The sequence below is a fragment of the Euprymna scolopes genome, chromosome 18 (assembly GCF_053919585.1).
Source record: "Euprymna scolopes isolate OS-2025 chromosome 18, ASM5391958v1, whole genome shotgun sequence".
Lineage (NCBI taxonomy): Eukaryota > Metazoa > Mollusca > Cephalopoda > Sepiida > Sepiolidae > Euprymna > Euprymna scolopes.
In genome coordinates this window covers 133,590,660-133,719,180 of record NC_136499.1, presented here as the reverse complement: position 1 = coordinate 133,719,180, position 128,521 = coordinate 133,590,660, and the positions used below count along the sequence as shown (strand labels likewise).

Here is a 128,521-nt window from a genome sequence, read left to right as displayed (position 1 = left end):
ATCCTCGCAAAAATTTTTAAATTCGGTAGACGTAAATTGTGTTCCATTGTCTGTAACAATGCAGTCTACTACTCCAAACCTAGCGAACAGTTTATACAGGAAGTTGATAGTTACCTCGGACGTGGGATTCTTACAATTTAATACTTCTGGCCATTTAGATAGGCTGTCCACAACAATGAGATAGTAGAACCCATCTAGTGGTCCTGCAAAATCTAAATAAATCCTAGACCAAGGTCGGCCCAGTTTTGCCCAGGATCCGAATTGAGTTGGAGGAGCTTTCATAGCTAATGCACATCCTCTACACTCCCTGATTTTTTCTTCTATATCCTTATACATATTTGGCCAATAAACAGAAGAGAGCATAAGGCTTTTAATGCTTGATATATCTGGATGTCCTACATGGAATTCCTTGAGCATTCTTTTCTGTACTGTCGCAGGAATTACGACCCTGTCGCTGTATAACAGGACGTTATCGCAAATTGAATAAATTTCTTCATCCAGTTTGTTATTGTTGATCCTTTCTTTCGTGTGTATAATAAATTCGTCCACTTCTGCCTTACTCTTAATCTCATCAAGCGTTACTGGAAGTTCTCTTATTGTGTTACATAACATATTTTATACTTCAACTTTCACTTGAATGGCTGCTATTACCATATCCGCCAATGGTTCTGTCTGCTTAGGTATTAACCTCGATAACCCGTCTGCATGACCACGCTTTTTAGATGGTACATACTCCATTTGAAAATTGTAATTCAGCAGTATGGTACCCCCATCTTTGGAGTATTCGTCATATGTTGTGGTAGTCCCTATTTCAATCCGAAAATCGTTAGTAATGATTTTTGTCTGTTTGTAACAGAAATTGGCTACCGTGCAGGAAATGATGAAATTTCTTTACTGCGAATATAATGCTTAGCGCCTCTTTTTTAATTTGTGAGTAGTTCTTTTCGGCTGGCAAAAATGATTGGGATGAATGTGCTATGGGTTTCACTTTTTCATCATCCATTTTGTGTAAAATGCATGCTCCTATGTCATAGGAGCTAGCATCACTTGCAACTATAATGTCACGCTTGGGGTTATAATGTGCCAGAAACAAGTCAGACGTTAAAGTCTCTTTAATTTCTCGAAATACTTCTTCGCACTCTTGTGTCCAGACCCATTTTTAGTTTTTCCTTAACAGTTCATTTAAAGGCGACCTTAGTTTGTGCATATTTGGCACAAATACATTGTAGTAATTTGCCAATCCTAAGAAACTTTGTAAAGACGCAATATTTTCTGGAGCAGGCATATTCATTATTGCACTTGATCTATCTGGATCCGGCCTTCTTTCATGTTTATCGATGATTTGCCCCAAGTATTTTATTTTCTCCATAAAAAATGTACATGTTTTTCCTGTTTTACTTTAAATCCATAATTCTGCCCCCTTTTGAATACTTGGTTTACATGAGGTTTATTTTATTGTTTGCTAGCGCTTATCATTAACACATCGTCCAGGTACCCTATTGCAAAATCCAACCCATTTAACATAATGTCCATAATTTGCTGAAAAATCGCAGGGGCGACTTTGACCCCAAAAGGAAGTCTGTTAAACTTGTACAATCCCTTATGGGTATTAATGCATAACAGCTTTGAACGCTCCTCATCGACTGGAACTTGTAAGAACGCGTCATTGAGGTCGATTTTAGAAAAATATTTCCCTCCACTCAGTTTTGCAAATATCTCTTCAGGGCTCAGAAGAGGATAGTGGTGATTCTTTAATGCCCTGTTTAAGCCTGTTGCGAAGTCGGTGCAAACCCGAATCTCCTTACTCTGTTTTTTTTTGGTGTAAACCGTTGGTGCAGCCCACTCACTGTGATCAATTTCCAAAGAGGTTGTTTGATTTTCGCATGACAAAAATTCTTGTTTTGTCGGCCCTGTTCTGGAAAAAAATATCCGTCAATAATTCTCCTTCGAAGGTAATTTTTTCACCACTGACGCTTCTCGCCGTTTTATGTGATTTAATCATAGTGGGTCTCCCAAGCCTCTTCCATATCTGTACATCAATAATGGAAATGTCAGACCCACCATCAAGCCGTAGCCTTACTTTCTTTTTAAACATTTTGACCTGTACATATTTCCGAATATTTTGTTCCTCAGGTTCAATTTTCGTAAGTTAAATGGAAGTCTTTCTACCAGATTTTTTTTTTTTACAATACAATGCTTTATGCCCTTTCTGGTGGCAGTTGTCACATCGTTTGAATTTGTAGGGACACTCAGCGGAGAAAGTGAGAGGCCATGTCGAGAGGTATGGGTTGACTGCAAAACTGGCAGAGCCCCTGAATGGAGAAGCGGCGTTGGGGTTGAAACTATGCTGAGATGGCAAAGGAAGTCTTGTCTTTAGACGAGGGAATGTGATACCCGAAGTCAGAACTGACCTGACAAAACGAGAACTCTTCTCGGTCTGCGGGAGACTGGTGGGACACTATCCAATCGCCGACTGGCTCAGGATAGCGTGCAGTTTTATTAAACGACAAATGGGCACTGATGGCTGGGAGGGTCGTGTGACGAAGGAGGTCACAAACATGCTACAAGAAATCATCGCGAGAGTGACGAAAGAAGACACAGTGAAGGGGGAATGGTACATCAGCGACGGAGACACGGGGGTGATTTGGTGCGATGCCAGCAGCCTGGCACTGGGCATCGTATTAGAGATGGGAGGTGTAACTGTGGAACATGCGGTGTGGCTAAGAAAGAAAAACGACTATTCCCATATTAATGTAGCCGAACTGGAGGCCGCTATGAAAGGAATCAATCTGGTTCTGAACTGGGGATTGAAAATAATTGAAATCAAATCTGATTCGGCAACGGTAGTTTCATGGATCAGGTCAGCAGTGACTGGCGATAAGAGAGTTAGGGCCAGATGTGCTGCAGAAATGCTGATCAAGCACAGACTCGAAGCACTCGCAGATTTGATAGCGGAATTCCAGTTGAGCATATATGTAGTGCTGGTCCCATCGGAAAAGAACAAGGCAGATTCGATGACATGGGTAAAGAAGGCCTGGCTTCAATGGGAAAGGGGGTTTCCTCGGTATGCTGTGCAAGGGAGGAAGTTAAAGAGTTACATGAAATGCACCACTTTGGTCGAGAATGGACGTTATTCCTGGCAAGAGAGGTTGAGGAGGAGGTCAGGGAGCTAGTGGAGCACTGTCAGGAGTGCCAATCGATAGACCTCTGACCATCCAGGCACGAAGCAGGAGTTACACATTGCAGAGGACTGGAAGCGATGGGCCATTGATGTGACCCATTATCGCCATAAGCTGTATCTGTCGATGGTCGGGGAAGTTTGCCATCTGGAGCAGAAGCTGCATGGGCGATTGGAGGGGTCATTGAAGAAATATTTTTGGAGAGGGGGCTGGTTGAGGAACTGTTAATGGACAATGGCTCTGCTTTCCGATCAGAAGCCTTTAAAGAGGTGTGTGATAAGTGGGGAGTAAGGCAATTTTTTAGGGCAGAATATCGGCCGAGTGGCAATGGGATAGTGGAGAGAAATCATTGCACTATCAAGGCTGCTGTAGAAAAAAGCAACATTTCACCCATGGATGCGGTGTTTTGGTACAACATCTTACCAGACAAGATGAGACAACTGTTCCTAATAGAGCCATCTCGCATATAAGTGGTGGCATCCATGCAACAAAACGGTAGGAATTGAGGGTGAATAAGCTACAATTAAAGTGGGTGAGGAGGTGTGGGTTAAGCCCCCCCCCCCACCATGCAGAATGTACCACTCGCTGGGGGAGGGGGATCGTAACGGGAACACAGTCGGAGAACAACGTGATGGTGAATGGCGTTCCCCGGCATATCCTAGACCTGCGTTGTGTGACACTGCCAGTGTGCAGTGATGGCAGTGAAGAGGAGGAAGTCGAGACCCAAGGAGTACTCGACAAAGTCGGATACTGCCCCCTGCCCTAATTGTGAAACACCACCTATGGAACAGAGTGGTGGTAATAACGATGGTAATGAGGAAGATGGCAATTAGGAAGTGCTGTCGTCCCCAGTTCCTCGAAGAAGTACCCGACAAAGACGACTGCCCCCCTGTCCTGTTTGTGATCATGAGATCAGAGAGGAGTAGCAGAATTAGCAATAACCGAAATGGGGAGAAATAAAGAGCTTACCTCGGATACGTCTGCTGTGTTGCGGGCTGAGCGGAAGAGAGAGTTTCAAGATGACATCCATGGGTTTTTATTGGCGTTGACCCCATGCAATTCTTGCAGAGGCTCCCAGCATTGTCACGCAACGAACAATGTTCTCCCTGTGTAGTCAATTTGTTGGGCACTTTCCAGTGTGTTGTTGGCTTCGTGTGGCTTGTGGAATACTCAGAAGGAGAGTAAGTTTGGTAACAAAGGGCTGAGATGATGAATCGAGGGACACCGTACTGCATCACATGATGTTCAAGACCTCTGAATTTGTGCAGCAGGACGGTGGCCACGGAAGTCGGAATCTGCTAAGGAGTGTGTAACAACTCACCTACTGAATCGACCCAACCGGCCCCCAAAATGGATGGCGCTGGAGCGACAGACTGTTGCAGACTGTCGCGGTGAGGAGCGATGAATTTTCGTGCCAAAATAGCTTGTAGCAAAATGTAGTAGGCAAAAGTCAGGAAAAAAGATAGGAAATAGTCAGTTTCGCCCTGCACCGCCCACCTCTAGAAGAGAGGGATTTCTTGGCTGTAATAATCGTAGAGAAAGAAGGAGACAAAAACTAAGACAGAAGAAAACTCGCTTCTCGCAGATACGTGGTTCGTCACAAAGAACAATCCAACTTCCAGAACCACCTACACACAATCTGAAGAACACTGCCTGATAGCTCCCCAGCGACCTGCCTTTATAGCGTCCAGGAATTATATATTTGCATAATCGCGTGAGAGCAGACGTGATTCTGCGAGAATTGCATGGAGTCAATGCCAATAAAAACCCATGGACGTCATCTTGGAACTCTCTCTTCCGCTCAGTCCGCAACAAAACAGACGTATCTGAGGTAAGCTCTTTGTTTCTCCCCATTTCGGTTATTTCTAATTCTGCTACATATAGGAAACATTTTAACTAACACTTACATTTTTAATGCCCAAATACACTAACAATAGCTCTAATGTAGGTAGGGTTCTCTTGACAGAAATAACAACCTTAACCTTAGCAAACAAAAAATTAGCTTGGTCATGTTGATACAAATATTCAACAATGCCCTAGGCTTGATAAGAAGCATCACCAAACACAATTACAATAGCAGCAGAGTCGGTATCAACCTAACATCTGTTGAAACTTATATCTTTAACACTGATAAAATTTTCATTACACTTGGTCCAGACACGAATCCGAAAATAAGCGATTTTTACCCGAAGCAGACTAACTCATTCCCCAATTTCAAAAAGAAACAAAACTGATTCTTATCAGACTTGTCCTCCAACTTAATCATTTAAAAGGCTTTTCTTATGTCTTCTAGGAGGATGTAACGGTGTAGCAGAAGTAGCAATAACTAAAATGAGGGGAAAAAGAGCTTACCTCGGGTACGTCTGTTGTGTCACCGGTTGGGGGGAAAAGAGAATTCCAAGATGGCGTCCGGGGGTTTTTATTAGCGTTTACCCCATGCAACTCTCGGAAAATCACGTTTCTTTCTCATGTGATTATGCAAATGGATAATTCCCGGCCACTATAAAAGCAGGAGGCTAGAGACGAGTCGGCAGTGTCCTGCAAATTGTGTGTGTGGGTGTTTCTGGCGATTGGAGTGTGTCTTCTTTTACCACGGTTATCACGTACATGAATTCCCTCTCTTCTGGAGGTGGGCGATATTGACTATTTTTAAGTTGTACTGTTGCTGACAGAGCATTTATTTTTTTTGCCTACTACATTTTTGTTTCAAACGGTGTGTTCTAAACCTAAGTATAAGTTCCAGTATATCTGTATACAAATTCACACCGGAATAAGCACAGTTCTTCAGAGAGGGTTTACCACCCATTCTCAACGAACAACTGAACACAGGACAGATCTTCGAAGTACTTTAAAACTCCTGCTTAAACACTGAGCGATGAGGTATCCAAGTGTATTTTTAAAAGTCAGCAGGTTCGACAGATTCTTTCTATGATTCCTTCCTTCTCTTTATCTGGAAATACCTGGCAGTAATCCAAGTACAAGCCTTTATTCCACCGCTTACACACAACTTTATTCAAACACTCGATAATTCAAAAGTAACTAAACCCAGCATATTCAAATTTCATTGCAAATCCACATGATAACTATTCTCTACATATTCAATAGATAAATGAAAAGATTCGTTTTTTATTTTATCGTAATCACTATACTCTTCATCGACAATACCTTCCAAACTAAACATCTTATCGACTGACTGTACCGACTGGGAAAGCTTAAAATTATCAAGGTCACCAAATAAAATAATGCCTTGGGACAATTCCAAAACAAACCCGCCTCTAAACTTATTCAATTGTATAGGTCCTCAAAAGATCATACACATGAAGAATGTCATTTCTCATTCCAGAGAAATCTGTGGCCAACTTAACCTTATACTTTTCTAAATCTTCGGCCACTGAACTAAATCCTTCAATACGAAAGGACAAGTCGAATTTTTCATCCATCAAGAAAGGCACTGATTTTGATCCATCAGAAAAATGTATTCAGAGATTAATTTCCTTTAAATCTCTGATCTTATTCCCCAAAAAGGTCTTGATAAGAAACTTACTCTTGCAAGCACATATCAATACACCTTGCGGATTGTTCCAGTATGGATTTTAGGAGCTTTTAATCTGTTTTATTTTTAGATGTACAATTCTTTTACGTATCATTATATATAACTATTTTAACTACCTTTGTTATTACTGTACACCCATATTTCTATATATCACTATTTACTTCTTACAATATATTTATATTTATATATGTATTGCCTAGCGAACTAACTGATTCAAGAATTCTTCGCATAAATATGATCTCTCGCTGCCTGTATCCAATAGACAATTAAATTAAATATCTTCGCCACCATGTGTCATTATCGAGGATGTGAATAGATTGAATAAGACATAACAACCGATCAGCTTCTATATAAATGGCGTCTTTATTTACATATCTCAAACATGAGTACACCGGTAAGGGGGCGTAACTCCAGCCGGTGAAAACTCTTGTTCAGTCCCTCATGCAACATCTTCCCTTTTCTCAATAATAAAAACAGAAGATAAAGACAAATAAAACAAAACAAAAAAAACAAACACAACAAAAAGTCTGATAAGAATTAAAACAGTCTACAAAACACAGTGATCTAGGCATTCCTTGGGCTGACTACCCTCCTACCTAACAGGGATTATTCTGCCCTTTCACTTATGTTGTGAAATCCTTGAATCTCACAGGATCTCTTATTATTCTTCCTGACCGTGTTGTCCGCAACCTTTCCGGAGTTGGTTTTGTTGGGGATGGGGTCGGGTTGAGGTTTTCTCTTATTTCACCTTCATATTGAGGTGGTTCTGAGTTATATATCTCTTCTGTACTCTGCCCTGTATTCTTGGGTAACTCGCTCTGCACTTCATATGGCTGGTGTATTCCTGATGTGAGTGGAGGTGTCTCTGCAGTTTTCTTCAAATCTCCTCTATTCCGTCGATATAAGTCCCCATCCACTTTTACATGGTATGATCGCTCATCCAGTCTCCTCCATACAACAGCTTTTCTCCACTCCTTTTGACCATTTATGTGTGGTTTCATCCGTACTACATCTCCAGGATACAATGGTTTAAGTGGTTTTACTTTGTGGTTGAAAGCATGTTCTTGCCTCCTGCGGTCTTGCTTCACTGATTTTCTCAGATTTTTGGGCAATTCCGGCTTGAGTAAATCCTCCCTGGTTGGGAGAAGTGTTTTTGTTCTCCTTGACATCAGCTTCTGAGCTGGTGATAAGAGACCTTTGGCTGGCGTATTCCTGTGATCCAACATTGCTAGGTATGGATCAGCCTTATCGTCCATCGCTTTCCGGAAAAGGTTCTTTGCCATCTTTACTGCAGATTCCACTTTGCCATTTGCCTTGCTATTGTATGGACTGACAGGTGTATGTGTAAAACACCACTTTTTTGCAAAGGTAGAAAATTCCTGGCTACTAAACTGAGGCCCATTATCAGTTACGACCTGGTCTGGTATTCCATGTCGTGCAAAATGGTGTTTAAGTTTAGTTATCACTGTCTTTGCTTGTGTATTGAGAAGATGATCGATTTCCCAGAAGTTGCTCATATAATCAACTGTGCACAGATAGTCTCTATCTGCAAACTTAAAGAGATCTACTCCCACTTTCGCCCAGGGTCTGTCAGGAACTTCATGGACCATTAATGGTTCTGCCGGGTTGGCCACTTCATATTTTCTACATGTGGGGCACTTTGACACATAGTCTTTGATGTCACTGTTCATATTTGGCCAATACAAGCATTCTCTTGCTCTTCTGCAACATCCTTCTACTCCCAGGTGTGTGGAATGCAGCTTTTCTTTCAACACCGCCCTCTGTGTCAGTGGAACCACTACCCGGTTTCCTCTGAAAATTAAACCATCTTGCACCGTCATTTCATTCCGCATGTTAAAATATGGTCTCACCTCTGGGTCAAGATGTATTTTTTCTTCTGGCCATCCTTCCAGAATTACTTGCTGTAACTGCTGCATGCTTCTGTCTTCCTTCGTGGCTGAGCGCAGTTCAAGCAGCCTTCTCTCTGTTACAGGAATATATTCTGCTTCCTTGACATCATCTTCATCGTCCATATCTTCACTGCTCAATGCATAAATGTATGCTCTTGATAGCGTGTCTGCAAGGAACATTTTCTTACCTGGATGGTACAGAACTGTAGCATCGTAAGCCTGTAGTCGCATCAGCATGTTTTGAAGTCGTTTTGGGCATTTCACCAATTCTTTTTTCATAATCGCCTCCAGTGGCTTATGATCGGTTAGCACTGTTATCTGTCAACCAAACGTATATTGATGAAACCGTTCACATGCGTAGACTACTGCTAGTAGTTCCTTTTCAATCTGTGCATACCGAGTTTCTGTGTCGGTCAGTGCACGGCTGGTATAGGCTAGGGGTTGACTTTCTTGTAATAGTGCAGCCCCCATGCCCTTCTCACTTGCATCGCATTGGATGACCAAAGATTTGTTGGGGTCATAGTACCTCAACACTGGTGCCTCACTCACTAACTCTTTCATTTTCCCAAAAGCCTCTTCATGGATTTGGGACCATGTCCATGGCACATCTGCCTTCACTAAATTTCGAATTGGGGCCATCACATCAGATATGTGTGGTAGAAATTTTGCCAGGTGATTCACAAATCCAACCAATCGTTGCACTCCTTTCACATCTGTTGGACACGGCATCTCTTTTATGGCTCTTACCTTCCCAGGATCAGGAAGTAAACCATCACTGGTTATTATGTGTCCCAGGAAAGATATAGACGTTTGTCGTAAGTTCAATTTTCCAGCATTCAATCGCATCCCGCGATCACGACATCTCTGCAACAGTTTCCTGAGTTTTAGGTCATGATCAATTGTTGCTTCTTCCATCGTTTTACCCTTCCCAATCACCAGAAGATCATCCGCTTTGTTAACCACCCCCTCCAAATCGGACACATTGTTAAAAAGGGTCTTTTGAAATATCTCTGGAGCTGGAGAAATACCGAAAGGTAAAACCTTCCACCGGAACCTACCGTATGGTGTAGCAAATGTTGTTAAGCGACTGCTGACTTCGTCTAATTTTACATGCCAGAATCCATCTCGTAGATCTAGGGTAGAAAATACCTTGCTATCAGCCAGTTCTGGTAGTAAATCGTCCAGTGTAGGTAACTGAAAATGTTCCCTCTTCAGAGCCTTATTCAGTGGTCTTGGGTCTATACATATCCGCAGGCCTCCATTTTTCTTAGTTACCAGTGCTAACGCACTTACCCATGGTGTTGGGTCGCCCACTGGTTCAATAACATTCTTCTTAACCAGTTTTTCCAACTCGACTTTTAGCTTGTCTTTAAGTGCCACTGGTATTCTCCGTGTTGCTGCAACATTTGGTGTTACTCCTGGATCCACCTGCAAATGTACCTCTCCTGGTAATTGACCCAATTCTTCCTTGAATACATCTCTGAAGTCATTGATAATGCTGTCCGAGTACTGGGTGCTGGATTCATTCATTTGGGAAACTTTGGCGACCATTTTGAATTTGTCGTTATTGATTGTGACGAGTTCCATTTTCTGGATTGCATTTGCTCCCAGTAAAGGATGGAAATCCTCTTTCACAATGACAAACTTAACTGCATATTTCTGTCCAGTTTTGGGGTTTATCATTTTAACTCGACACTCTCCTAACGGCTTCACTTCTGCTCCATTCCACATGACAAGGGTCTTATTTGAATGTTCCAGTGTTTTTCCCATCACGTGTTTCACATTCAATATGTTCACGGACGCTCCACTATCGAGCTGAAAAGCAATTGGTTTTCCTTTCACCATCATTTCCGCCTTTATCACCTCTTGATTCACAGCATTCACCTTTTCCTTAATCGTTATGTTGTCTACCTGTCCATAGTCTGAACTACTACTGTCGTTTTCCTGGTCCTCATATTGGGTTTTGACAGCCTGCACCTTCTTTTTCCTTGATACTTTGCATTTCGCGGCAAAGTGGTTTTTCCCATTACATTGATAACAGGTCTTGCCAAATGCAGGACATAACTCTTTTCTCGGTCCATGCCGCAGTGCACACGCCCAGCAATCTCTGTCAGTTTGAGCCAATGTCTTTCTCCTCGGTTTAAAATCAACCTTATTCACTCCTTCAGGCCTTAGGATTCTGGACTGGACCGTGGCATTTTCAGACAGCTTACAAATGTCAATACATTTTTGTAAGTCTAACTGTCTTATTTTCAATAATTCAGCTTGTGTCTGTGGGTTGTGTATTCCCAGCACTACCTGATCTCTGACTACTGATGAAACGCAATTGTCACAAAAATTGCACGTTTTTACTAACGTCCGTAGTGCCGTAATAAAGGATTCCACAGTCTCTGATTCTCCTTGCTTTCTAGAATGAAATACGTAACGCTCGTAGGTTTCATTCGTTTCCCCTATAGCGTATTTATCGAATGCCTGCATAATTTCGGTGGGTGTTCTTTCATCCTCAGGTGTTAGAAATTGAAATCCGTAATAAACTTTCAATGCGTCATCTCCCAACGTGTGAAGCAAAAGTGCCGTTTGATACTGTAATGACTGTCTCGTCAAACACGTAATAATGGCGTAGTTATGCCATTTCAGTTTAAACAACTTCCAGTTCGCCGATAAATTATCTTCCATACATAAGGGCGCTGGTGGTCTTATGCCAGCCACTGGTCTGTTTGTTTCTTCCATGCTTCCATCCGACATTTTTTTTTTCCCGTGACGTACGTACAAATTACAATTTTAAACAAGAACAATAAAGTTACTTATCTGTTTCTGCAAATAACTTTCCGCTTCTTATCCTTTTGTACATCTTACTTAGACATATCTTTATCCCACTCGCGGCCACCATGTGTCATTATCGAGGATGTGAATAGATTGAATAAGACATAACAACCGATCAGCTTCTATATAAATGGCGTCTTTATTTACATATCTCAAACATGAGTACACCGGTAAGGGGGCGTAACTCCAGCCGGTGAAAACTCTTGTTCAGTCCCTCATGCAACACACCACTTCAACTAACTGAAATATTTACTACCGGCAACAAAGACATACTATTAGTGATCCAACATGCATTGGATGCTGTCATAGAATCAACTGCAACCGGCCAGAGGAAAAACAAAGAAAGAAATATAAAGAAAGAAGGAATAAAACAAAGCACAACTACAATCTCCAAAGATTTTATGATGTAGCAAAAATATACATCACGCTGAACCGAAGTAAGAGCGTCATTTCAGCTACCTCAATCATTTTACTTGGTTACACAATCCAAAACAATCAAATTGCTCCTGACTACCAAAGGCTAAAACCACTCCTCGAAATGCCACCACCTCTAAATTTTGTGTCTCAAAAACGAGTAGTCGGCATGTTCTCGTATTATAGTAAGTTCATTCAAAAGTTCTCTGATAAAATACTGCGACTCAACCACAACAAAAAGTTTCCGCTGCCCCATCAGTTTTAAACTCTTTTCAAACGTTGAAGACTGATCTAAAAAATGCTACACTCATAACAGTTGATCCGGATACAGAATTTGAAGTATAAACACATGAAACTGCGACACAAAACCAACAAGGTCGACCTGTTGCATTCTTTTCACGGACACTAAACCTAAACGAAATTAAACATCATGCTGCTGAAAAGGAATCTGCTGCTATTGTCGAAGCTCCCCGAAAGTGGCGACACTTTCTACTTGAAAGACACGTCAAAGTCATTACATAACAAAAAAAAAATAAATAAATAAACATTAGTTTCATATTTGAGAGCAATACGAAATCCACAATCAAAAATTATAAGATATTTTGTTGGCGGATTGAACTGTAACAGCTCAAATTCAGTATCGTCTACCGTCCGAGAGTAGAAATTGCAGCTGCTGCCACATTCTCTCGCATCTCTGCTCTAACTCACACTCTGCAATATCTTTGTGATTTGCATATTAGACTATGCCATACTGGTGTAACACGGCTAAACCATTTCATTAAAACAAGTAACCTCCCATACTCTTTGGAACAAGTTAAAAATATAACCGACTCTATTTCTTCCTGCTAGTATCTGAAGCCCAAATTTAGGCGAATGTTACTCGGAGGTCTTCTCATTTGATATTATCATCGATGACTTGTTGGACGCTTGCTACTCCATTGGTCATTTTAAACGGAAGTTGACGAAATGGGTAGAGGGATCCAGAAGCTTCGAAAGGTGTGCATTTTCGTTGTTCCGGTTCGATGGCAATTTGATAGTAAGCACTGGCTAGATCAAAGGTGCTAAACACTAGGTAAGTGGTAATCTCATTTACTATGTCCCCCATTCGAGGAAGATAATAAGCAGCTAGGAGAGTGAACGGTTTATCGTTTGAGAGTAATCCATAACAAGTGTCTTCTTGTGATTCTCAGGAGACAAGCATTTGGACTCACCATGGAGATTGAGAGGGCTTTATAATACCTTCCTTTAGCGTACGGGTTATTTCTGATTTAATAAATTCAGCATTGGGTAGGGTATGTTTCCTTAATTTAACTGCTATTGCGTGACAGTCTAAGGTTAGGTTTGTAAACAGAGAGGGGTAAGGAATATTTTTAATAGCGGTCAGTCCACAAACAGTGAGAGGGAGAAAGTGTCCTCTGAAAGGGATTTCTACCGAAGATATTTGTTTAAAAATTTATGCCCGAGGATAATATAACTGCACAGGTCGACCATAATGAATAGCTTGACATTATCGTACTCCCTTTCATTCAGGGATACAATGTCCAATAGCAGAGGAGGAATATGAACTGCTAGCCATCAAAATTCTTTCAGAATTTGATGAAATTGCTAACCCAAGTAACTTAACTATCATGAAGGATAAAATTGTCAGCGTTCTCAGTATCGACGAGTATCTTCATAGGTTCACCTTTGATTTTTCCCTATCAGGACGAATGAGATCGACTCTCCGAGAAATTTAAAGAAGAAACTGAAGAAGCCAAAAGAGACTCACCGTTATTTATAGTAGCTGTTGTTGGAGATCTGCAGATATGTGCGAAATGCCCCTTCTTCTTACAGTTTTTACATACTGAATTTCTGGCAAAGCACCTAGTCATGTATTGGATTTGCACGGAAGCATTTCTGTCCTGAGAGTGCCACTATTGTGGGTTGCTCCTTACACCTAGACTGGTCGTCATCTTTAGTTTTAGCTGTGGATATACATGCAGTCAAGGAGTCCAACTAAGCGTATGTTCTCAATTGATTTGGGGTCATCTCGAAGATAAGAGCTTGGGTGTACGCAGTATGAAAATCAAATTTCTTTATCTTCAGAAGCATCTGTCTGATGTGGAATGACAAAATTCAGTTTATAAATGCATCCCTGGTGTGCTCATCTCTCGCTTGTATCGCTGTCATGGTCTGGAATTCTCAGTGCTTGGCGAGTTCTTTCAAGTACTGTAAAAAAAATTGCCCATGCTTTCATTTGTTTGTTGGTGACGAGTTGCCAATAAATGCCAGCAGAAGATGCTGTTTTTAGGCGAACAAAATCTTCGTCAAGGACGTTCATGCCTATCTGGTAGTCATTAATGTCAGAAATATGTTTAAATATTGTCGGAGACACCAGGTTAATAATTGAGTTTTAACTCATCAGTTAATTGTGAATCGATAGCCACTTCAAGGATTACAGTGAACAACCTCTTCCAGTATCGCCATGTGTCGGCAGCGTCCATTTTCATGGGGACCAAGTACAGACGTTTGGATTTCAAGTATTTCTCCATTTTCATTAAAATAAATTGTAATGAAATAGCTCAAGTATGAGCCTACTTGGAATAAGCTTTATTTTACTGAGAATTACGCAGGGACGAGCCACTACAAGTACTGCCATTGATTTAACAAAAAAAGAACGAAAGAAAGCTCAAGGGAAGTTACTCACTTCCGAAGAGCATAAGCAGAAGTTAAAAGAGTTCTTTTTTTCAGCACAGAACCATTTATTCAATCCTCATGCGCAGCATTCTTTCGTTATGTCAACCATAACTGGGTAAAAGTTCTAATTCGCAATTGTATTTTAAATGTTACCTGAACTGGAGATAGAACCTTCACCCTCCAGAAGTGTCACATTTACTGTGGAGAAATGCGTGACTTACCTGGATAGACCACGTGCGGGTCGGTCACCAAAAATAAATAAAAAGAAAGAAAAGAAATGGTCAAGACTCTTATTTATAGAGTAGTGATCACGTGAGTTAGAAGAATATGCAAATAGAGGTGAACGATTTTGCGATATAAAAAGCCTGTGTTGTTAAGAGGAGGGGAGACTGTTGGCAGAAGTCAGTGCTGTCAGACGTGCTTTAGAGTTTTGTTATTATATGCTGTGTTCGATTGTTGGGAGAGAGAAAAGAGAAGAGGAGGAACCAAGAAGACATTCTGCAGATACTTGACTTTGTGTTGGTTTTAAGCTATCTCGGCGCTTGGTGTGCGGTTACTAACAATGGACAGATTCGACATTCGCTTAATACCCGAGTTCGACGGATCTACCACTGGACCGGCTGTCGTTGAATGGATTGAAAAGGCAGAGAAAATCTGTAAACTGTGCAAAATTAAAGAACCAGCCACAGTTATCCCTTTGAGGCTAACCGGAGGGGCCTATGCAGTCTACCAACAACTCGGGGATGAACCAGACTGGGATGAAATCAAGCAGAGCCTGTATACAGCGTTTGGTACAGATCCATTTGTTGCGTGGCAACAGTTCACGAGCCGGACACTTCAACCCAAGGAAACAGTCGACGTGTACCTAGCCGACCTGCGAAAATTATCTGTACCGTTTGGTGGGGTCAACGATAAAATATTAAGCTGTGCTTTTTTGGTAGGCCTACCCGAGGAGGTCAGTAAACTGTTGCGGGCATCATCAAGAATCGATGAATTGTCAACTGATGAGTTATTGGCCCGAGCTCGAAACATCTGTAAGGAACAGGAACCAATTGCAGCAGCAGCTCGTTTTCGACATGGAGGCAATGTGGACTCTCTTCCAGATAGTAATAAGCATGCCACCCCAGTGTGCTATAAATGTGGGGAGGCCAATCATTTTGCTAAAGAGTGCCGGAGTGATAGGAGAGGTGTATATCCACAATCAAAGAGACCAGTGCAATGCTATCGCTGCAATAAGTTTGGGCACATATCTCGCAACTGTTCGGGAAACGAAGTTGGGGGCAAGGTACTATCGCTACCCTTGCCCCCTGCCAACCAATAAACACAGGATTGCCTGTCATTAGCGTTAAACTTGATGATGTGCAGTGTTCAGCACTTATAGACACGGGGTGTTCCCGGTCTATAGTTAGTGCCCATTGCTGTCCGGTGTGGCGGAGGAACCCAGTTGGCGTTATGACCATCAATGGCTTATCACGGGTATGTTGTGGTGAAGGGACAGTCACAATCTGCACTGAGAAGGGTGACACAGCTAAAGTTGACGTTCTGGTGATGCAGGAGAAACCCCTTGGCTACGACATGTTGCTTGGAATTGATGCAATACAAGCACTAGGAGGCGTTACAATCACAGCAGCTAGAGGTATCAGGCTTGGAGAAGGGAAAGACGTCTGTGCAGCCATGTCGATTGAAGAAAAGGACTTCTGTGCTACATTTGATGACAACGAAAGGGTGTGGACTGCAGAGTGGAAATGGGCCATGGGCCAGGAACCAGATCGGCTGTGCAACACGATTCCAGAGTATGCAGTTTCTACCAAGAATAGGGCCGCATATGAAGAAGAACTTCAGATGTGGATTGACAACGGTTGGTTAATACCATACCCACAGGAACGTCTGGGACCACCCAAGGGATTAATTCCGCTCATGGCTGTTGAACAACCTACCAAAGAAAAAATTCGTCCCGTAATGGATTACCGAGAGTTGAATCGGCATGTTGATGCGTTTACCGGAAACGCAGATGTGTGCGCTGCTAAACTGAGAGAGTGGCGTCAAAAAGGGAGCAATGTAGCACTTCTGGATCTAAAGAGGGCCTACCTGCAGATACGTGTCCATGAGTCATTATGGCCGTTTCAGACAGTACTACTCAAGGGAAAACTATATTGTTTGACACGTTTGGGTTTTGGCCTAAACGTAGCACCCTTGATTATGACAACCATTATTAAAACTGTTTTGATGCAGGATGAGACCACAGCAAAAGCTGCTTCAGCCTACATAGATGACATCTATGTTAATGAGGACATAATGTCTGCGGATGCAGTTCGAATAAAACTGAAAGCGTTTGGGTTAATAAGCAAAGACCCTAAGCGCCTAAAGGATGGAGTGCCCGTGCTAGGCCTCGAGGTCTGGGAGGAGGGCAATACGTTGCGATGGAAACGAGGGAGCCCACTTCCAAAGTTACCCAATGTATTAACAAGACGTACTGTGTTTTCTATCTGTGGTAAATTGGTAGGACATCTACCTGTCTGTGGATGGCTCCGATCGGCAACAGGAGTGGTGAAAAGACGAGTGACTACAGTAACAAAAGGATGGGACGATGTTGCAGATGATGATTCTCTCCAACAAATGATGGCTGAAATGTTGTCCAGAGTGCATAGGAATGACCCTGCCCGGGGTGAGTGGCAAGTGTCTGGAAACGAACTAAATGCATGGGTTGACGCAAGTTCGTTGGCTACAGGTGTCGTGTTGGAGCAACTAGGTGTTGTTGTGGAAGATGCATGCTGGCTTCGTCCGAAAAATGATGCCCAACATATAAATTTGGCAGAACTTGATGCCACGTTAAAAGGTCTTAATCTCGCATTGCAATGGCAGACTAATGTTGTGCATCTCCACACTGACTCATTGTGTGTTTACCATTGGTTAACCGACACCTTGACTGGAAAGGCTCGAGTTAAGACTAGAGCTGCAAGTGAAATGCTAGTACGAAGGAGACTAGCAATAATTAAGCGTCTAGTTGACGAATACAGCTTGCAGGTAGACATTACGTTAGTCTCGTCGATGCAGAATTTGGCTGATAGCTTGACTCGAGTACCAAAGAGGTGGATCGATGCAATGAGGCAGGGATCCGATCTTCAACACCAAACATGCGCGACTGTAACGGATCAATTAACACCTGACCAGATCCGTATGATACACCAGCAGATTGGACATCCTGGAATTCAGAGGACTGCATATTTTGTCCGAAGAGTATGCCCTGCAACTACAAAAGCATCAGTGAAAGCAGCCATACGTTCGTGTGAAGAGTGTCAGAGAATTGATCCGGCACCATCCCAATGGCAAAAAGGGAAGCTCGAGGTGGAGGGCAACTGGCAGCGAGTAGGGATGGACATAACACATTATGGGGGCAAACATTTTTTGACCATGACGGATTGTGGTCCGACGCGTTTCACAATATGGCGCCTGTTGACACGACAGGATGCAGCCAGCATTATACAACAGTTGAGAGCCGTCTTTTTTGAACGTGGTGCCCCGATTGAAATTCTGACTGATAATGCCGCCACATTTCGATGTCAAGAATTTCAGAAATTCGTGCACGAATGGGGGATTAAAATGCATTATCGGTGTGCATATTATCCCGAGGGTAATGGTATAGCAGAACGGTGTCACCGCACCATCAAAAGAATTGCAGCCAGGACGCAGTGCTCTATTCCAGAAGCTGTGTACTGGTATAATATAACACCCAAGGACAATGCAACACCAGCAACTGCACCAGCCAATGGGATTTACCAATATGAACAGCGTGTGAAAGGAGTTGATGCCATACCATCAGTGGTGAGTGTTGTCAATACACCATATCAGGTGGGAGACCTTGTTTGGATAAAACCCCCAAATGCTGGGTGCACTACGAAATTTTTCCGGGGAAAAATAGATGAAATCATAAGTCCTCAGACCATGTTGATTGGTGGCATACCACGTCACGTAAAAGATATCCGCCCTTGTTATACCTCTTCTGATTCTGAGGACGATGAGGAGGATCACACACCGTTCAGAGATGATCCTGATCACTTACTGCCCCTTCAGGTGAGCATAGAAACACCACCAACAGAACCAGATGAGGGAATGATGGGACATACTGATGACAATAGTGAGGAGAGCGATGGACACAAGGAAGTAATGCCTCATCGAAATACTCGACAGAGACGAATACTGCCCACCCCCCGTGATTGCGAAACCCAGCGAGAAGGGATGATGGAGCATACCGAGGAGATGACGCCTCCGATTCTTCGGAGAAGTACCCGACAAAGACGGATACTGCCCCCCTGCCCTGATTGTGAGACACCGCCTATGGAACCACGAGACGGGATAATGGAACAGACTGGTAGTAATGATGGTGGTAATGAAGAAAACAGCAATGAGGAAGTGCTTCTTCGAAGGAGTACCCGCCAACGACGATTGCCCGCATGTCCTGTTTGTGATCATGAGATCAGGGGGGAGTGTGGAGAAATGCGTGACTTACCTGGATAGACCACGTGCGGGTCGGTCACCAAAAATAAATAAAAAGAAAGAAAAGAAATCATCAAGACTCTTATTTATAGAGTAGTGATCACGTGAGTTAGAAGAATATGCAAATAGAGGTGAACGATTTTGCGATATAAAAAGCCTGTGTTGTTAAGAGGAGGGGAGACTGTTGGCAGAAGTCAGTGCTGTCAGACGTGCTTTAGAGTTTTGTTATTATATGCTGTGTTCCATTGTTGGGAGAGAGAAAAGAGAAGAGGAGGAACCAAGAAGACATTCTGCAGATACTTGACTTTGTGTTGGTTTTATTTACAAATACATTTTATTAAGTACTCTATAAATACACCCTGCAGATTGCTCCAGTATGGATTTTAGGAGCTTTTAATCTGTTTTAGATGTACAATTCTTTTACGTATCATTATATATATATATAACTATTTTAACTACCTTTGTTATTTCTGTACACACACATTTCTATTTATCACTATCTACTTCTTACAAGATATTTATATATGTATTGCCTATTATTTATAATTAATAGTTCCCATATCGTGTTAACTTCTATACTAGGTCTTAGTAAGTGATCGTCACCTAGCATATGTGCTGCTTGTTTGAGTCGTCTTAATCTTTGTTTTTTTCTGTCTATTTTTTTTAAATAAAAAAGTAGATATTTTCCGTTTTCCTTCCATACGTGGTAAGCCACACACGACCTTTAATCTCACCATGCATTATGGCTCTTCAAAGTTCTCCTAACCTTACTTTTAATTGATGACGTCTCAGCTTTATATAATTTTCCACATTTACATGGATTCTCATACACATTTACTAGTCATGATATTTTCCTATTACATATTTTCTGGCAAAAAATGTTGACTGATAAATTCCCAAAATTAAAATGAAGAATCTAGTTTATATCAAGTACATATATATATCAAGTATAATTGCTACAGGTGCGAGACGATAATTTTTCCTGATTTTTATTGAGGTTGTTTTGTAGAATAAAATCAATTTTTCTTTATGATTTGATTGGTTTTCGAACCAGTGTTGGAATATGCTTTATGAAGCATCTTTTTATGTGAGAAATACATGACTCTTCAATATTTTGATGCATTGTTTAATACTTATGTCTTTGTCTGTCTTTTGTTTTGTAGCATGAAATTTAGGTGTTCTTTCATATTGAGTAGCCTCCTTTTCCTAATTTCTGCATCCTTCATCTTAACACAAATATTAAGCATTGCACATCAAATAGCACTTTGATAAAAACGCTTTTATTCTTGATATTTTGATGCCTATTTGACGATGCTTGTAGTAATAATTCTTCAAAACCGTTGCTGTCTTTCTTCAGTCTTTGCTGTTGCAGTAGTCTATATTCAATTCTTCTAACAGAAATTTTTAGAAGTTTTCTTAATTTTTCAGTTGGTGTTTCATTTGGTATGCAACTAGTTCCATCATAATAAAGTCGAAGTCTCCCATGTTTGAAAGTGTGCTTATAAATATGGCTTTAAGTTAGCATATATCTAATCTTCTAATGTTTTATGTAAAACATCTTTGAAAGTAGTTCAAATAGATTGATGATATTGTTGTAGACCCGTGCTAGGGGTCACAAATGAAAGAAACCACAACTAGTGTAAAGTGTATAGATATAATATGTATTTATCATAAAGAATACAGGAGCCACTAAAGTGGTATGAGAGGAACGTGTTTGTAGCATGCGGTTAAACATGGAATAAATGTCTCCATTTAGTCTCTGCAACCAGTGGTATTCATAGGACTAGTTGATTCCATTTAGTTCTCAAACAGGGGTGATTTCTTGAAAGTTTCTAGTGTTTTGTTCACACGAACAAGTTTTTTTAATCTTTGTGTTTGAACATATGAGCTTTGAACCTACCTTTGCGTGTAAATGTTGCCCCACACACTTCACACAGATAAGGTTTTTGACCAGTGTGTGTAAACATGTGCATCTTTAGATCTGATTGTGTATAAAATGCACAACCACACACTTCACAAGAATGAGGTTTCTCTCCGGTGTGTGTGAACATGTGAGTTTTTAAATGTGACGTTTGTGAAAATGTTGAACCACACACTTCACAAGAATGAGGTTTCTCTCCCGTGTGTTTGAACATGTGAACTTTTAAACTGATTTTGTGGAGAAATTCCGAACCACACACTTTGCATTTATATGGTTTCTCACCCGAGTGTGTTTTCATATGTCTATTTAAGTATGAAATGCAAGAATAGACGGAATCGCATCTGTCACATTTATACGGTTTTTCACCAGTGTGTGTTACCATATGAATCTTCAAACTTCCACTTCTTGTAAATGCAAAACCACAAACTTGACATGAATAAGGCTTTTCACCCGTGTGTTTGAACATGTGAGTTCTTAAATGTGATTTGTGTGAAAATGCTGCACCACACACTTGACATGAATGAGGTTTTTCTCCTGTGTGTGTGAATACATGTGTTCTTAAATATGCTTTTCGTGAAAACGCTGCACCGCAGACTTCACAAGAAAAAGGTTTCTCACCCGTGTGTGTGAAGATATGCATACTTAAAGATGCTTTGCGTGAAAATGCTGAGCCACACACTACACACGAAAAAGGCTTCTCACCAGTGTGTGTGACCAGATGACTTTTTAAATAGGATTTTTCGGTAAATGCTGTGCCACAAACTTCACAAGAATAAGGTTTTTCTACTGAGTGTGTTCTCATGTGTCTTTCTAAATGTGCTTTGCAAGAATACATAGAATCACAGAATTCACATTTGTATTTTGGTTTACTCATTTTATTAGTTTTATTGGTTCTCTTCTCATTAACATAAAAATGAGGAATTTTTCCAATTGTCACAATTCACTTGAATGCATTTATTTGGATCAATTATAGTGTGTGATAGCACTGCATGTGTTTTCTTTGGATAATCTAAATAGTTTTGTATTTTATTTGTTTTCATATTTTATTTATTTTTTATAAAATTTTAAGCACACATAATTTTAATTTCATATTATTTCTCAGCTAGAAAATCTATTTGAATTCATGTTTTTTGCAAGAATACATAGAATCGCATACATATGCATATTTTTTTATTCAATTTATTATTTTTTATCATATTTTTTTTCATTAATATAACGATGAGAAAATCTTCCAATCCGCTACTATTTAAAGGTACCAACCGAGTGCTTTTAACAGATTGTCACAATCCGTATGAGTGCATTTATTTGAATCAATTGTGGTGTTTTAGTTTTAGTATTGAATGTATGTTGTATGTTTTTAGTATAAACAATTTTTGGATAGTTTAAACATTATCATTCCTATTTTTTTTCAATTTTTTATAAAAATTTCATTTTGTAACATTCAAACACACATTTTGATTTCATGGGAATCCATGTTACCAGTAGATTTTGCGATAAGTGTTTTCTTGAAATTATTTCTTTCTCCCAAAAAACATTAAAATAAAAGATATCTCAACAATATCAAGGGAACATTTATTCCTGAATTGATGATCCTACACAATATTCTTATATATATATCGTAATTGATATGAAAAAATTCAGCAAGTATTTAATTGGAAATTGATTATCACACTATAATATATCCTCATATATCTCAATTAAAAGGAGTCCATAGTTTTCTTCAGTGAAAAACCTGAAAATAAAAATTATGTATTGATTATATAGCTTCATAAGAGAATTTGTGAAAAATATCACAAGTTTTAAATACTGGCATGCATTGTGATAAATAATTAACACATTTTACTGCTTTTGTCTGTAATTATACACTTTGTTATAAACTTTATATTAGTTGCTTTTAAATGAAATAATACTTGTATGTAATCCTACAGTTTACTAATAACAACAATTTCATCAGTTCCGATATTCTGTGTCAACCAAACAAAAATCATGATTTACATTAAATGGGTTAGTTCTCATATCTATGCATATCATATATAGAAGTTGATATCAATAATATGTATATACTACGAATTGATATATATATTGTCTTGACTGCTTTAATGGATAATCAAAACAGTGAAAACTGACAAGCTTCAAATAATATAATAAAAGCTATTTGTTCATAGACTTCCATTAGAATATGTGTGTGTAGAGATACGATGCCTGATGTCATGGATTAATTATAAATTATGAATTTGAAATATATAGGTTTAGTCTTCAATGAATTCCATAATTACATCTACATAAATTTAAAATCATGAGTTACATTTATTTCATTTTCAAAACAGAAACAAAACGCAGAAATAAATACCTCACAGGGTATTCTGTATATCAGATCAAATAAATACTTTGATTAATATATATATATATATATATATATATATATATATATATATATATTACACTCTCTTAACCTTACCTTTCAACCAGATTTTATTTTATTTATTTTTAGTTTATTTTTATTTTAGTTTTATTTTATCTTACTTTGTTTATCAACATGAAATAGTAACTATTTTCCATTATATCTTAAATATTTTTCAGATGCATCTGCCTTACTTAAAAAATGCTAGGTTTATTTTTGGTGTCTTTAGTTTTAAACAATATAAATAAAACTTTTTATAATTTTAAACAATATAAACCTTTTCCTTTTATTTAGTTTTCACCAATAAAAACATATTTTTTTGTATTTTTTGTTTAATTTTTAAAAATATAAATAGAATGTATTTTTGGTATCGTGCTATTTTATTTGTTTTTCAGGTTGTATTCAAGTTTCATAATATCCTTTTATCATTAAATTGTTAGGTGGTAGCACAGAATAGTAACAAAACACCCTACCTCCTTATGGTAAGAATTGTTTTCAAAATAATAACATTATTATTTTAGCATGGTACTATAAACACATAAGTATCGAACTTTTTATAATTTTACATGGTGAATTTTTACTTGGTTTCCATCTAACAACTTTTAAATGTTTTCGGATATGTTGAAAATGAATATTGCATTTAAATTTTCTGCAAATTAGTAGTTTTATTAATATTGAGCAATATAATTTTTTATTTATTTGTGGTTGCCATAGTTTTTAACTTTTAATTTTATACAACAAAATAGATTTTATTTTTTTAATAATTTTGAAAGAAATATTGTTCGCAGACTTTTTCCAATTTTAATTTTTGACAAACGATATAAACCTTTGTAGGGGAAGTCGGGGTAAGTTGAGCATAGGGGTAAGTTGAGCCACCCCCTTTTAACCACAATTGACTAAGCCAATCCAAGTTTGTATGCAATCTATAAACAACTGATTACGTGACTTTAACCTCCACCATTTTGTTTTGCTGAACCAATATCGGAGGTTGATGTAGTAAAAGAAAATCAGATTTTGTGCCAAAAAAGTAAAATAAAGCGTTACAGAGGTTAGTGCATGTTTCTTGTGTGTAGTAATAGTTTGATTAGATATAATATGTGGTAGTTGTTTGTTCAATTACTTGCCTTCATACATGTAAAAGATTTTTACATTCACCACACATGAGATGCATGCATTTGAACAGACAATTCAATGAGGTCAGACTGGGGTAAGTTCAGCCAATGCTAATGGGGTAAGTTGTGCCACTGGCTCAACTTGCCCCATATGTCTTTTTACACGTTTTCAAGAAACAGATGAATGTGCAATCACATCAGTAGGCCTGTTATAGAGTGAATTCAAAATGCATGTTGTATGTTACATGCTCTACTTGTATAAGAATTAGATCTATGGCTTACCTGGTAAATGTTTAAGATGTGTAAGCCGTGCTTGGATAGGAATTTGCATGCTGTACATGCGCTTTGTTATTCTAATAATAATAATTATTTTTATTATTACTATTATCATTATTATTTTTAACATTATTATTATTATCATTGTAGAATCAAGAATGCACTTACCTCCCCTCTCCACCATTATGGACTAGCCTACAATTAGTCAGGCATGGTGGGTTATTCCATTTGGAGGCGCCTGATTGGCTAAACATGCCAGGAGAGGCAGGTGCCTCTCTACAAATGCCAGCTGTTCTGGCATTCATTGTTCAATGTTCCAGACTTATGCCAGGAACTCCACTGAATCAACTAGTTCACTCTAGTAATATTCTACATCATTATCGAATTTATTGTGTTAACTTCATTTTTCTTTTTTGTGTGTTTCACAGAAAAAAAGCCCACCAGACATGTGCCACTACGTGCGAAAGACAAATCATGGACAAACTCCTACATACGTTATGGAACGGGCTGCTGCCGCTGTTACTGGAGGTCAGAGTGTGAGGAGTGCTGCAAAGGACTTTAACATTGATCGAATGACACTGAAGCGGTACATGGACAAACAAGACAGTCAACCAGCAGGGACTGCTTACACACCTGTTTCCTTACGGCAATTGGTTTTTAGTCCTGAAATGGAAAGGGATTTGGCTGACCACGTGAAACAATTGTCAGACGTGTTTCATGGTTTGTCATTGAGAAGATGTCGCACACTGGCATATGAGTTTGCTAAAAAAAAACTGTCTCAATCTGCCACCAAGTTGGGATCGTGAGAAAAAAGCAGGACATGATTGGTGGTTGGGCTTCAAGAAGCACCGGAACTTGGCAATTAGAGTGACAGAAGCAACATTTTTTAGGCGGGCCACAACCTTCAACCGCCCAGTTGTTGATAAATTTTTCAACAACTTGAGTCAGATAATGGACAAGTACAAGTTCTCACCAAGTGACATTTACAACACTGATGAGACTGGGTGCACCACTGTTCAAAACCCTGGAGCCGTTTTCACAGAAAAAGGAAAGAAACAAGTTAGTTCAATCACCTCCACTGAACGCGGGGAATTGGTAATAGTGGTGTACACTGTGAGTGCAATTGGATCAGTCGTGCCTCCTCTGTTCATCTTTCTCAGAGTCCACTACAGAGATCACTTCATCAGAGGTGGACCAACACAGTGCATAGGGAGGGCAACACGAAGTGGCTGGATGAATGAAGAGGTGTTTGTGGAATATTTAAATCACATCATCAAGCACACCAGATACTCACCAGGAAAGAAAATCCTCTTAATCCTCGACAACCATGACACACACATTTCTTTGAATGTTGTGAACACAGCAAGATCTCATGGCGTTGTCTTACTGACCATTCCACCACACACTTCCCATCGTCTCCAGCCGCTCGACCGGTCAGTGTATGGACCCTTCAAAACAGCGTACAACAGAGCCATGGATGGGTGGCTACGATCCAATCCAGGGAAAACAGTAACAATATATGAAATCCCAGCTCTAGTGAACCAAGCCCAGATAATTGCCATGACACCATTGAACATTGCTGCTGGATTCCAAGCCTCGGGCATTCATCCATTTAACCAGGACATCTTTAGTGAAATTGACTTTTCCCCTTCTCTTCCAACTGACCGTGAGCAAAATGTGGCTGCAGAAAGCCTTGAGGCAAATTCTACTGTGGAAGATGCAGAACCATCAGGTGAGGTTCCTGGAGCAGTCTTGCCCGTGCACAGTGATGATGTCCGACCACAAAAACAGCAAGAAGATGATCTTATGCAACCATTTGCATCTGGGTCTTGTGTTTCATCTAGCTCACATGATGTCATGCATCGTCCATACATTTCACCATCTGTAATTCAGCCATTTCCGAAAGCAGCACCAAGAAAGGCAAGAAGAGGTGGTCACAAAAAGGACAGCTCAAAGATTTTGACTGACAGCCCTGAACGACAGAAGCTGATAGCCCTTTCTGAAAATAGAAAAAGGAGCCTATTAACAAAAACAAAGCAGTGTTTGTTCAATACTGGTGGGGAAAAGTCATGTCCCCCGAGATCTAAAACCCCATGTTCAAGTGACACTGATGATTCAGATTTTGAATTTGATGATGTGTCATCAGATAGTGATGGTGATATTGATCTGGATAACCCAATAATCGAAGGTGACTTTGTGGTTGTCAAATGTGCTGGCAAATCACGAACTGTGAACTATATTGCCCGGGTTGACACTCTCAACGGGGAGGACTTCGAGTTTGAAGGTGTTTTCCTTCAAAAAGTTGCTGGGAAGGTAGGAACGGACAAGCCTGTGTTTGTTCCAAACCCAAAGGACGAAGCGGGTTTCAATGCAGAAGATGTTGTTTACAAGCTGCCACAGCCAAATAGTGTTGACAGTTCTGTCCGTTGTTCTAGCCAGCTCGTTTTCAGCTGTGACTTGTCACAGTGGCAACTTCATTAACTTACTTTCAGATATATGTTTCAAATTTTGTGCTGGTTCATTCGCTGTAATTAACATTTCTACATCATTATTATAATTTGTTTTATAACCACAGCAACAATTTTGGGCTTGTTCTTTCTTTATTTGCAACCCATTTTTGCATGGCACAACTTACCCCTGTGTGGCACAACTTACCCCAGAGGTTGGATCAACTTGCCCCATGGTCGGGGCAAGTTGAGCCATTTGATATGCATTTTTGTAAAGCACATGGTCGGTTTAGGTGTACTAGCAGAAAACTGCAACTTGTTTCAAAATGTTCCCAAATAAAAGAATTTTATAATAATACACTCATCTTTGCAAAATAATTAGTCGTTTGGGTTCTGAAGAGCCAAAATGAAAAATTGGCTCAACTTACCCCGACTTCCCCTACATTTTAATTTTGAAAGAAGGAAAAAATAATAAATTTCAAATTCTTTCAAAAAAATTGAAAATAATTGAAAGAGAAAACATGAAAATTAATAAATTGCAATAGAATACTCATGTGATTTAATAATAATCATGTGATTCAATTTTGAATTAGAAAAAAATCACATTACTTAAAATTATAAAAAGTTCTATTTATATTGCTTTTGATTAAAATAAAAAGGTTTTCATAGTTTACAATTATAAAAAAGTTCTATTCATATTTAAATTTGTTTTATATGTTCCGATATTTTAATATTTCTAATTCTATTAATATTGTTTATCATTAAAAAAAGGTATTCATTGTTTAAAATTATTTACAAAATGTCTACATTATTTTCATGGTAACGTAACGGTGACTACAGGAATCTAGTTCCTTTTAAGCGATAAAGTGTTCAAGTTAATTTTTCCCCCTAAACCCCAGTTTTGCTGGCCTGCCTTGGTGAGAACAAAAGTTCCTTTTAGTGATGTCACATGACGGCAGGCGGTGATAAATATATGTCCCCAAATAAAAAAGGCTACATCGTTACAAAGAAAACCACCTATTTATTAAAGAAAAATTAAGTGCAGTTATAATTAAAAAGAGATATATAAAAACATGCATGATAATAATAAACATATTATACCAAAATGTGGAAGAAATCGGTCCAATGGTTATTTAGACTATTAATAACTAACGAACCAAGAATTAGATTTTTATATATAGAGATATTAAATTAATATATAGACATACATATTAAATAATTATATATAAATTTTATATATATATATATCACCATATATATTAAATTAATATGTATATGTATTAAATTAATATATATATCAACATATATATTAATATATATAAATTTGATATATATATTAACATATATATTAAATTGATATGTATATATATTAATATATATACATTAAATTAATATACAGGGTGATCCAAGTCTTTGGGACATTTCAAGTCCTTATATCTGCTTAACTATGAATGGTAGTAAGATGAAAGTGGTGCCATTTTGAAACGAAATACATTAAGTTTTTGAAGAGTTATTGAATTTTTACTTTCTTTTCAGATCCTTATCCTTACTAGATCTCGAGTTATTCAATGTCGAAATGTGCCATAGACTTTTGAAACACACACACACACACATATATATATATATAATTATTATCCCAAGTTGTAAAATTACATATAGATGTATACATATATGTATACGTCTATATGTAATTTTACTACTTGGGATAATAATTACATATAAATAACACAAAATTCTCATCATGACCATACACAATGCACGTCACTCAAAGGATGATACTTACTGATGCTATGTGAAAAGGAAAGACAGATAAAGAGGACGAGTTTTTATAGACTGTGTAGAGTTGAATGTAATAAGCAAAGAAAAAAGCGCCCACATGTGTGTGCATTATCTGGCTATATGACTTACCTTCAGATGGGATCTGAGAGAGAGAGAGGTTAAAGATGGTGACCGTGGATTTATAGGGTGTAGTCTCATGGAACTGCATGAGATCACATCGCCCACTGCACGCATATGCAAATTGAATGGAGTCAGTTTTTTAATAAAATGCCTGTTGGCAGAGATGATGGGGAGAACGCGTGCTGGAAGTTGAGAGAGAAAGTTGACAGTGACGAATTCTAGCTGAACTTATGTTTATTTTGTTTATTTATTTTTCGCTGTTTACTAGCCCATTTACCTGCAGATATAAATAAAAATTAGAAAAATATATAATGCAGAAAAATGAAAGGATAATTATTGCAGCAAGAGACATTGAAAAAATGAACATGACAGAAAACAGAGAAGCAAGGGATAAGAGAAAAAAATACATGGGAAGATAAACAGGTACACAGGCGATTCATAAGGATCATAAAAGATTAAACTAATGAAAACACTTTAAGACAGCTACAAAAAGGAAACATAAACAGAGAAACTGAATATCTGATAACAACTTCACAATGTAACATGATTAGAACCAACTACATCAAAGCAAAGATCAACAAGATACAAAAAAAACGTAAATAGGCCCAACTACATCAAAGAAATGATTGGCAAGACACAAGAAAACAGCAAAGGTAGACTCTCTGGATAAACAGATGAAACAATAAACAACATATTAAGCGAATGTAATAAAGTAGCCCAAAAGAATATAAGGATAGACATGATAAAGTGGGGAAGGCAGTACACTGAGAATTATGTAGGCAACTAATATTCTAATACCATTTTGAATCTGTTGCGAGGGTATAATAAGCATGTTGACGACTTAGCAATAAAGAAAACTATTATACCAGTATATATAGAAAACTACATTATTTATTTAAAACAAAACAAAGTTCATACATTAGTGCAATAATTGGGTAGTCCGTAAGGACGTGTGAATATGGCTTGTACGTATTAACCTCTGTGGAAGTGTGCACAACTAGAAGTTATAGTTCATATTTTACACAAGTGATATGTAGCTTAATTATAAGTCTTGGATTGTTCATATTGTATTAGCTCTATGTGTAAGCATTTTACAGGTAACAATGTTTATATAAAAAATATGCAAGTCTACCTCATGATTCTGTTTGTTGCTCTTCGAGTGCACACTTATGAAGTGTGTGGGTTTATACATGTGCACTGCTTGGTGTTCAGCGAAAAGAGGAAGAAGAGAAGGGAAACAGAAGGCTATGTCAAAGGTCACCAGAAATACATGCGTATCAAAGTTATGTGATGTTTGCATGTGCTCCACTCCATGCGTGTATACTACTGCACACAGCTTGTTCTGTGTCTGTGTGTTTGGTCTAGACAAAGCAAATGTGGCAAGTATAAATGGCTCACTATAATATTCCTCCCAGATAGCTGGAAGCTAAAAGGAAAGAAAAATGGAAAAGAGCATGCATATGTATGTGGACCAAGTGTATTGGAATGAAGAGGAAAGAGAAAAAAAATTTAAGAGGTGTCAAAGTCTGCGTATTTGGGTGGAAATACTACATGATGACCACTTTGAGTCGTGCGTGTTGCAGGTGTAGGTGAAGGGTCTGGGGTGTGTATGTCTGATTCATTACGTGGTGTGGAAGCAGCAGTTGTAATGCCAACATCTAAATCTGGTGTGATGATCGGGTCAGAGCTGGGTATGATTACTGGTTCTGAATCTGAAAAACTGGCAGAAGGAGAATTAGAATCATACAAGCTTTCCAAGAAGGTGGGTTTAATACGAGTATTGCGATCGTGTCACGCTTACCATTGCGGTCGATGATGAAATACTTCTCAGAATGTTCTAAAACGACATATGGTCCATCGTAGAGTGGCTGGAAAGGTTGTCGCATCGAATCTATGTGGATGAAGACGTACTTGCATGAATGGAGATCAGGTGGGTAGTATAGTTTGGAAGTGACAGAGCGTGGTGGTGAATACATCACTCGAAACATTGCGAGTTTCAAACGGTCAGCATAACCAGAGGTGGTGGCGGGTATTGATCCATCGATTGTGAAAAAATCCCCAGGAAGGCAAAGAGTGGTTCCAAAAACCATCTCTGCTGGTGTAGCATTCAAGACTTCTTTAATAATGTACCGGAGTCCTAGAAGAACGAGCAGTAAATGTTCACTCTAGCGGTGCGGTTCGGGCTGAGCAGCTAGTGCAGCTTTTAGTCGACGATGAAAGCGCTCCATGATCCCATTAGCAGAAGGATGATAGGCGGTGGTTGCAATGTGGGTAATTCCAAAAGATTTGCAACGTTCTCGGAAGGTGTGTGACGTAAACTGGAAACCTCTATCGGTGATAACAGTGGTGGGTACGCCAAAGTTAGAGATCCAGTTCTCTACAAATGCACGGGCTACAACTTTTGTTGAAATGTCATGCAAAGAAATTGCTGCTGGCCAACGTGTAAAACGGTCTACCATGGTGAGCATATAGCGATGACCAGCAGAAGGTGGCAGTGGACCTATGATATCCAGGTGGACATGTGAAAAACAAGCGTCAGGTATAGAGAAGTTGCCTGGAGTGAATTTCGTATGGCAATGTACTTTTGTAGTCTGGCAAGAAATACATGCCTGAGTGTATTTGCGTATGTCGATGTTCATGCTGGGCCAGAAAAAATGAGCTGCAATGAGCTTGACTGTTGTGCACTTACCGGGGTGTGTGAGATCATGGAAATGCCAGAAAATACGCTTCCAACGCGATAGAGGCAGGTAAGGTTGTGGATGTGCAACAGATCTATTGCACCAAATGAGCTTGTCCGAGAATGGGACTGGTGTCTTTTCTAGCAGAATTGTTGAAGTTGACATAAAGTCTGTGAGTGACGCATCACGTTCTTGCTTGGTTGCGATGTAGTCGAAGTCAAGCGGCTTCTCAAGATTGTTGAGATTGCAAAAACGTAAGAGTGTGTCTTCCACAATATTCATTTTTCCAGGTAAATACTGTATACCAACAGAATATTGTGTGACATAGTCCATCTGTTGTAATTCATGTTGTGTATGTTTCCCAGAAATAGATGACATAAGAGCAGCAACTAGTGGTTTGTGGTCAGTGAAAATCGTGAATTGTCTCCTTTCCAACATGTAGTGGAAATGTTTTACTGCTAAATACATGGCGAGCAGTTCTCGACCAAAAATGCTGTACTTTAGCTGGGTTGTAGTTAGCTTGGTGGAAAAGAAAGAGAAAGGTTGTGTTTTACTGTTCACTATCTGATTGAGAACAGCTCCAACAGCTACATCAGAAGTGTCTGTCGAAAGAAAGAGCTTAGCTGCCGGGTCAGGGTTGATGTAGGAAAGTTTAGTGTAGTTCACCAGCGTGGTCTTGGATGCATAGAAGGATGAAAGAGCTTCGTCTGAGAGAGAGAGGGTCTTTTTTCGCGTGCGAAGAGAATCCGTGAGCTTGGACAAGTGATGTGAGCAGTTTGGAATGAAATGGCAGTAATAGTTCACGAGTCCAACATAGCGACGTAATTGACGCAATGAAGTAGGTACCGGAAAATCCTGGACTGCTTGAACTTTCGAAGGCAAGGGTGTAAGTCCAGATTTGTCGATCCGATGTCCAAGAAAGTCCAAGGAATCGACGCTGAATTCACATCTTACAACACTTATTTTTAGTCCATAGGATTGCAAATATTGGAAAACTTCAGTGACGTGAGTCAAGTGTTCTTCCTGTGAAGAGCGTGCGATGAGGATGTCGTCAATATACATGAAGACAATGGGCAGTTCACAAAGGACTTCATTGATAAATCATTGAAATGCCTGGGCAGCATTACACAGTCCAAAGGGTAGGCAGGTGAACTCGAATAGTCCAAAGGGTGTGCATATTGCTGTCTTAGGAATATCTTCCTCAGCAACGGGAATCTGATTGTATGCATGGACTAAATCGATCCGGGAGGAAACAGTTGATCTGGATAAGGAAGCTGAGAAGTAATGCAGGTGTGGAATAGGGTACCTGTCTGGAACAGTCACTGCGTTGAGAGCACGGTAGTCTCCGCAGGGTCTCCAGCCTCCTTTCGATTTCTTAGGTACCATGTGGAGTGGAGATGACCATGGGCTGCTGGAAGGCCGTATTATTCCAAGGTCCATCATGTGTTGAAATTCTGAGTAGGCTAGGGCCAACTTTTCCAGGCACCATCGTCGAGGCTTGGCATGTACGGGAGCACCACGGGTTATAATGTGATGTCGCACATGATGTTTAACGTTCTCCGTGTGGGAAAAGGGTTGGGTGAGCTCAGGAAATTGGTTCAACAGATCTGAAAAAATTGCATTTGATGGGCTTGCTGTGCGGATGCTTGGTGTATCACAGGAAAGCATACCGCAGTGGATGTAAAGAGATGTCACTGTGTCAGCTAAACAACGTTTTCTTAGATAAATGGAAAGTTGAAAATGGGAATGAAAATCAGCACCAAGAATGGGTGTTTTCACATCGGCGATGATGAATATCTATGGAAAATGATGTCTAAAACAAATGTCCAAAGTGAGTGATGAGGTACCGTAGGTTCGGATGGAACTGCCGTTCACAGCTTGCAGTGAAAATGGATCTGCTGTTGTATCATATTGGGTAGGAGGAATTACACTAACAGCAGCACCGGTATCCTCAAGGAACTTTCGAATTGTGTCAGATCCTTATCTCCAACGAACATGGACAGTGTGTGGGATGATTGTGGAGGCAGTTTCTCCAACCAAAGCTGCTGTAAGATATTGTCATCCATCATGCGTGCACAGAGCAAACCTCGCATTTGTCTCAGAAGCTGAGAAGGCTTTCAGTCGCCAAGGGTTAACTCGTTGAAGAGTTGTTCCAACCTGGCTGTTTCTGAAACACTGTCTGTTCCAGAATGGCCTGCTTAAGTGCCGTATATGAATCTTCAGCAGGAGGTGTTCCAAAAATGTCCTCTACTTCTTCAGCAATATCTGCTGGCAATGCCTCAATTAAATAATAATACCTTTGCACTGGGGAAGTAATCTTCCTATTTGCAAAAATAGCATCCATCTGAAAAAACCATATGTGTGGTTTTTGAGAATTAAAGGCAGGCATCCTAAGGGAAACTAAGCCCTCCACAGCACTAAAAGCAGATTTCTCTTCAGCCATGGTGGTGCAGAAGCAGGGGTAATAAAATACTATCCAATATTCTCAGTCTAAAGTTGTGTGAAAAAAAAGAATATTTAAAACTTTTTTTTTCCAAGAAAATGTGAAACTTTTATTTTAAGAAAATTTATTTTTATTTTTTTTGCGATTGCTTGGAAAATGTTGTTACTAGTAGTTATGTTTTTCTGCGCGCACGTGAACTAAAAAAATCAACAACAGACAAAAAACTGGTTAAAGGTTACAACACGTGGTTAGGCATGGGTGTTGAATCTTGGTGTATTTATCGTTCTCACAGAGGAATACAAAGTATTTTGGTGTGGAAATGCTTCTCTTTTTTTTTTTGGCTTGATACTCAGTATAAGGAATGAAAAGTTTTGTAAGTCAAGGTCAAGGGTCACCAATTATTGTAGGGTATAATAAACATGTTCACGACTTAGCAATAAAGAAAACTATTATACCAGTATATATAGAAAACTGCATTATTTATTTAAAACAAAACAAAGTTCATACATTAGTGCAATAATTGGGTAGTCCGTAAGAATGTGTGATTGTGGCTTGTACGTGTTGACCTCTGTGGAAGTGTGCACAACTAGAAGTTATAGTTCATATTTTACACAAGGGATATGAAGCTTAATTATAAGTCTTCGATTATTCATATTGTATTAGCTCTACATGTAAGCATCTTACAGGTAACAATGTTTATATAAAAAAATATGCAAGTCTACCTCATGATTCTGTTTGTTGCTCTTCGAGTGCACACTTATGAAGCGTGTGGGTTTATACATGTGCACTGCTTGGTGTTCAGTGAAAAGAGGAAGAAGAGAAGGGAAACAGAAGGTTATGTCAAAGGTCACCAGAAATACATGTGTATCAAAGTTATGTGATGTTTGCATGTGCTCCACTCCATGCGTGTATACTACTGCACACAGCTTGTTTTGTGTCTGTGCGTTTGATCTAGACAAAGCAAATGTGGCAGGTATAAATGGCTCACTATAAATCTTACTTACATATTGTTTTTTTCTATTCCTATACTACAAATCTAGTAACAATATTTTACTATGCTTACATCCGTCTTTAAAATTAATATTACTAAAAATATTATTTTTAATTTATTTTATTATACTTTCATATTCCATACTATCTACACACTTGAAACTCTATTTTCCAAGATATCTGTCTCATGTGTAATCTTGTTTGAGTTAGCAATATATGTAAAGATACAATAGAGAAATTGAAAACACGCATCTATTTTCTAGCATTCATCACCTTTGGAAAATGAGTCTGTATGTTTTACAATATAAATACAGAAATCGAAAATTATAACATTCCAATTAAAACAAGAAGGAAGTATTAAAACTACTAGTGGACTGTTCAAAGCATGCATTTGGTTCTTAAGGCAGACCCTCCTTCACTTTATTACTCTCAAATAGATGCTAACCTTTGCATCCTAATTTATTCCATGTGGAGACACTGGTCTTTTAGCTAGATCAATATGTGTAGCTCAAAGACCACCAAGTTAAGTGCATCTATCTATCTGTGTTGTGTGTAACCTTTATATTTAAATCTAATCCCACCATTTTTTTGTTTCTTTTCGTATTTTCTTACATATCCAAGTACTTATTAATATTCTATCCATTTATTTTAAAACAAATTACTAAAACAGATTGGTTCTCTCAGAATACTTAATAGATACACAATTTCTTCTTAATGTTAGAGGGAATCCACCTCCAATCTTACTCTTATTTATTTAGAATAGAGAAAAACTTTAAAGTAAGATACTCAATATTTTCATCCATGCGAAGGCACAAAAATACCTGGTATAAAACCAGGTGCATGGTTACTCCTCTTGGTGTGATTGACCAACAGATTTTGTCAGGTCATCCATCTAAGAGATAGAAAACTCTGATATTAAAACTTGGGGAGGAAGGCCTCTTCAATCATGGTTGACAATCTTCCTAGAGCTGGTGACTTGAACACATTCCCGGTTTGCAAACCTAAATTGCTTAAGGAGTAGATAGGCTATGCCTATCATTGGCTTTCACACTCCGCCTTTGTCTATTAGCCAGGCACAAAGGTACAATACCAGGGACTCACTAGAGCCACCTTGTAATTGGCCTTGTTTCTTATTTGAGAGGTTGAAGGCACCTGATTCACAGTTTGTTTGGCTGTTGTTTCCAACTGACAGTACAAGTGCCCTAACTCTTTAGTAGCGCTTAGAACAGTTGCTCTATCATCAGTTGTATAATATCAGGATAGTTGTAGTACTATATCGTGCATGGAAAGGGACCCTGCTGCTATCTATGGTGGGATTTTATTATGCTACAACTTTCTAGGCAGGACTTGCCTAACAGGCCCTTGTGCGTTTATATTTGGCATCAAAACTGACCCACTTTGTTCAACACACTTCACCTAACCTGAAATTAAACAAAACGGTAATGAAATGACAACTCAAACAAATATCATGATCAAATATGACAATGACTCAAACAAAACCACTTTGCCTCCTTCCATGAAATTTGTTTCACAAATATCCATGGGTAATTTAGATCCTATAGAGTCTTACGTCTTAGTAAACTCCCTGGATATCTTAGCATTAAGTGAAGCAAACTTACACTTCTCAATCCCCTCTAAATACTTTAACATGACAGGATACCTCTTTCTCTGCTGTACGGACTTAGAGAGACATATGCACAGGCTTGGAGTCTATATTCGTATCACCCAACCTTTAACTAGAGAGCAATTTCTTAAATCGGATGACCAGGCTTTTATGAGCTTTTGACTAACCTTTCATCACTGTGTTAGTTACTAATATTTTCTCTACCATTCTACTTCAAGTCAGGATTGTATCCTAATCGATTGTCTCTGAAAAGTCACATGCATGGCAACTGCAAAGGTGGAATAGCTTGCCTGACTATTTGCCTCCAACTCCACCACAGAGCCAACAAACAACTCCCTCACAAATTTCTCTATGTGGACTGAAACCACACTAGATGATGTGAAAACCACCACTTCTCATGTCTGCAATATCATAAAAAACTTAGACACATCCAAGGCATGTGGGCCTTATCTCATCCCTGCTATATTAATTAAGAAATGCTCAGCTGAGCGAAACCCTATACTTTCCAAGCTCTACAATAAATGCTTTGCTGAATCTTGCTTTCTTAATAGCTGGAAGATGGCTTCTGTGGTACTAGTGTACAAGAATTCTGGTGAAAAAACTGATCATCTTAATTGTCACCCTATTAGTCTCCTCCTCCTTGTTGAAATCTTTGAGACCTTAATTAATCAAGAACTAGTCTTCCATTTCGCAAAAGCAAATCTTCTCTCTGAAAAACACTATGAATTTAAGGAATGTCGTTTTACTGCAGATATTTCAACAGTCATCTCTAAATGCATATGCCATGCACTGGATAAGATGGGCGAAGCCAGAGCTGTAGCACTTGATATATCCAAGACTTTTGAAAAAGTCTGGCATGAAGGGCTGCTGATGAAAATTAAATGCTAGGGTATAACTGGACATATACTAAATATAATTAGATCATTCTTAGACAATAGAACCATCTAGGTTGTCATTGATGGATCTTTATCCAAGCAGCATACCATTAATGCGGGAGTGCCTCAGGGGCCGATCCTTCGACCACTATTATTCCTGATATTCATAAATGACCTCGCTGATAATATAGTGTCCAACATGGGTATAGTTACTGATGATACAATGCTCTATAATATGCATGAGGAAAGAATGGATGTACATAAATCTAAGACAATGGCAGAATTGTAAGAAAATGACCTCCAGACTGTAGTGGAATGGGACCACAAATTGATGGTAACATTTAATGCTAGTAAGACTAAGTTGCTCTCCTTTACAAATTACAAGACATATTTCCAACCGTCTATATCCATAAAAAATAACACCCTACCTAAGAATCCTTCCTTCAACCTCCTCAGCCTTACATTTGTGGAAAATACACTGAAACAAAGACATTGAGAACATTGCAAAAGCTGCTGCAAAGAAGGTGGGTGCCCTCTATCATGCTAGAAGACTACTCACACCTGAGAGTATCTTGTACCTCTACAAGGCCATTATTCGCCCATTCATGAAGTATTATTTCCACATTTGGGCTAGTGAATCTACCACTAGCCTTTCCTTCTTGGATAGGATCCAAAAAAGAATTTTTCAATCTAATAGGTGCCACTTTGTCAACTAAGCTCCAGCCCATCTCATTGCTGTAATGTTGCATCTTTTTTAATGGAATCTACTCTAATGAACTGTTTGCACTTGTGCCCCCTCGACATACATATCCCTGCCAAACCTGCTTAGCAATAAAATCTCACCACCTTTACTGTTGAGGACCATAAATGACAGAAAGCTTTCTATTTTAATAATTTCTCCCTTTAACAGCGAGATTTTGGAATTCTCTTCCAGCTACCTTCTTCTCTGGCTGTACTGATATGTTTAGAAGTTTAAATGTAACATAAACCAACATCTTGTCAATCTTTCCTAGGCATCGTCCCAAATAGTAGCTCCTTAGATCCAAATGATGATATGTCTTGTTAGGAGTGAACATAAGCAAAAAAAACAACAAAAAAAAAACAGAAAAAGGAACTGTATCTTGAACACATAAACAAATGATAGAAGCATAAGTCATTAGCAGTACTTTAAAATGGAATCATAAAATCCTATGGGACATAGACATACAAACAGATAAACCTATCCAAGCATTACCAGATGTCATAATAGTTAACAAAAGAGAAGCTTGCCAGATTGTAGATTTAGACATTCCAACAGAACACAGAGTGAATATCAAAGAGACAAAGATGCGGAGAAAATACACAAAGCTGGCCAGGGAGCTGAAAGGGATATGGAAGATGAAGAAAGTCAAGAAAGACAAGATAGCACGATGATCAATCCCAAAAACCTTCGAAAAAAGATGGGAGAGATTGGAATCAGAGGGATAACTAAGATGCAATGGATAACAATAATGAGAAAGGCTGAAATACTAAGGAAAATCCTTAGATGCAGAGATTAATGCACATCAGCTACAGGTGCTAATTGGATATATAGAAACTGGTACATAATTGAAAAACAAAGAAACACAACATGGAATCAAGAAACTGAAACTGTATAATGGTAAGTATACACTCTCCAAAAAAGTATTGCCATCAACTGGTACCACAGCAAATAGTTATAGAGGGTCAAGGAGGATGGAAAGAGCAATGAGAAAAAACAGTAACTAGGCTCCAACTAGATGAGTACAAAGAGCGCTGGAACCTTGGGAGGCTTATTGTCACCAAAATTTCAGTAAAGACCGATGGCAGCAGCTAGCAAGAAATCAATGGTAAATGGTTGTTGTAATAACATAAATTTATTTGCAAATCTTATCAAAATAGGCGGAGAGTCCTGGAAATCTGGAGTGATTTGTTGTCACTAAGATGGCAGGGAACACCACAAGTTGTTCTCAAAGAGAAATCTTTTATGATGGCCAGTGAGTAAATAAAAATATGCAAGATAAAAAACAAACAATTCTTTACTTGCATGAAAAAAAAAATTAATACTTTTGGAAACGTGTGTGAGATAAATCCATTTTTAGTTTTCATGCAAAATATGAACTGTGATAATTTAAGATAGGATTTTTAAGTTAAAGTCAATACAGTATCATTAGGATATTATTATTATTAATATACAGAATAATTACAAAAGGTCACCTCCATTTGATGAATACGTTTAAAAAAAGGGTTATTATTTCAGCATAGTCCATTCTCGATACAACAACCTTTTGTTACATTTTAAAAATGTTTAAAATTTATCAAACGTCTTTCAAAACATGAAACTGTTTAAAGTTCTTTTGGTAAATTATGTATTGCTGTTTTGTAGATTGACCAAATCACTTTTGTTTTCATTATTATACATGTTAAAATATGTTTCATGAACAACATCAGCCTTTTTTTAATTAACGAGATTTTGTTAAAGTGTGAATTGCTAATTGATTTGGGATAAAAATAAAGATTAGATGCAAATATGTTTGGAAAATTTGATTTAAAAAGGAAAATACAAACAATAGGCATAGGCTTATTATTACCAACAGGTTGTCCAAGCAAATATGATATTATTTAGGAAATAAGCCGGGAATACTAGCATATTTACTCCAATTTCTTTTCCAATTTTGATGCATGCAACGAAATTGATTTTAACTCCAAAACATTCAGCATGGCATAATCTAAAAGAAAAGAGGTTTCATTATGACCTACACACATTTTTATGTAGTTTTTTTTTTTTTGAAAAATCATAAACTTTTAATTTGTCTTTTATTCTTCATTTTTTGTCGCCTACATACTTTTATATCATCTTTTTAAAAGATCATAAACTTTTCATCTCTTCTTTTATCCTTTATTTTTATTAACATATCCATTGATCTTTGTTTCATTGTTAAACTTTGAAAACGTGGGTACTTTTTCAGAATAAGAACAAAAATCGAAAGTAGCATAATTGAATTTCTATTAAAATCTTACGTTATCTATTTAATTTTAAATTCAGCTTCAACTGAAAGTAATATTATCTATTTTATTGTCATGTTAAAATTAGTAAAATATTACTGCATTATTACATAAAATATGTACTTTCACAATTCATTGATTTCTGTCATTACTATTTTGGAATTGTAACAAGACAGACTGAAGTTACCTCCCCTGGTACTGTTTGAGTATAATTTGCAATTTTTTTTTAAAACTATTTTAATTCATACATAATTTTTGTTGTGAAGGAACATAACTGGCTATACACCGGTTACAAACTGTATATATATATTGGACTGTTTGGCAGACAGCGGCAGACAGCGGCAGACAAGCAGTCGCAGTAAGACGGATAGTCTTACGTGTTGATTATCAGACTTTCTTCCCCATACTTGTTACTATGTACTTCTATTTACCTTAGGCGAGCAGCCTTACGTTTCTGTATTATAAATAAACCCCATTACACATACCACTCGGTGTAACTCACGTTTGTCTTTATTTCCTAAGTATTTAGGAATATAACAATGGCGACGAAAGGATGTTCTTTCTCTTAACAGAGATAAATTACCGTACCAAGGACTGTGTACAATGCAAGGATTTTTTGTTTTACGAAAAAAACAAACTACACAAGGATTTTTGACCACGTGCGTCAATGAATTTAAAAATTTTTCCTACCTAAAGTAGCGAAAAGTACGGATTTTTCTTCGTAAAGAACTCACAAGAAATTATAGAAACATGTTCAAGGTAAAGTGGAATTTATATTTATTTTGACAAGTAAAAAAAAAAAAAAAAAAAAAAAAATGGTCGCAAGTTGAATTCGAAACTACACTAAAGGATTACGAGTTTCGAAAGAAAAAATATAAATACAACGACTATTGTACCATTTTATGCCACGTGGGAACGGCAGCCATATATTTTTTTTTTTTGGAAAGTTAATTGTTTGTTATTGCCTTTATATAAATAATTGGAACTATTTGTCGTGGGAAGTAAGAAATATTTTGTGTATGAACTTACGTTGTTGAAAAAAAAAAAAAAAAAAAAAAAAAAAGAATTATTTTACAAAGCCTGTTGAATTACTATGGATGAACTTTGTTGAAACGTGTTGTGTCTGCATATTGCTACTAATTTACGATATACGTAAATTTACGATTTTTCTTTGGAATTATTGTGTAGAATTCGAAAAGACATTTTTGTACTAGAAGCTAACATGGAACAATTAGCAGAGTTAACTAAGGCTCTAGCCCTTAGCATCCAGGAACAGACAAAAATGACTCAACAATTTTTAGCGCAACAACAACAACAACAACAAATTCAACAACAACAGCTACAGCAACAGCTGCAACAACAACAAGAAAGAACACAAAAAACTTTAGAGGCACAACAAGAACAAACAAACATACTACAACGACAAATGTCGACACAGCAAAAGAATTTAGAAAAGCTAATTCTAACGTCGACCGGGAAGAAGACTAATTTTTCTGCCGAGGGTATTTCAAATTCACTAACGGAATTTCGTTACTCCCCGGATACTGGTGTTACTTTCCCTGCATACTACAGAAGATACAAAACAATTTTTACGAAAAGATGTTTAGACTGGACCGATGAGGAAAAAGTTACCCTGCTACTACAAAAACTGGGTACTGATGAAAACACCAAGTATGCAAATCTAATTCTACCAAAAAAACCGGAGGAGGTTTCGTTCGAGGAAACAATTAGTACCTTGTCGAAAATATTTGATAAAAGGGATAGCCTATTTCACTCTAGATACAAATGTTTGAACATTCAGAAGGCAGAAGCTGAAGACTATCTAGAATATGCTTGCACTGTGAACTGTTTATGCGAATCATTTAAATTGAATGAAATTTCCGCAGACCAATTTAAATGTTTAATCTTTGTACAAGGTCTCACAGCACCAAGGGACAAAGATATACGTTCACGGATCCTAACAATTATGGAGGCGGATCCTAACATAACATTGCAAAAAGTCACTGAAGAGTGTCAACGTCTGATTAACATAAAGAAAGACAACACTCGCATTGAAGAGAAAAATATTTTTAAGGTGCAGCAAGTAAAAAGGCAAGGGACCACAAGAAAGTCCAGGTTCCAAGAACACAGGATCCTTAAAGGATACAAAGACCCAAAGCTAAAGTGTAAATGTTGTGGTAGTTTAAGACACAACAATGAGACCTGCTGGTTTAGGAATAAAATATGTTATGAATGTGGTCTCAGAGGTCACAAGGGAACATACTGTGCCCAGAAGAAAAGACAAGGGACCGATAATGTAAATACGCTTCGCATGAATAAAGAAAAAAGCTGCGAAAGACGGAAATATGTTGATGTTCGGATAAATGGACATCTGGTTACATTGCTTCTGGATAGCGGTGCAGATATTAGTATTATAAATGAAGATATATGGAAAAGGATAGGTCGACCTGAATTAACGAAAACCAGAAAGACGGCGAGAAGTGTGTGCGGCAAAAGATTAGAGTTCAAGGGAGAATTAAAATGCAAAGTGACATTCGCTAACCAGACTCATAAATCCAAAGTGTACGTCGTACCAGGAAAGAATACATGCCTGTTTGGGGTAGATTGGATTGTCCTGTTTAATTTATGGGAGAAACCCATAAATTCGTTTTGTAACGTTTTAACTGCAGAAAAAGCAAACCAAAGGGAAGACTTCCTGAAGGATTTGAAAACGGAATTTCCCAATGTTTTTGCCGAAGGACTAGGACTCTGTATTAAGACAGAGGCAAAATTTGAATTAAAGAAAAATGCCACTCCAGTATTCAAACCTAAAAGGAATGTGCCTTTTTCAGCGATGGACGCAATCGAAAAAGAGTTGGATAGACTTCAACAACTGGAAGTCATTGAAAAAGTTAACCACACAGATTGGGCAAGTCCAACCGTGTATGTAAAGAAAAAAAATAACAGAATAAGGGTCTGTGGAGATTTTTCAACGGGTTTAAATGACTGTCTATTGGACCATAATTATCCCCTTCCGTCCGCAGAAGATCTGTTCTCTAAGCTTAACGGAGGAAAAATTTTTTCTAAGATAGACCTCTCAGATGCTTACTTGCAAATTAAGATCAGCGATGAATGCTCATAATACTTATGCATAAATACTCATAAGGGCATTTTTAAGCTAAAGAGGCTTCCTTTTGGATTAAAGGTTGCTCCTGCTATTTTCCAGCAAATTATGGACACGATGCTGGCAGGGTTGGAATTTTCAATGGCCTACCTTGACGATATCCTAATTAAAAGTGAAAATTTGCAAGATCATAAGAAGCATGTAAAAGAAGTATTCAAAAGAATACAGGAATTTGGTTTTAAATTGAGCCCAGAAAAATGCGATTTTTTTATGAAAAAAATTAAATATCTAGGTCAAATTATCGACAAAGAGGGTCGAAGACCGGATCCACAAAGGACTGAAGCAATTGAAAAGATGCCTGCTCCAGATTCAGTGACAAAATTAAAATCGTTTTTGGGATTAGTTCAATACTATGCAATTTACATCCCTAACATACATAATTTAAGAGCTCCTCTTAACGAGTTACTGAAAAAGGGTGTTAAATGGAACTGGAATAAGGAATGTGAATCTGCTTTCCAAAATATCAAAAGATGTCTACTGTCAGACTTAGCATTGGCACATTTCAATCCAGAAAAGGAACTAATACTAGCAACGGACGCCAGTGATTACGGTGTTGGCGCTGTATTACTTCACAAGTATGAGGATGGTAGGACAAAAGCTATCGCCCATGCTTCAAGAACGTTGGTTGCAGCGGAGAAAAATTACAGCCAAATTGAAAAAGAGGCGCTGTCGATAATATTTGGAATTACAAAGTACAATCGATTTCTCCATGGACGATCTTTTATTTTGCAAACCGACCATAAACCCCTACTTACCATATTTGGATCAAAGAAAGGCATTCCCACACATACTGCGAATCGATTACAGCGATGGGCTGTAACCCTCTTAAACTATCAGTTTAAGATGGAACATGTATCCTCAAAAAAGTTAGGACACGCAGATGCATTATCACGGTTGATCCCTAAAAGAAGCGAAAGTTTCGAAGAAACGGTAATTGCTGCGCTTAAAGACGAAAGTGAATGTACAAGTTCAATGTGTAATATGATACGTGAACTTCCGGTAACTTTCGAAAAAAATAAAAAAAGAGGCAGTAAATGACATTTTCATTAAGAAAATGAAAAATCAATTGGGATGGATAAAAAAAATAAAAAGGTAGATCAAACAACGCCTTTTTCCATCTGTGAAGATGTGCTCGTGTATGGTGAGAGGATCGTAATTCCACTAACGTTACAGAGGAAAATTCTGAAGGAATTTCATACAGGTCATCCGGGCATTTCGAGAATGAAATCCCTTATGAGAGGATATGTGTACTGGCCTGGTATGGACAAGGAAGTTGAAAAATGTGTCAAGACATGCAGAGGATGTCAATTAGCAGCTCGAGATCCTCCAGTAAAAACGACGCCATGGCCAAAGACGGACCTACCCTGGTCACGTCTGCATATTGATTATGCGGGACCTATAAATGGTTATTTTTACTTGATTATTGTAGATTCTTTTTCAAAATGGCCAGAAATATTTAAGTTTAGACATCCAACAGCAAAAAACACTGTGAGTGCGCTTAATGAAATTTTTAGCCGTTTTGGAGTGCCAAAAACCTTAGTGAGCGATAATGGAACAGCATTTACTGCTCATGAATTCAAAGAATTCTGTGACTCACTAAATATTCTACATATGACAACACCTGTGTACCATCCACGATCGAATGGGTTGGCCGAAAAATTTGTAGATACGTTTAAAAGGGCACTTAAGAAAAATCTTACTACGGACACAGACGAACAATGTATTCAAACATTTTTAGCAATTTACAGGGTGACACCAAATCCTAATAATAATGTCAATTCTTCCCCGGCTGAGCTAATGTTTGCAAGAAAGATAAGATCTGTCTTCGATAGGCTGCTACCAGAGAAAAAGAAAGTTTTCAAAAAAGAAAACCTTAATACCAAGTGCTTCTCCCCAGGTGAAAATGTATATTTCAAAAATTTTCAAAATGGACGAAATCAGTGGGTTGAAGGTATTATCAAAAAAAGGATTGGGAGCATGGTCTATACCATCCAAGGATTAAGTTTTGTCTGCAAAAGACACAGAAATCAAATACGTCCCAGACTGTCTCCAAATGTGGAAGAGACACCAATGGAAACATTGTGCGATATTTTTGATATACCAAAACCAGCGTGTGTACTGCAAACAATGAATATTTCGCCTGAACCGACCTTACGGGCTGGACAGAAACCTTTACCCCGGGTAACGCTGACCAGAAGGAAAAGCGCAAGAAAGAGAAAAGTTACCAGGAGATTAAGCCCTGACCCTAAAAGGAAGAGGTATTTAAGCTAAAATCAGGAAGATTTCAGCTTCAGGGGGAGGTGTTGTGAAGGAACATAACTGGCTATACACCGGTTACAAACTGTATATATATATTGGACTGTTTGGCAGACAGCAGCAGACAGCGGCAGACAAGCAGTCGCAGTAAGACGGATAGTCTTACGTGTTGATTATCAGACTTTCTTCCCCATACTTGTTACTATGTACTTCTATTTACCTTAGGCGAGCAGCCTTACGTTTCTGTATTATAAATAAACCCCATTACACATACCACTCGGTGTAACTCACGTTTGTCTTTATTTCCTAAGTATTTAGGAATATAACAATTTTCTACTTTATTATTTAACATGGTGCTTCTATATCATAATAATGAGTGCAATATTGAATTTTAAATGAAACAAATGGTACCTACAGAATTATCAGGTCTCAAACAGTAACATATCCAAAAATTTTTAGAAACAGTAAAGTACAGAAAAGTGTAGAAACAATTATTAATGAAAAAGAAATTTGTGAAATCAACATATTACGCTTACTAAAAAAGAGATAAGTTGACAGGGGAGATAATTAAATTATGTTGCCTATGTCACCTAATGAATGTAATTCAAAGTGTCGGACAAATTATATTCTCCATCTAAGCTTTATCAAAAACTTTTTCATTTATAATTATTTTCCTACTTTATAGTTTTCCATAATTTTTTAATCTTACTATTATCAATATGACAATTTTGCAGGTATCATTTGTTTTACTATATTTTTTCGTTATTATTATATAGCAGCATCTTTACAGTAATTTTTTACTATTTAACAAATTTTGACAGAACAAAGTACTGTTGCCACATATTGTCAGAAGGTGCTCAGCATACTCTATCTTGTTACAGTTCAAAACTGGCCTTGAAACCTGATAGGTAATGCCCTTTTCTCTTCCCTGCAACCTCTTTACCACAGAAGAGACGTTGTGAGCCTGTCTCTGCTCTATCATTATTTTAATGGTAAGTGTTAAACTGAACTCAAACCTATGGTTCCTCTTTGCCAAACTTTTACAAAAAACACTCAACTAGCTCCAACCACTACAAATAATTTCCTCCACACTCTATCTGTGCCTAAATATAAATGCAGATTCCATGAATAAACACCAGCTATCCGTCGCACTACAACTGCTCAGGAATAAATCTCTATAAGCTCTGAAGTATGGTATAATTATGCCAATACACAAAGGAGGTAGCAGAGGAATAGCAAAAACTTATAGACCAGTAGTGTGACATCATATCTAATAAAGATTATTGAAAGAACAGTGCAAGATAATATGGTAAACTTTCTGAAAATCAAAGCAGCTTTCAACAAATGACAACATGGATTTCGAGAGGGCTGCTCCTGCTTGGCACAGTTAATACGTCACTAAGAGAACATCCTATATGATATTCAATGATTATCAATGGACCAGAGGTTATCTCATCAGCGTCAGACAAGGCCAAACTATTTACAAAGAACTTTGCAGCTAATTCTACCCTATGTGACGAAGGCCATCAACTCCCCATATTTCCTCCTATAACACAGAACAAGCTAGGTAACATACAAATATCCATGCATGAGGTCGCCAAGCTAATAAAAAACCTAGATTCCAGTAAAGCAACTGGCCCTGATGGCATCCCAATTATAGTGTTAAAAAAGCTTCAAACAGAACTTGCTCCCATACTTACGAAACTATTTAAGCGCTGCCTTAAGGAGAAGTGCTTTCCGACCCCCTGGAAGACCTCATCAGTTTGCCCTGTATTTAAGAATTCAGGTGATAAGTCATCTCCCTCTCAATACAGACCAATAAGTCTTCTCTGTGTTATGAGTAAGTTACTGGAATCAATATTAAATAGAGAAATAGTCAACCACCTCAGCAGGAATAACCTTCTTAGTGACACACAATATGGTTTCCGCTCTGCAAGATCTACCGCAGATGTGCTGACGGTTATATTCCACAGGATTAGTGAATCTCTTGACAAAGGCTTCCTTTCTAGGGCAATTGCTCTTGACATATCAAAGGCCTTTGACAAAGTATGGCATAAGGGTCTACTTCACAAGATTTCCAGCTACGGTATAACTGGAAATGTTTTCTCAATCATTAAATCATTTCTCTCCGATAGGCTCATAAGAGTAGTGGTAGATGGACAAAAATCGGAGGCCTGCAATATAAATGCTGGAGTCCCTCAGGGGTCAATCCTAGGCCCAACTCTCTTCCTGATCTACATCAATGACCTCCCTAAACACATACTTAAATCATTCGTTGACATCTATGCTGATGACACGACCATCTACGGCAACACATCAAAGGCTGTAAATGACGAAGTTCTCTCGGATTCTCTCTCCTCTGATCTCGAGCGCGTGGTTCAGTGGGGGAAGATGTGGCTAGTTACCTTTAATGCATCCAAAACCAAACTCCTATCCTTACATCATCAACGCTCTGATCCCCAGCTGGCATCAATTGTGATGGATGGCTCTCGTCTAGGTGAGGCCCCGTGTTTTGACAAGCTTCTGGGTTTGACCTTTACTCCTGATCTGAAATGGAACACGTACATCAAGTCTGTTGCCAAGGTCGCAGGAAAGATGGTGGGATCCTTCTACCGCTCCAGAAGATATCTCACTACTGATGCAATTCTCTATCTATATAAAAGCCAAGTACGGCCAAGGATGGAATACTGTTGCCATATCTGGGCAGGAGCTGCCAAAAACAGCCTATCATGCCTTGACAGAGTACAAAATAGACTTCGTGGTTTAGTGGGGGATGCCCTTTTCTCTACCCTGCAACCCCTCTCCCACAGAAGAGACGTTGCGAGCCTATCCTTGTTTTATTGTTATTTTCATGGCAGGTGCTCGTCTGAACTCCAATCCCTGGTCCCCCCTCGCCAATCTTTCACGAAAAACACCCGTCTAGCTGAATCAACTGTGAAAAATTTCCCCCACTCTATATCTGTGCCTAAATCAAAACGCGGATTTCATGAGCAAAGCTTCTTTCTTAGAACTGCACGCCTGTGGAACTCTGTTCCGTCTGCCTGCTTCCCTCCGGACTACAACTTGGATGTCTTCAAGTCTAATGTTAACAAATTCCTAATGAACCGCCCCCCTAATTAAACACTTCATAAAATCTCCTCACTAACGTGATGTACTTGCAATAACCCTTATCCCTGAGTGGCTTCCGGGCCTTGATAAGTGGTGATCACTGTGTAAAAAAAAAAAAAAAAAAAAAAGATAATGTAGCCGTGATCTATTTAGATTCGCAAAAGATTTTGACAAAGTAAACATTGGTATACTCCTGCATAAAATTCACTCAGAATTTATGGAAAACTCAGGACATGGATTCACATCTTCTTGGACAGGACACAAAAAGTAACCATTCAAGGGAGCTTATCAGAGGTAAGTAAGGTCATCAGCAGCATACCACAAGGCTCGGCATTAAGTCCTTTATTGTTTCTTATAATGGTTACTGTAATAGAAATCATCACTCTTGCAAATAACCTCGTGTTTACTTAGCCTGTAAAATGACAGCAGAAAATGTAGGAAAAAAAAAGACAAGCATAATTTTGTAGGTCACTCATTAGTGAACATATGGCATTAATTTGCATATGTACACAATTGGTAACTGGACGAATTCTAAAGCATGAGCGTTGAGTAAAGTTATTTGTTGAACAGCTTAGAATGAGAACGAATGGTGGAAGATAATATCGAATAAACAAGGATTTATTGCGAGAAAAGAAAGGAAAAAAGACTTGTGCGTTGTATTGACAAGGGGACGGTTTGACACTGACACTTTTTTGCTTGTTCCCTTTCCATTTTATAAACTATTTCAGCATTTTCATTTTCTTTTCAAGTGACTTTGATAAGCGGTGACTTATAAAAAAACAGACAGATTTGACATTTATTTAATACCGGAATTTAATGGATCTACTGCTGGGCCGTCTGTTGGAGAATGGGTTGAGAAGGCTGTGCGTATTTGCAAATTGTGCAAAATAAAGGAGCCAGCAAGAGTCATTCTGCTGATGGTAACCAGTGTATTAGCAATTCGAGAATGAACCTGACTGGGAAGAAATTAAGCAGAACTTATATACAGCATTTAGTATGGATCCTTTTGTTGAATGGCAACAGTTCACTACCCAGCGACTACATCCCGATGAAACGGTTGACATGTACTTAGCTGATTTATGGAAGTTATCAGCAACATTTGATAGTGTCAACAACAAAATGTTAAGCTGTGCCTTTGTGGTGGGCTTACCTGAGGATGTCAGTAGACTTTTACGAGCATTATCATGTATTGACAGATTGACGAATTATTGACCCGAGTGCAAAACATCCTTAAGGAGTCAGAAGCAATTGCAGCAGCTGCCGGCACTAGTCATGCAGCATCTAAACCCTATAGAGACAATGTGGATTCTCTCCCAGCTAACGCTAAGCATGAGAGCCCCGTTTGCGATGTGGGGGTCTTAACCATGCTTAGGAGTGCCGGAGTTGAAGTGATATGATGAATGTTTATCCATGAACACACAGAAGACTATTGCAGTTAAATGGCCTGGTATTTTTTTGGGGGTGGGGGACAAAAGTTCACATAGAATTCATCACTGTAGTTCCTCCTCCTCCAGCTCCTCACAATTTTCTCTCGACTTCCAGCACATGTCTGTCGCACTCAACTTTTCCAACAGGCGTTTTATTAAAAAAAAAACTGACTGAATTTCATTTTCATGTGTGTGGTGGGCGGTGTGATCTCATGCGATTCCATGACACTACAGCTTATAAAGCCATAGCCACCATATTTAATCTCACTCTCTCTCTCAGATCCCACCTGAAGGTAAGTCATACAGGCACACAAAGCATACACATGTGGGTGCTTGCTGCTTTGACTATTACATTCAACTCCACAACTACAATGTTATCGCTGCAATGAGAGGTCACATATCTTGCAACTGTTTGGGGAATGACAAGGTAGTGTCGCCACCTTGTCCCTTGCCAAACAATGAACGGCATCAAAATTAATGATGTGCAATGTTCAGCACTTGTAGACATGGGATGTTTCCAGTCTATAGTTAATGCAAATCGCTGTCAAACAGAGTAAGCAAGAAATGGAGGTCATGATCATTAATGGCTTATCCCAAGCATGCAGTGGTATAGGAACTGTCACAAACTGCACTGAGAAAGGTGACACAGCTGAAGTTGACGTCCCGATGATGCAGAAAAAAAACCCTCGGATATAACTTATTACTTGGAATTGACCCAATAAGAGCTCTAGGAGGTGTCAGGATTACAGCAGCTGAAGATATAATGCTTGGTAGAGGTAAAGAAATATGTGCAGCTATTTCTATTGAGGAAAAGGAGTTTTCTTCTATGTTTGACGACAAAAAAAAGCCTAGACTGCAAGCTGGAAATGGACCATGATCGAATTGCAAGATCGGTTACGCAATACCATTCCAGTGTATGCAGTTTCTACCAAGAATCAGGCTGCATATTAAGAACTTCAGCTGTAAATTGATAATAGTTAGTTCATACCTTACTCACAAGAACATCTAGGATCACCCAAAGAATTAATTCTGCTCATGGCTATTGAATAACCCACTAAACACAAAATTCGACCCGTGATGGATTATCGAGAATTGAATCAGCATGTTGATACTTTTACCGGGAATGCAGATGTGTGTACTGCTAAACTACGAGGGTGGCGTCAGAAAGAGAGTAATGTAGCACTGCTGGATTTGAAAAGAGCCTACCTACAGATATGGGTCCATGAATCACTGTGGCCATTTCAGACAGTGAAAATCAAGGGAAAACGATACTGTTTGACACATTTAGGTTTTGGCCAAAATGTAACACCCTTAATAATGACAGATATCATTAAAATTGTTTTGAAGCAAGATGAGACCACAGTGAAAGCTACTTCAGCTTACATTGATGACATCTACGTTAATGAAGAAATACTGTCTGCAGATGAGGTTCAAATGAAACTGGACCCTAAGCGCTTAAAGGATGGGGCGCTCATATTCGGCCTTGAGGTCTTGGAGAAATGTAATAATTTATGATGTAATCAAGGGAGCCTGATTCCAGATGTACCTAGTGTGTTAAAGCAATGCATCACATTTTCTATTTGCAGTAAATTAGTAGGACATTTACCTGTCTGTGGATGGCTCTGAATGGCAACAGGAGTACTAAATAGACTAGCAATTGTGGTCACAAAAGGATGAGATGACATAGTCCATGACAATTCTCTCCTGCAAATATGGCTGAAACATTGACTAAAGTATGTAGAAATGACTCTGCCCGGGGAGATTGGCACGTATCCGGACACAAACTGAATGCATGGGTTGACAGGAGTTCTTTAGCAACAGTTGTAGTGTTGGAATGATTGGGTAATGTGGTAGAAGATGTGTGATGGCTTTGTCTGAAAAATGATGCATAGCATATCAATTTGGCAGAACTTGATGCCACGCTGAAAGATCTTAATCTTGTGCTGCAGTGGCAGGCCAAGTTGTGCACCTCTGCACTTACTGAGTTTACCACTGGTTGACTGCCACCTTAACTGGAAAGGCATGAGTTAGGACTAAAGCTGCAAGTGAAATGTTTATACAAAGGAGACTAGCGATAATAAAGCATCTAGTTGGTGAATACAGTTTACAGGTTGACATTACCTTAGTTCCATTGGAGCAGAATTTGGCTGATAAGCTGACTCGAGTGCCAAAGAGATGAATCAATATATTAACAGATCAATTAACACCGGATCAGATCTGTGAAATACATCCGAAGTGTGAACATCCTGGAATTCGTCGAACAACATATTTTGTCAGAAGAGTGTGTCCTGCAACTATGAAGGCATCGATCAAGGCAGCAATACATTTGCGCAAAGAATGTCAGCAAATTGATCCAGCAACATCCTGATGGCAAGAAGAGAAGTGTGAGGTGGAGGAAAACTGGTGTTGGATAGGTATGGATATAACTCATTATGATGTCATATTTCTTAACCTTAACGGACTGGCGTTTCATGATATGGCGTCTGTTGATATGACAGGATACATTGAGCATTGTGCAACAATTAAGAACCATCTTCTTTTTATGTTGTCCTCTGCTTGAAATCTTGACTAATAATGCCTCTACATTTCAATGTCAAGAACTTCAGAAACTGAATGGAGAGTTAGAATGCATTACGGATGCACATATTTTCCTGAAGGTAACAGCATAGCAGAGCGGTGTCACCGCACCATCAAAAGAATTTCAGTCAGGACGCAGTGTTCAATCTCAGAAGCTGTGTACTGGTATAATGTGACACCCAAGGATAATGTGCCAGCCAATGGGATTTACTGCTATGAACAGCGTATGAAAGGGATAGATGTCACACCATATAAAGTGAGAGATTGTGTTTGGGTAAAACCACTAAATACTTGCTACACTACAAGGTTTAGCAGTGGACGAATAGAAAAAATAATAAATCCTCAGATTATTGTGGTTGATGGTGTCCCATGTCATACAAAAAGATGTCTGCCCCTGTTGTGCCTCTTCTACCAAGGAGGACAATGAGGAAGAAAACATACAATTTGAGGATGATCATGATCTTCTACTCGCCTTTTGGTGAGCTTAGAAATGCCCATAAGAGGAAATTGTGGAATGTGCCGATGATGATGAGGAAGATGAAACAAAGAAGTGACACCTCCAATTCTATGTAGAAGTACACCTTGAAGGTAATCATCATCTCCCTGCTATTTATGTGATAATGATATCAGGCGATGTAATATAAATCAATCTCGCAAACAACCTTGTGTTTGCTTAGCCAGTAAAATGACAGCAGAAAATGTAGAAAAGACAAGCATTATTTTGTATTAATTTGCATATGTACACAATTGGTAACTGTTAAAACGGACGAAGTCTAAAGCATGAGAATTGAGTTGAGTTTTTGTTGAACAATTTAGAACGAGAACGAACAGTGGAAGATAATATTGAATACACAAGGATTTATTGCAATTTGAGGAAAGAAAGGAAAAAAACTTTCATGCTTTGTATCAAGAGAATGGTTTGACACTGCCATTTTTTTGTTTTGTTCCCTTTCCATTATATAGTTACTGACATAGAGACCTGGAACATGCCATAGCAACATCTTTCACTGACAACACACGAATCATGAAAAAATATCTCCACACCACTTGACAAGACCTTGAAAAAATTATAAAATGGGCCAATGACAACAATATGGCTCTAAACAGAGACAAATTTGAACTACTCCAATATGGTAATAAAGACCATCTCAAGAAAACATCTAGATACTATTATGAGAACAAGAAATCACATCAAAGGAAGTAATGAAGGATCTAGGGGTTTATATGAGCAAAGATGCCACCTTTACACAATATATTTACCACAGCACAGCAGTTGTAAGACAACGAACAGGATGGATACTGAGAAACTTCAGGAGTCGGAACAGAAAGTACATGCTCACACTATGGAAATCCTTTGTCCTCCCAAGGCTGGAATACTACTGTCAGCCGTGGTATCCACAAAAAGTAACAGACATCTGGAAAATAAAAGATCCCCAGAGAACATTCACCAGAAAAATATGTAGAGTAGACCAAATGAATTACTGGAAGAGGCTGAAAGAGCTGCAACTGTAATCGCTACAACGCCAAAGAGAATGATATGGAAAATCTTGGAAGGAAGGGTCCCAAACACAGCAATAGTAGAAATAACCAACCAGCAGTGAGGAAGGCTGTGCTATATAAAAACAACACCTGGGACTACACAGAGGATCAAGTCCCTCATCCACCACAGCTTCAACGACAGTGGCCCAAGAACATTCAACTGTATTCCAGCTGCAATAAGAAATATAAGCAGAGTATCCCCTAACACTTTCAAGAAACATCTGGACATCTGGCTGGAAAAGATATCTGACTAGTTACCAACATCAGACTACCCTAGTCCCAACCTCAATCGTCTAGTGGATTGGACCTCTGTAGGAAGTGGTCAGCTTGGGTGCAGTGGAGCTCCAGCGCAGCTGTATCAATAACCGACAGAATAACATAAACAAACAATGCTTCTTTCTGAGAACTGCCCGACTTTGAAACACTCTTCCACTGTCCTGCTTTCCAGTTGAATACAACATGGTGGCCTTCAATCCAATGAAAACCAATTCTTGTTGAGCAGTCCCCATAATAATCAAATTCTATCCAATTTACACCATCAACGATTACTACACTACCACCTTACATTCATTAGCCCTTATCCTCGAGTGGCCTTCGTGCCTTGATAAGTAGTGACTACCAAGTAAAAATAAATAAATATATACCATTGATTTTAAATGAAATTCAATGTTACGATTTTCAATCTCATTCTGAAAAAGCGTCAAAACGCCTTTGATAATTTTTGGATGAATTTTAATGAAGTAACTTTTAAAAAAATGTAAAAAAAATGCAGTTGTCTCACACATTTTTACCAACAGATTATAAATGCAACATTAAAACTTTTCATTTCTATATAAAGACTTCAAACACAACTGACTTTTAAATACCAACATCTATTAGATGTTTTTTTTTTTTACATTAAAATCAATATTTAATATTTAACTACCACATATATTTCATGCAATTGTACTGGTCGTTATCTCTGTTCAACTTGACTTCCGAATAAATCGTAATCAGAATAAACCGTAGACCTTTTTTTATCGGCACTCATATTGGATATTATTGTTTTGTTTTTTAGTGAAATAATCGATTTTTTTTTTCTTTTTCAAAATTTATGCGGAATAAACTCAACTGATTTTGGTGCTAATGCAGAGAGTGATCCGGATCCGTGCTATTTTTTTAAAATCGTATTTCCAAGTTTAAGTAAAGTTTTATGATATGTTTTTTTATTCAATTGTAAGGTTAAAGTACAGAATAGGTACAAAACACCTTCCCTCCCCATGTTAAGAATGGCTTTTTAAATAATAACGTTATTATTACTCTCTGCATGCATGAGTACCCTGATTTTAAATACAAAATAATATAATATTAAAAAGGTGACAACTTTGAAGGCTTTCGAGTATGCTGAAAACGACTATCACATTTAAATTTTACGAAGACAAGTTTTCTGGAATGTAATCAATTATGATGATCCCCAACTCAGAAGTACTAATGTAATGTACATGCGTGTTACAACAAAATCTATTCCTCCTCATGTCAAAAATGGCGAACGTCATTGACATTTATTAATTCATTGGAAAAATTCTTAATATCCAGAAAACTACTTGTCTGCGAAAAATTTAAATGCAACATTCGTTTTCAGCACACTCGAAAACCTAAGTAAGTCGTCAATTTAAATGTGAGTGTTAAAGGGGAAAAAAAAAATTACCGGATTTTATTATTATTATTATTATTAGAAACAATAGTTAACATTAACGCATAAGTTTTTGCTTTTTTACCGTCATATTTACCTTCTTGTAATGTCTGTTGTAAACCGTCAACTTATCACACTCTTTTCAACTTGACTTTCAGATAAATGTCCTTCTCACTCAAACTTCACAAAAGTGTTTTTTTCTTCACTCATATTACGCATCAATTTTGTTTTAATGTGTGTGTTCTAAGAAATTGATTTTTTAAAAAAAATAAATTCCTCATTTATTGCTTTTTTTCTTTTTAAATTAAAAAAAAAAAAAAACAACAATATTTAACATTAACTATACATATTTTTGTTACATTTAAGACATTTTTCCTCTAGTTGTTGACAAACGATTTCTGCGGATCTTTTACCTGACCGGTGGAGACTTTGAAAAATTCCCCTGCTTTTATTAGTTTTTCTTCCAAATATGACCAGGTGTTTTTTTTTTTGTTTTTTTTGGTTTTTTTTTTTTTTTTTTTTGTTGTTTTTTACTACAAAATAAAAAAAACGTGGAGAACTTAAGCATATTTCTATTTATAAAAAGAATCACATGATTATTTCTATGCAAATTATTGTTATAACGATTTTTGCTTCTTTGCTTACATACAAGATGAAAAATAAATAAAAATCAAGTTGTTATATTAAAAAAATGAAACAAGATTGATGCCGCATATGGGATTCTTGTGAGGTCATGCCAGATAGTGGTCACTGATCTATTTCACATTGAAGGTCTCAACTTGATGACCTTTGTAGACTACTACTCCAAGTTCCCATTTGTGAGATTGTTAAAGTTCTCCAATCAGAAAGTGATCAAACTTACTGTGGTTAAAAGTAAAGAACCTTACCTTATGCATCGTGCGGCTCGTGTTAGGAAAGAAAAAAAAGAGAAAATAAAAATGGCCGCACCCATGTGATGTGACGAGAGGGGGGAGGGGGTATGCGAATGAGATGTGGTTGTTGGGTCTCTCTATAAAAGAGCCGTCTTCTTTATTTTGGGTGTCAGTGTGGAAAGTGCAGAGAGAAGAGAACAGTTGGATTTGAGTTTGAGACTGTTGATCTAAGGTTGAGTTCAAATTTAAAGCAAGCTATTTTGGCACAGTGACAAAAATGGGTGACCAAGTAAGATTGAGCAGCGATATCCTGAGGCCATTTACTGGAGAAGGTGACGTGGTTGCGTGGCTTAACAAGCTGAAGTTGGTGGCAACGCTGCAGAAGATCGAGGATGTAGCCACGTTAATACCAATGTATTTGGACGGAAGTGCTCTAGCGGTCTATCTAGAAATGGGAGAGACGGATCAGGCCCTTGCTGAGAACATTGAAAACGGGTTAAAGACCGCATTTTCCGAGAGCGCGTTTGAGGCTTACAACAAGCTCAAAAGAGTCACCTGAACTGGGGAGTCTGTGGATGTGTACATGGCAGAGATAAGGCGACTAGCAGATAAGGCGACTAGCATGGGGGATGCAGCCTTGAAAAGACTGTAAAGCTGGCGCTTGTAACTGGTTTCCCTGATCGCATCTCCATGGAACTGCAACGACTTACTGATATTGAAACCATGGAGGTGGAGGAGATTCTAAGGCATGCTAGAGTTTTAGCAAAACAGCCCAGTGAGCTGGGGGCAGTCGCAGCTGCTGTGGCAAGCAGAAAGGAGCGACCAGTGATGAAGCAAACGCGTGGATTTACCGGTAAATGCTTTCGATGTCAAGGACCACACCTGATGAGAGACTGTAGGGAGCCACAGCCAGACATTATCTGTTTTCGGGAAACAAGTAAAGGGGTGCTATTGCGCCAGTAGTCACCCCTTTTATACTGAACAGGCGTATGAGAGTTTGTTGCCACAGTTAGTGATCACAATCAATGGAAAGAGGCTAGAGCTCTTGTTGATACTGCATGTACAACAACACTCATTAGTACGAGCATCGGCAACTCTTGGAATGGAAACAGCAACGTTAGAGCGGTGGATGGCAGAGAAGTGGAATTCTGTGGAGAGGCCGATGCGGGGATTGTAGTAAGGAATATGCCATTGCGGCTAAGAGTGATCATGCTGGATAGACTGGTTGCAGAAACTGATGTAATGCTGGGCCTGGGCACGATAGACCGACTGGGAGGAGCTACTATTGCTAAAGGCCAGGTGAAGTTTGGCAATCAGAGTGCACTGGGAATAACAGGAAGTGTAACCAGGGGTGATACCAACCAACCGTCGAAACCCCGACCATGTCTGATTGAGGATGATGACTTTCGAGCCTGCTTCGATGGCGAAAAATTGATGGTAGAATGTCGATGGACCGCGGAGCCACCTGTATTGACAAATCGGGTCAGCTGCTACAAAAGCACACTGAAAGGAGCTGCGGAGTTGCAGTTTGAAAAAGAAGTTGAGAGATGGATAGATGAAGGAATATTAATGCAGTGGTCAGGGAAAGTTGAAGGAATTTTGCTACTCATGGCTGTGGTCCAACCTATTAAGAAGAAAGTTAGGCCAGTGTTGGATTTCCGTGAGCTGAACAAGTTTGTCGCTTGTCACACAAAGGACGGAATCGACGTGTGTGAAGAAGTCGTAAGGAAATGGAGGAGGATGAAGCAGGCAACTAAAATTGTAGACCTGAAGTCAGACTACCTCCAACTTCATGTGGATGAGAAATTGTGGAAGTATCAATTGGTAGAGTACAAAGGTCAAGTTTATTGTCTGACCAGATTAGGATTTGGTCTGAACTCCACACCAAAAATAATGATGGCAGTTCTTAAGACAGTGTTGGCCAAAGACGATGCAGTGAAGAGAGGCACCTGTTCTTACATCGATGATGTACTAGTGGACGAAACAGAGGTGACTGCGGAAAGGGTGAGAGCATATCAAAGCATATGGACTGACGGCAACACCGCCTGAGTCACTGGAAAACGGAATGGCTTTGGGATTTCGACTACAGAACAATAAGGCAGGAAAATTGATGTTTGGGCAAGGAAATGAGATCCCTGAAGCCAAGGTTGACCTAGCCAAGAGAGAGCTTTTTTCTATATGTGGAAAGCTGGTTGGCCACTACCCAATAGCTGGATGGCTGCGAACTGCGTGCAGTTTTATTAAAAGGCAGACTGGGACAGACAGTTGGGAAGATGCAGTTGATCAAAAAGTGCTTCTCATGATACAAGAAGTCATTGCAGAAGTGAAAAAAAATGGACCCTGTGAGAGGAGAATAGCATGTAAAGGAGGGCCATGAAGGGGTGATATGGACTGATGCTAGCAGTGTAGCATTAGGGGTATTATTGGAAATAGGAGAAGTGGCTATTGAAGATGCTGCTTGGCTACGCAAAAAGGATGATAGCGCCCATATCAATGTTGCGGAACTTAATGCTGTGATGAAAGGCATCAATCTGGCTCTAAAATAGGGGCTACAGATAGTGAACGTTAAAACAGACTCTGCAACAGTGGTGTTGTGGATTAAATCGGAGCTGTCTGGTGATAAGCAGATCAAAACAAAAGGAGCAGCGGAGATGCTTATCAAGCGTAGACTTGGAGCGCTGGGAGACTTGGTTTGAGAATTCGAAATAAAGATAACTATTACCTTAGTTCCGTCACAAAAAAATAAAGCAGATGGGCTGACAAGAGTCAAGAAAGCCTGTCTACACAAAGAAAGAGACGGGGCTCCAGCATGTTGTGCAGTAGAGAATTTAAAAGACCTGCATAACCTGCATCATTTTGGAAAGGAATGGACCCTTTACCTAGCAAGAAAAGTAAACCCGCACGTCACAATGCAAGACGTCCAAAAGGTGGTAGAATAATGTAGGGAATGCCAATCAATCGACCCTGCGCCGGCTAGACATGAAAAAGGGGAACTGCATGTTGAAGAGAATTGGCAGAGATTGGCCATTGACATCACACATTATCAACATGAACCGCATGTAACTATTATTGATTGTGGGCCTGGGAGAGTAGCGATATGGCGGAAAATCAAGAATGAAAATCGTGAACGAAAATGCCCAGCATGGATGGTGGACTATGATACTAATTATTGATCTTAGAGATCAAGGGGGCATGTAGTTAAAAGTAAAGAACCTTACCTCATGCATTATGCGGCTCGTGTTAGGAAAGAAAAAAAGAGAAAATAAAAATGGCCGCCCCCTGGTATTTATGGACTGAAAATCACGTGATGTGACGAGAGGGGGTATGCAAATGAGATGTGGTTGGGTCTCTCTATAAAAGAGCCGTCTTCTTTATTTTGGGTGTCAGTGTGGAAAGTGCAGAGAGAAGAGAACAGTTGGATTTGAGTTTGAGACTTTTGATCTGAGGTTGAATTCAAATTTAACCTTACTTTCAAAGAAGATATTTAAAGAACAATACATTCCAAAGAAAGTGATGTGACAATAGTCCACACTTCAGTTCAGTCCATTTCAAGCAATTTGCAAAAGAATATGGGTTTCGAACATCACATGTCATCACCCAAGTTTCTGTAGTAGAATAACTTAGTGGAATGTTATGTTCATGCAGTAAAATTGACATCCAAGAAAGTTGCCTCAAGTAGTCATGACTTGGACATGGTGATGTATTCCTGAGGGTGACTCTCCTACACCATATGATTTTATCAGGTGAACTTTTATATGAAAGAAAGCTATTTTGATTCCCCCCGAATGCATCAAAGGGGATTGCAAACTGCATTGTTCTAATGACTGAACTTGTGCATTCATGATGTAAATTCTGATTTCTCTGTTACAGATATTGACGGTTTCTAATAAATAAATACTGTATTGTCATAATTATATTCATAGATTTATCTACATTTTGATTTATATAAAGTGCACAAGGAGCAGAGATGTGTCATTGAATTCCTGGCAAACATGAATTGAGAATGTTGGTGACTATGTAGAAAAATAAATTCTAGAGCACAAAAGGTTGCTCGTTTTAATAGTACCACTCCCTTTTTCATAGCCATTCAACTTTTTAGTTTAAAAATAGGAGGCTTTACTTTTGGCACGACCCACGTACGTCAAAGCATGCTCCAGACTCTCATACACAACCATTGTTCATCGCTGTATTCGAAAATGGTGGTGACTTTGTAGAAAAATTAATACTTGAGCACAAAAGGTTGCTCGCTTTAATCGTACCAGTCCTGTCTTTGTTTCAACATTTTGAGTTAAAATCTAGGAGGCTTTTTCGTTTGGAACAGTCCTCATATAACATTGTATAAATCAAAACGGCTATAAATCTATTAATATAATTATGACAATACAGCATTTATTTATCAGGTACTTGTAGAGTTTAATGAAGACATTAAAAAAATGAAAACCTCAAAAAAGGGTTACGTTGTACATATTCATTTTGGATTGAAGATTTCCAAAAAAAAATTTCTCTTAATTTGATTGAGTAGTTTGTGTTTTTTACAGCGGAAAAACACGTTTTTATAACAGCGCCTTGAAGGTAGCCATCTTTGAATTTTTTAACACACCAAGGGGAGATAATTCAGTTTAAAGTGCCGACACTCCCTCCCCATCTTTAATACTAGATTTTCTTCATGAAAACCGAACCTTTTGCTCGGTATCATAACAAATTGTTTGTTTGCTATAAAAAAAACAACAACAACAAAAACTACTTAATGAAAGTAAGTGAAATCCTTTTTTGAGAACTTCATTCCATAACGGATACATACAATATAACCTTTTCTTTTTCGATATTTTCATTTTTTAATGTTTTGATTAAACTGTACAAGTACAATTTTTCATCAAAAATTGCTCCAGAAAAAGCCATGAAGCCATTTAGTACAAGGAGCTTAAAATAATATAGCAAGATCCAAAACTAAAATCTGTAGCTTTGCATATGAAAAATCAATAGTGGATTCTTACTAGCCAATTTCCATGAAGATGATGTATATTGCCGTAAATTTTGGGGTTACATTATTAGTCATAATGAGTTTTTCTTTAATGCATTAAAGAATTTGTGCATAATTGCTTCTAACTTTAAATAATTTTGATTAATAAATACAAAGATGTTCTATGATGTTGTTACCTCTTTTATTGTCATGCACGTGCATCAGAAGCAAAGATGCGCCATTGAATGGTGACTATGTAGAAAAACAAATTCTGGAGCATAAAAGGTGGTTTATTTTAATGGTACCACTTCTGTCTTAGTAGTTCTTCAAATTTTAATGTTCTATTACAAGTTACCATAAATGGCAAAACTATTACCATTTCTTTGCTAATCTCTGCATCAAAAAATTATTAAATGACTTTACATGATGCTAATTTTCTTTTACATTATAATGAATAAATCTTTTTCTGTATTTTCCTATTCATATAAAATTCTACTTGCTTCTTAATATGTACGTTACACTTTGAAAAAGCACAGGTACAATATTGGAAGGCCAAACATCTTCACAAATGACAAATTTGCAAAATTTAGTTTTAAAAAGGCTAAACTGGCTATAGTGGACAAGAATATGAGAGTGAATTCCCTTTGATATAGCCACTATTTTTGAATCACAGCCTCTTCCATCTCCTAAATTGTCTCATAACAACAGGCTTTAAGGTTTTCCTTTAGCTTAGGGAATAGCCAAAAGTCACAGGGAGCAAGGTCTGGTGAGAAGTGAAGAACTGTCTTGATGCCCATCTGGGTCAAATAGTCTGTGACAAGGATAACGTTGTGGACTGGTGCATTGTCCTGGTGGAAATTCCACTGACCCGATTTAATGAGTGCTGGACTCTTCTGATGGAATATCTGCCTTTAAAACCTCAACATATTATTTTTTGTTGACTGTCTGTCCAGTGGGAACTCAATGCAGGTGGATGATGCCTGTGCTGTCAAAAAAGGATCATCATAAGTTTCTGGGTGGATTTTTCTGACCTTCTTGGGTCTAAGAGAACCAGCATGCTTCCACTGGTAATTCTGGCTTTTGGTCTCCAGGTCATAGCAGTAGATCCAGCTTTCATCGCAATCATCAGAGCATCAAGAACTGTGGGATCTGAATTGATCAGCTTCATCATCTCCCTGCTGTCTTGATGTCTTTCTTTCTGATCTTTGCTAAACACCCTTGGGACAAACTTCATGCAAATCTTCTGCATCTCCAGTTCCTCACGAATAATTGTGTGTACAATTCCCAACCTGACATCAACCTGTGCACTTATTATCTCTATAGACACACAACGTCCTTATCAATGAAATTCTTTATTTGACCAATCAACTAACGTTCTGACTTCCTTACTGCTTTCACACCTCTCATCATCGCTCGCAGACTCCTACCTTCGTTAAATCTTTTATGCCACTCAAAATCTGATGCTCAATTCATGCAAGGTGGCCTAAAACCAGTCTGAAGCGTTCCATACATTTGTGTGACATTTTCTAAGTTTAAAACAAAATTTTATTGCATATTGTTCTTCTAAGGTGTTCTCACGTCCAGATTGCATTTTTGAAATTCTTCAGTTGTGATAATCACGTTTTAGTAGAGTGTATTCCAATTCCTACTGTAACTGTTCATTTGAACCTGAAATCATAAAAATTGGTCAGTCATCTCGTGCAATAACATACTAAATTTTCAAGAGTCTACAACAATTTAAAATGCCTGTAACAAAACAAGTTTGGAAAATTATCAAAGGCACTTCATATATGATCATTGTTGCAATAGTGTGAAAAAAGTGTTGCAGAAAAACTAAATCAAGGGAATACAGATAGCAAGTTTCACAACCACGAACACCAATCCCCAACGAAAACCAAATGCAGAAGACAAAAGGAAAACATCAACCACATTGATACTGGAAGTGATGAAGATGATTACCTGCAGCAGTTCCACTCTTTACCAGTGCTAAATGTATGGATAGCATAAATATGTAACCCAGGGACAAAGCCCACACGACCCTAAATATCAGCCCATCTCATTTGAAATGCAGAACACACAATATTCCATATGAAAATCGATTCTGTGGCATATAGCAACACACTCCCACTGAAAACCTTTCAATAAATGTATGGAGCATCACTAGAAACCCTTTCCATTTTGTGACCATGCCCAAATGTGAAACTCACCTCATACACAGGCAACCGAATTTGATGTCTTGGAACTATTAGCTTTCCATGTCAGTACAGGGACTCAGAATGGAAAAATACAACAGTTTTTGTTGCAGAAGTACCAGGACTTGCAGCTGTATGACTTCCAATATGTGAAAACCTGAAGCTTATAACCATACATATGGACGCATTTAAAAGTGCTTAAATACACCTATCTCTTCTATCAGCCAAGCAAAAATCGACCAAATTCTAGAAGGCCTAGATGGCGTGACTGGTATAGCTGATGATGCAGCTATATTTGGCCAATACAATATGAGCCGTGACAAAAACTTGCATAATATTGTGGCTGAAGCAGCCAAAACTGGAGCAAGATGCCAATTAGCATTTTAACAACGGTAGCACAACCTCAATTGTTGCTTGCTCACTTTTGAGTATCACCCTTCAACCTTTTTTTTTTTGTTTGTTTTTTTAGATATTGTAAAAACAGAAATCAATATTTTTCCCTTTTTGCTGACCTTTTTGTAACATAATTGTTCAACTAGTTCTTCAGTATGGAGGTTTCCAGAAAACAGATCCTTTGACGAATGACAGTACTAAAAATCAAGGTTAGGAATGGCTGAAGTCGTGCCAACAGAGTAACCCTGCATGTTTACTCCACCTTTCGGAAGGATATCTTGGAGTATATCCATGAAATGGAAGTGTGCAAGCTTAAATTATCTCAGATTCCAAAAACGGATGTAGTAGAAACTGAAGTTAGTTGAGCCTCACGACTCATGGAATACCACACAGAGCTGAGTGGACTGAACAATTCGCTCACGGCACTAAATGCCAGTTTTTCATTGATACAACTTCTGATTCGGCACCAGGAACAAATGCAGCTTATCTTATAGTTAAATCTTCACAGATTCAAATTACTGGACACACATTTGGTTGTTTTGAGATGGCAACAGATCACATGAGTTTCCATATTTTTTTGTTAAGATTGGAAAACTGTGTAGTTAGTATGACATATGGGTGCTGAATGTTTAAATTTCTCTCTAACAGACAGAGCATTGCGGTTAATCACCCACCTAAGCTGCACAACCGTAAATCACCAATGTGTTCTTTCTTTATTAATAAGAGAAATATTTGTATATAGACAAGATCATTGATAAAATCTTTCAAGATATACTAAATTACATCCATAAGAAGGAGATCTCCTACTCAGATCTTTGGGAGTTTATTTTCAGGACTGCATCTCTAAGAATCACTTATTCCTGCAATTTTACTGTAGTGGATTCAGGTAGAGCTCATTTTATATTAAAGATCATTTTTCAGATATTTCCCAAGCGTTAAAGGAAAAAATGATAGGGCTGATTCGAACACATACCACCGATATCTTCCATACTGGCATTCACATGTGAGGCAACTACAGGTCAAGAGATGCACATCTACCAATTCCACATTTGAGCTGGACAGAGTTCTTCTCAAAGAGCAGCATGGAGACCCAAGGCGACCACTTCCTTTTACATAAACACCATATTCCCTCTGGATCCTGGATATTCTCGAAGCTAGCCCTTTCTCATTATGTTTGTGACTTTTGCCAAGGGAAGGAAGTTTGTTGTGGTTAATTATCTCCTGGACTTGGGCAGTGGGTGGTCATATTTGCTAATGTGCCGCATGATGATAGAGGCAATTGGCTTCAATTGGCAGATTAGACTGACCATCCTTCTTAGTGAATGTGACCAGAGTTTCAGGGAAGTCGTTCTGAAAATTGATTTTGATTGAGGAAATACAGTGACATCTCTTGTTTTAGTAGCTGAGCTGATAGACTTATTTGTCTGGCTAACAAACTTGGGACCGTTGTTGAGTGTATTTCGAGATGCTAAATGTTCCCTGGTTGGGTAATTTGAAGTTGGCTCAGACTTCATACCAATCAAAAATATCATTGGATTGGACCTCCTGCATCAATTGGGTCCCTTTCAACTTGTTCCGTTTTTGAAAGACTGGGCCTTTTCCAACCCAGCATGTATTGTTCCCTTTGGAATCCTAAAATCTTTCTTCTCTGAGGATCAAATTCTTCACCTGTCAACTCTATAATGAGGAAGATTCCTCACATTTGTGTTCTGTTCTCAAGAGCCAACCCATATATCTTGACCCCTTGGCAGAGTTTTTACCTAATAATGGAGTGCAGAGATGGTTGGAACAGATATTCAACTAGGAATCTCTGGGGATATGTGACAAAAATACCTTCGCTGACTATGATAAGAAGCAGATGAGACGCTTTCAAATTGCCATAGAGTTAAAAAATGGTACATACTATCTGGAGCTTCCCCAGCATGCTGATAAGTTAACCAGAGTCCCACCGAATCATTCTGTTTCTTTGCATATCTTAGATCGGATGACTAAGAACCTAAGAAAAATATGTATTGTATCACGGCTACTTGAAAGTGTGCCAATAACAGAAGCCAGATGGTATAATTGAGATCTTCATGCCTCTCCAAAAATTTGGTAAATATGTACGGACACCAGACTGACCTGTTTTTAAGTCTGACTCTACAGTTACTACCAAGATTTGTCCTGTGTTCAACTGCAGCTTGATGACCAATAACAGAATGTCCATAACAATGTTGTTTACTCTGGCATGAATCTCACAGGGGACATGTTGAATTTGTTCATGAGCTTCAGAATTAACAACAGTATTCTGCTATCAGACATTCGAAAGGCATTTCTAATGATTCGTCTCAGACTAGAAAAAGAAAAAAAAAGGTTCTGTTTCTTCCTTAACTATTTTCCATACTCAACTTTAATTCTTTGGTTCACTGCCAGCTCATTAATAATGGGATGTATTCTTAACTTTTATGCAGCCCACTAGATGATTGTCATAGGATGATGGAAAACGACTCTATATGAACAACCTTGTTACATCTGAAGCGGATTCATACAAATTTATAAAATCATACTCGCTGACAAAGGAACGTTTGTGGGAGGGAGGATATATTATCAAGTTTTGTAACAGAAATGTTGATGCCCTGTGAGACAGAATGAAAAGGGATGGTACACTGAGTGTACATAACAAGGGATGGGAGAGGGTACTGACGCATCGATATAATCCCTAATCCCCTTTAAGAAAACATGCTTGTACCTCCCTGCCAATGCAATCCTGGTGTTTAAACAAAGAAAAGGATCCTTTCCGAAGCTGCAAAGATTTTCAATCCATTGTCTCTCTGCCTCCCTGTCATGGTCTGCAACCATGCTCTTATTAGGACTATGTGGAAGAAGCATTTTGATTGGGACGATCCTCTCCGGACTGAGATTTTAAGTGGCTGAGGAGAACTTGATATGGCCCTGTCAGGGTTTAATCATCTGAATTTTAATCAACAACATGCACCTTTTTTGTGATGTTTCTAAGGAAGCCTATGAATTTGTTGCTTACATAGTACAGGATCAACGATCTTGCTTGCTGTTTGCTAAGGTAAAGGATGTACCTATAAAGGAAAAACTCTGCCTGTGTTAGAGTTAATGGCAGTCTATCTTGCCCTAAAATACCTGCCGACCATTCTGAATAATTGTGAATAATTTTATTTCAGAATTAAAATAACATTTAAGATAAATAATTAATTTTATAAAAAATTATATGAAAATGAAGTGAAATATTCACATGTTTCTATAATACTGTAGTGAACTACTACTATGATGCTGCTACGGTATGCTTCCCTTATTTCTCTCTCTCTACTCTTCTACTTTTCCATTCCTTTCTTCTCTCAATGCCACCAGAGGTTTCAGCCAATCGGAATAGAGAACTGTGTTGGAGGGAGATACAAAGAAGAAATCTGTCTCAGACATGCGGGAACGATGGAAACATCAACGTGCAACTGACCAGTTTCCCTGGGTAAAGACTTTTACCAAAGAAAATGTACCATCCTCTTTGTACCCCTAAATCTTGGAAACTTTTATAAAACATCATCAATCCTAAAGTTTCGTCGCACTTAATTATAACCCGATGTTTTCTTTTCTACAACCGTTCTTTTTCAGCACTCTTGTTCTCTCTCTAATTTCAGAGGTGACCCTTTTTCAAATGCCGTTAAAAGCTATGGTAACCGCCATAATAAAATTGAAAAAAAAATGAGCGTATTATTAAATTTTTATCTAAGATGAAAACCCTGGTGGCCATGCATGAATTAGTTGGGAAATTTTCAGAATAAGTTTTATTTGAAATTTTAGGTTTTAGACACAGTTAGCACTCACTTAAAAGTGACGACTGTTTTTTTTATATTATATAACCTGATCACATTCTCAGTTCTTCATTTAAAAGCAAGGACTTTTTCAGAAAAAAAAACCCCAACCGAATCGCATTTTAAATTCTTCATTTAAAAGTGACGACTTTTTCTAGAAAATCCATCTAAATCCTATTTTAACTTCTCCATTCAAAGGCGACTTTTTTTTTCTAGAAAATCCAACCAAATCTAATTTTAATTTCTTCATTTAAAAGTGACAACTTTTCTTTTCTTTTCAGCAAATATAACTGAATTTTATTTATTTTTTTTAAATTTTAATTTTAATTTTTTTATTACATTTTCACCCCATACAAGGCACATTGCCACTTTGGTGTAGGGGGCTACTAACAGGGGCAACAACTACTGGGTACTATGTTGGGATTTGGGCAGCAAGATGTTGGTTCACGTTGCACTTTAACTTCTGCACGTCAGTACAGTTGGGGAAGCAGGGACCTGGAATAGAATTCCAAAGTCTAGCGGTTCTGGGGAAGAAACTACTGGAGTAGAAAGATCTTTTACATCTAGGGATCTCTACAGTGTGAGGGTGGGATTTTGCAGCCTGTCGGGTCTGTCGAGGGTGTTCACGTCGTGGGGGCACAAGTGCTTGCAATTCGTCAGAGCATTCACCATTAAAATACTTGTAGAACAGGAAGAGGGATGCAACGTTTCGTCGATGGGATAGAGGCTGAAGCTTAGATACCAGGTCAGGGCCTATCAGATTTGCGACTCTCTTTTGAACCTTGTCAAGGAGTGAGAGACTAATAGCTGATTCTTCATTTAAAAACGACTTTTTACATATAAGTCGACTGAATCACATTTTAAGTTCTTTTAAAAGCGATGCCTGTTTTTTTAGAAAATTCAACCAAATCGAAGTTTAACTTCTTTGTTTAAAGCAACTTTTTTCTTTTCAACAAATACAACCGAATTTCATTTTAAATTCACGTAACACGATGGCTTTTTACATACAAGTGAACTGAATCGCATTTTAAGTTCTGTTAAATGTGACGACTGACTCAAATTGTACTTTATCTTGACGCTGCAATTTCTCAAAAATCCGATTCAAATCGTAGTTTTGATTTGGAAGCTGTTCATCTGGCAGAGGTAATGGCAGCCAATTCTTCAGGGCATTCGTTGTCAATCAGGACAGTTCTCATTTGAGTCAACAGCTGTTCCACATTTATTGTTTCCATCCTGGATGGACCACATGATATATGTCTGACATGTTGCGGTGATCCAGAAATGAATGTGCACGTTAACCAACGTTCAAGCAAGGTCCTCAAAGCAATCATGCTAGGCATCACAGCTCAACGAAAAACTTGTCCATCGTCTCATCAGGGCGAAGTTGTCAGGTGACAAACTGGTCATATGCATTAAATGCATGGGTAGCATACGTGGTTATAAGGGCCTGCTTGACCTGTTCAGCATCTGCTTTCTGCTTTGTACTAAGTCAGCCAGAGCTCCACCTCGCAATCTCAATGGCTGGATGTGCTCGACATCTCTCATAGTGCAAAGTTCACATACAATTGCCACATTCTCGATCCACTCAACAATGAACATATCAGCTGCAGCACCACTAAATTTCAGAATCAACCAGACATTAAAATTCTTGCCCTTTATTGTTGAAAGATAATAAAAAAACTGAAATAGCTTCTAATCATTGAATAATTGAATTACAGAGAAATAGAATGATTTTCAGATCGCCAAGTTTGCCACGTCAAAGCACACATAACAAAAACCCATCCTGTTCCCTTTTCAACATTATTGCAAACAAGCTTTCTTCAACTGACACCAGATTGCAAAGTACACTGTACCGACATCGAGCCACCAAAAAGGAAATTGTCCTCCACTGAAGAAATGCTGTTTTTTTTGTATTGTCAAACGCGACCGCATCCTAAATTGCATAGAACACTTTTTTTTATCATGTTGGTCAGGTTTTGAGTTTAAGACTTTTTCTTTTTATTTTCTTAAGCGAATGACACTCGCGCTAATCATGCACACTTTACTTTTCCCTATAGAGCCCCTTCAAACAAAGACCATTTTTATTTGGGGAACCAGAGTGAATCTTATCCAAGGCAATGATGATGTGGTCAGATCGGCCCATGCAAGGAGAGCGGTTGATGTTGAGGAAGTCCACTCGTTAAAATATCTTCATCTTTAAAATATCTTCCCCGGCTTGGGAATAATGGCGTACTCGCAGCAGATGCCCAAGCAAGAGATTTTTGTGGAAGGACAAGAAGTCGTAGCCCTGATTGACACTGGCTGTACCACTACTATGGTGCACACAAGCCTGGTCGGAGGATGGAAAGGGAGGGGCACGCACGAAGCTGGAGAACTAATTATGACTAGGACCTGGGAAATACTAGCAGTTGATGTAACCCATTACAGGGATGGGCTTTGCATGACAATGATTGACTGTGGCCCTGGGCACTTTGCCCTATGGAGAAGGCTGAAAGGTAAAACAGCCAGTGAAATAGTGGCAGTCCTCTGCATTGTGTTTCTGGAGCGAAGTCTGATAGAAGAGTTGCTAACCGACAATGGTAACGCATTTAGATCGGTAGCAGTGGCGGATGTATTGAAGAAATGAAATATCCGTAAATCTCATCATCAGAGCTGCTTATAGGCCCAGTGGCAATGGGATTGTGGAAAGAAACCACCGGACAATAAAGGCGGTGGCAGAGAGAGGGAGCATCTCGCCCAAACAACCTGTCTACTAATACAATACGTCACCTATATAGAGACAAGTGCGATATTCACATATTACTGGAGGCATCTCAGGATTCTTCCAGAAAGCAGGGAGAAAGAGGCAACAAGGGCCATCAAACTCGGGGATGAAGTATGGGTGAAGCCCTCAGGGGCGTGATGTACCACACAGTGGAGCAGAGGACGTGTGAACAGGAGTAATACAAGCAACAACATTGGGGTAAACAGGGTACCAAGACATATTCTTGATATTAAGCGAGTTGAAAGTAAAACAGTGGAAATGATGTGGAGCAAGAGGATGGTGAGACATCTCAGAAGCCAAGTAATGAAAGACACCTGCCACAGTAGATGAGGGAGTATGAAATGTGAGCTAGAGATCGGGGGGGGGGATGTGGCCGTATTTAAGGAAACAGAAGTCTTACCACATGTGTGTGTCGGGCAAGGTTGGGCGATAAAGAGAGAGATTAAAGATGGCATCTGTGGTTTTATAAGCTGTGGTCTCGCGTGAAATCTCACCACACACACGCAAATGAGGAAGATAGGCTGCTTTTATACAGCCTGAGTTGATAAATAGGATTGTGACCTTTGACGATTGTTGGATTTTTAGCCACACATGTGGAGGACTGCTGTTGCGACTTCTCATGATTTGATCAACAAAAGAACAGTTATATTCATTTATTTCTATTTTTAGCATCAAATTAATAATTTTTGTTTCCTCTTGATTTTTTTCTTGTTGTTTTGTTGGAAGTGTGTGTGTGTGTAAAAAATAAATGAAGTTAGGGGTGATACTTACGTCTTGTGAACTCAGCTTCGGGGGATATTTGTGGCTACCATAAATGAAGATGATCACCTGATATTTATGGTCAGGAGTGGAAGTAAGAGAATGGTAGAAGATGATTACAAACCTAAAAATTCATGTTCGGTTGTTCTCTTGTTGGTTTAAGTCTAGATTTTGTTATCACAGAGACCAGACCATTGTTTCTCTACTCCAGCAAAAAATTTCGATGTTTTTTTTGTTTTTTTTTTGTGGGGCCAGATCACTTAAAGAACAACTCTTGGTAAATGTTACCTTACGCTACAACAGAACACCGACCACTCTAATTTGGTTTTTCAGGGGTATTTGAGGTCGCTGACAACGAATCTGATAATCAAACCCGTCGCAAATTTACTGTTTGCATGGTATGAATCCTTGGACCTTGGAACTATTTTGTGCAATGCCTTTGGTAGTGTTTTTGTTACATGATACGTTCGCGTGCGAACAGGCGTAGTAAAGTGGCTTATAACGTCGAGTAGGAATCTTTAAGCGGCCAGTTGAAATAAGTTTTCAAAAAAAAAAAAAAAGTGGTTCATTTTTTTTTGTGTGTCTTACGTAGTTTTTAATGCTTTTTAATTGATCTGAAAATGTTTTCGCAAGCAGTTTACAAAAACATAAGCACCAAACATTGTTTTTTGTTCTTTTTTGGGGGAGGGGGTATTCAATTACAGAATTTGTGTTGTTTAACGCACCAACATTTACCGAGTTGCATACCGTTTAGACTTTCACAAAAATTCTGTTTACATCAGGGAGGGGTGGCAGGGGTTGCTGGGGCATGCAACTCGGTAAATGTCAGCGCGTTACTTGCGGAAAAACGGTTAATTAAACTGCAGAAGCACCTGTTAAACTACACAAGTTCTGTAAGTGAATAACCCCCACCCCCCAAAAAGAACGAAAAACAAAATGTTTGGTGCTTATGTTTTTGTAAACCGCTCGTAAAAACTTTACATTTTTTTTAGATCAATTAAAAACTACGTAAGACAAAAAAAAACAAAAAAACGAACCACATTTTTTTAATTTTAATTTTCTTGTTTCAAATGCCTACTTAAAGATTCCTATGCGATGTATGTGATCACTACGTCCGTTCGCACGCGAACGTATTATGTAAGAAAAACACTACCGAAAGCGGTGACGATGAAATAACACAAAATAGTACCAAGGTCCAGGGGTTCATACCATGCAAACGGTAAATTTGCGACGGGTTTGATTATTAGATTCGCTGTCAGCGACCTCGAATACCTCTGAAGAAAACAAATTAGAGTACGCGGTGTTCTGTTGTAGCGTAAGGTAACATTTACCCATCTCTTTTACTCTGATCGTTGTCTGTTCAGTTTTTAGTATCACCCTTCACCCCCCCCCTTTTTTTTTTTTTTTTACAATATAGGGGTAAAGGGGATGTTCAGCGCTAGACGGAAGGTCTGTATATAAAAAAACGAAAACAATTGATGGAAGTGATATTTTTCAAATCTTTGTACGCATAATTACAAAAAAAAAAAAAATGAGATAATGATTATAGTCGAAAACCTATAATAGAAAATTGTGGAGGTGAGGTAGACATATGTAAATTTCAAATGAAAATCTTATAAAAAAAGAAGACCTTTTCCTAAAATGAAAAACTTATTCCGTATTTATTTATTTTGAAAAATTGGAGTATGAATTACCTTCCCTTGCTATTCACTTTTCTTTGTTGTATTAGATTTTTTTTATTATTATTGTTGTTGTTGTTATTACAAATCAATTTTTAATTGAAATGCGTAATCGAAGTGGAATTTTTTTTTTTAAAGAAAAAGAATTAAAAAGTAAGTATAGTATTGGTTTAATTTTCTTGTTTAACTCAAATAATTTTATTTCTATCATTTGTTAAACCTTTTGTTTTGTTTTTTAAAATCTTTTGTGTAAAATCTTAATTATTCGTCGTAAATTATTTACAGTGAAATAGCTTTTGAGGCGCTTATACAGAAAGCGCAAGCATGTGAAAAAAGAAAAAAAAGAAAACGATATCCAAATTTGACCAAGTCGTTTCACTAAGAGAATTTGGGACGCTGAAAGCGTACGTAATTATAGTAGGGAATACTTGGCCGTTTGTTGTTCAAATAAATCGTATAAAAAGTGTTAATTACTGTTTGAATCATCAAGCGCGATTAAAACATTGAACTAAGGGTCAATGTGACCTGGTTGTACAACTGAAAACTTACCTTCAAAGGGTGTTTATTTCGAAAGTCGTTCTTAACATGGGGAGGTTGAAGGTGTTTATACCAAAAACCGTTTTTAAAATGGGAGGTTGAGGGTGTTTATGCCGAAAGCCGTTCTTAACATGGAAGACTGGAGGTGTTTATTCCAAAAGCATGAGGAGGTGGTGGGGGGATAATACTCCCAAAAAGTAACTCTTCACAGGTTAGTCTTCAGAGCGACAACCAGGCCACATTGAAAAAAAAAAAAAAAATTAAAATAAAAAAAAAGTTCGATTTTCAATAATAAAAAAACTAAGAAATAAAACTGTTTGAGTTTAATTATAACGAAAACGAAACGAAATTATATATTCTAACATTCCCGTAGAGCGAAAAAGATTAAATTAATTGTAAAAATAAATAAAATAAATGAAGTTACCTTTAGATTTCTTAAGATTTATTATTTTTTATGAAAATTTAAAATTAAAGAAATAATTTTGTGTGTAATAAAAATAAACAACGGTATTATTTTACTTTAAGGCCCGTCTCACTTTCGTATAGAACAAAATATTTTTTTGTAGATTTAGGTGTGGTAAAAACGAATCTGCAAACCGTTTCCATCGCAAAAATAGTTTTCATGATAGGAAGAAATTACTTTTTCGAAAAGTAGGTGCTCACTTTTCAAGGTAAATTTAATTTAAAATGAGCACCCACTTTCTGGCCATATGAGAGAGGGGGCATTTTTGTGTGTGTTTATGGGCTAAAAAGTGTTTTGTTTGATTTCTTTTGCATGGTATTAACCCCTAAACTCTGGGACTATTTTCCATTTCACTGCCTAGTCTCTATTCATGCTACACGCGAGCATAAACGAAGGCTGTTAAATGTGCACTCACATACCAAACTGCCTTGTCACAGTGTAGTATTAGTAAAAAATTCAAATTAGACGAAAAACAAGTAGTTTTTCAAATATTAAGCCATGTAATTCTGTTATCACAGGTGGCCATTTTGTATGTGCAAGCGCGCGTATAAGTTTGACGCGCGCGTGTCACACGTACAAAAGTACCATCGTGTGCACTTGCGCATACTAAAATGGCCACCAGTGATAACATTTTCTATTTTTTTTACATAGGCATCGCCACTTATCAAGGCTCAGAGGCAACTCGAGGATAAGGGTTAAAGAGTGCACAGTAGTCAATTGGACAATATAGTAATCGTTAGTTATGGAAATTTGGTAAATTTAACTTAAGTGGAACTGTGTTTGTTACAACTCTACTTTCAACCGATTCGTTGTTTGTTTCGTTCACCACACTCTTTTCTTCTACCTCTTCTTTTACACACGTCCGTTCACTTTAGTGATTAAAAATCGTCTGTCCTCCCGCTTTCCTTTCCTTGTTATTTATGGAACCAGGGTACGAGATTCTCCGAGATTCCCCAAGACTTTTTTCCACATAAAAGCCTGCAGGTGCCATCTTGATTCTCAATTTGTGCTCCGCAGGCACAAACGCGCAGTCGCTTTAACGGTAAGCCACTTCTTTCTCCACACTCCCCCCTGATCTCATGATCACAGAGACGGCAGGGGGGTGGCGATCGCCGCCGTTGGGTGCTTCTGCGAAGGGGGACAGTGCTACTCTCGTCTTCGCGTGCACTCTCATCCACCGCCTGATGGTCGGGGAAGGCTTCATCTCAGTGGAGGCTACTGATATCAGAGTCACTGCTTGATAGGGATGGTGCAAACCAAAGCGATGGCCCACTCGTTTCAGAGTCAGAGTCACTCTCATTGTCCACTGGAGGTGGTACATGTGTCGCCGGCCGTAGGTCCCTAACGTGATGGGGTACGCCATCAACCTGGACACACTGCTGACTCATCACATCGGTCACTGTGCCCCGTTTATACTTGTCAGTACATCGGTTTCCTGGTGGCTTCACCCAGACAGCATCCCCTTTGGCATATCCATTCCGTTCTATCTCAGTGGCCACAGTTGTATCGGGGTGGATTCCTTTTCCTCGGACATGATACTGATAGATTGCGTTTGCAGGCACCGTTCTTGGAGAGACGCCATCCTTTGGCATGAGATTATACCAGTACACAGCTTCTGCGATGGTGCACTGCTTCCTGGTTGCAATTGTTTTGATGCTGCGGGGCTTCTCTCAGCTATACCATTGCCAGAAGGCACATAAGCGCATCTAAGCCACAGCCGCACACCCCATTCTTGTAAGAACTGCATCTGATGACTGCAAAAGGCTGGGTTGTTGTCCGTCAGCACTTCATTGGCCGCACCGCTTTCACAGAACACGGATGACAGCTGGCGAATAATGTTGCAAGATTCCTGGCGCCCGAGGAGTCTCCAGGCTGCGAAACGTGTAGGCCCACAATCGATGAGAGTAAGGAAGTGGTTGCCACCGTAGTGTATGATGTCCATGCCCACTCTCTGCCACTTACCACTCACTCCTAACTCCCCTTTCTTCCATCGTGCTGGAGCTGGGTCAATGGATTGGCAGGCCTCGCAACTTTCCACCACTCTTTGGATATCTTTTTTTTCTACTCCTGGATCAATCATCTTGACAAAGTACAGTGTCCGCTTGATGCAAGGATGTCCACACTGTCGATGAATGTCCATAATGCACACTGCATCCACATGACACACAACTGCTGCACATGTTTTGCAGATTATCAGAATCTCTCCGAGCACCAGCCAGAAGCCATCATTGAGGGACTCTTGTCAGAGCATCTGCTCTGTTGAGCGCAGACCTGATCAACACTACGCCCACGGTCAGGTTGTACTCTGTGATGGTGTCGACCAAGGTGGCAAGCCATCTTCGAATTAACATCTCACTCGATGCTCATGTCGTCAGCCGTGCTCTTCCACTTAATGCATCGGTTATCTACCGATGAGTGCATGCCGAGTCAGTCATGATATGTAGAACCTTGGCTTGCCATTGAAGCGCCAAGTTAACGCCCTTCAATGTGGCATCAAGTTCGGCCAGGTTTATGTGCCTCGAATCATTCTCTGGCCGAAGCCAACAGGCATCTTCAATAATGGAATCATTAACTGCAAGGGCAACTCCAAGGGCCAGTGAACTAGCATCCACCCAAACCGTCAACTCATTCCCGCTGACGCACCACTTTCCCTGAACGGGGTCATCACTGGTCACTCTGGACACAGTCTCTGTCAGTATGCTCCTTAGGGTGACATCGTGTACTGCATCGTCCCATCCCGACGACACGGCTGTTGCACGTCTTTTTATGGCCACCACGGCCACCCGCACACAGGGAAATGGCCTACCATCTTTCCACAAAGCGAAAACACTGTTCGTCGAGTGATGTTTAGATGGGACCTTGGGGACATGACTTCCTCTTCTCCAGCAAAGTCCCTTCTTGCTCTTGCGCACGTGCAGGCCGAGAACTTTTGCTCCATTGCACAGACGCTCTGGTTCCTTACATGTCAGTCCAAAGCTCTCAAAGTGCATTCTAACCGATTGCGCTGACATGAGGCCTTCATTGACGAATATATCATCGATGTATGAGGATGTTGCATGTTGCACTGCCTCATCTTGCTGCCGGATAGCATGCATGATTGCTGTCATAATGCCTGGTGCAACATTTAGACTGAACCCTAGCCTGGTTAGACAATATCTAGTTCCTCCAATTTCCACAGTCTGAAATGGCCACAATTTCTTCTCAATGCGTATTTGCAGATAGGCCCTGCGTAGGTCTAGAGTTGCCACATTCGATCCCTGCTGTCGCCACTCCCTTAATTTGAGTGCACACACATTAGCCCTTGCCGTATATGGGTCGACATGCTCATTGAGCTCACAGTAGTCTAGGACGGGGCGGATCTTTTGTTTGGCCTCTTGTACGATGGGCATCAAGAGAATCAGCCCTCGTGGGGGCTAAGCTCATCCTCTGGGTATGGAAAAAGCCAGCCATTGTCGATCCACGTTTGCAGTTCTTCTTCATACTGTTCCCTTAGCCACATGTGTGGGGGATATTCCGATAACTGGTTCTGCAAGGATATTGGTGGCTGATCGTTTGGCCACTTCCAAGACGCCGTCCATGCATTGGTGTTTCTATCATACTCTGCATGAAAGTCAGGCTCGTCGAGAGTTATGGCAGCACAAACATGTTCCTCACATCGGGAGAACTGTACCTTGTCGGTTCTGTCCACAGTAATTCCACCCAGTTGTGTAATCAAGTCCATACCCAGGAGTAGGTCGTACCCGAGAAGCTCTCCCTCCACAACCAGGGCTTGCACAGCTACTGCAAGCCCGTCGTTGATGCTTGCACAGATAATGCTCACCCCACAAGAGGCTAGTGAACCTCCACCTGCAGTTAGTACCGGAATTCTCTCTGCTTTCCAAGTGGCACAGCATATTTTGCTTACGAGAGTCTGGATGCATCCAGTGTCTGCAAGTGCAAGGCGCTCGCTTCCATTAATGTGTCTGCTTACAGTGGGTAGTGCCCTGCTCAATGATGATCTGGGGAGAAGACTGGCACTGTAGCTTCTTCCTCTTGCTTGTTTTCTGGACAGGTGCGGGCCAGGTGTCCGCATTTTTTGCACTTGTAACACTGCGGCCCGTCAAGTTTCCGAGTTGGTTGACGTGACGAAAGACAATCACGGGCCAAATGGTTGGGTCCTCCACACTTATAGCAGGTTGTAGCTGCGCTCAGGTCCTGCAATCCAACCTGTGATGGTTGTACAGCTGCCACTTGGTCTATAGTGTTAGGGCTTTTCTTTAGTATTGCTCATGCCCGCGCCAATACTTCCGATATGTCCATCTCGTCCACTTGGGATGAGGCACAGAGCAGATCTTCCACACTCTTAGGTAATCCTGCAACAAAGGCGCACACCAAGCCTTTGTCTGACATCCCTCCAAAAAGGACCGATAGCTTTTTTAGCTCAGCCAGATACACATCCACCATTTCCCCAGGATGTAATTTTCGAGCCATGAATTCCTTCCATGCAGTAACTGGATCTAATACAAATGCTGTAAAAAGGGTGCGCTTGATGCAGGCAAATCTGTTTTCTTCTCATCAGCCAACTGCTGATATACTGCATATGCTCCCCCATTGAGGCGCATTGGGACTACGCATTCCATACGCTTCACCCCACTGAGCTGACATTAATTCTGCTTTTTCCACCCATTCCTGCACTGAGTGATCAGTGCTACTGCCATCATACAGGGGAAGTAGCTTGGGGTCAAATCCTGACGTCATGCCGGAATAGCTTGTGTTCGTTACAACTCTACTTTCAACCGAGTCGTTATTTGTTTCGTTAACCACACTCTTTTCTTCTACCTCTTCTTTTACACACGTCCGTTCGCTTTAGTGACTAAAAATCGTCTCTCCTCCCGCTTTCCTTTCCTTGTTATTTATGGAACCAGGGTACGAGATTCTCCGAGATTCCACAAGACTTTTTTCCACATAAACACATGCGGGCGCCATCTTGATTCTCAATTTGTGCTCTGCAGGCACAAACGCGCCGCCGCTTTAACGGTAAGCCACTTCCTTCTCCACAGGAACGGCTCATTAAGAATGTTGGACTTGAAGATAACCATATTGCTGTCAGCTGGGAAGGAATTATTGATAGTGTTTTCAGCTAGACGAGTATTTCTTGAGAAAGTTTGGTGAGAGGGGACCATAGATTGAAGCTCGGTCAAGCACTTGCCATGAAAATAACGATAAAGCAAAGGCAAACTCAAACATCTCTTCTGTGAGAAAGAGGTTGCAGGGAAGAAAAAAGGACATCTCCTACGAGGCTACAAAGTATTTGGAACTATATCAAGACAGGATAAGTCCTTTCTAGCAGCTCCTGCCCAGATGTGGCAACAGTACTTCATCGTTGGACATACCTGGCTCTCATATGACAGAGAATTGCATCAGCAGTGAGATATCTACTGGATCAATAAAAGGATCCCATGATTTTTCCAGCGGCCTTCGCAACGGATTTGATGTAGGTGTTCCATTTCAGATCAGGAGTAAAGGTCAAGCCCAGAAGCTTGTGTAGAGTTGAATGCAATAATTAAAGAAGAAAGCACCCACGTGTGTGTGTCTTGTGCGGTTATACAACTTACTTTCGGATGGGATCTGAGAGAGAGAGAAATTAAAGATGGTAGCCATGGATTTATAAGGTGTAGTCTCGTGGAATCTCACGAAATCTCATCTTCCACTGCACATGATACAAATGGAATTGAGTGAGTTTTCTAATAAAATGCCTGTTGGCAGAGGTGGTCGGAGAACACGTGCTGGAAGTTGAGAGAGAAAGTTTACAGTGACGAATTCTAGCTGAAATTTTGCTTATTGTATTTATTTTATTTTGTTTTGCTGTTTACCAGCCCATTTAACTGCAGCTTGTCAAAACATGAGGCCTCCACAAGACAAGAGCCATTCATTTCAATTGATGCCAGATGGGGATCAGAGCATTGATGATGTAAAGATAAAAGCTTGGTTTTAGATGCATTAAAAGTAACCAGGCACTTCTTTCCCCATTGTGCCATGTGCTCAAGATCAGAGGAGAGAAAATTGGACAGAACTTGGTTGTTTACAGTCTTAGATGTGCTACTATAGAGGGTAGTGTCATCAGCATAAATATCTATGAATGATGTAAGGATGTGATTTGGAAGATCATTAATGTAGATCAGGAAGAGATTTGGGCCCAGGATGGGCCCCAGCATTAATAATGTGGGCTTCTGATTTCTGCCCATCAACTACTACTCTTATGAACATATCAGAGAGAAATGATTTAATAATTGAGAAGACATTTCCACCTATACCATAGCTCGAGATCTTGTGAAGTAAACCTTTATGCCATACCCTATCAAAGTCCTTTGATATGTTGAGAGATTTGCTAATCCTATGAGATATAACTGTAAGCCCATCTGCTGTAGATCTAGCAGAACGGAAACACTGTTGCATGTCACTAAGAAGGTTATTTTTGCTGAGATGGTTGATTACCTCTCTATTTAACACAGATTCCAGCATCTTACTCATGACACACAGGAGACTTATTGGCCTGTACTGAGAGTGAGATGAGCGATTACCTGAATTCTTAAATACAGGGCATACTGATGAGATTTTCCAGGGTGCTAGAAAGCAATTCTCCTTAAGACAATGTTTAAACAATTTTGTAAGTATGGGCGCTACTTCTGGTTGAAGTTTTTTGTGTACTATACTATAATTGGAATATCATCAGGGCCAGTTGCTTTACTCGAATCAAGGTTTTTGATTAGTTTGGTAACATCACGTACAGATATTTGTATATCACATAGCATGTTTTCTGATACAGGAAGAAATATTGGGGATTGGCGGCCTTGGTTGCAAAGGGTAGAATTAGCTACAAAGTTCTTGGCAAAGAGTTTGGCTTTGATGCTGACGAGATTACCTCAGGTCCATTGATGATAGTTGGGATAGAGCACACGCTTCTGTTCAGGATTCTGTTTGCTATTTGCCAAAACTGGTGGGAACCAAGCCGCTGCTCAGCTACTTTGGACTTGACGGACTGAGCATACAACTCTCACATTTTTTATTACTTTTTTACAGAGGTTGCTGGCAGTCTTGAAAGTGGTTTTAGTCTCTACATCTATTACATTGGAAGCAATGAGAAAAAGTGATTTCTGTGCGCAATGGCAGCAGCACATTCTGGAGAGAACCACGGCTGGCTGTTAGGTTTTTGCTGGAACTTTTTCGAGGATATGAAACAGTCTATACCTACAATTAACCATTCTGTAAGATCTGATGCTATAGAGGACACATCCTTTTTAAACATGGAACACAGAGGTAGATCTGATATAAATGTATGGAAGCTATCCTAGTCAGCCATAGAGTATCGATATATTGTACGATGAAGAGGTATGTCTGAGGACTTATTACATTTTATTTTTATCTTAATTGATACAACAGAGTGGTCAGAAGATCCAAGTGGAGACAGAATGGAAATTGAACATAGTTCAGGGCAAGTTGTGAGAAAAAGGTCTAAGAGACTCGCATACTGGCCATCAGTGTTGGGCACACAGCTGGATAAGAATTACATGGCTTAATACTTGGAAAAGTACTTGTTTTTCATCTAATTAAAAATTTTCCCTAATACTACATTGTGACAAGGCAGTTTGATACACGAGTGCACATTTAACAGCCTTCTTTTATGCTCATGTGTAGCATAAATGAAGGTTAGGCTGTGAAATAGAAAATAATCTCAGAGTTAAGGGGTTAATACCATACAAACGGTAAATTTGCGATGGAAACGGTTACCATATTCTTTTAAAGCACACCGAAAACTAAAAAGAACTATTTTTTTTCTATACGAATGTGAGACGAGCCTTAAAGTAAAATAATACAGATTTTTCTTTATTTTTAAATTTCCTCGTGTCTTTATTGAAAGACGAAAACAGAAAAGGAAATCGAAGAAACCTTTTAGCCAATAAACACAAAAAAATGCCACCTCTCTCAGGTGACCAGAAAGTGGGTGCTTATTTTGAGTTAAATTTAGATGGAAAAGTGATCACCCACTTTTCAGAAAAGTAATTTCTTCATATCATGAAAACTATTTTTTTGCGATGCAAACGGTTTGTAGATTCGTTTTTAGCACACCTAAATCTACAAAAAATGTTTTGTTCTATGCGAACGTGAGACTGGTCTTAAAGTAAAATTTTACCAAAACAACAACATAATAATTTTAATGTAGCAAAAACAAAAGAATGGCCGCCAGCGATTATTGCATTGAATTAAAGTTTGATAATCATGACTTTTAAAAGTAAATAAACATTTTACTTCAGGAGTAAAATACAATTTAAGATAATTAATTTTATCATAAAATTGTACAAAAATGAAACGAAATATTGAAATATTCGTATAATGTTCCTTAGGTACCTCCAACGCATGTCACAGTTTTACCCCTCCCCTTGTATGGAACACGATGTAACTAATTTAATATTATCATCCTAACTTTTTTACCATTTGAAAGAAGAAGCTTCAAATAAGTTGCTATTATTTTTTTATTAATTTTTACAGCATACAAAAATAATGAAAATGCGAGACAAAAATCGTGTTTACATTATCGATGCTTTAAAACAAAAAACAACAAACAATAAAAATCTAGCAAAAATCAAATAATAGTCATGTTTTCCAGAAATTTTCGATATTTATTCATTATTAAATAAACTTACATAATAATAGTCGGTTTTCTTAAATATATTAGAGGAAATATAATTTTTAGGTGTTCTACCTCCCTATATTTTATGTTATGAAAACTAAAAAAATAAATGTAGATCGATAAAAATTACAACATTTTTTAAAGCTGAAAAGATCAATTTATTAAAAAAATAGTTATATATAAAATCCTGCTATTTTTTTCACTTACCATAAAGTTGTAAATAAAATTGGATAAAAAAAAAAATCAATATTATTATGTTAAAAAATAAAATAAACAATTTTTCTTGATTCTTTTTTTTCTTGGTCATATAATTTTTTGAATTACAACAAAAAAAACAGAATTTAAAAAAATATTTTTAAACAGTTTTAAATGACATTAAATACAAATATTGTGCAATATGAAGTTTAAACAGATTTTTTTTATATAAACGGTTTCCAATAATAAAAAAATATATTCATATAATAGAATATGTGACTCTTGAGATAATAAAAATTACAAAAGCAAATTCGACTAAAGAAAATTCGTTTGTATTTGATTATTTAAAATAACAAAAGTGATAATCAAAATTTGTGCTTTTTTTTCCCAAAAAAGTATGGAGGTCTGTAGTGACATAATGTTTATACACATGTATCAACAGAACAGGTTTAAATTAATTTTATCATCTTGTAGTTCATTATTAAAAATATATTTGTTTTATAATAGGTAAGTCTTATATTGTTATTCATCCATTTTTTATTGTACATTTTATTTATTAATAAATTTCTGCGTAAATGATCTTCCATAGAAATTGACCTAAACTATAGTAAAAACACGAAATGATGGTGTCATTGCTTTATGTGTATAATGGTGACGTCTTACAAAACGGGTTGGAGGTGGGTAATGTTCCTACAATTAAAAAAAAAACGAAAAATCAAAGTGTGTTTTTTTAATTTAAAATTAAATTCATTTTGAAATTTTTTAATTAAAGAAATAATTTTGTGCATAATAAAATTATAAACAATTACAAGATTTTTGGTGTAAAATGAAAAATATAAAAAACATGAAATAATGGTTTTCAGGTTGAGTAAAGGAATGTTATTCGATGGGGTTTTCAAATTATCTAATACCATTTACTTCCTATGACTTTCAAAACCGGAACTGGTTTGGATAAGTAAATATGCTTCATCACCCAGATTTTGTTCCAACACTTTCTGTATAAATGATGTAAAGGTTTTTGCCATTAACAAATGATGAAAGAAAATGTGACCATAATTACAGAAAAAAACAAATTTGGTGCAAATAGCACAGAGGAGTCTGAAATTTGAGCCTCGTTTTCAGTATGGGAAAAGTTAGATTGATGGTGTCACAGCAGAAAATTAACCCTTTAAGTAAACATGGATATTAACAGCATGACTCATTTTTTTTAGACATTTATTTGTCTAGCCAGCATAAGTTACTCCTCTACCTAACTAATTTTAAAGTTACTCTTCTACCTAACTAATTTTAAAGTGATTATTTAAGTCAAAATTCTGTGCACTTTGATTAAAAAGTAGTACAAACCTGACCTTGCGCAATATGCCGTCCATTTCAGGAAAGAGGATACAGAACATAAAATGGCTGCTCCTGCTATTTATGAACTGATGGTCACGTGAGGTAGCGAGAGTTGGGGAAATATGCAAATACAATGCAGTCGTTTTTTGTTTTTCTTTTTCAAATAAAAAGCCTGTGTGTCAGAGAGAGAGAAAGTGTGTGTCTCTTTGGCAAGTAAGTTCTGACAGATGTGTGCTGGGGTTTGGTACCGAGAATTGTGAGGAGAACATAATTGGAAATTGTTTGTTTGAACTTTACTAATAATACCAACATATGTAGCTGCAAGCTATTTCGGTGCAACAACAAAAATGGGCCAACAAGTAAGGTTAAGCAGCGACATCCTGAAGCAGTTTACTGGGAAGGCGAGGTGGTCAGCAAGCTGAAGTAAGTGGCAAAGCTGCAGAAGATTGAAGACATAGCAACATTGATTCCAATGCATTTGGAAGGGAATACTCCAGCAGTCTATCTAGAGACAGATCAGACGATTGCTGAGAGTATTGAGAACCGATTAAAGATTGCATTTTCAGAGAGTGCATTTGAGGCTTATAATAAGCTCATAAAAGTTACCTAGACGAAATCAGTGGATGTATATGTGGCAGAGATAAGCTGACTAGCGGGATTAGCTGGATATGTGGAATGCTGCCTTGAGAAGACTGCTAAACTGGCTTTTGTAAGTGGTTTCCCTGTCCGCATCTCTATGGAACTGCAACAACTTACTGAAATTGAAACCATGGAGGTGATGGAGATTTTGCGGCATACTAGAATGATGGGAAAATAGCCTGATTAACTAGGGGCAATTGCAACCTCTGTGGCAAACAAGCAAAGCAGAGAGGAGTAAACATTAATGAAACAAAGTCGTAGATATACCAATAACTGCTTCAGATGTCAAGAACCCCACATGATGAACGACTGTAGGAGAGCTGTGACCAGACATCTGTTTTTAGTGTGGCTAGGTGGGGAACATTAACAGGAATTGCTCTTCACTTCCAGGAAATGAGTGCAGAAATGCTATTGCACCAGTAGTTATTCCTTTTTATACTGGTAGGCATGTGAGAGTTTGTTGCCACAGATAGATGTCACTATTAAAAAAAAGAGGGCTAGAGCCCTTGTTGATACCGGATGTACAACAACGCTTGCTACTACAAATGTTGCCAACTCTTGAATGGAACCACTCACTTTAGAGCAGTAGATGGCAGAGAAGTGAAATGTTGTAGAGAGGCTGATGATGAGATCATGGTGAGGAATATGCTGCTGCAACTAAAAATGATTGTACTGAATAGGCTTATTGCAGAAATTGATGTGGTACTGGACCTGGATGTGATAGATCGATTGGGAGAAGCTATCATTGCTAAAGGCCAGGTGAAGTTTAGCAATCAAAGTGCACCAAGAATGATAGCACGAGCAATACCATTAAACCGTCAAAACCCAGACCATGTCTGATTGAAGATGAGGAGTTTCGGGCCTACTTTGATGTTGATAAATAGATGGTAGTGGAGATGAACCACAGAACCACCTGTGTGTTTAGCTGCTACAAAAGGATGCTTACAGGAGATATAGGAATGCAATTGGGAAGGAAGTTGAGAGGTGGATAGATGAAGGAATATTGATACCATGGTCAGGTGAGGTTGAAGGAACTTTGCCACTCGTGGCCATAGTCCAATCTATTAAGAAGAAAGGCTGGTGTTGGATTTCTGGAAGTTAAACGAATATATAGCTTGTCACAAAAAAGATGGAATTGAAGTATGTGAAGAAGTCATGAGGGACTGGAGGAGAATGGAACGGGCAACTAAAACTGTGGACCTAAATTCTACCTATCTCCAAATGTAGACAAAAAGCTATGGCAGTATCAATTGGTAGAGTATAAAGGTCAACTTTATTGTTTGACCAGATTAGGATTCAGACTGAATTCCACACCAAAAATCATAATAGCAGTTCTTAGGACTGAGTTGGTCAAAGATGATGCAGTGAAGAGAGGTAGCTGCTCTTACATCAATGATGTTCTGGTGGATAAAACCCAGGTGACTGTGGAGAGGGTGAGAGATCATGTTAAAACATGGATTGACGGTAAAACCATCTGAGTCATTGGAAAACGGAATGACTTTGGGATTAAAACTACAGTACAATAAGGCAGGAAAGTTCATATTTAAATGAGGAAACAAGATCCCTGACGCCAAGGAGAGCTTTTCTCTGTATGTGGAAAGTTGGTTGGCCATTACCCTATAGTTGGATGGTTGCGAACTGTGTGCAATTTTATTAAAAGCCAGTTGGAAGAAGGCAATTGATCAAGAAGTGCTGCTTATGATACAATAAGTCATTGCAGAAAGTAAAACAATGGACTCCTATAAAAGGAAAATGGCATGTAAAAAGGAGCCATGAAGGAGTAATATGGAGTGATGCTACCAGCCTGGTATTAGGGGTATTATTGGAAATAGAAGTGACTATTGAAGATGCTGATTGACTACACATAAAGGATAATAGCGCCAATTTCAATGTTGTGAAACTCAATGCTCTGATGAAGGGCATCAATCTGGCTTTAAAATGGAGGCTACAGATAGTGCTTTTTAGGACAGACTTTGGAACAATGGCATCATAGATCAAATTGAAGGTGTCTGGGGATATGCAGATCAAGCCAAAAATAGCAGCAGAGGTGCTTATTAAGCGTTGACTTGGAGCTCTTTGAGACTTGATCCGAGAATTAGGACTGAAGGTAACTGTCACCTTGGTTCCATCACAGAAAAAATAAAGCAGACGGACTGACCAGAGTGAAGAAAGCCTGGCTAAGGAAAGAGAAAGACATGGATCCGGTGTCTTGTGCAGTAGAGTATCTAAAAGACATACATGAGATGCATCATTATGGAAAAAAAAATGGACTTTATACCTAGCACGAAAAGTTAATCCACACATCACAATGCAAATTGTCCAAGAGGTAGTGAAACAATGTAGAGAATGCCAATCAATTGATCCTGTGCCAGCTAGACATGAAAAAGTGGAATTGCATTTTGAAGAAAATGGGCAGTGACTGGCTATTAATATCACACATTATCAACATGAACCGTATTTAACTATAATTGACTATGGGCCTGGGAGAGTAGTGATATGGCAGAAAATCAGAAATGAAATGGCAGAAGAGGTGAAGAAAGTTGTCAAGGAGGTGTTTATGAAAAGGACGCCATTAGCATGTCTTTCTGCTTGGAAGTTTTTAGAGACTTATGTGCAAAGTGGAACATAAGGCTATATTTTAGAGCTACATCAGGCATCATCACTCTATAAAAGCTGTGGCATCGAGAAGCCAAATTTCACCCCTAGAAGCTGAATTTTGTTATAATATGGCACCAAAGACTGGCCAAGATAAAATGTCAGTGCCACACACTGATCTATTTTTACATATAAATGGCGACATCAATTAGTTCTAACAGAGACAGTAGAATAGGCACACACAGAACATGGTTGATTAAGAGGTGTGGGTGAAACCACCCAATTCTTGTTGCACAACCAGCTGCGGAAGAGGTACTATAACTTAAGTACTCTCCAAAACAAAGTGGCAGTTAATGAAAAACCACATCACATCTTAGACATATGGAGAGTTTCCTTGCCAGCAGAAGAGGTGGTTGATAAAGTTCCTGAAGAAAAACCTATACGATGGTTGCACAGTGAACAAAGATGCCCAGCACTGATGGCAGACTATGAGACCAATTATTGATTTTAAAGATCAATGGACATGTGATTAAAAAGTAGTACAAACCGGACTCGTACAATGTGGTGTCCGTTTCAGAAAATGGATAAAGGGATAAAGAAAAAAAATGGCCACTCCTGCCATTTATGAACTGGTAGTCATGTAAGGTAATGAGAGTTGGGGGAAATATTCAAATGAGACGGAATCAGTGTTTTAAATAAAAAGCCTGTGTGTCAGATAGAGTATATGTCTCTTTGGCAGAAGTAGGTTCTGACAGATGTGCGCTGGGGTTTAATACCGAGAATTGCAAGAAGGAGGACATAACGTTTGGAAATTCTTTCTTTGGACTTTATATTCTGCAGTTAAATGGGCTAGTAAACAGCAAAAAAAATGTATAAATAAAATAAACAAAAAGTTCAAATAAAATTCGTCACTGTCAACCTCATTATTCACAACTCTCTTAACTTTCAGCACGCATTCCCCCTCACCTCTGCCAACAGGCATTTTATTAAAAAACTGACTCCATTTTATTTGCATATGTGTGCAGTGAGCGATGTGATCTCATGCAATTCCACAAGACTACACCTTATAAAGTCACGGCCACCATGTTCAATCTCTCTCTCTCTTTCAGATCCCACCTGAAGGTAAGTCATATAGCCGCACAATGCATACACACACACACACACATGGGCACATTTTTTCTTTGCTTATTACATTCAACTCTGCATATTCTAATAATATCAACATATTTAACTGCAAAGAATTTTCGCCATCTTGTTCTAAGTTAACAACTGTGCACTACTTGTTTCAAACTTTAAAAAATGTCTTAAAATAAGTAAAAACACTAAAAACGGTAATGTGCATCTATATTACAGCGTGAAATAATACTGTTATTATTTAGAAACCCATTCTTAACATGGTGAGAGTGGTTTGTAACCATTCTGTACTTTCATCTAACAATTTAATAAACAAATATATTGTAAAAATTGAATTTAAATTGAAAATATTATTTTTTAAAAATTGTGACAACATAGACACATAGGAAGTGCCTTCAATAAGTTTTCATGCTTTTCTTCATATGGGCACTTTTATTGATAGTCCACACATGAAGCTCTAGTCACTTTCTAAGTAATCTCCTCTGGCTACAATGCACTTGTACTGTTCCAACAACTTCTGGAAGGCTCCATGGGACTCATCTTGTGTGAGCATGTCAATGACCCTCGTCAAAGCCCCTTATCTCCTCAATTGTGTTATAATGACAGCCTCTAAAGTTTTCCTTTAGCTTAGGGAATAATCAAAAGTTGTAAGTAGCAAAGTCTGGAGGATAGGCAAGGTAAGGAACTGTCTTGATGCCCATCTTGGTCAAATAGTCTGTGGCAAGGTTGGAGTTGTGGACTGCACCTTTGGGACAAACTTTGCACAAATCTTCCACATCTTCAGTACTTCACAAATTGCGTGTACAGTTCTCACACTAACCTCAAACTGCACTTATTGTCTCTATATCCACAGGAGAGTGAGAAACTGTCTTGATGCCCATCTTGGTCAAATAGTCTGTGACAAAGATGAAGTTGTGGCCTGGTAAATTGTCATGGTGGAAATGCCACGAATCCAATTTAGATGCTGGCCTCTTCCAATTGAATCTCTTCCTGAACTCCCTTGAAACCTCAACATAGTATTCCTTGTTGACTGCCTGTCCAGTGGGAACCCCGTGCATGTAAATCATGCCCATGCTGTCAATAAAAAGCGATCAATATGAGTTTTTCAATGGATTTGCTCTGACATTCTTGGATATGGGAAAGCCAGCATGCTTCCACTAGGAACTCTATCTCTTGGTCTCTGGATCATAGCAATAGATCCAACGTTTATCGCAGGTCACCAGAGCATCAAGAACTGCAGGATCTGAATTAATCGGCCTGACCATCTCCCTGCTGTCATAACGTCTTTCTTTCTGATCTTCTCTGAGCACCCTTGTGACAAACTTCACACAAATCTTCAGCATCATCAATTCCTTCTGAAGTATTGTGTGTACAGTTCCCACACTGACATCAAACTGTTCACTTATCGTCTCTATAGACACAATAGTGCTTATCCATTTCTTTGAGACTCTTATGCCACTCAAAACTTGTGCCCAATTCATACAAAATTGTTCTAAAGCAATCTGAAAAATTCTATATATTTCTGTTGCATTTTTTCCAAGTTTAAAACAGAATTTTATTGTATATCGTTCTTCTAAAGTAACCAGATTGTATTTTTGAAATTCACCAGCTGTAACAATTAGGCTTTAGTAAGGTGTATTTCAATTCCTGCTTTAGCTGTTTATTTAAACCTGAAATCATAAAAATTGGTTAGTCATCTCATGAGATGTATAGCAATAACATACTGAATTTTTAAGAGTCTACAACAATTTAAAATGCCTGTATAAAAAAGTCTGGAAACTTATTAAAGGCATCTCGTAATCACCCTAAAAACTTATCCAGGTAGGGGAGAAGAGTAGCTTATCTCGTCTTTGCCAGCATTTATTTGTTATTTTTGTGGGGGGGGGGAGAATATAAAGATAGAGCCATGCTATTCTCCATTTTTGAGTTCTCAGTAGCACTTAAAAAGTCGTGAATAAAAATGAGGAAAAATAGGTGAGTATTTTTCAAAATTTTTATTAGGTAGTGGGGTTGAAAGTTCACATATATCAAAACAGAGGAGGCTATGTTATTTCCTGTGACGCCATCAATCAAGTACTATGTTACCTAATTTTTTCCAAACTGAAAAAAAAGATGCTACTAGAAGAGGGACGATATTTGATGATCATATCGCATTCCTGGAGTCTTAAAACTAATCATTGGAATTGTAGAAGTACAGTTGTCAGGTTCTTGAGACAGATTATTTCCAAAGGTCTGCGATCACTTTTAACTTCGAACGAGCAGCCGTTAATGTATATGCAAAATCATTTGCATCTGAATACTACAGCTAAGAGCTCTCACTCGATATTGTCATAGCGTTGTTCTATTTGGGTCAGGGATTTTGAATCCAAGGTTATAGGTTTGTCATCTTGTATTAGTGCTGCTCCCAAGCCTCTAGCTGATGCATCGACTTGTATTATGGACTTTTTAGAAGGGTCATAATAACAGAGTAGCATTTCCTTGAATATCAAATCTTATCACTTGCAATGATTTTGGGTGACTATTACTTGACTCTTAGTCAGCTTCCTTCTTCAGAAATTTTCTGCGGACTTTTGTGAGGTGCTAGAATGCAGGAATGAAAGGTGCCATGTAGGTAATGATTCCTAGTACTTTTTTTTAGCTCTGTTACGTTAGTTGGGCTCAGAGGTGATTTTATTTCCTCCACTTTTTGCAGATCTAGGTGTATCCCATTTTTATTGAAATAGCACTGAACAATTTAATTTGTTTCTCGTTGATAGCACATTTGTTACTGTTAAATGTGAAACAATCAGTCTGTACTGTCTCCATCAACATTCATATGCTGTGGTCTAGCTCTTGTTTGCTTTGTCTAAAAACAATCATATCATTGATCATTGCGAATGTTCCACTTCACTTTTCTATGATCATAATTATTTTCTGTTGGAAAACATCTTGGGACATGAGTGAACCAAAGGGTATTCTTCAGAAATATCTTTTAAAGGGAAAGTTGAAGGTAGTTAACAATTGTGACTCCCTGTCTAGTTTGACAGATAGGTAGCCATTTTAGACATCAAGCTTAAAGAAGAATTCAGCACCAGATAGTTTGTGTGAGAGTTCCTCAATTGTTGGTACGTTGCGGTGGGAACACCTGATGTCCTTGTTTAGATCCTTTTAGTCTAAACATAGACAAAGTTTGCTGTTGCTCTTTTTAACATGTACATTACTGTTAATCCATTCTGTTGGCTCATCAACCTTGCAGATTACTCCCTTGGATAGCGTGTCATCCAGTTCTGTTTTTATTTTGTCCCTCTTGTGGATGGAGCATTTACTGGTTGCATGAATTATTGGATGGTTATTTTGTCGAAGCACAATCTGGTATTCTCCTATAGAATTAACCAACCTGATCAAATTGATCTGGATCTGGATATCTATCAGATCTTTCAGGAAGTTTATTAAGGTATTGATTGAAAGAGTAACTGGAGCACATTCTGCATAATTGACTGTGACACCCTTTTTTTTTAAATGGAGTAGTGTAGGGTAACTAGCTTCAAGTCTTGGGGGAAGGGTAGTCCTAGTATAGTAGATCCCCATAAGATCATTACATAGAACTTAATGTATGACTTCGACCTTGTGTGCACATTGAACCCATATGGATTCATTTGTGGGATACAAGATCTGTTGTTAGCTGTGAGAACTGCAGTTTCTGCATCATATCAGGACATAGTTGTCCATTTTGGTTTACACATTCTGGAAACATTTGCTGGACTGTGTGTAAGGGAAGTGTATTTCCTTTCACACATGTGTCCACCTTAATTTTCAATTCGTGCACCCCTTTCCTGTTTGTGATGATGCTTCTGATTGGGTGCTTTTTTAATGTGCTTTTGACTAATTAAAAGGACATTCTCGAAGTTGTCATTTAATACTCTTGAACGTTAATAGAGTTCTGTCATGCTGCATTGGTGCCTTTGTTCTAGATAGACCTGTTCATCTGTGGCTGCTTGTCAGGGTTTCATGTTTACTTATTTTTACTGTGGCACACCTTACCCCAGTGGTTCTTCCGACCACAGGATGAATATGTGCTGCCTTAAGTCAGACAGTTTCTATTTTGCTGGTTACATCCAAATTTACAACATATGTTCATCAGTTTGTGTTCATCAGTCTGTGCTTTATTGCATTTATTTGGCTATCTCGTTTCCCTTGTAATTCGTATGTCTCATGTAATTCACTGATGCCTCAAAACTTCTTCAGAAATTGAGAACTTCTGACATAGACATTGCCTCGGTTTTGTAATTTTGGGTATTTTGTTTCAGCAATGATCTGATTGGTTACTTGGTCTTTCATCTCACGCTTCTTTTTGAACCTGCATTTTTGCACCTGCAGCTTGCATCTCACTAGAAAATCATCAATGTTCTCGGTTTGTTTCTGCACATAATTTTGCAAGTAGACACACACAGTTTGAATGTTTGTTTATGGCTCTAGCTTCTCCCAAATTGCCGTTAGATTGCACATATCATTTCTTATTCCGTTTCTGAATAACCATGAGTTAAAACCGTCATAAGCCATCTTTTTCGGATAATAAGAAGGATGTGGTCGAAGTAGGTATCCTTGTGAATGCATTTCATTAAAAAGTACAGATTGCACTGTTGTTTGAAAAAATTGACGTTTCCCAGCACATAAGTTGTTTACTTGTGGTTCAACAGCATCGTTATTATTGTTTGAACAATACAAAGTCATAAAAAGAAAGAATGGGTGACTTACCGTTTTATTCAATGTTTGCAATATAGCATCCCTTGTTTGTAATATATGCATGTGGGTTCTACAGTTTGTGATGGCCAATAACAAAAATACTGGCAAACTTCAGAATAACTTTACTATCCTCTGTTTATTTTCACTGTAACAGCCCATATTCAATTCTTTTTTTTTATCCTACTGCTGCCACATGTTTTGGGTTAGTAAAGTAATGAGACACAGCACAAGTGCATTTGTAGCTTACGAGGAACACATCCAAAAAGCATGCAAACTCGTTTTTTTCGAAAGCAATAACTCCTGGCAAAGAAACTGTTACTCTTGTCATGACAAATATAGGATTTAACCATGTTTTTATATGTAGTTAAAATAATTGTTATAAAAATATTACTGTAAATAAATGAAGCAACGTTTGGCGTAGGGACTAACAATGTGTACAGTATTGATTGATAGTGGATGTAAGTCAAATATTATTAAAATATTTTTATTAAATAGTTTCTAACACTTTCAAAATAAATCTGGCATGGTAAGTCAATGAGGACAAGTTATGACTCTCTTAAAAACTTCTTGTTCTTTTTAAAAGAAATTTTTAATTTTCAACACAAGCCATACAGTAATCATTGTACTTTTACTGGTCACAATTGAATATGGTCTCCCAAATACGCTGTGAAATATAGTTTGTGAATATATAGTTATGAAGTATATATATAAAACTAAAGAATGATGACACACAGGCAGAACTGCAATGTTATTACATAGAAAATATATACATGCAGTAATGATATGAATATTATAAATCAATTAGTAAAAAGAAGGAATACCAATTATTAAGTCTAAAATGTTTCGAAAATATAAACTGCTAAAACATTTGAAAGGAGATAAAATAAATTCAAAATGTCTAAAAAATATTTGTGATAAAAAATTAAAATGAATTTCTGCATAAAATAAATTCTTATGTTTTATAATTAAGAAAATCTTATTAAAGTTTGAAAACTATAATTTGTTTGTTTTGTCTTGTTTTTTACAGATAATCAAGTTAAAAAATATTTTTAAACATTGCACCGGATAAAAATGTCATATTGAAGCAACACTGTTTTCCTTCAACCTACCATTTTCGTCTTTTCGAGACTAAGGTCAATAGACATCTCCTGTCTTCGAAGTAATCAGCTTCTGTTCTTGTTAGCTCCTTACATCAAATGGGTTCATGCCTTACCTCAAGTGCTTTTCATAAAAAACAAGAAAATGGAAATAATTGAAATATTAAAGTTGATGCGTATTTCTAACTAAAATAACAGGAAGCTGAAAAACTTTGAATGGAAAAGAAACTTGTGGATGTATCAAGACAATTCCATTTAAAAATGTTCTTAAGCATTAAAAATGGAAATAGATCCAGCTTTATTGATCTGTAGCAGTGCACACATCAACATAATAACAAAATAAATGATTAAAATTGAATTTATTTTACCAATATTATATTGTACTGTTAATATATCTTTTGAGTAAGGATCCTTTGAATATTATGCAATATTTACAATTATATGAGTTAACACCGGAAGAAACAATTTTGTTGAGAAATGAGTGACATATTTTATAGAAAATAAGATTGAATTCAACATTGCAAGACAATTATTTCCTTGGTGAATAAATTAATTTTGTTGCCAAGAAAAAGAAATGAAATTTACATATTGAATACAATTGGAGTAAAAGTTGTATTGTACCGCTTGATCGTTTTGTGATTTATACACTGGAAAATAAAGACTAATTTTTCATAGAAGTTATCTGACATTTTAACAAAATGTCAAAGTTTAAATATCATATGGAAGCACAAATTGAGACGTTCTTTTCTTGTGAAATATGTGGAGAAAGATTTTCACAGAATGATGAGTTAAATGAACATATCCAAGCACATTCTAGAGAAAAACGATATAGTTGTCAAGTGTGTCCGATTTCTTTTCCACAGAAGTCAGCATTGGAAACGCATATAAGAATACACACTGGAGAGAAACCTTTTGCTTGTGAAGTTTGCGGGACTTGTTTTACAGAAAAATCATCGTTGAAAAATCATATTCGGATACACACTGGAGAGCGACCCTATTCATGTGATGTGTGTCATGCATCTTTTAAACAAAGTTCGCACTTGAGAACACATATTAGAATACACAGTGGCGAGAAGCCATATGTGTGTGAAGTGTGTGGGAATTTCTTCAGAGAGAAGTCAGCCTTGAAAACGCACATGAAAATACACACTGATGAAAAACTATATTCATGTGAAGTCTGTCAAACTTCATTTAAACAAAAGTTGTCTTTGCAAAATCATAAACGAATACATACTGGAGAGAAACCATATTCATGTGAATTATGTGGTAATTCTTTTACAGATAAGTCGTACTTGAAAAAACATATGAGAATCCACACAGGGGAAAAACCTTATTCATGTAATGTGTGTGGGACTTCATTTAGACAAAGTTCGCACTTGAGAAATCATATAAGAATACACACTGGAGAGAAACCATATGTTTGTGAATTGTGTGGCCAGGCATTTACAGAAAGATCGTCATTAAAGCATCACATGAAAAAACATAAGGATAGAAATGACATAAAAGAGGAAGGAAAATTACATGTCTTGGGAGACGACATGTTTATGATCACTTCATAGTGATTAAAATCTTGCTTTTGATCATAGGTTCGTTGAAAGGTAATATAGTTACCTCAAAATGTATAAGTAGTAAGCAGATAGAATGGCCAAATGATATTTGGATAATCTGAAATTAGTGATGGGACGATACAAAATTTTTTCACAATTCCAATACAATTGTCGATCCTGTTTGAAATCCCTGATTCCGATACAAGTACTGATTCTTATTCCGATTTGTAGTGATTGAAATCTGGCTGTTGATCATAGGTTCATTGGGCAGAGTTCAACACATGGTCATTTTTTTAATGTGGGGAAAGTTCAGCTCTCCAAAAGGAAGCACCATAGATTGAGACACAAATACAAATGTCCTCAGTCGGAAAAGATTTCTATTTCATTGATCAAGAACAGAATAGAAAAATTGTAGTATCACAACAAAAACTACACTTTTTACTCTCAGCCAAAAGACCAAGGAACAACACTGTAAAAAAAAAATTACAGCTACTTAAAATGTATAAGTAGTAAGCAACTGGAATGGCTGAATTATATTTTGATAATCTGAAACTTGTGATGGGACGATACCAAAAGTTTTCCTGATTCCAATACAATTATTAATTCTGTTTAAAATTCCTGCTTTTGATGCAAGTACTGATTCCGATTCTTTTTTTTTTTTTAATTTTAAGTAGTTGCAGCAACAAATACTCGAATCTTATTCTCGTTCTTATTAGGAGGGTGGGTATGTTTAAATGTCAATATGTCTTTTTTAATTCAACAAACTTCTAGATGTTTTCTTTTTCTGTATTTCATCCATGGCCAAATAATATATAAATAATCTGAAATATAACTGTGAGTTAAACGTATTCCCTTTCTGTTAAAAGAGAATAGAGTTATGTGAGTACTGGTTAAAGTAGATAATTAGAAGTGAAACAACTTTCCCTTTTTTTGTTTTGTTTATTATGTTGTATTTAGAATATTTTTGTGTAGTATATAAAATATAACCCATATGAAAACGAGAAAAAATAATGCATGATTTCTAGAAACATTTAAGCTAATTGCTTAACAGTGTTCTCTGTAAAGAACGTTTTTACATTGTGGATAAACCAGGAAGAGAAAATCGACTTTATTTAATTGTTTGTATTATTTTGATTAAAAATTCAGAATTGCATTTATTTTATTGTATGGGAAAATGGCTTACTGTACAAACGTCCTCGTGTCTGTCCGTTCTGTGAGTTGCACTCATTGAGAAAGAAAGAGTCCATCATGGCGGCCGTGACGTTTTGTAGTGAACAAAGTCTCGCTAGATGACGTGCGCGTGCCTTATAAAAACAGGTCACTTGTTAGTAAGAAAGGATGGGCGAAATCATTTGACATTTGAGAAGCGACAAAATCAGTGTGTTAGCAGTGATTTTTGCCTGTTGATCGACTGCCAGCTAGTTTGGCCCATTTTGCAATGGACAAGTTTGATATTAGATTGATACCAGGGTTTGACGGCTTCTCCGCCAGACCCTCGGTAGTTGAGTGGTGGGAAAAAGCTGAGCTTGTCTGCTGGCTTTGCAAAATAAAGGATCTTACGCTTGTCATCCCATTGCGGCTGACCAAGAGGGCATACTCCGTTTATCAACAGCTCGGGATGAACCAACAATGGAGGAGATTAAGGAGGCACTCTATGTGGCCTTTGCTATGGACCCTTTTATTGCCTGAAGACAGTTCACCGAATGGCAGCTTAGGTTGGATGACACAGTGAACGTCTACCTGGTGGATTTAAAGAGATTAGCTGCGCCATTTGGTGGAGTGACTGAATGCATATTAAGTTGTGCCTTTCTCACAGGACTCCCAGTTGACACCAGTCGACTGCTACGAGCATCGTCAAGACTTAGCGAGATTGGGCTTCATGAATTGTTGGCTAGAGCCCGCAATATTTTAAAAGAAAAAGATGTGAAACCAGTGTTAGCAGCTGCAGAAGCATCTACTCAATTAGATGGTGTAAGCTGTTATAAATGTGGCAGACCAAACAACTTTTCTAGGGACTGCTGAAGCCAAAGAAGTGTAAAAGGGCATGCCTGCTCAGGAAACGCCAAGGCACATGCATTGCTACCGGTGCAGCAAGCTAAGTCACGTAGCAAAGAATTGTCTGGGAAACGGACAAGGGGATTAAACTATAGCGCCAGTATTCTCCCCAGACCATTGACAAATAGGGTGCTACCTGCAGTGAGAGTGCGCGTGAATGGGTGTGAAGGTTTTGTGCTCATAGTCACAGGGTGTACGCAGACTCTCGTGTGCAAGGCATGCTGTGACGCATGGGACAAAAGAGGATTCCAGTACTGACAGTCAGCAGGGACACGCTAGCCTCTTGTGGAATTAGTGTTATTTGTACATGTATCTGTGATGGGCCTACAATAACCTACGAGCCCTGGTTGTGAGCTGGGACCTTCTTGGTTATGACCTGCTGTTAGGAATGGACGTTATCAAAGAATTGAGTGCTGTCTGTTTTGATGATGAGGGTAAGGCACATTTCTCTAACACCTGCCTTGCTCTGGGTGCATCCATGAAACTGGAACAGCCTGACTTTCATGTTGAATTTGACCAGCATACGTAGTCCTGGACAGTTTCTTGGAAATGGTTGGACAAGCAGCCAGGTGGGAAGTTGTACAATAGGGTTCCGGAATATAAAATTCTCCCTGGAGCTTGTGGAGAATACGATAAGAAACTACAGACTTGGATAAAAAATGGATGGCTATTTCCCTATCCAGGGAAGGAATTGGGCGACCCAAAGTGTCTGATCCCGTTAATGGCGGTTATCCAGCATAATAAACAGAAGGTGAGGCCGGTACTCAACTATCGGGAACTAAACAAGCACATAAATCCTTTAAGAGCCTGCGCGGATGTATGTACCGAGGAGTTGAGTGAATGGCGGCAAGCAGGATCTAATGTATCTGTGCTGAATGTTCATAAAGCATACCTTCAAGTGCATGTACATCAGTTACTATGGCTCTGTTAAATGGTGCTCATCAAGGGAGAAAGGTATTGCTTAACCTACATGGAATTTGGACTTAATGTGGCGCCATCAATTATGCAAAGGATTGTTGACACTATATTGACTAAGTATGAGCGCATTCAGCAGGCAGCATCTGCATATATTGACGATGTGTATGTGGATAAAGAAATTGTGCCTGCGCTGCGCGTAAAAGAACATCTTCACAACTTTGGCCTTCTCAGCAAGAAACCAGAAAGGCTATGGAACGGTACAAGAGTACTCGGTTTGCAGGTCTGGGAAGAAGATAATGTCCTGTGTTGGAAACAAGGCAATGAAATCACAGGTATGCTCTTTGTTGTCACACGGCAGAATATATTTTCATTGTGCGGAAAGTTGGTTGGACACCTTCCTATGGGTGGCTGGCTTCGTATTGCAGTGGCATTCATCAAACGGAGAGTCTCTGACGTCACCACCGGATGGGATAACAAAATTTATGATGCCTCTTTCAATACAATGATCAGAGAGGTCCTCACGAGAGTGCACAAAGAAGATCCTGCATGGGGCAGATGGTGTGTTGACAGCCAGGACCGTAGTGTATGGCTTGACATAAGCTCTCTTGCAATTGGCATGTCATTAGTCCATGATGGAGCCTTAGTAGAAGATGCTTGCTGGTCGCACCCACAAAAGGGCTCCCAACATATAAACCTGGCAGAACTCAATGCAGTGATCAAGGGAATAAACTTGGCAATCCTTTGGAAGACAACCACCCTGCGTCTATTCACAGATTCCGCTTGCGTCCATAAGTGGATTTCAGACACTCTTACCGGATGGGCTAGAGTGCAAACCAAAGCAATGAGCGAGATGCTCATCTGTCGGCGGCCTGGCACGATCATGAGCCTGGTGAACGAATATGCACTATCAATGGAGGTCCCTGGTCAGATCCAGCATAAACAAGGCAGATTGTTTAACAAGGTTAGCTCAAAGATAGCTTGATGCCATAAAAAGAACTGTTGAACCTACGCAACCTCCCTGTGCCACATCTATGATCCCTGATCAACCTAATTGGATTAAGGAAATCCACCAATAAAGCGAGCATCCTCCAGGTCAAGTGGACCCTATATTTCGCTAAGTTGGTTGAACCAGGAGTGCAAAGGGCAGACGTCATGGAAATGATCAAAAACTGTATGGAATACCAGTCCATTGACCTGGCACCGGTTTGCTGGGAAAAGGGGAAGTTGGAAGTTAGGAGCCACTGGAGCCAGCTAGTGATAGACATTACTCACCACAATGGCGAGGATTTCCTGACTCTCATTGATTGCGGTCCATCAAGGTTTGCCATATGGCATATGCTACGTCGACAAGATACAGTCACTGTTGTCCATCTACTAAACAATATTTTCCTTGAACGTGGACCTCCAACAGAGATATTGCTTGACAATGGTGCTGCATTTACCAGTGAGCAGTTTAAGAACTTTACTGACAGCTGGGGAATACATCTGAGGTTTCGATGCGCCCATGTACCTAATGGAAATGGGATCATTGAACAGAATCATCAAACTGTCAAAACAATCGCGGCTAGATCAGGCTGCACAGTATTTGAGGCAGTTTATTTGTACAAAAGATGATGTTTCGCCCTCTACGGAGCCGGCTGATACATTGCATAGGTATCACATCAGGGTGAAGGGCATAGAGATGAACCTGCTGCTTGAACTGGAAGTAGCCGGAGAGAGAGTGAGGAAAGGGGATGTTGTGTGGATCAAAAACCCGCGACGCAAGTGCACGACAAGGTATGGAGTCGGGCGAGTCACTGAAATAATCAGCCCACAAGCGGTATGGGTCGACGGCGTGCCCCGTCATGTTAAAGACATATGGTTAGTAATGCAACTATCACTAGACGACATGAGTGAATCAGAGTCAGAATCTAGCAAAGCATCGCTCTAGATTGCAGCACCACCATCAGACAATGACTCTGAGATTAGTAGCCTCCCAGAAGACATAGAGAGTAGTAGCCTCTCAGAAGAGACAGAGATGCTCAACCCTCAGACCGCAGATGAAAGCACAAGTAAAGATGAGGCGTATGTCGTCCCCCTCGAAGAAGATCATCATCCCCTTGCCATCTCTGTGATCATGAGATCAGGGGAGAATATGGGGAAAATGGCTTACCATACATACGTCCTTGTGTCTGTCTGTCCTCTGAGTCGTGCGCATTGAGAAAGAAAGAGTCCATCATGGCGGCCGTGACGTTTTGTAGTGAACAAAGACTAGCGAGATTATGTGCGCATGCCTTATAAAAACAGGTCACTTGTCAGTGAAAACGGATGGGAGAAATCATTTGACGTTTGAGAAGCGGCAATATCAGTTGGGAGAATTTGTGTTAGCAGTGATTTTTGCCTGTTGATCGACTGCAGATAACAGTTTTATTTAGGCAAACATAACAAGAATACACATTCAGATCATATTTCAATCATAACTTTTTGTTGTGATCCTGTTTAGGGGTCACAATATTAAGGTTAGAGTCCTGCTGTTCACTACAAGTGGTTAAACTGCATGTGTACTCTCTGCTCGATGGCAGAAATGTCTGGCTTACATGATATAGGGGTATTTACTACCCCAGTACACCCCCACTCCAAAGATTTATTTCCCCGAAATATAAATTTTCTTTTTCAGTTTACCTCCTTTTTTCTTTTCTTTCTCTTCTTTTTGTTTCTGTAATTTCAAAGTCTGAGTCTGCTGTAATCGTATCATTTCAGCTAGTTGCCGTGAAAGTTCTTCCATTTTGGAAAAATAAATAGACTTACCAGACAGATATGTGTCTAAGGAATGATAAACAGAAAAACCGCGACTTCACGGAGAAGATATGCCAAATCAATATTCACAAAGAAAAAAATAAATTCTTTTTAGCAATAGAAAGTGTTGTATTTTTACTACGCACGGTGTTTTGAACAATAAACTTTTCCCCGGGTGCGATAGTTTTTTTTTTCTTTGTTGTTGAAAACACTTTGTGGAGCTGACTTTTTCAAAGAAGGTAGAAAAATACAAGTTTGTTGACCAGAAGTTGTTTGCTTATCCAAAGGAGATCCTTGTGGGTTCTTTTTTTTAATCTATGCGTCGCCAATGTTGTAGTCCTGTTTACTGGTCACAATATTAAGGTGCAAAAGACCTGGTATTCACTATGAGCGGTTAAACTATGTGCATGCTCTCTACTGGACAGCAGAAATGTATGGCTTACATAGGGCCAGACAAAGGGGAGTTAACTACCCCAGAACACTTTTATAAGTTGGATTTTATAAGCTGGATTTACTCGGTTACAAAAAATAAGTGTCCCCTCGCGCTTTTTATAATGTAGAAAAGAGAAGCTAATATGTGTAAGGGTCACTCGACTAAATCGAGAAAAGATACACATAATTATATACTACAGTCAAGCAAGCACATATATAATTGATAAAGAAATGTAATGCACACACTCATACATACAATACTGGTACTGGAATACCTTAACTGAAACTTTATTGACTTAAAAGTATATAGTGAGACGTGATGTACAAATAAATTCTTCTGGAGTACGCGCGTTTTATGTAATTTGAAACCTTTAACGTGCGTAAGATCCGTTTTGCCAAATTTTGTTGTTTTCATGGACTTCTGAAAACGTTTTGCATGAAGTTGCTTTTGGGTCGGGTACAATTTTTATTTTAAATGAATCTTTGATGACGAGAGTTTTTTACTAACTGAATTTTTTTTATATAAATCATGTTCGTTTATTTTTGTTTCCAAAGTGACTTATTTCACAAGTCAGTAAGTTTACCTTATATTGTGAGAATTTTGAATTGGTTGACTTGCCGAGGGTAGGTCGGTGGGGAAGAAAGGAGTGCTGGTAGCTGTGACCAACACGGCCGGTGGTCCTGGTCCGTTAATCAAAGAACCTGAGTGCGTATTCCTTACAAGTTTAATAGACATTCCAGTCACGCATGAATCTCGTTGACTGAGAGTTGCAGTAGATAAAAGGGGTGGCCGCTCTACTGTTGTGGTAGTAGTTGTTGCTGTCTTTTAGACAAATTACACTTCGACCATCGTTACCCATTTGTTACTTTTACAAGGAAAGACTGCTTGTAAGCAACGTCGACATTTCGTTGCAAGACTTAAACCGTCTTCCCCCCCTCCTTACTCGTCGGTATGCTAATTCCGACAATATCAAATTTTGAAATAACGATATAAAAGTTTAATATTGAACTTTACTTTGCTTTGGGATTGTATTTCAATAAACATCGTTATAAAGTATAGAAAAATAATTTCTTTTGATATGTAGGGGACTAGGATATATAAATACCCCAATCCCGTTACAAAAGAATAATGAAACGAATGGGAATTGAAGGAAACAAAGACTCAAGTAATGGATAAGATAAACGTCGTTTATTTGCTGTTGAAAGAAATGAATATTTTAGTTATAACATGTCCGCGCGTATGTAACCAATGTCCGTTGCAGGACTGGTGTTGTAGCAAGAAAAGGAAATGTGTTTTCATCTCAAGTTTGAGTCATTATTGTTTGTTCGCGCGTGGGAATTGAAGTGAGTGTTGTAGTGGAAATGAGAATCCAGCGTGTAGGCAAGGAAGAGGATATTAGAGTTGTCATCAGTTAGTAGTCAGCTACGCGAAGGTGTTCTTAGTGGCCAGTAGTAGATGGAGAGAGAAAGAGGGAGAATGTATACATACAGTCATTAGCTCGTGCCCCATACATAGTAGGAAGTGGGCGTGAGGTGCGCACGCGCCGAAACGGCGGCGGCTTGTTCGCCCAACCTCTCTAGTTGAGAGTTGGTCCTAAAAAGAGGATTTGAAACAATTTGTCTCGATGTTTTATACTCGCTTCTGGAGTGTCTTTTGCGCATGTGTATTTCCTTAGAAAGCGAAAGTGATGTCGTCCATGTTTGTGTTCGTGTTCGCGTGTGTGAGTACATGTGTATACGTAAGCGTGTGTGTATATATACGTGAATGTGAGTGTATGTATGCGAACGTGAATATGTGTACATGTGTGGACGTGGGCGCGTATGTTTGTGTGCATGTATGTATATGACAGCTTGAAAAATGAATGTGTGTTTTGTGTGAGACTTGAAAAAGGCTCGTACAGATATGATTACATGCGCGTGCGTGTGTATACATTATAAGAACCCAACTAATAACATTGTATTACGTTCTTGTTTCTTTCTTTATTACATCTTATGATATTCTAGGGTGGCTTTATAATTCGGGGGAAGAAGCTGTAGCTGTACATGTTTTTCTTTTGTTTTTTGTTTTTCTTTCGCAGTTTTAAAGATTTGGTCTGTTAGATTGATTTGCTTTAGTCTAAAGAAAACTATAAATAAATAAATAATAATATAACACTTTTAGCTAAATCACTCAGCCAAAATGAGATTCTACTTTTTTTTAGATGATTACCCGACAAAAAGAAAAATATCAATTATTTTAGAATTTCGAGTAGGAAAACAGATTTGCCGATAAATTTAACATAAAATGATTGTCATTTCTGGCACATTCTAACTTTTTAATCTTGTTTAATTGCTCCAAAATCAAAACAAAATACCGGTATAACATACTATTTTCGTTCGATTTTTTACATTCGTTTAATGTGTTTCTAAGAGCGTTTGTTTAATTTTCGATTTAGAGCGATTTTCAAACGTCCTTGTAAAAGGCTTATGACAGTCAATTTTATTCTAACCTAACAGAGTGAACATTAAGTTTGTTTTAAACTAAAAACACGTTTTAAAATACTTTAAAACGCAAATAAACTAATGCGGGTAGGTAGCAGTGTCTTGTCTTTGGTAATATTTATTTTTCAGCTCGTTTTAGTTACAGTAAGAAATGTTCGAAACTCATTCTTAGGGGGAAGCTATCTAAGTTCAAATGTAGATGTACTTTCTTTTATAACCGGAAAACTTCTAAAGACTTTTATGTATATTTTTCACTTGTGTTCAAAACGAAGAAGTACCATAAGCATTATTTCAGAAGAAGCCGACGGCAGACACAGACAGTGTCAAAACGGCGCCAACTAAATAGAATAACCTTGTCCAAAGTATTTTAAATCATTTTAATATCAACTGCTTGAAACGTTTACGAATATATGCTAAAAGGTTTACAATGGGGTGTTTACAGTAATGTATAAATAAAAGAAATAAGACTCTGAGACTCAATGTTAAATCTGGAAGTGGGATTTCTAACTCATTCGATGGTTCTTACTCTGATGTTGCAAATGAACAACTTCTCCTAAGTCAATAATTTTGTGTTAACTTCATGACATCAAGAAAATATTAAAACAATCGTTTTGGAATCTGAAATTAGGCTCCAATTTTTCTGATTTTGATACCTCCAAAAGTTCCGATGTTGTTCGAACATGTTTTTCCTCACATATACACACCCACATGTACGCACACACACGCATGCACGCATATACACATTCTCATACATGCACTCAGATTCACGTGCATACACACACACGCGCTAACATACACACGTCACACATGTACGCACACATGGGAAACGTCACTTCCCCTGAAAGGAATTCCAGACATGTGCAGTCAGAACACTCACCCCGATATAAAAGTCAACAACACTATTCCACTTGCGTCTTTCTTCCCTTTTTGCCTGGGTTCGTCAACCAGGCAAGTTCGGCATCCATAGCTCTTGGCTTGAAGACTTTTCCACGTGGACGACTGCTATCATGAACGTACGGTTTTGCTGAGGCCAACACTCCCTTTCTATTTCCCTTTCTACATGCGGACGGGCGGACGGCCATTTCTCATCCGCAACTTCATTCCTTTCTTTTCCACGCATGTAGTCGTCAACGCCTGAATGAACACGTGTTACACCTAAACCATTTTATTTTTGACAGAAAATAAACGACATGTTTATTTTATCCAGCAATTGAGTTTTGCTTCCTTCATTCCATTATTTTCTTTTGTAGCGAGTTAGGATATTTATATCCTGGTCCGCAACAATGTTATGTTTCCGATTCCCAATCCCTATTTATGGTCCCAGCATTAATATATATATATATATATATATATATATATATATATATATATATATATATATATATATATATATATATATAGGAAAGGCCGCTCCCTTAGTGTTAGTTCTTCAACAATTGAGACATTACAATTACATCAGAAATTGTCGGAGCCAGCTGATGAGTAATTGGCTCTAATGGAAGAGTTTTCTACCACTATTGAGGAGGTACAGAAGATAATGATGGTGGAAAGACCTAAACTGCCAAAAATCCAAACTAAAATGGCACAAATAAAAAGAATTAACATTGCTTTTGAAACACTTGCACCATCGCAATTGCTCAACTTTTTTTAGTTAAAAGTGTTGAAGTACAATATATGTTTACACAGTCGAAAAGGTCACATTCCTGTAAAGGCTGTGTTTTTTTTTTCTTTTTTAAATATGGACGTGGGTAGTCTCTAAAAAAGAAAAGATAAGAAAGCACGAAAAAAACATCTTTGGGAAGATTAAAATAAATAAAAGATTTTTACTCCCAAGTTTATATTAAAAATTTATTTTAAAAAAAACAAAAAATAAAACAAAACAAAAAAACAGGTAAACACAGCATTGGAATAAACAAGAAATAAACATAAAAAGTACTGAAAGCAGTAATTTTGTTTTACAAACCGAACGAACTAAAAAGCACATAAAGGTAAATGATCTTTAAATGTCAGGAAATTTCAGAAATACAAGATAATTGAAATTGGTTTATATTCTTGCTTTGTGAGCTTGAGAATATGTTGATAAATAACATTATATATATATATATAAGGAAAAAAGAAAAAATATTAACTTTAACCTATCGCAGACTTAGCACCTACATAATCCGACTTCTAAAAAATTTAGAATGACAAAAGAGAATTCATTTATATAAGGATGAAAAAAAAAAGCATTAACTAAAGTTGTTAAATAGAAATAGACTTGCCACTTGCATAAGCCGATTTCACAAAAGTTTTCAGTTTTAAAACAGAGTTTAACTACACAAGGATGAAAGGAGAAAACCTTAACTAAAATTTTGTAAATAGAACACCCGTCCACCTTGCCCCTCACCGCCCTATCCTCAATGTAAACAGAATTTTTGTGAAAAATTAAACAGTTCTTCTCAGTGTATGTCGGCGCGTTACTTACGGTAAAAACGGTAAATTAAACTGCAGAAGCACCTCTTAAATGTTGTACAAGTTCTATAATTGAATACAACCCCTGCAAAAAAATAAAAATAAAAAACGAAAAATAAAAACGTTTTTGTAAATCGCTCGTGAAAATTTAATTTGTTTTTAGATCAATTAAAAACCATCAAAAACTACGTAACACAGAAAAATGAACCGCATTTTGTTTTTGAAAACATTCTTGTTATTTCAAATGTCTGCTTAAAAATTCTTCCGCGATGTGACAAGTCACCTTACTAGGCGCATCCATGCGCAGATGCATCATGTAAGAATAGCATAAATGATGGCAGTGAGTTGGCACAAAATAGTGCGAGGGTTCAAGGGTTAATACCATGCAAACAGTAAATTTGCGACGGATTTGAATATCAGATTCGTTGTCAGCGACCCCGAAAACATTAAAAAAAAAACTCAAATTTTATTGGTCAGTGTTAGAAAATACACAAAAAAATCTATTTTATTTGATTTAAAAACAACAGTATTTTAAAATATTGTTAAAAGTCTGTAAGCAAAACCAATATAACAAACGGAAACTGCCTGCACAGCTACAAGCAGGAAATTATTCTACCTCATGAGATGTTTGCTGAGAGGTGTCGTGTATTGAAAATCTATCATATTGCAGAATGCAGGGGTTTTAAATATTGAAGAGTTGTCTCCATTTGACTCTTATTTTTCAATGATGTAAGCAATATAGAGTTGTCTTCCTTTGATTGATAAGCGATGACGTATTGTTTTAGAATTGTGTGATTTAGAGTTATATGCTCTTTGTTTTTTGTTTTTTTTTTAACATAAAAGGCATATATGCACTGTGTCTTTTCCTCTTTCGTATATAGATGTAAAACTATACAGACATGTCTTCTGCGTCTCTCTGTATGTAAAAAGGCTAGAAAATTTTATGTTGTTAATTGATTTGTTTCCTTGTCAGCATCGATATGCTTTCCACTATGAAGTTATTTCAGAAAGAAAGGTATGTTTTTCACTATTTACTTCGTAATTAATGTAACAAAGGTTATTAACCTAACAAATGTTATTAATTAATCCATCATAAGTTCATCTTTGATGGTGGTTGAACTATCCTATCACTGTGGGTACACCTTTGAGAGTCATTTGACATGTTTGGAGACTGAACGCACATTTCTTTGAAGCCAAATTTGGGAGGTCTTGCGACATTTTTGGGGTAGGTGTCATCGGAATATTCCTCATGTGTTGTCGTTTTCTTTGCAGTCCATACCCATTGACATTCTCCAGGAGAAAGGAGCAGTGACAATCTGCCTGAGATACTACAGTCGTTGGGTCCCAATTTTGAGACATCAGGTTTTGTAACCTTACTCTTTGGCTTTTGTATAGTGTAATAAACAAGCGTATGGTTGCAAGAAAAATACAAACGACTGAGTAAATTAATATATATATATATATATATATATATATATATATATATATATATATATATATATATATATATATATATATATTATTCTCACCAAATCAGATTTATAGTGGCAAGGCGTTGTCATTATCAGCACTGAGTTTGGTTGATTCTTGGCGAGTTACTCACAGTAAGTTAATGATGTTGTTTTCATCAGCGGCGATGTATATGCAGGATGTTGGTCACGACAATGACAATGGTATTCACAGTGTGTTGGTGTCATCGTCACCAGCAATGTATTCGTAATATTGTTGATGTCGTCGTCAGTAGCAATGAGTCTGGGTGATGTCGACAATGGCAGTGAAGGATATGCAGGCGGATGATGTTGATGGCAGCAGTCAAGTATATGCAGTAGGTTGATGTCAACGATGACAGCGAAGTATAACGACAGGTCGATGGCGGCGACAGTGATATCGAGACAATCCCCGAGGACGGTAAAAACTGCCTCGTGGTTGAAGAAGGAGTTCCTTTTATAATAAGTCTTTGGTTCGAATCGGATCAAAAAATGTTTGATTTTGTTTTGTGTCTCTGATTGGCCAGTAAATCGAATCTTCTGATCAACGTGGTATGTTGCCTACTACATCCGCCTGGATAATGCAGGTTTGCTATTTTTCTTTGCATAGCGTGCGTAGGCATAATTGACCTTGTGTGCGTGATTGAAATTTTTAATGTCCAGTGAAATGCATGCGGAATTGCACTTTTTAGCTGAGCAGATCATACCGTAATTGTGTGAGATCTGTTATATAACAATAGGGATGGTATATCCTCCTTGAGTGTATGTTGATTGAAATCCCTCTTTTGGTTTTGCTGACATTATTGGATTGCACTATATATCTGATTTTAATCATGGTAGCTGTTTCAGATTTTGGTTATCAGTGGAAATTGGATTTGTCTACCCATGAGTAGTTGTGTAGGACGCTTGAAATTGGAGTGCAGCAACAGTACAGCAGTGCAATTTTAGGCGTTTTTCCTCACTGTTTCACTTTTTGGGAATGGTCTTAATAGTCCTTATCTGACGTTCTATGAAGCCATTTCCTTGTGGTCTCTGAGGTGAAGTGGTCTCCTGATGGAAACCCTATTCATGGTGAATTCACAGTAGAGATGACTTGAAAAGTGTGGTTCATTATCACTGACTACTTTTGATGGCATGCCGAACTCTGCAACGACTTTGCGCATGATGTTCACTTTGACACTGCTTGGTGAATGAGCAGGTAGGCATTTGAATACATCGAGTAATAGTAAGCTACGATCAATCACTGGCTTTCATGGAGATCAAACAGGACTGTGCCAATTACGTCCCATGTCTTCATTAGGATGTCATGTTGCATAAGGAGCTCTTGCATTTAGGATGGCTGATGCTGTTGGCAGATGCTGCATGACTTCGTGAACTGCTTAATATCTCTGTTTACTCAATAGACAGTGTTACGACGAGCGACCAGATTAATGGAGAGTGTCATCAGAGTTACAAAAGTGAATGTGATAACACACGAGCAAAAACAGAATAAATGAATAAATCGTCCGATATTTGTGAGAATGTGAAAATGTTCTTGAAAGGAGTGTTCTGGTATAAATGCTATGCTTGTAACTTGATGTAGCCATTAGGACTTTATATATATTTTTAAAAGAGACTGTTAGGATTTGAATTACAAAATGTAATGAAAAGTAAGAGAGAGAAATCTTTCTCTTACTGAGGCAGAATGTAATTTTTTTGAGGAAACAATGTTTCTTTCTTTTTATGAAAAAGGAAACAAAATGTGTTATTTTAATCAGTTTCATGAATATGTCTGACGCAACACAAAGTTATGTCTGTTTTTTTGTTAATTAATCCAGGGAGATTTATAAGCTAGATGCATAGCGCAAAATCATATTAATGGTTTAACGTCACAAAACAGAGTGAGCAATTCCTCGTTGTGGTGCATCTTGGTCTGAACTGAAAGGAAAATCTGACTCGACTCATTTGGTTTTGTGCACAATGCCTTTTTATGTGCTTTGATCGGTTCCAGGATAAAGCTATCAGAAAAAGAATTTATAAGTGTTTTCTCAGAGCGTTGATTGGATAACAAATGGACACCCTGTCACGTGGTACTGTCTTGGAATACGTCTGCACAGAGGCAAGGTTTTAGTTTTTATGCCCACAGAATTTGTGTAAGTGTACACTCATGAGCCAAAAAAAAATGGGTTAAACAAATTTTATTTCTAAAAGCTATATTGAACAAAGAACAATTGAACAAGGAAACTTAAATGAAACTAATAACACAGAATAAGACATTTACTTTTAAAAATGCCTAGAATGGAATCGCGTTCCCTTTTGATTTCTTTAAAAGATCAATCCTTTTAGACATGCTCTCAACCAAAGTGGAACACTGAAAAGGAGATGCTATTCCATTCAGTTTGCACAGTTTCCCACAGTTTGTCATTATTCAAAAAAGTTCTTCCATCCAATGCACGACATATTATGGACCAAATATTCTCGATTGGATTTTAATCAGGGCTTTGACCTGACCAAAATATCACATTAATTGAATTATCAGAAAACTATTTTTTGTGACTTTAGCAGTGTGTGCAGGAGCATTATCGTGTTGAAAAATAATGTTCTGAAATATTTCCAACTTCTGGATACTTGGTAACAGTCCTGTTTCTAATATTCGAATGTATTCTTTTGCATTGATTGACTTCTCACATCTAATAAGTTCCTCAACTCCTGCTGCAGTAAAAGTTCCCCATACCATTATCCCTCCATTCCCGTGTTTAAATGTCGTTTTTATACAACTTGGTGAAAATCTTTCTCCAGTTCTTCAATTGCACCATTCGGGAGCATTGTGGATATCAATAACAAGAGAAAATCTTGATTCATCTGACCAGAAAAAAATTTCTGAACCAGTCTGTATCGTTCTTGCCATAATACGAGAAAAATCTCTTTCTATCATTGATCTTCTTCTTAGATAAAAATGGCTTCTTTGCACACCTTTTAGAAGAAAATATCTAGAAAAAGAACTTCCAGCCCGTTTTGAATTCTTTGCTATGGTTAACATAGGTTTTCTTTTAATCCTTCCAAACAGTTAATTTAAGCCTGTGCTCGTCCTTCAAAGTGGATGCTCTATAGCGACCAGATCCAGATTTCCCCTTTATCAAGCATTCGACTTCGAGCTTTTGACCAATTTGCTTCACTACACTTTTTCTTTTATTAAAATATAAAAAAATCTGCTTGTAAATCATTTTGGACTGCCTTAATCCTGCAATTCGTTTTTTTATATCCTCGCCAAGATGCGGTCCTACCATTTTTAGGATTCATTTTTCCACTTATTATTATATGCTATAATAATAATGATCTGTAAAATAGAAATTTTCAGTTAAAATTAATAAAAATTCATGGAAAAACATTGAAAAATCGATTTCTTCCTTCTTTCACTCTTGGCCCATTTTTTTTTTTTTTGCTCATGAGTGTATATAACAAATGTACATGCAACTGAAACGTTCCTTATCCATCCATTTAAATGTTTCTTGCGTGTTGCTACAGACAGTGTCCTTGGCATGGAGTTTTGTTTCCTCTTGTCCTAAATGAGCAGCATGCAGTTGATTCAGTATGTCTTTTTAAAGTGTCTGAGGGATGATGATTTGTTGTCCTTTGAAGATAAGATCATCATCAATTGAGAGCTGGTCTCTTAGACCCAAGAACACTGATGTCAGTGGGCAGCTGCTTGATTGTCTCTGGCCATCCCATGATGATGGTCTCTCTTAGATCTTAGATAGTTAATTAGAGGATCTGCTGTTGTACAATTTCTCAGTTGATCAGTGGAGAAATTAAACCATATCAACCCGGACATCAAGCTCTATAGGGTCCACATTGGCAGGTGGTCATAGACCATCAGCCAAGATGTCAGATCCCTTCTTATAGGTGACCTTGAAGTTGTATTCCTCCAGTTGTATTAGCATTTGTTGCAGACGCACCGGGGCTGAGGTGAGAGTTCTGTCAATAATCACAGTGAGGGGTTTGTGGTCAGTAACGATTTGGAAATTGTTTCCATAGAGATATGTGTGTAATCACTGTGTGCCAATCGAGTGTGTATCAATATCTTATACACTTTTATACAGAGTGATGTGGTTCTTGGTTGATTAACTGTGTCTAGTTGTGTGGGATATATACTCGAGAGTCAAAACAATGACAAGAATATGCTGTTGTCATAGCCCTAATTAAAATATATAATATGTAACATTATTTTTTATTAGTTATTATTAACATTTTATATGGAAATAAGTGGAACAATGTGAACAATTCTTACTTTTATTTAATAAATGTGTATTATTTATTTCTTGTAACTGTTAACTTTCTTTTTTATGTGAAACATTCTTGAAAGAAAATAAACATTTTTTTTACAGAAAAGTATCATTTTTATGCTAAACTACTTATACTACTATTACTACTAATAATTCGTCTAAGAATATGATACATTTCTTCAGTTAAAATATCTGTTGGAAGATGTTTCTTCGAGGACGCCTAATCATCAATCACCATCTAAAAAACATGGTGTCAATCTGTTTATATTGCGTATGTAAGTTGCATAGGATTAGTTGAGTTCGCTCATGGCCTATTTCCACCTCGGACTCCAAGCCATCAAACGTAGCACAGAAGTACTTTAATTCAATAGAAATAGCTGCACAGACTTCTTTCCCTCTACCAAGTGTTACACATTCTGCCGCTGTGATCATGAAATTCCCTAAAGCTCTTATTACATCAATTCCAATATATTTTATCCAAACTATTTGGGGTTTTTTCATCACCAGGACATATATGTTAAGCTTCTTCAGTTCAGCTTAAAACATCTCAGAATTCAGTACAAACTCTTTCCAATATAAACTGGTGTCTCTGCTCACAGGGAAGTCGGTATTTTTTATTTTCTTGGACAAGATTTGAGGTTCTGCCTTGCTCTACTTTTTAAACTTTGAGTAGTGATAGCAAAAAAGCAACACCTTCTTTAGAGTGACAGTCCTCGCCAAACTTTTAAGCTTATTATTTTTTTTAGTTTTTGCCGCTACATATTATGGAGATAGGGCATCAGCACCTAATGGCTGATTCTGGTTAGTATTTGTCATAACTGGAGTGCAAAACTGGTTGATGAGGCCTGTTTATCCTGAGTGCTGGCCTACTAACATTTGATTTTATTTTTCTTCACATTTTTATGATTCCCCATGGTCAATGACGTTTTTTATTAACAGCTGTCCACTGTTAATAAAAGAAGTAGTACGTCTACAAACTAGGGGATGTGCTGGCTGGTTTGAGGTAACAGCACACCATTATTCTGAATATTTTGTTATGGTTTACTGATAAGGAGACGTATCCTTATGTCAGTGACTCTGATAAACCTCTATGCAGAAAAACTAGAAAACACCTGAGGATGATGTCTAGTAGGCATTCAAGTTCTCCCGATATGTATACCCATGTGACTTCTTAAATTTGAATTCTTTGAACATGAATATCCACATATCTTACATGAAAATGGCTTCTCGCCAGTGTGTATACGCATGTGAGAGTTGAGATTTGATTTATCAGAAAAAGAAGTTCCACACATTTCACAGCAAAAAGGTTTTTGACCAGTGTGTATACGCATGTGGACATTTAAATATGACTTCTGGGAACATGAATATCCACATATTTGACATGAAAATGGTTTCTCCCCGGTATGTGTGCGATTATGGTTGACTAAATGTGATGTTTTCGAAAATGAACATCCACATATGTCACATGAAAATGGTTTCTCTCCAGTGTGTGTTCGGATGTGAACTTTCAAAACAGATTGGTCGGAAAATGAAGATCCACATATTTCACAGAAAAATGGTTTTTGCCCAGTGTGTATACGCATATGACTTTTTAGATTTGATTTTTTTGAAAATGAAGATCGGCATATTTCACAGGAAAATCGCTTCTCCGCAGTATGTAAACGATTGTGCTTTACCAAACTTGATTTGTGAAAAAATGAGTTTCCACATATTTCGCATGAAAATGTATTTTTCCCGGTGTGTATACACATATGGCTTTTTAAATTTGAATTCTTAGAAAATGACGATTGGCATATTTCACATAAAAATGACTTTTGACCAGTGTGCATACGCTTGTGGATTTTCAAAGATGATTCACAAGAGAATAATACTCCACAAACATCACACGGAAACGATTTCTCTTGATTGTGTATCATCATGTGTTTATTCAGTTGTAACATTTTCAAAAATGAACACCCACACAATTTGCAAGAAAACCGTTTCTCTGTTGTTAGCACCGACATCATATCTGTAAAGAAATAAAACCTTAACATGATTTCCAAGATTTAATTTTTTTACAAAAAATAAAAAAATTACATAAAATTAACTAAAGGTTATTTTTATGTTCAACAATATTCAACAAATGCACTGTTTAAATAAATGTCATATAGTCTTAACATGTTTTTTACAAAGTATATTTTGGGGTACACTGTAGATATCTATGTTTAAGTTAAATGTGGCTTATTAATGAAGTCGTTTTCTATTAAAGAAGATATGATGATGAGATCAGCATGCTTAAGTCAGTATTGTCATTTAATAATTTTATTCAATTAAATAATACACATCAAAACAAGAGAAAGTTTACGAATTATGAACAAAAATTAATATCAAGATTAGAAAAGCTGAAAGATTATGTATATAAATGCAATGAAACAAATATAACTCAAAACCATGTAATTCGTATAAAGACTAATATTTCATATATATATTGTCAAATTAATTTATCATTATTTCACATGAATTTGAAAAAATAGAAAACAAATTTTGTAATGTATATTTCTGTTGATGTTTGTAGATCTTTTTGTGGAAAGACAGAAAATGTAAAACGAATATGATGTTGATAATAATGTCTCAATTGAATTTTAGAAAAGATATGTGAATACTAATAATTTACATCAGTCAAACTAATTTCGGAAACATGATCAATTTTGTACTGGTATTAAAAGCTGAAATATAAGTGGCATGTACTATTTTTAATAGTTTTTGGATTGAAATTTTACAAAGGAAATAAATAATATGTCAAGATTTATGATACGTGATTTTGTGATAAAAATGAAAGAAATAGAAATAATCTCTGTTAAAAGAGCAGGAAGTTTATTCATATTTACTTAAAACACAACAAGGAATTTAATTTATTTAAATGCTTATACATACAATTTTTGAACAAGTAGTTAATAAAATATGTTAAAAAACACATTGAAAGAGTTAAAAACATATTTAATTTTAAAAAGGAAGCACAAAACAAGTGTATATATATATATATATATATATATATATATATATATATATATATATATATATATATATATATATATTTTACTATAATTATTTTTATACCTACAGACACTAGCATTTCATCCTTTCAAAAATCATCAATGCAAGTAGTCAGGATTACTGCCGGTCAGGAGATTAAAATCTGGCCCATATATATATATATATATATATATATATATATATATATATATATATATATATATATATATATATATATATAATGTGCTTTACAAATATATATATTAATGTGTTTATTTTAACATTCTCTTGAATGGGTTAACTGAAATCACCATAATTGACAATATGATTTATTAAAACTCTCTCACATACAAAAAATACTTTTGAACAAGTAATATTTATAACAGACTTTAATGGATATAAAAACCGTAAAACATTCAAGGCATCCGATAAGCAAATGTATGGTAAATATTTATCTAGGCAACGACTGATCGAGAAAAAAATAAAATACCGCTTCTATCTTGTCATATAAGTTACAAAATGTTAAGGTATAATATTGATCTACACTAATTCAGTAGTAGATGGACTTTTCTAGACAAATATTGAATAGAGTTACAAGTAAATAGCAATATAGGATACTCTCTGTAGTATACTATTTTATACTCTTGCAAATAAACTCTTATAAATATAGTACCGTGTTGACTTACTATTAGTCCTTCAAATTAAATCTAATACATCAGTATTAATTAGAAAATAAGCATCACATTACAATGTGTATAATAATTTTTTATTTAAATCATAGAGACATGGAGTATTATTGCTATATCTTAGCTCGCACACCAGGCACCCTTCTAAAATCTAGTTGATAAAGATTTTCTAAGTAAATAGGTCCTGTAGAGTTTGCCAAACTCCACCCATTGTTGCACTGCTGCAAAGTTGATAGGTCTATTCTCTTATATGATGTGTTTATTTATTAAATTAAGAATTTTCAGCAAATAAAATAACTTGTGTAAAGCCATAGCAAAGGAAACATTACTTTCTATTGTCGTATCAGTTTCTCAAATTGCAAATATCCTCATAAAACACTGCAATTTATATTCACTTGATAAAAAACATGAAAAACATTTATATATGTTTGCAAATCTTGTGCATTTCAAAAATCATAGATGGAAGAACTGTTTTCAAATATTTCTGATAATTGAATGACATTTCTTCATTTTGGCTGGCCATTTACTTTTTGATGTAATTTTGTCACACATGCAAATTGACTGATATACAAACCTTAATGCTTAGACTAACTTTGACTATATATATATAAAAGAATAAGGTAATAAGAGTCTTTTTTCAGTTATGCTGAAAAAATTGTTATGAAGAAATACATTTAGAAAAGGAATTGAAAAATAATTGTTTGTTCTCTAATCCTGAAAGCTCATGTTATAATTCACCATCTGAGGAGTCAGAATCTTTTATCTCATTGAAATGCTGCATTTCATTATTTTTTAACTACATTAAAACAATTTACACACTGGCAAAGGTCGATAAAAGGCAGTTGTTGACAAACACAAGAACAACACCTGGGGTCACAGATGTTTTTCTTACAGTTAGATTTTACTAAGTTGATTAATGTTGATGGAGTTTTTGGAAGGCTACTCTAATGAACAACTAGTGCTTTATCTTCACATTTCCAGCCATGGTTTGTTGGAGAAGGAGCATTAATATTAATGTGAAGATACTGTCACCAAATAGCAGCCTGATAATTTGCTTTTTCGCATGTAATCGTACAGTTTTGATAAGGTGGTAAAGTATTATCAAATTTTCCAGCCATGTAAAAAATATTAAAACGGGCAATATTTACAGAAGAAACATTTCTCTGTCCAAACAGAGAGCACACAATTTTTTTATTTGTTGAAACAAATTGTCAGTCAGGTGTCAGCTGCAGCCTAACAGTGTACAAGTTTGAAGAAATTCCTGTTTCTTTCATTAATTCAAATGGTTTTATTTTCCCCTTTCCCTTAAAACTATTAACAGTGTCTCAGCGAGTGAATGTAAGCAAAGAAAGTAAGGCACTTAAAATAACAGGTCCGTATTTAATTTTAACTGATTTAATAGAGATCAAACAAGATGATCAGCTGGTATGGTATGCCATATATAAATTAAGTCATATTGTTGAAAAACATCTGTATCTGGAGTCCTAATTATGATGAAAGAGAAGGCAGTTGATGCATATTTTGCATGAAGCAAAAGAAGGGTATCTGCTTCTTCATGGTCAGTTGTTAATTCTGGCAAAGTTTCTGTGATTACTTTATTTGTGTCACTATGAGGACTCAGCATGAAACATCCTTGGCTAAATGAAGCAATCACAGTTTTTTTTTTTGTTTTTTTTTTACACAGTGATCACCACTTATCAAGGCCCGGAAGCCACTCAGGGATAAGGGTTATTGCAAGTACATCACATTAGTGAGGAGATTTTATGAAGTGTTTAATTAGGGGGGCGGTTCATTAGGAATTTGTTAACATTAGACTTGAAGACATCCAAGTTGTAGTCCGGAGGGAAGCAGGCAGACGGAACAGAGTTCCACAGGCGTGCAGTTCTAAGAAAGAAGCTTTGCTCATGAAATCCGCGTTTTGATTTAGGCACAGATATAGAGTGGGGGAAATTTTTCACAGTGGATTCAGCTAGACGGGTGTTTTTCGTGAAAGTTTGGCGAGGGGGGACCAGGGATTGGAGTTCAGACGAGCACCTGCCATGAAAATAACGATAAAACAAGGATAGGCTCGCAACGTCTCTTCTGTGGGAGAGGGGTTGCAGGGTAGAGAAAAGGGCATCCCCCACTAAACCACGAAGTCTATTTTGTACTCTGTCAAGGCATGATAGGCTGTTTTTAGCAGCTCCTGCCCAGATATGGCAACAGTATTCCATCCTTGGCCGTACTTGGCTTTTATATAGATAGAGAATTGCATCAGTAGTGAGATATCTTCTGGAGCGGTAGAAGGATCCCACCATCTTTCCTGCGACCTTGGCAACAGACTTGATGTACGTGTTCCATTTCAGATCAGGAGTAAAGGTCAAACCCAGAAGCTTGTCAAAACACGGGGCCTCACCCAGACGAGAGCCATCCATCACAATTGATGCCAGCTGGGGATCAGAGCGTTGATGATGTAAGGATAGGAGTTTGGTTTTAGATGCATTAAAGGTAACTAGCCACATCTTCCCCCACTGAACCATGCGCTCGAGATCAGAGGAGAGAATCCGAGAGAACTTCGTCATTTACAGCCTTTGATGTGTTGCCGTAGATGGTCGTGTCATCAGCATAGATGTCAACGAATGATTTAAGTATGTGTTTAGGGAGGTCATTGATGTAGATCAGGAAGAGAGTTGGGCCGAGGATTGACCCCTGAGGGACTCCAGCATTTATATTGCAGGCCTCCGATTTTTGTCCATCTACCACTACTCTTATGAGCCTATCGGAGAGAAATGATTTAATGATTGAGAAAACATTTCCAGTTATACCGTAGCTGGAAATCTTGTGAAGTAGACCCTTATACCATACCTTGTCGAAGGCTTTTGATATGTCAAGAGCAATTGCCCTAGAAAGGAAGCCTTTGTCAAGAGATTCACTAATCCTGTGGGATATAACCGTCAGCACATCTGCGGTAGATCTTGCAGAGCGGAAACCATATTGTGTGTCACTAAGAAGGTTGTTTCTGCTGAGGTGGTTGACTATTTCTCTATTTAATATTGATTCCAGTAACTTACTCATAACACAGAGAAGACTTATTGGTCTGTATTGAGAGGGAGATGACTTATCACCTGAATTCTTAAATACAGGGCAAACTGATGAGGTCTTCCAGGGGGTCGGAAAGCACTTCTCCTTAAGGCAGCGCTTAAATAGTTTCGTAAGTATGGGAGCAAGTTCTGGTTGAAGCTTTTTTAACACTATAATTGGGATGCCATCAGGGCCAGTTGCTTTACTGGAATCTAGGTTTTTTATTAGCTTGGCGACCTCATGCACGGATATTTGTATGTTACCTAGCTTGTTCTGTGTTATAGGAGGAAATATGGGGAGTTGATGGCCTTCGTCGCATAGGGTAGAATTAGCTGCAAAGTTCTTTGCAAATAGTTTGGCCTTGTCTGACGCTGACGAGATAACCTCTGGTCCATTGATAATGGTTGGGATAGAACGCACACTTCTGTTCAAGATCCTATTTGTTATTTGCCAAAACTGGTGGGAACCAAACCGCTGATCAGCTACCTTGGATTTAACAGACTGGGCATATAGCTCTCTTGCATTTTTTATTACTCTTTTACAGTGGTTGCTGGCAGTCCTGAAAGCAGCTTTAGTCTCAGTGCATCTATTACGTTGGTAGTTATGGAAAAAGTGATTTCTGTGCGCGATAGCAGCAGCACATTCTGGGGAGAACCATGGCTGGCTGTTAGGTTTTTGTTGGAATTTTTTAGATGGTATGAATTGGTCTATGCCTACAATTAACCATTCGGTCAGATCTGATACTATAGAGGACACTTCCTTTTTAAACATGGAGTGCAGAGGTAAATCAGATATGAATGTACGGAAGCTATCCCAGTCAGCCATAGAGTATCGGTATACAGTACGGTGGAGGGGTACGTCTGATGGCTTCTTACATTTTGTTTTTATCTTAACTGATACGACGGAGTGGTCGGAGGATCCTAAAGGAGAATGAACGGTACATGAACATAGCTCAGGGGAAGTTGAAAGAAAAAGGTCTAAGAGGCTTGCATATTGATTGGGTGTATCGGGCACACGGGTGGGTTCGCGAACAATCTGAGTGAGGTCATAAGCAATTGCAAAATCATGACAAAACCTCCCCTCATCATCTGTCTTATTTGAATGGGTCAGCCATTCCACGTTATGGACGTTGAAGTCACCACAGATGTGGATGTTAGCCGAGGGATGTGAAGACAGTATGTGGTCTATTTTCTCAGATATGCTCTTAAAGATAGTAACTCCGCTGTTGTGGGGCCTATAGAGGGCAAATATAAATGCAGTGGTGTTAGCAAGTGCAACCCTGAAGCACATATAGGGTAAATTAGGATCTTCTCTAGAGATATCCCTGCCACATGGGAAGCCATCCTTAATGTAGGTAAATATTCCATGCCCATGGCGATCTTGGGAGTCAGATTTAGCTGTTAAATTGGAGTATCCATTAATTATGAACTCATCTAGGGAAGTGGTCGGCCCTATTCCAGTTTCACATAGAAATAATATGTCCGGTTTTGTCTCCTGTAATTGGGTTTCAACCTCTGGAAGGTTGGAACGTAGACCCCTGATATTGGAGAAATTCTTCTGCTGGTAATTTCTTTTAATGCATCAACATAAATAAAATTAGAGATTCTTTTTATTGTCACTAGACATGAGGAATTTTCGAAATTGTATCAGTGCTTTTTTTTTTGTTTTCATTCAGAACACGTAACAGAGGGCTGGGGGTAATCAAGCAGCATCTTCTTTCAGAGTCTTTAATACTCCATGAATTGTACTTATCACAGAAAAAGTCGACTCTTGATAACATAAAAAGGAACAATCTAAAATATAAATGCTTAAATCACTAAACCTTGATAGAACAAGGTCTGTAAGCTGTTGTATCACTGTCAGTCAATCTAAAATCAGTGCTGCATGTTTTGGAATATTATTAATTTTCATGTGAGGAAACTTTATAAGAAAATAATGAAGTAAAGCAGCTTTGTTGGTACACTGCAAAGAACCATCAATATTACTTAGGCTGGTTGGAAACTCTGAAGGCAATGTGAAAAAAATTCTCCCAAGTCAATTTTTTAGGTTCTTGTTACTAGAAGAAGCCAAATGAGGTCTTTATCTGTTTTCAGGCAATCTGCTTCCTTCTTGCTCTTTTGTTATGAATGCTTTTTCTGAAGATAGCTAAAAGTTCAATCTTCATTGATTTTATTGGTGCATTCAACTCAACATTTTTCAAAAGCCGTATTCATGTGCTTGCTGCTACTTGGCCTGATGAAATGTTAATAAATTCTTTTTCATATGGAAATGGATTTTGCAGAGACTCGGTTATCTGCATGGCACTCTGAATATCTACTTCATCCTTTTGATATCGAGAACTACTCAGATCTTTTTTATTACACATCTCTCTCCTTTTCCAGCCATTTCAGTACAGTTTTTTGAGATTTGAGCACGTTGATTGAAAGATAAAATCCAATGATGAACAGCATTGGAATTATTTGAAAATCCAAACAGAAAGCATCTCATAGATATGAACAGAAAGATATCTAGCATAGTTTAAATGGTCATATGCAAAATGCCCAGGGACCGTTTCTGCTGCTTATTTAAGGTGAAGGGCCCAATCTCCTGTTTGTGTAGAACAAATAATTTTTTTTTTAAATCTGCCATATTCAAGTTACTTATCCAAGATGCAAAAGTTGGAAATTGGCTGCATCTCTCTTGAATAAATATTGACAATTTGCTTTCAAACTCTTTAAAATCACTTGAGGTGCAGAGATCTTGGAATTGTGTTTTGAAAAAAAGCATTATGTAAATTTTTAGACAATTCAATGAATATAGCTTTTGCTTCTTCACTTTGCATTTCAACAAAGGTAGATAGCAGTTTCCTTTTTAAGGCTTCAGACAAAATTTTTATAACCCTGACACTTCGATTATAGTGTCTGCCTTTCATAACTCCAAGTAGTGATCCTTGTGCCACTGTTCCAGCTTCATGTAGAATGTCAGCTAGCCCGAATCTTCAAATAGCTTTCCAATGACACTGCAAAACGACATGCAGGTGTGGAACTTACCAAGTCTTACAACTATTCTTTGCATATACATGGTATCATTTCAACGTACTTGCTGTGCTTTAGATTACCATTGACTACAAGCAAATATCCAATATTACTTTTTCGTGGTATTTGGTCCTGTAATAAAAGAATATTGAAACCTGTCCAACCTGGAATTGCAGTAGTGTTATAGTTGTCATTTTAACAGTAAATATTAATCATGGTCATAGCCAAATCAGTAATGCTTCTTTTGGTTTCATTTATTTGCATATTCATAATTGTTTTAAATGTTATTTCAGTAAAAAAAATAATTTTTTCATTTGTATTATTTGCACAAACATTTGGGGAATTAATTTTTGCAGAATTTGAAACTAAGAGAGGTAATCACTGACCAAAAAAACATATTTACTAAATGATTACCTCCCTCGCATGATTTTTATGCTCAACTTTTTCAATAAAATAATCAAATTAAATTGCAAATCATAAAAAAATGTGCATTATTTACCTGGAGATCTTTTTAGATTTAGATTCTACAGCATCAAAACTCTCAAAATCAAATAAAATTTTTCTATACAGGTTGTGCGACAACGGAATGATGCAAAAATTGGGGCTGGCCCATCATCTAACTGACCAAAGTTACTAGAAGTTAAATTCCATCCCATTACTGTAGAATTTTCCAGATGGCATAAGATTTTATATTCTGATAGCTGCTATCTTTGGACCACTTGCTTTTTTAATTACCTTCATGTCTCTCCTAGAGTACAATCATACAGAAATTAAAATTTAATGTGAACAAACATCTTATTGTTCACTTCCTCATGCAGGTTATTCCCATTAAAACTGATTACTACCAGAGTATACAATTTCAGCTTGAGTGATAAATGGAAATATATTTAATAGAGGGTATATTGCAGTAAAGAATCCCCTCATTTAAATCAAGTTTCAAACTGCTACACAAGCACACACACACACATATATTGTACTGATCAAAAACTTGACCTGAGAGCGTTTCAGTATTTTCCAACAATTTATTATAAGTGTGGCACAATGACGTAGCTCCCATTTAGGGGGAGCAGGGTGGGTTCTACATTAATAAACCTTGTGCCTAACTTGTTCTGTACTTGTCTGGAGGCAAACATACACACATTTAAGGGAGTGCACATTTTTAAAGGTTGACACTTGACACTCGAAGATTGACAGCTGTTTATGAATTCAGTGCATAGTGAAAGTTAAGCTATGTTGACATTTGAATGCAGAAAACAAAATTTGGGTGATGAAACATATTTCTCTTTCTCTCTCTTTCAATGAAGAAAGAGAGAACTGAGTATGAATGTATCGTTTTAAACAGTTGAAGCTTGCATCTCATCTGCAACAGACGTAGATTTCAATGGGTATGCTCTTCCAGTGTTAAATGTAAAATAAATTATATATTTTTATAAAAATGCATTTGTTTGCTATTTTTGTACAAGCGTTCAATTTCAGCATGCAGTCCCTACCATTTAATGTTGATGATGGAAATGCTACCTCAAATGATTGGGTTTTTTATGGGCTGTTCTTTTATAAGCCTTTAGCTGGTTAAAATAGTTTTTAAGGGTGTAGCGACTCGCCACAAACATTAAAAGTGGCTGGACAAGGAGCGTTCCAGTTGCACATACATTTGTTATCTACACCCACACAATTTCTGCGGGTATAAACCAAAAACTTGTCTTTTTTCGCGATGTAGTTGAAAGCACCCCACGTGACAAAGGTGTTGACTTTTCATCCAATCAGCATTCGAAAAAAGCGAATTTCAAAAAATATTTTCCTGTCAGTTTTTGCTGGGAGCAAATCGAACAGTATAAAGGGGCACAGCGCTAAATTCAGTCAGTCGAGTTAGAGTTTCCTGACAGTGTAGACCAGCACCATGACCGCTCGCTCCGTCCCATGATATTAAACCATTAATATGATTTTTGCCTGCTTGGCATTTGAGGCTTGTAAATCTCCATGTTTTAATTACCAAGAAAAAAATATATAAATTTGTGTTGCCTCAGACATATTCCTAGAACTGTTTAAAACAACAAATTTTATTTGCTTTTTCATGAAAAAAAGAAACATTTTTCTGCAAAAATTACATTCTGCCTCAGAGAAAGATTTATTTCTTTTGTTTTTCATTACACATTTTAATTCAAATCCTATCAGACTATTTTAAAAATATATACAAAGCCCTAGCCCTATACATACAGTACAAACATCGCCTATATGCCAGACTATTCTTTCCAGAACATTTTTACATTCTCACAAACTTCAGCGAGTTATTCATTCATTACTTTCTTGGTTCATATGTTGTACATACATTAAAAATACGATAACAATATAAACGTGATTCATTATTTCTTGCTATGTTAAATAAAACCACATTATTGCTTTTTATATTCGACTTCGTTTTGAAGCTGCTTTTGACACCATTTTATTTGTTTGTTTGCGTCAAGTGATTAGAAAAACGTTATCCCATTAACGTCGTAATACTAGCGATATCAACAGTTAAATGTTCACCGTCATAACAATGATGACACCCTCAGTTGATCTGGTCCCTTGCCGCAAAAATGGGTCAAAAAATTTTTTTAAAGCGTAATACATTTTGTACATTCATCTTAGTTTATTTTTTTTTTTTTTTAACTTTTAATCTGTTCATATGCGTGTCACGTTGGTACACTAGTAATATCATCAGCTTTTAATGCTTCGGTTTCGATTCTCACTTACGCTACACAAATACTTTTTTTTTTTAATTTTCAAATCACGATTCTATAATAATATATACGAAATTTGGATAAATTAAAATATCATATTTAAGCGTATTTTACGCACGGAGAAAGCTGGACGTATATATATGGAAACAGCCAAGATCATGTGCTTATTTTTAAACTGCAAACAATTAATCAGGAGTTTTTCTGAGGCGTTAACTGTACAGCAGAATGGTCGGCAGAAACCGGAAGTAAAAAAACACACTGAATTACCACGAAGCAAATTTGATTAAATTTTATTTGTAAAAATATGAAAATGAGCTATGGAAAAAATGACTTGAAAATTATACTTACAATTTTATGACGTAATTTTTTGGTGGAATTGTTTTCTTAAGTAAAAAAGGAAAACAGATTTAATTAAATGAACAAAAGATTATTTACAACGGCATTTCTTTTTAAGCTTTTGTTAATGATTTCGTTTTATTTTCTGTTATGGCGGCCAATGGAATAATCGTTATTACCCACAATGCATTGGATACTTCCGATCAAGATTTATTACGATTTATTTAATTAATTATATGGCATTCCGGCATATTTCTCGAGATGTTTCATCGTTGCATTACTTCCCCTGTTTTCTAGACGGTTAGAGAAGATTGGGCGTCACCGCACCGACAAAACATCTTCCAACAGTATTTTAATAGACGGAATTTATCACATTGTTAAACGAATTGGTAAATATTCAGATTATTTACAACAGAACACCGACCACTCTAATTTATTTTTTTTAGGGGTAATCGAGGTCGCTGACAACGAATCTGAAAATCAAACCCGAGGCAAATTTACCGTTTGCATGGTATTAACCCCTGAACTCGCGAACTACTTTCCGCCATTTTACAGCTTCCGTTTAAGAAATTTTTTTTAAAAAATGCATTACAGTACTTTTTGGGGGTGATTTTTTTTTTTTTTTTGTCTTACGTAGTTTTTAATGCTGTTTACAAAAATATAAGCACCAACATTTTTTATGCTTTTTCATTCTTTTTTTTTTGCGGGAAATTATTCAATTATAGCACTTGTGTGGCTTAACAGGTGTTTCTGCAGTTTAATTAACCGTTTTTCCATAAATAACGCGCCGACATTTATCGATTAGAATACATTTTTAAATGTTACTGCTTTCTGTTTACATTGGGGGAGGAGGAGGGGTGGTGTTGGTGCGCGCTCGAACACCACCCCACCTCCTCCCCCAATGTAAACAGAAAAAGGTGCTTCTGCAGTTTAAGTAATCGTTTTTCCGTAAGTAACGCACCGACATTTATCGATTAGAACACCATTAAACATTTTTCGGAGATTTTACTGGGGGCGGGGAAGGGGCGCCCCAACACCACCATGCCTCCCCGCCCAATCTAAACAGTAAAATCTCTGAAAAATGTTAAATGGTATTCTAATCGGTAAATGTCGGTGTGTTACTTATGGAAAAACAGTTAATTAAACTGCAGAAACACCTGTTAAGCCATACAAGTTCTTTAATTGAATACCCCTCCCGCAAAAAAAAAAGAAAGAAAAACATAAAAATTTTTGGTGCTTATGTTTTTGTAAACCGCATTAAAATCTACGTAAGACAAAAAAACAAATCCCCCCCAAAAACTACTGTAATTTATTTTTTTTAATTTTGTTTTAGACAATTTTTTCTTCAAATTTTAAATTATCCGCTGCCAATGAAATAAAAAAATTTTTTTTTAAATTCTGTTCTGAAAAAGAAAAAGAAAAAAAAGTCTTTCCGACATTACCCCCCCCCTACTTAGTGTGCTTTTCTTCTTTTTCAAATAAGTATAAATATTCCACAAAAGATTTGTATGCCACGTAAGAAAAAGGCAATTCTGTATGTGAAGGCACATTCAACAACCGTCGTTTATGCTATTATGTTTAAGGAGGACCTTGCGCGGGGCAGATGGTGCATTGACAGCTGAGACGTGAGTGTGTGGGTTGATGCGAGCTCTCTTGCCATGGGCGTATCAATAGTTCATGATGGGGCTGTGGTGGATATGCCTGCTAGTTACACCCAGAACGGGACTCCCAGCATATAAACCTAATAAACTTGGCGATCCTCTGGAAGTCGACTACCCTGTGGCTGTTTACACATTCTGCCTGCATCCACAAGTGGATTTCGGACACCCTTACTGGGTGGGCCAGAATACAAACTAAAGCTACGAGTGAGATGCTCATCCGATGGCAGCTTGATACCATCATGCGGATCAAAGAAAAATATGCGCTGTCAATGGAAATCTCCCTGGTCAGATTCAGCTTGAACAAGGCCGATTGTTTAACAAGATTTTTCCGCAGATGGATTG

At 37.8% G+C, this 128,521-nt stretch overlaps 1 protein-coding gene and 1 long non-coding RNA gene across 3 annotated transcripts; one reads left to right on the top strand and one right to left on the bottom strand.

Annotated features, from left to right (window-relative positions):
• Positions 1–20,689: 20,689 nt before the first annotated feature.
• Positions 20,690–72,675, bottom strand: LOC145297850 (uncharacterized). 2 transcript variants are annotated; one of them, XR_013870346.1, is made up of 3 exons: positions 72,231–72,675; positions 29,115–29,382; positions 20,690–22,702 (listed from the first exon to the last, which is right to left on the bottom strand). It is a non-coding gene; the product is annotated as an uncharacterized LOC145297850 (long non-coding RNA). The 2 variants fall into 2 exon arrangements; XR_013870345.1 differs by lacking the exon at positions 72,231–72,675 and adding an exon at positions 56,558–57,337.
• Positions 72,676–73,909: 1,234 nt separating this feature from the next.
• On the top strand, positions 73,910–102,010 carry LOC145297849 (uncharacterized). The gene is made up of 2 exons (XM_080144176.1): positions 73,910–74,050; positions 95,213–102,010. Exon 2 carries the CDS (start codon positions 99,816–99,818, stop codon positions 100,782–100,784), a length of 969 nt encoding a protein of 322 aa, XP_080000302.1. The 5' UTR covers positions 73,910–74,050; positions 95,213–99,815; the 3' UTR covers positions 100,785–102,010.
• Positions 102,011–128,521: the final 26,511 nt, after the last annotated feature.

What these genes read in the sequence shown, in the direction of transcription:
- LOC145297849 (XM_080144176.1), top strand. Translation starts at nt 99,816, where the DNA reads ATGGTGCTCATCAAGGGAGAAAGGTATTGCTTAACCTACATGGAATTT.